Here is a 110,388-nt window from a genome sequence, read left to right as displayed (position 1 = left end):
GTGCATTGTGCAGGCGAGCTGCCTGGCTGACAAGACGAGAGACAAACAAGTGCCCGAAATGACAGCTTGATGCCGAAACAATGTTCCTGCAATGCTGTCTCTGTTTTCACTGAAACATGAGGATGAAGAAGACAAAGGTGAGCAGTACGTGTAAGAACAGTGGTTCTTTGTTGCACAAACTGATGTGTTTTGACACACGCAGACCTCACCGCTGCATGTCACGTGCATCAAGTGATTCATCTTCTTTAGTGGTTACTGGAACAATGAAGTCATGTTGTAAAGCACCTACAAGACCTGTTACACGATCAGACAGGTAACCAGGCCAAGCGCTGATCCGAAGCATTCTCTCTGATATTCATTTCAGCGTCTGCACCAGCCAAAGTGGAAGTTTCTGGAGTGATGCTGCGGCTGATAGTGGGCCCGCTCCGTGACACTCAATCTGCCGCAAATCAGATCAGTGCATCCAATCTGCGTTGCTTTTCAAGAAGTCTGAATGAAGCTACCTAACTGAAAAGACAAGGGTAGGGATAAAAATAAATAACAACAACAATAAATGGGTTCTGTTATTGTGTACTGTTTGTGTAGTCAGGCACTGGCTCCATGCGTGAAAACGACGTGTAATTAAACTAATGTCTTTGCTACCTTTGGCAGTAGTTTGCTCAGAGTCCAATTAAATTCATATTTGGGTAGTGACTCAAGTAGTTCAGCAACTTTATCTCTATTTTGAATCAGGGATGCCTGAAACTACAAACGGTTTTGGGCCGTATTATTTCACTTTTATTTTCCACGCCCTATTATTGTTTTCGTGCTGAAAGCTGTGAAGGCATGCCCAGGTGATGTGTTCACCAGGCTGCTCAACATTCGTGGAAGAACTGTCAATGCTCCGGGCTCACTCACCAGTAAAGCTTCCCAATCCCACCCTGAAGAAGAATCACTATGGCAATACCTAATACAAATACATGATATAATATGACATATGTCCGATATACAAGCCCAGACTAACTGAATACAAAACCAAAGCTGAAATTCCCGTGATTTCCTTTAAACTGGGGGGGGGGAATTCGTTTTAATTATTTTCTAAGTAGTCTCAACAACTAAATATCTCACCCTGAGTAGTTTTGCTGTTTCTCTAACAGCCAAAATGACATTTTTACAATGACAGCGGGCTTATTTACAAGCGACAACCATGAGGAGTGCGAGGGGCACGGCTCCGCTTAAGCCTGAGCAGTCCCGGTTTAAAGCTCCCGTCCCTCCTCAGCGTGACTGAGGATCGTGTTCATCTGCTGACACCTGCTGGATGTTGTATGACTGCAATCAAGTAGAAAATGGAAAGCTTGTTGGGTTCTTTAGTTACATTTATTTGTAGAAAGCCTCTTCTCAAACTGTGAAATGAGAACAGCCACGTCCACAGTCATGAAACAATGCTTTAATTTGTTGGTTATAACAGACACAATTAACTCATCTAGAGTTAATGACCTGGGACAGTATAACAAACATTTCTGCCCACATATCCTCCTCCTTTTCCTTTTATGTTACAATAAGTCTTCTAACAAGTCGAAATATTAAAAAAAAAAAAAAAAAAGCAAAGTACTAACATGAAATACAGCACATGAGATGAGAATAAAATCTAAATAAAATCTAAAACGGAAAACTCAAATGAATAAAATAAAAAGGTGGATGTTAACCTGTGATCAAATTATCTCAGCTCATCACCTCTTTTAATCGCCTCTCAGGAGATGGTTGTTATTAAATTGGAACATCTTCTTCCAAGGTAACAAATAAACTTCTGAGGCTTGGATCTGATTTTTTGTCACAGAAAATTCCTCGAAGCTCTACATCTACAAGTGACTCAGAGAAGTAAACCATTTTTTACATTTTTCACGTGGTTTGGTGAGTTCATGTTATCAAGCGCCTTTAGACTTGTGACATTTCAATACAGTCAGAGGCTGTGAAAGAACTCACTGCCTGTTCACTACTTTACCTACTTTTTCTGTCTGCCATGTTTGAGTGTGTTTATTTAGTCTTTAATTGTAGACACTGGGATAAAAAGTAGAGCAGAAGAGTAACTTGTTTGCATCCTAAAAGCAAACCCACAATCATTGGACAATAAAATGAGGACGCATATCTTTGCATGACAGGAGCTGACACAGAGGACTTAAAATTAAGATGATACATACGGGGGAAAAGAAAAACACCCTTTTACATATCGGGACATACTAAAAATAATATTCCTTAGGTCTTAAAATGAGGCAAATACAACCTCAGATGCACAACGGCACGTTGTCTGTTACATCGTGTCATTATTCATTTAACAAAGTTAAGCCAAAATGCAGAAGCAGTGTGTGAAAAACTAACTACACCCTTACTGCTTTCATAGGAACCAGCAGCAGCCAGATGCTGAAAGTAAAATGCACTTGATTAACTGATCGCCAGCAAGTGTGAGCACCTCTATAAAAGCGGAGGCTTTCAGGCTTGCACTGCAACCAACGGACCGGCACATCTTGGAGTTATCGAGCCGACCATGAACTCCTCTGAGTGCATTTTGGACTAGTTTCTGCTAAATAAATAATGACAAGATGTAATCTTCGTGTGCTGTTGTTCATCTCAGGCTGTATTTATATAATTTTGTGACCTGGCAAAGATTACATTTTATTTTATTATGTTCAGATAAGTAAAAGTTTTGTATTTAAAAGCAGGGTTCTTTCTTCAACTCTTTACTATTACATGAACTATATAGTACAGTAATGCTCACTGTGAGCCACATATAGTCCACTTTGATCTTGAGCTTTAAAACTTATAAAAACACAGTTAAAAGGTCCAAATCTATGCACTCTTTTCATAGTTGTCCAGCGGTCGGAATTGGAGTCTTTGTCTCTGGGGCCTTATGTTTGAAACTCCTGCTCTACAGGATGCCAGTAATTTGCAAAATAAACAAATTAAAAAGTGTGTTGTAGAATATATTTAAAATGTCATCATTTGCAGTTAATGGTACTGGATACAGTCAAATTAATCTGGATTTATCTGTGAAATGGGCCATTACCGTCAACATTTGTGTCAATTTGTGAGCATTTTGTTATTTTTATTGTTTTTTAGGTATATGATTACCTGGCCTCCAAAAAAAAGGCTATCACTGATAGGGTTTCTTATACAGAAACTAGCAAAGCAGTGAACAGTCGGGTGACTTCGGACACAAACACTGAATTATCCATGTATAAATCACTGAGTCTGAGCTCCCTGGTTCTTACGCTCCTGCCACAACTTCTTCTTCAGATCCAGCTCAGTGTCAGTGAACGATGCAGGACCCCAGTTAGTGATCCTCTGCGGTTCTTTGTGACCTAAAAGAGAGGGTCAAAAGAAAAGAGATGAAAAATTACAGCGAGATGTACTGACAAACCGATCGCTGGTGTTCCTCTTTTTTTCTGCCGAGTAAGAGAAAACATTTGTGCCAGGGGCGTCAAACTCATTTTATACAGCTTAGTGTGAGCTTGGCTCTGCTAGTCTGTTGCATAACCACTGAATGATTCCTCTTTCTGACAATGGGCTTTCAGAAAATATTAATGAACCATCCATTTACAAAACTGACAAAGAGCAACCTGAGATTATTTCAACAACATTTTTTTAGTGTTTCGACATTCAGTCCACTGACACTACAAATAAATGCTTCTGTCATAAATCGAGGGCTCCTTGGCTAAGCGGCTTTAGTTCGGTGTGGTCTGGCATGCCGCGGGTAATTTTTTTATTACCAAGAGTGCCGTAAAACTGACAACGACTCAGACCTCTGGCTCGGACTAAATTAACAGTTCAGAGAACCATTCTCATAACACGACCCATTCTTAATGTCTTGTCCTGCTGCAAAACACAGAGAAGAGTCCCCAGATTTTTCCATACTTCTCTACAATGTGAGAGCTCGCCAGTCATTCATCAGGCTGGACTGAAGTCTTAGACGATGCTGCCTCTGGCCGGTGCAAATGGAAATGAAATTCATAAACGAAGAGCCCTCCTACCTGGCTGGATAAGACGCACCAGTCCCTCGTGCTTGGCCACCTTGTCTTTCCAAGTCTTAGTCTTGTTAGCTGCTCGCTCAAGTTTCCTTGTCACTTCCTGTATGTGAGGTAGGAAAACAGAGGTGTTTTATACGATTAACTGTTTCTGTTCTCATAAAAACGATTTTCAAGTGAATCTGTTTTTTTGTTAGGAGACAGAGTTCGAGATGTGCAGAGGAAGGAAAGTGGATAGATTGTACAAAGGATGTTGACAATGGGGCTGCCAGGCTGGAGGAAAGGAGAAGGAGACCACAGGCAAGAATCATGGAGGTAGTGAAGGAGGGTTGATGTGACAGAAGAGAAAAAGAGTGATCAGATGGAGGCAGGTGATCCTCTGCGGAGACCCCTAGGGGGACCAGCAAGAAGAAGAGGAGGAAGAAGAAGATAATCTTATCACAAGCTTTTCCATTTCACCTTTACTAGGGGTCAAAGTCATGCATGAACATATAATGTAAGTAGGGCATTATGTTTTTTAATCTTATTTTAAAGAAGCTTGATCAGACAGTAAGGATATACACAGTTCTGTGAGATACATGGCCTCTGTCTTCTGAAAGCTGACCTCATATTGCTTCACTGCTCCCTGCCGCTCCCTCTGCAGCCTCTCCAGCTGCTGCACGGCTGCTTTCAGGTCTCTCTCCTTGGCCAGATGCTCGGCCATTAGCTCCTGCTTCTCTGCCTCGGTCTGAGACAGCGCCCTCTGCTGCTGCTGTTGGATCCGCTCCAGTTCTGCCCTCTTGGCTGCCTCCTCTTCCAGCAGGCTACACATGAACACACACCAAGCATTCCTAAGATATTGTTTTCACTTTTAACAGACGGACGGATGGAAAATCAAATAAATTGACCACATAACCACAAAGTGACTGAGTTAAAAACTAGTAGGAGCCTTGGTAAGACTTCAGGTCAGTTAATCGGGTTCACAAACAGGGAGCTGACATCACCAGATTTACTTCCTGTATGTATCCACATGCCGCGTAGCACGTGTGTGTGTGTGGGCGTGTTTTCGAGACCTGGCCTGTAGCTTCCGCATGGCCTCCTCATCGTGCTTGGCCTGCCTCTCATCCTCTAAGGCCTCCTCCAGCCGGTGGTACATGTCCTCCAGCTCTCTGACGCGCTGCAGGTACTGCTCCAGTTCACTGGACTTCTGGGCCACCTGCTCCTCCATCTGCTGACGCACCTGAATGAGTCAAGACACAAACACACGCACAGTCATCCACATTTTTAATCAATGGGCTCTTTCACTCAGAGCAGTTATCTACACGTCAACTGTTAGTATGCTCTACTGCAAAACAAATCGCCTTTTATTGCTCTACAAAGGCATTTGTCTGTCTTGTTTTTCAACTTGGGGGGATGATTAACTTGTTGGCTCATCTGACACTCAGACCAAAGATGAGTCAGCATCCTGCGATGGATAATTTGAGCTTTTTTAGCCTTTGTTTCCCTTAAAATACAGACGGCTTAATCAGACACTCAAAACCAAGAGACAGAAAGTCACCGTTTACCGGACACATTTATTTTTCTTCTTACTTAGAAAAAAAAAATACATAAAACTGTGTCACAATGCAATCAGGTGTTGTGAGAGGCACACTAGTTACCATCTTCTCTCTCTCCAAGTCCAGTCTGTAGCGATCCTGCAGATCTAACTGAGTCTGCTTCCTCCTCTGCTCCTCCAGCGCCGCTTTAGCCGCAGCCTCTTCCATCTTCTGCAAAACCCCCAAAAAAGAGGAAAGAGTTGCTCGACTGGAAGCCACATTAGCCTGCAGGGAAGTTCTTGACTGGTTTTACTTAAAGCTGAACTTCACACAAGTAATGCTAGCATCTATTTCTAGTGCAATTAGCGATAGGTATATTTTGTTAAGTAACACCAGGGTGTGTTTAGCAAAACAATAAAAAAAAAAGAGCCATCTGGCAGAGTAAAAGCAGAAGTGAGAAAGTATAACTTTTCTAAAGTTCTAAAAGAATCATACGCCCAGGCCTGCTGCTGGATGCAGGTGTCCATGACTGACATGTTCACAAACAGTAGTTTGCATAGCAGTTTTGTTTCCCTTTTTCACTGTGAGTGTCACATTAAACTCTCTGTGTTCTTAAAAAAACAACTGAATACATAGAAATAAATAGGAAGTGGACAGCACCATGATTTTCTCTGGAACTTAGGTTACACTGTAGCAGTGCTTCAACACTTTTCATTCTCTCCTGGATTAGTTTCAGGACCCCAGAAACAACCCCCCAAAAAAGAATCTATGTAGCATGAAAAATATATGAAATATATATTTTGTTAGGTTTATAAAGGTTTAAATCTTCTAGGCTCTGTTCATTGAAGAGCAAATGTTACTGTAACCAAGGCAGTCATAATTCTTCCTCCCACATGACAGGGCTTTTAGAGTTTTTAGTTGACTTAAGCACAGACAATTCTCATGGCTTCCAGCTCTCTCTGTTTGCTCTCATTGGCCGCCTGGAGTTGCCTCATCCTCTCTGCCAGGTCGTCTTCCTCCACCTGCTGCCTCTGCCGGAGCTCCCAGCGCCTGAGCCGGGCCTCGCGGTGAGGAGACAGCAGCCCCAGCCTCAGCTGCTGGATGCACGTTTGAATAGCTGCCACAAGACAGAGTCACCGGCTGAATTATTCCCACGACATTTAGTCATTATGGATTTTACGTTGAGTCAGACACTGACATTCAAAAATTCAGAGGCAACATTAAAGAAAATGAAGAGACAGTGATGATGAGACCTTTTTATGATGAGGAAATTACAGAGGGCCGGAAAATGATGAGTCAGTACCTTGAATCCATTCCTGCTTCTTCTTTTTATCTGACGCGCTTATCTCAAAGCTTTTGTCAGCACACTTTATAATAAAAAGGCATTTCTTCCCTTCTTTATCTGGCAGCGACTGCAGGAGAAAGAAATATTAGTCGCTGCTATAGCGTATGCTCATCATTTTAAAGTCTTTCGTTTAAGGAACATGTAGGACATGCAGGTCAGCTGTTTACCTCCACACAGCAGCTTTGGTCCAGAATTATGTCTCCTTTCTTCTCCTCGAGATCCTCACACACATAGTACGACAGTGAGGTGGGTCGGAGGACAAACCAGCGCTCGGTCCAGTTCTTCCTGACGTGCCCTTTTTTCATCATGTATCCCTTCAAAACACAGTGTAGGAAAGAACATATGAATACAGTAGCTACACTGGAAAGGTTAAAAAGTCTCTTGCAAAGGGCTGTCTGGGAGGGTTAGTGTAGCCAGAGGTGCAAAGCCACCTAAAGAATAATGCAGTGAGAGATGAGGGAATTTGCATTGAGGAAGCTGACATTTTTATCTCAGTGGCAGCAAAACCGTGAAAGCTCACGGTTCAGAGATTTTTAGATGGGAAATCTGAAGCTGCAAATATGAGAAATATACAGAATAACAGATCAACATCCTCTCTGACCTCCTTGAGAACGTCCAGTATGAGCTCATTGAAGACCTCATTGATGCCCATGGACAGGATCTGGTGGTTTAAACCTTTGCTGAAGTAACCCATTCCCACCAGCTCAATCAGCTCCCAGGCAGTCAGGAAGTTCTTCGAGTTCTGACGCTGCTTACATTCTGCAAAGCTCTCTTTACTCCAAACAGTCCCCATGGCTTCCGTGAGCTTTCGCAGGAAGTACTCGATCTAAGGAGATATGTAGAAGCTTTACTTGAAGCTCAGAGCTTTGGTAGAGGGAATGGTAAAACATTTCAGACTACGGGATCCTCACCTCTTCCATGACGATGACTAGCGGGTATCTCTCCTCTGACAGAAAGTTGAAAATGCACCACACTTTGAAAGCGTCATTATCTGAGATGAGCAAATGTTTTGTGTGTATATTTTTCTTGTAACAAAGTGTCCAGCACATCCTGTTGAACTCCATTATGTCGAAATCCCCACATACCTGAGATTAAAAATGCAGAATTCAGTCAAATTCAAAGTCGGAAGCACAAAGGAACAAGGGTTTTCGTGTTTACAAATGCTAAGCAGGAGACTGCTTAGAGCTTTCAAAACCTCGAGTCTGCAGGATGTGAGGTGCAAACGTGATGTAATTAAATGCCTCATTTTTATTCAAGTCAGAGCCTACGAGAGAAAAGCGAGAAAACAGAGAGAAACAAAGCAGTTTCCTGGCTCGGTTTTATCAAACTTTTATAAAATGCACGTTTGTCGTGCGTTTGCCGCTTGCTAAGCTGCAGAGCGAAGACACAAGGATCCACTTGTGCCAAGAATATGTGAGGATGAAACTCATTTTATTCACAGATTTCATTAACATTCATTAAACCATTATTGCATTGATTAAAAACAAAACAAAACACATTGCTACTCTGTGTGCACTGAGCAAAACAGACCATGATTAGTCATCGTTTTCAGTGCCACAAAACCGTGTGTGAAGTGTGTGTTGGCAGGTTTTTACTATTTTTATTGTGTAACTGACTACTTTTTTTTTTTTTTTGCGTTTTTAATTTTCGTCCTACAAAGCCTTTTGAGGATTGTTCCTGGCAAAGTGTGATATCCAGTGTAAATAAAAGCTTTGGCACTTCTTAGTGTCGACAACACGATGCATCAAAGGGCCTGTTTGCAGTTAGCTTTAAAATGCATGACGGGTAAGCAGTTCACAAGCGCACAGTATCAAAGACAATGAGCAATGTTGGGGTGACACATTTGACCATATGTCCTTTGTAGACATGTCATGCTTTGAGATGTATGCACATGTACAGCAGCTTATTAAGATTTTAATTTATTGCATGGAGGGCCTTCAAGCTGGTGTTACGTGAGCAGTAACAAAATGTGAATACAACTTATCAGCTGGACAGCTTGGAGTCACAGGTGTAAATGACTATGTGGAGCAGATGTTTGCTGGTGAGACACATTTTAAAGTGTAAACAAGGTCAAAAACTGCTGAATACTAAGAATTTGTATCATCAAACAGGATGACGCATTTGTCATCCGAGTCTTGTCTCAGAAGTCTCAGCATTCTTGCACAAGATGCTAAAGCGAGTGAGTCAGAAACCCGTCATGTTAAAGTGAACACTGCATATTCCAGATTTTTTATTTTGGTGCATTACTGTCTTGACAGGAGAAGACAGTAGGGAGAGAAAGTGAGGGCAAATGATGCACAGGAAAGTGGTCTGGGGCAGGCTTAAACCCAGGAGTTTGCAGAAGCCTCACCTGGTTAAGCCAGGTGAGCTATGGCGCCACCCCGTGATCAGCTTCTGTTCACAGTCATTGTTATTCAGCGAGCACTGAGAGAGTGTTAACATGTCATAGTGTTTAACTGACCAACTTCTAGTTTTCACATCTCTTAGAAGTCTCAAGTATCCATACTGAGAACAACATTTGAACCAAGGCTCTTTGCTCCCACCTTGTCAAGAATAAACCTGTTGAGGTAAGGCATGTAGCCCTGGTTGGAGAGAGGCCCTTCATCGTTATCTTTGAAATGCTCTTCAAGGGCCACAGGGTCATGTGGGATCTTCATCACTGTGCACAGATTATGAGACAGCACCTGAAAAACACAACAATAAATGGACAATAAACAAAGGAACAGATGCTGCCGGGCTTTCTTGGATATTTTTATGGCAGTCTTGAAAAAAAAGTTCTCCAGGTTTTCTGAAGGTCTTTGGACATTTGCTGCTTTTTCACTCCTTTTTCATTAAGTCCTTGTATGAGACAATTTTAAGAAGAAATTTTTGTTTGTTGTTGTTTGTTAAGCCACTTACTGGTGACACATGACTCATTCAAGCATAAAGAAGGCTCTAAACTCGATGTGTCGTGAACCACTGTTGTGTCTACACCTAACAGACAACTTAGCAAAGAACCCATTTTAAGATAATATCTTTAGGCACTTTGTTAATAGCTCCCTGTCAGTGCCAGACCCAAAAGACTATCTACAGCACATCAGTATCTGAAAGTCATGTCCTTAAGAGAAAAGAAAAACTCCAGTCTAGACCCTTTAATTGATTCTTCTACTGTTTCCTGAAGCCTCATCAGAAATGGTCTCAGTGGACGGGTGGATATCAAGAAGCCGTTCTTAATGAAGGCAAACTACAAAAAAATCAGTGGTAACAGATCTTACTGAGCGATGAATCCAGATTTGAAATGTATGTTTCAAACCATCATCAGTATGTATGGAGGAGGCAAGGGGAGAGAGGTACAACAGTGAGTGTCTACAGTCATCTGTAACACAGGGTGGAGGCTCTGTCATTGTGTGAGCTGCATTTATCAATATAGAAAAAAAGCACCATCAAATTTGAATCTGTTACATGCAATATCATCTGGAAAGCATCTGATTGGCACTGGATTAATTGTTCAGAATGACAATAATTTCAAACACAATGCCAGTGCAGTAAAAGCACACCAAGGTGGTTATGCTTGGATAGGATAGACACAATGAAACACTATGAGTCATGGACTGGCCTCCCCAGAGCCTAAACCTCAACATTTTTAAAGCAGCGTGGGATCATCCTGACAGAGAACAGAAACAACGAAGAGCTTTAATTGTCCTTCAAGAAGCCTGGAGAGCTAGTCCTGAAGACTTCGTAAAATAAATGGCAACAAAGCTGCGTGAGAGTTCAAGTCCAAGACGGATATTGACTTTTAAGTTTGTATGAATTTTATAAAATGTTTTTGCTTCCTATTCCGCATTTCCACCTATCATTGCACACATTTCAATAAATCGCTCCACCTATTTCCTATTTTCCTAGCAAATACAAAGATGAAGGCCAGCTTTTGGACAGTACATTACCTCAACATATGTCAAATTACACTTCCTCAAAATAACACACACGAGGTTAAATTAAAGGTTAGGCTTGGGTTCACTCTCGCCGTTTTCATGTTTGCAGATATGCATGCAAAACACTTCTAACATTTACAAGCACTGCTGACCAAGCGTTAACTCCAGTTCTTGAAGATGAATGTTCACTCCTCAGAACAAAGCTTGTCCCTGGTGATTAGTGCGACTGCGTTAATGCACCAGGGTACAAAAGGTTTTACGGCTTCGTGTGAATAGTTCAACAAGCAGTGTGTATAAATACATCTCCATAAATAGGGACTTTTTCAGTTTTCCTGGCTGTGCTGCAGTGTCCATATGTTAGAGATGAAAAACCCTGCAGGAGCCTTGAAGTCAGACAGTGTCTTTGTCAGGCTGGGCACACAGACAGCAGAGCCACCAGGCAAACAAACTTAGGCCCAGGCTGTCATACAGTAAAACACCACCTCTTTCTACAGTGGAGCTGCCTGAAACTGGATTTTCTTTGACAGTATATGTTTATGATAACATGATTATATGTTTAAGCCCACGTTTGTAACAATCCCTGCACTCAGCATAATTTGTGATTGAGGGAAACACGTATAAAATTGAGTGAAAGTTCACGGATTTACTTTCACTAAGTTTTAACTAAGTAAAACCAACTCAGCCGCGTTTATCACACATAAAGTCAGAAAAAAAAACAGTGAATACAGGAAGTGTCATTTATTCAGCGGTTACGTTACTGAGTAAAAATAACGGCAGAGTTTAAGTATTAGTGTCCTGCAGAAGAGGCTCTGAACTGGAAGAAGAAAAAAAGAACCGAAACGCACCTTTAACTGAGACTTGGAGACTTTTCCACGCTGATCCACGTCCAGGGCTGTGAATGCGTGCCATATGGATTTCAAAAGCTCCTCTCGCAGCCACATTTTGTCCCTCAGCAGCACCGCAGGAGGTGTCTGTGTGTCTCTCCGTCCGTCTCCCTCTCTGCGTATGTTTGCGGGTTTGAAACTATCCGCCTCTCAGAGAGAAGCGCTGCGCTAGAGGCGCAAAAAAGGGAGAAGTGTGATAGCGCCACATGTTGTTTAGTTTTTGTTATGCGTCCCGCTGCTAGTGGAAGTTTGTTCAATTCAATTCAATTCAATTCAATCTTTATTGGCAGACTACATGTCCATAAAAACAAGACAAGGAACACACACACACAACTCCCCCCCCCCACACACACACACACAACACAAGGTATACCATTAAATATATATATGTATATAAATAAGTATATAAAGCATTTGTAAAAATATAAAACCATAATATACATAAAACACAATTACTTAAAATAAATCAATAAATACACAAACACTTTAACCAGTGCTTTCTGAGACTGGATGAGTAACGGGAACAACTCACTGTCGGATCTGTAAGTGCTAAAATTATACTGTTACTCGAACCATCCAGTCGTTCTCTAAAACTGAACATTAACTTTCTTAAAAGTGCTTTAAAAGTCCAAACACCCACAGCTACAAACATCTGACTGGCACTACCACTTCTAGGTATCCTGCAAAGGATTCTCATCGCATCATTATATGCAACATGCAGCTTCTGCATGCTACATTGTTTGTAGGATGACCACAAGGGGGCAGTATATAGCGGTGTGCAATACGCTTTAAACAAAGCCACTTTAACTGGAAGTGAACAAAAGCTGAATTTGCGTGCAATAGTATTTGCCTGCACATAGAGCTTACATCGTTGTCTGTATATGTCATCATCATCATCATCATTCATTTGCTCAGTAATAAAGTGACCGAGGTATTTCACCTTTTTATGAACTTCAAGAGTTTTTTGTGCCAGTTTAAACAAAGGGAAATTTAGCTGTTTATCCTGCTTGGTTCTACATATCAAAACAGCACTTTTAGCAGCATTGTACTCAATGTCATATTGCACACCATATTCAGTACAGACATTAAGAAGATCCTGTAACCCAGCACTGCTTGGACTAAAAACAACCAGGTCATCTGCATACATAAGATGATTTATCAGTGCTTCACCTAATATACACCCAGTGTTACAGGCTCTCAGCTGTATGGACAGATCATCAACATATAAATTAAATAAAATTGGAGACAAAATCCCACCCTGTCTAACACCATTGCTGACACCAAAGGGGGCAGAAATACTGCTTCCCCATTTAACCTGCATGTTCTGATGAGCGTACCAGTAAGAGAGAATCCTCACGATGTATTGAGGAACTCCCCGTGTCTTCAATTTATCAAAAAGTTTTCTGTGGTTCACTCGATCAAAAGCCTTAGAGGCATCAATGAAACACATGAGGACAGATGAATTTTTAGCCCTATACAACCTGACTATTTCCTTGAGTGCATATATGCACATGTCAGTGCCGTGCTTTGGTTTAAAGCCAAACTGATTATCCAGAGAAGAGATGAACACACTAACTCTGTCAAACAAGATTCTTTCTAACACCTTAGATAAAATACTGGCTAGTGCAATCGGCCTGTAATTATCCAAACAGCTCACTTTTGCAGCTTTGTCTTTCATAACTGGTACCAGTAAAATACACAGCATTGAGTCTGGTAATATGCCATGAATCATAAACCCAGTGAAACAGAGTGCTAAAAGAGGAGCTAGCCTTACACTAGCATGTTTTAAATGTTCTGCAGTGATGTGATCCAAACCAGAGGATTTATTATCAGACAACCTATGAATGGCTTCATATACTTCATGTGTCCTTACACTTATTGTGTCATTACTCATGTCAAGATTGTCCTCATATGGATCACTTTTTATACAGTTAAACAATGCACTGTAATGCTGTCTCCATAATGCTGCAATGTTATCTGCCCCAGAAACACCTTCAACAGTTGATGGTAGAGATGGTTTACAGTTATTAAGAGCTTTCACCTCTTTCCAAAAATCTGCCATATTATTACACAACATTTTCCTGGCCAAAGAATCTGCTCTCAGCATTTGCTCATTTTTAGTTATAAAGCAAACAGCGTACTTATATCTGGCATTCGCACATTTTTTCTGTTCAAATTCTGGGCCTTGTTTAGGTCTTCCAGCCATGGCCCAACATTTATAAGCTATGCGAGCTTCATCATGGTACATGGATACATGTTCTTTCCAGCCAGGTCTGATGTTAGGTTTCTTATGCTTATATTGTTTATCAAGCAGTGTACCACTTTCATGCAGAGCAGTCACTATATCATCATACATGGAGCAGAGTAAATGTTTATGCACAGCATTCTTACAGTTGACATCCTTGCACAAAATAGCTTCTTTCGGCAAAGAAATGTTGTTCAGATGTATATCGGTATTACTATGATAAGCTAAGAAATCATCTTCACTACAAGCTGACCAGTCTAATTTTACACTGGTAGCAATATTAGCAATATTGTTTCCAGTTGTTGCTGGCATTTGTTCCACATTCACAGTAAAACCAAAAGGTATATGATCTGACACAGTTACCTCATACCTAATAGTCATGTTTGCTAAAGCTGCATGTCCATCAGCTGTACAGATACAGTGGTCCAGCCATGATGTACTATGCCAGGCTTCACTTATGTATGTATAGCTATCTGCAGGCAGTAACACTTTGGTAGACAAGATAAGATTATTAACTTGACAAAAATGAGTTAAGTGGTCAGCAAACTGAGAACTGCTGTCTGTGAGATCAGCATTAAAATCACCCAAAACATATATGCTGTAAGTATCATTGTCTTGAATAAATGCATTAATAAAAGCCAGCCTACTGAGGTATTCTTGCTCATTTTGACAAGATTCATAGCGAGTATAAATATTAAGAATGATAAAACTACTATTGTTCTGTGTATATTGTATACCAATACACCAGTCTACATCCAGTCTAATGGGCTTTATCACAGGGTCTATTTTTTTGTCCCAAAGCACAGCAACCCCTCCAGGTATTCTGCCTCTGACTATAGCTGTGCTGAGATCAGTTGTTGATTCCCCCACTCCCAAAAAACTTGCATTTAGACAGTTAAGTTTTCCCAGGTCCTGTTTGGACAACCATGTCTCCTGCAAGCATAAAATGTCACATTCTGCAAGCAGACTGTCCACAACAATCTGTCGAGCTTTGTCCCCTGCACTCTGTCCCAAACGTAGACCACGACAGTTGTAAGATAATACCCGAATAGACATCTTCATGTTGATACGTTGGTACCAAAAGGCGCAGTTATCTCCCCTGCTGGATCCACTGAGCTTGGCACCACCGTACCGGGCTTACGAGGTTCATAAAAACGCCGGACCAGAGCCCCTTCAGGCCAGAGTTCAGGATTGTACATTTCACCCACATCATTACATTCAGCAGTAACCTTGAAAGAGCTGAACCTGCTACGTCAGTTGACCTGAGTAATTAAAACCAAGTAACACGTCAACAGTTTATTTAATCATGAATAAGTAACTTTAAAGTGAGCCTGCTATGCTCTACGTTGGTAGGTGTTTGGATTAAATGTGGTCGTTCATGACTTCAAAAATCCACGTGAGACAAAAACGCACACTTCAGGCTGCTTTAAACACTTTTAAACATTCTTTTTCCAGTCTCGGCTCTCTGTGATGTCAAGAAGAGCCGTTATCCCTGATATGGTGACGTCAGGGACACAGCTCTGAGTAACCTTGCTCCTCCCGCCTACTGTCCAAGCCTTCTGTTTAACATGTGCAGCCAGACAGAAGAGAGCTGGCTTGTTTTTAACTAAAAATAAAATTAACCGATTTGGCCCCTTTTTTCTAATTGTTAATTATTTGTAGAGTGTCCCAGCCGCTGGATTGGGAGCATGCTGGAAAAAGTTTGAGAGCCTAAAGGAGGAGAGCATAACCTCCACTTCCTAGTTCTACATGTTATAACTGCCTACCTGGACTCGGTGCTGCAATTTGATTCCACATATACTTTTGATGGTATACAAAAGCAGGTCAAGTTATTGGACGTTCATACTGACCACTACGTGGATTTTTTATCTCTTCATTATGTTGTGTTATTCTAATTTGTGTTGAAAATGTGCTGGTGAGGATGACTCCCCCTGCAGACCAAATCTACTTATTCCCATGTGTTTGATTTCTTAGGTTTTACACCAGATGCTCTTCCTGATACAACCTCAAACAGATTTCTGTCTCCTCCTGGGATTAAACAGGTGATCTTTCACTCATTAGGTAAGTGTAACCTGCTACACTAACTCAAATCTAGCTAAGGTTACAGATAAAGTAACCTGAACCCAAAAGAATACTTCAAATCCAGGCAACTTCGAGGGCAACGCTTAAGGACGTCTTCAGAGGTTACTCCAGTATTTTGTTTTTCACATGGGGTGACCTGAACTACTCAAAGGGTTAGGGGCCTCAATAATTAAGATCATTTTATCAGAAATAAATACAGAATTAAAAACTTGTTTTGGGAAAACAAAGAAAAAGAAAAGAAAAACAACAACAGGCGTGATTTCCCTCCTCTAAGAGTGGGAATCTAAAATAATTTTGTAATGAATACTTGTTTTGGAAAGTGTTGAAAGAAGCATTTAGATACAAAGAAGCATAACCACCCAAATGAAAATCAAATAACATAACAAAATTTGTTACTTTGTAAAAGTAAACATAAAGTATATTTACTTTTACAATTAGTTTAATATGTAGCTACACCATTTTTTGGCTTTAGTCCATAATATTTACACCTCATATTTATCTGGATCTCATTTTTGAGTTATTCTAGTTGCATGCCCTCCAGTATCACAAAACTGACAATAAAGTTGACTTTGACTTTTGGGTAGCTTAAGCTAACAACCTAAGCGCTCGAAACAGTTACTGGAGTACAATGCCGCCCTCCAGGATTTAGTGGGGAAAAGCGGAAACGAATAAAAATTTACTCAAGTAATTGTACTTAATACACCACCTCTGGTCCAAGTTGGTGCTGTTGGACTGTATCTGACAAACCTTATCAAATAACCCACTTTCTGATTTGCTTCATTTTACTGAAGGTAAGATTTAGGAAAATCAGGTGTTACAATAAAAACACAAAACTTCTTAAAGGAAGCTAATTCACAATCCTGTAGACATCCAGAATCTCAATAAAGACCTCTGCAAAAGTAACATTTTTACCAAGTTAACAATTACTAAAGCTAAGAATATTGGCTTTTACATTTTTATTATATTTTTGCAAGGTCACAAAACCATTTCAGTTCATCCCCCCCAAAGTATAGTTTTTATTTTTGCTTTAGTTAAGTAAAATGGGTTTTTTTCACATTTGAGTTACCTAGGATAACCTTGTTTGAGTGGTTACCAGAGCATCGTGCACATACTTAATTTAAAAAAAGAAAGAACTCTGATCTGTGATCACCTGAGAGCGCTGCTTTTTGAGGGGTAGTCATCCAAGTTTAACGTTATTTACTCATTCGTCATGAAACACATTTCTAAAGCAGGTAAAGACACGAGCCTTGATAAGGAGACACTCGTCATCATGAATTCCCTTATCTTTTTTGTTTTTTTTTAATATGTTGTTGTATATATAGATGGTTCATCCATACACCAACCAAAAGCTTGAGACCTTCACGATAAGTCCAATTGTACATGCTTCAAAGATGTATCCAACTGCACTGTCAGTGCTCACACTTGTCCTGCAGCCAATAGTGAACACCAAGAGCATTCTCTTTTCCTGAAGTCGCCCACTGATCCCCTCTGTAACCAGATTATTACAACCTGCCATTACAGAAATCACTTGCAAAGTAACAAAGTTACAGCTGTTTTCATTTTAAATAGTTTTCAATTTAAAAAAAATTTGCAGTCTGATACAGAGGGCTAGGAGACCTGAACAATATGAAAGTGCTAGTATTATTAATTTACAGAGATCAGGCATCACATAGTGCTATGAATTATCCAATATGCTACATATGAATACAGCTGTTGATACCTTACAAATGCCTCTGGTTGCTTTTTTTCAAGGCTACTTGAAAAATAAACAATAACCTTGGCTTGTATGTACATAAACATGAGTTTTGTTTATGCTGAAGATAACGTTGATTTCACCACTACCAGAGGTATAATCTTATTAGGCCAAATGGCCATGACAGTGATAATGAAATATTTAGTCCCATTATCAATTCTAACGGTTAATCCCCCAAATTTTGTGTAAGTGAGAAAGAAACAACAAAAAAACAAAGCCAAAAAGAGTTGCTGTCATGGTATCCCCCTCCACGCTGGGCTCCAGAAGACAGCGCTGTTCAGAGCTTCTTCATCATCATCATCATCTCCTGCATCGTGCTCAAGTTCTTGGTTCGTTTTTCCCCCCAGCCACTTGTTGCAATTTGGTGCAATTTCCCCCATTTGACAGATTGAAGAATGACTGAGAAGAACCAGTTCTGGAACCACTACTTAAGGGAACAACACAAGCTTTTTTTTCTTTTTTTTCTCTTTTTTCACTTCACTACAATCAGTCACGGAGTAATAAAAAGTAGAACAGATGACTCAATTCATTCCTGGAGCAGTGCCTCCAAAGTTGAAAGTAGATGGCACCACTGGCGCTGTGAACTTGTATCCGCCGTGTTTCTCGATCATCTTGGATTCTGTAATAAGATGGGCAATATATTTTTTAATAAAATAAAACAGCAGAAAACAGTTGTTTGCTCAAGATTTACTGCTGTCCAGCTATGCAGCTCACCCAAAACAACCAAGTAAAATCTTTATCTTTTTACCATGACAGGTACCTTGATTTACTCCCACTGGGCAGCCTTTACTATTTATTTGTTTATGCATGCCTATTAGGCCCCCATGAAGAAGGAAAAGATAGTCTAACCAAAGAAAGTCTGGAACAAACTGCTTGGCCATCGCTGTGGTCCATTATCAAAGCTGCAATGGTGAGGAAGATCCCATTTATTACTGAAGTGGGATTTTAGACATGTTTTCTTTCGTGTGGCAAGCGTCTTTTTTTTTTTTTATGCCTTGCATTTCTGAGCCAATAATGGCTTATTTCAGTACATCAGTCTGAAATGCAATTAGATGGAGGCAGTGAATGCTAAAGTAGTTTTTATTACAGGTACAACTGCATCAACAACAATGAAAAAGAAAAAGCAGCACATACAAAAGCACTTTATTTTCAGACTTTAGAGCACCACAAGATTTAAATTGGCAAACTTGGGTAGTCTTAGCCGGGCCTCACCATGTGCTGCCCGTCTCTGATCTGCAAGTGTGGCGATGTCCTGAAGCTGTTTGCCCTGTTCCTCGTCGAGGGATTGTGTTAGCGCCTGGTACCATGCTGGGTCACGGTTCTGGAGATCTGCACCACATTGAGGTGACATCAATTAGTGAAAAAAATACACATGCATATAGTGGTTTGTTTTTAGGCCATCAGTAGCTTGTGGTCTTACTCTGTAGAATGACTTTGAAGATCTGATATTCGTCCACCAAGTTATCTTCGTCATCTACGGCTGTAGTGTAGCCCTCGAGTGCCGTCTCCTCTGCGTCGTCCTCCTCCCAGTCCTCGTCGTCTCCGTCCTCGCCTGCATGCTTTGCCAGCATCTCCAGGTATTCTTGGCCCTCCTCGTCAATGTCATCCTCGTCGCTGCCCAGCTCCGCTATAATTACAGACGTAAGATGACACATTTAGACATTACCTCCCTGATTAACGCTGAACGCTTAGACACATTTAAAAGAAATAAATAAAAATCTTCATCTTACCATTATCATCCTCTTCTTCCCCATCCTCCTCGTCATCGTCTTCCTCGTTCTCATGCTCTGCTCGACAAGCGTACGCCCTCTTGAGGCCACTGAAAAGCAAGATGGCTGCTGGAAGAAGCTGGCTGGCCACCTGGTTGATGGCCTGAGGCCTGTGCTCGAGGTCCATGAGAGCACACAGTCCCAGAATGCACATCTTCCTGTCATGGAGGCTGAGAGAGAGGAGTAAAAGCATTAAAAGTTGCTGAATCTTCTGAGATTCAACAAGGATGAACAGTCAACACAAGATATACTGAGATAAGACGCTTGGGCCAGTCACTTTAATTTTATACTCTAATATTTTCACTGCCAGCAGACAGACTGTTAATAGTGATTTCAAGGTAACCTTTAAATCAACTAAAATAAAAATAGTCAGTTAATTCTGGAGAAGACAAATATTTTTCCTAAAAAAGGTGACTTTCCCTCTTCCCCCCCCCCCTCAGTGTCTCATCTGCATATCCCTCCAGTCACGCAGCAGCTGCACCGACCCAACCTTTCTAAAAAAGAGCCATCGGTCAGATGTGACAACAGGCCGCTACATTAACTGCCATGTTGTTCTACACTTACTGAGCACCAGCATCAGTGAACCACAGGAGCAAAGCTAGACCAAAAGGTTCAGGAGTCTGGAACAACAGTTCTTTGTTTGTCAACGTTTTGAAATTCTCCACAAGCAAATGAAAAGCTCTCTCCCTTCCCTTGTTGGGAGGCTTTTATTGCAGTTTCAGTACCCAGCTCCATTAATGTAATCTCAACTCAGTATGAGGGGAATATGCAGCAAAACAAGAACTAACGCAGCCATAAAAATCAGCAAACAGAGTCATAGACAGAGCCTGATGCTGCTTGTAGACAACACCGTGATTCATTCCCAGTCTCTTCTTCACAGTGAGAAATACAGCCTATTAATCCAAAATCCAAAGTACCTATACTATTAAAAAGTTCTTTTACAAGATCAGTGACAAGCTAAATGGATAATAAAAACTAATAAACATATATGCAGCTATAAAGAAAACAAGTGCAGGGTTTTGTTAGAAATGGCCCTAACAGCCTGTTTTAAATTTACGAGTAGTCATTCGTGCTGATTAACAGTGATTACTATTCAATGTCAGTTGGGGAAATAAAAGCAAATGTGTTTTGTGCATCTTCAATTGCTGACTGGCGCACACCTAAGCTGCGATTCGCAGTATTAAAAACATCAGTCTTACCCCAGGAAGCAGTCAACGTCTTTCAGCCACTGGCTTATGAAGTGGTTTGTGATTGGTTCTGTGTTGTTGGGAAAGCGGAGATTCTCCAGAGTGTTGAGGAGCAGAGGAGGGCTGTAGTACAGTGCAGCAATGGCCACCTGGAGGCACATAGTCCTCAGCTCGCTGGTCTTCACCTCCCGCGTCAAACGCTCCAATGCAGTCGTCACAAACAAAGGCACAACCTTCAAGGGCAGGATGAAGTTTAAAAATAAATAAATGAATAATAACACAAAAAAATCCCAAGCAGGAACTGTACAACAAAAATCTACTTTTACATTTTATTTCACAGCCAAGTGGTGATGCTCTTTTTAATATAACAGCTCATTGTTCTGATGCGTAGATGCAGTCTTTATTTAACACTGACCTGATCAATGCCGCGGCCTTTGCACTGCAGAATGATCACTTCTAGGAGCTTGGCTGCGTGGCACTCTGGGTCCTCACCTGGATCGCCCGTCAGGATCTGTGTGAACACACAGGATGGTTTAACACCAAAATCGCGCTCAGCAACTAGTTTAGCCTGAATATTAAAAAAAAAAAAGCCCATCTCACATTATGTAGAATAAACTGCAGCACCTTACCTTCTTACACATGCTATAGATTATCTCCAGGTATTTAGTGTCAGAGAGGAGGGTGTCCGTATCAACTGTGACATAGTTGTGAAGGAGAGGCATCATATCTGAAAGAAAGACAGTTATTCACTCAGCTGAACAGACAGACAAAATTACACAGGGTGTGAAAAATTCATTGGAAAATCAAAGTACCTGTGAAATAGTCAAAGCCATCCTGCTGGAAGACTTCATACACAAGTGGAAGGAGCTGCCACATCTGCGGTGACACCTGCTGGCAGGTGAGGCTGTGGGCCAAGGACAGGATCTCCTCGTAGAATTCTGGGGGTAAAATCCAAAGTGCATCACTGGAGGTAAACAATCTGTTTACCACAAAGAGTTTAAGACCAGCATGCGGGAGGAAAGTGGAAACACAGGAAGAACCGGTCTCCCTTACCCAGTACATGCTGCTGCAGCACAGTGCCGATGACCTGCAGGCAGATGCCCTCGAGCTGCTGGATGATCTGAAATACCACAAAACATCAAAGAAAATTCAGAATTCACTTTCAGTTTCACTAAAGAAGATGCAGCTGCTGAGATCAAAACTATATTGCTTTTGCGTCACATAAGGCTCTTAAATTTAGCACGAGTAGTAAGTAAAATGATTTAATAGAAAACAGTCTTTTGGATGCAAACCTTGTTATTAGAGGTGCAACGATACTCTTATCGATATTGAACCGTTCGGTACGCATATGTATCGAACAATACAAAATTTTTAATTTATTTTATCAACTTTCCTTCTGACGATGCTGTCTGTGTTGAGCGCTCAGTGGATCTGCGCTCGACAGTGCAGCCTAGGCGGAGTAGTCGAACGCAGATTCACTGAGCGCAGGGCAAGCTAGCGAGACAGAAGTTAAGCTCTCCTTGCAACATGGCAAATTGAACCTCCCCCACCCTCATTCAGATGTGGCGTTTGGAACCATGTTGGTCTTCATGTGAAGCATGACCCTGAAGGTAAGCGCGTCATGGACAAAAGTAAAACAGTGTGTCGGATGTGCCACGCAATGCTCAATTACATTGGTGGGAACTAGTGTGTTAGCTCAGTTAGCTCGTTAACGTGTTGGCCGTTCAGCCCCACGCACGGGGCGATCCGCGGTAGCTTGTTAACGGAGATTTGCCGTGTTGTGGCGTTAAGGTCATTTTAACGAGATTAACGCTGACAGCACTAGTGGGAACACAACGAATATGACTGCACATTTACACCTACAGCATCCTAGTGCAAAGACAAGTGGAAGCAGACAAAAACAACAAGCACGCATGCTACAAACTTTACCCGAGTCATTTAGACAGCCGTTAGCACACGATTCTCCGTATGGGGACCTGATATGTTTAATATGCTGCTGAGAATATAGCCCAGAAGAAGCGTATAGTGTAGCTTTTATTTTGGAAAGAGCCATTTCTCTGTAATAAACTCTTTTCCAAAGATGAGTGATTCCTCGATCAGATAGATTTTTTTTATTATTTTGTTTCAGCAACATTAAATTTAAAAACTACTTTTGAGTTAAATATATATTTATAATTTTAATAAATGACAAATTAAAAAGGCATGAACATTTTTTTGTATCGAGAAAATATCAAACCGTGACACCAAAGTATCGAACCGAACCGTGAATTTTGTGTATCGTTGCACCCCTACTTGTTATATGTGGAAATTTGAATTGAAAACACAAATTTCCAGATCCACTTGGAAACTTTGGACTAGAACTCCCCAACTGTACTAACTGTAACCTGGGACAACACTTATTTGAGTCAATACCATCTGTGCTGTTAGGTCCTCTAATGCACCTACAGCCATTGATTTGGTTACATTTCCATTTTCCCAAATCCACAGGTCAAATAAAATAATACCACTTTGGTGCAGCAAAGCAATGCATGTTGACAATCCTGAATTACAGAACCATTACGCAATTTAAAAAACCCAGAGTGCTTATTGACTGAGCAGCAGTAGTCCTGCGTTTCAGCAGACATGGTGGCAGCGTGCCCCGGCTCTATTTCTAGCGTCTGCCTCAGCCTCTGAGTCATTTTGAACATGGTGAGAACAGAGCGTGTTCCCAGGAGTTGGTGGGTGGCTCGAGTGTGTTGGCAGGAACGCTGTAGCAGCAGACCAGAGCCGCTTCCACAGAGGAAGTGGCACCGAGATGAGCGATCAGCCGGGAGGGGTGTACATGTGGGCAGCGGCTACGGTGGCTATGATGCTAACCTCTTTGTGGTCCTCCACCACACTCAGCAGTGTGTCGATGGTGTTGAGGATGCCCATGGCGGTCACAGCCTTGTCATCCCCTCCCTCCTCGTCAGGGCCCGTCTGAATCACCTGGTTGAACGTCATGGCCTGCCAGAGAGCAAACAGGAAAGAGCATTACGACTGCGTCTATGATGAGCAGAGTACTTTCTAGTGAACCTCATAGCAACACATGAATCATCAGGCAGGAGATTGATTAATATGAAGGCTCCACTTCTGAAAAGGGAAAAGCAACAAAAACAGGAAAGGGGGGGGGGGGGGAGAGAGATTTTGTTGTAGCTTTCTGTTAAAAGCAGCAAAGAAGAACTGCAGTCACTTTGCAAACATTCAGCATCAGTCATCAGTGCATGAGATGGAAAATAAAGAAGCTAAAGGGAAGAAAAGTCAGAAACATGACAGGACACTTAATCGCGATACTGATTCTTCCTTTCCCAGGGATATTATATATTTATTAAAAATCAGGCCACTGGTACTTTATCTGTCATGAGAAACTTGCAATTAATCTTCAAATTCTTTAAAAAAAATGAATACAACATTTTTTTCCTTATGGGATGACAGCCCTCTCCTCATTTATTGCTCTATAGGAGCAGTTTTATGTGGCATCTTTGTGAGATTATGCCATGACAATGTAGCCTCCATCATGTCTGCACTTACCAAATGCTGTGTCATCTCCACTGCAATTGGAGTGACCTCCTCACTGTATTCACAGATCATCTTCTGTATGACATTAGTGAGGTCGTCATTCTCCGTCTCTCTGACGATGTGCAGGAGTGCCTGCATCACTGGCCGAATGAAGGGGGTGATGTATTCTTTGGCTAAAAACGACACAAGGAAAAATGTTGTTAGATGGGAACTGAACTTTAGCGTTTTAGTATCACAGGCTCCATGAATAGATTATCTCACCCTTCTCCTGATTGCTAATGAGAACTTGTAGGGCGATAGCGGCCTCCACCTTAACTGGCATCTCATTGTCATTGATTAGACAGTTGCGGGTCAGCTCGAGGGCCGTTTGCAGATTCTGGTCATTTTTGAACTTCACCTCGCAGAAGTAATGCAGCACCCAGCAAGCCTATGGGAAAAGGTGGCAGGACCACTGATTAAACACATCCTACATAAAGTTATTCCATGCTATTATCACACAAGTCTGACGACTGGAGATTATGTGGATTATGTGATCACTTACTCTGGCTCTCATGTATCCCAGTTCACTGCGGAACAGGGGGAAGACGTGATTCTGCAGCATGAACTCCATCTGGTCTTTGTATATCTTTTTCTGCATAAAACGAGGAAGAAGAAAAAAGTAAGTTTCACGAGGCAATCAAAACAGTTTACACTTGCAGTGGTTTGCAGAAAGAGGATGCAGGCTGAATTCAGATGATTGATAATTACACAGCTTCAGCACTGATATTTTGCCCACAGCTAGGAAAGTATTAAAATGGACTGCAATAAAGTACAACCGAGTAAAGAGCAGTTTTCACCATCAGTGCAATATCTGCAACTGAACACATGAGTGAAAGTGGAACTAAATGTCTTTTAGTTTGTGCCTAGAAAACAGGATTTGCCAGATAAGTGGAGAAAACGGGCCAGTGGAGAGACGTTTACCTTGAGCAGGATTTCAGCCAGAGAGCCTATCATGTGAAGGGCGCCGTCCTTTTTCCTGGGGTCAGAGGTGGGGTCTGTGAGAATCTGGTAACAGAAGCCCATAGTCTTTTGCAGCACCTAAACAGTAAGAAGAACATTTTATTATTTTCTGGACCTCAAATACAGATTATAGGGATAGTTCTTTTTTTCCTCCCTCTTAAAAGGGTATAAATTTTTAATACAATTAACAAAAAATGGCCTCACCTCTTTCCTCTTGTTGCAGGCAGTGAAGAGAAGCGTCTGGGCTGCGGTTGTTGGAGAGATAAAATCCTCGAATACATCTGACAGAGACAGCACAGATTGGAGTAATTGTTAGTCATCACTCATGCACGGACTCTTTTGGATTTCAGGCATTGATCGTCTCAGCTTACCAAATTTCATGCGGATGTACTCGTATGGATCCTCCTGCCAGAGCTCCTCATCGCTATCTGTGTAACACATGAGGGGGAAAACCACGTCCTGAATGATGCCCTGAAAGATCAAAGTCACAATGGTCAGCGAGCATCAACACAGATGTCAGGTTTGTTCTTGGACAGAAACAGTACATCAAAGTGCTCATTGCAATCATTACAAATGGAAAGATGCACTTTAAACTGCAGTTATCAAGGTTCATTCACTGCTCTTTTTCAAAGTGTTCCAGAAACCACTAACAGTCTTATACATAATTGTGAAATATCTAGCACATTTAAGCATTTTGAATTTTTACCTGGATGTGTTGTTTGAGGTTTTTCCACGTCAGAGCGTGCGCTATGCCCTGGTTGATATAGTTGAGCGTCTGTTGGAGTACTCTGGGAGCCACATATTGCTTTTCCTTGTATTGGTATAACACTTTCAGCAGCACCTAGAGGCAAAGTGTGCAAAGAAACTCCTTACACTTGTGGGTTTCACTCCAAAAAACAAAGTTCAATTTAAAAGGTGAGATGCTGCTGCTCTTTCATCTTCCAAAGTTCTTACCTGCTGTGCACCGACTGCATATTCCTTTAGGAAAAGTTCAGCAAACTCTGCGTACTCTTTGGTTGTGTTTCCTGGGCTTCCATACCTGCAAACAGAGTATGAATGTTAAACCGAGTGGCAATCTTTAGGGCTGAAGTATTAAAACACCATTAAATAGCACATTTACAGCCTGATACAAAAAACTGGTTAGTTTCTTTCCTCATAATAACTGGAGGTGAGAATTTTTTTGGGGGACACTGTAACGCTTAAAGTGAAGGGTGAGGAAGATTGATGTAGCAACACAAGCAGCCCTGGTGACTGCTGTCTAGTAGGATTAACTTATACTAATCCAAGTATAGTTCCATCAATGTCGCTTCAAAAATGCTGAGTCCAAACCCAGTCGGTGCGTCTATTTTTATTTACTTTTTTTTTTTTTTTTTTTTAAACATGCAGTCTATGTGTTAAACTTGCTCCTATCATTTGCTGAACAAGTTAAGGGAACAATTATTGGATTTTTACCTCTCAAAGAGCCGAGCCAAGATGTGGAGGGCCCACTTCTTACACTTCCACCATGGAAGCTCAGGCCGCTCATCTTCATCGATCTGCATCGTCTCCTGCAGCACAGACAGGAACCAGTATCGCAGTCAGCATGCGGAGCAGGTAAATGTGAACACCTTGTGGAAACTGGAAATCTTTTTTCCCCTACTTACCGGAGGCACATCTCTGTCTACTACCGTCTTCAGGATTTCCATCCACTCTGTCAGGTTCTGTCTGTTGATGAGCTCCAGAGGAAGGTTGTACTGTGGAAGGAGACAAGGAACCAGTCATTTACTCCAGTGTCACCAGATATTAAGATGTGTGTCAAAGAAGGAGAATTAAAAATAAACAATGATTTTGCTGAGCAAACCAAAGAATACCTGGAAGAGGGCATAGAGAATTTTAAAGATCTGTTTCTGTATGAGGACAGAGTCAGTAGAGTGGTCAGAGAGCAGCTGGATGAAGCGTTCTTTCAGCATGGGCATGAAGATGTGCATGGCGGCCACCAGTGGTTGACGCTCTTCTGGTTTCTTGTACCTGTTTCATACACAAGGTCCACAAGCTCAATGTTAGACCCAGGGCGTGTGGTATAAGACCATGTAAAGGTCAACAATGAAAACTCTGACTTACTCGTAGTTTTTGACAAGCTGGTAAAGACAAAGCAAGATGCCCAGCCACCCTGCACTGTTGTCTGACTGCAGGTAGAAGCCAATCTTGTCCACGATGGCCGTCCACTTGCCGGGGTAGTCATGCTTGATCATGTGGTGAATACATGTTGTCAGCTGGACCCTGAAAAGTTCAACAGACGACTTTCAGATTGGGCAACTTAATGCAAGAGTGACAAACTCTCCTCAGCTCCTCCTCTCTCTACTCATCCAGTGGGGTTTGTGGTTACCTGATGCGCTCGGGGGAGTGGATGATGGCCTCCACTATGGTGTCTCGAATGAACTGCCTGTCCTCCTCGGGGATGTTATTAACAGGCGTCTCTGTGCCTGAACCGTCTCCATCGCTCCAGTGCTGGGTTATCATGTTCTTAAGGTAAATCACACCTGGACAGACGGGGAACACAGAGGTTACAGAGCACAGCCCAGAAATGCAACACACACAGTGATCAACATCACAAAAAAGATTACATTTTAGCACAAATAGTTAGGCAGCTTCCAAATGAATGCACGGAAACCACGTGGAGAATGAAGAAGAGACTTAAAGGAACTCTGTTTCAAGTTTTGCTCCCTGACGCTCTTTCAATTATCTTTGAGATGTAGCGAAACTGGACTTTTAAGGAGTGTTGACAGCACTTCACTGTATAGGAAAGAGGTGTGACGGGTTTATCAAAAGACAATAGCTGATAGCTTTAACGTAAATGAAAGCAAACTATTAAACTGAAAACATGATTCCTACCATAACGTTTGAGAGACACTCCAAAGACTTATTCTGGGGAACGATATGTGAACTTATGAAAAGGAAACATGGGTATACGATCCCCAGAAAAGGTAAAAGGCTATATATCTGCTATCTTAAAATGGGTATAAAATGGACAAATACACAAACTAAGACTTCAAGACAGACAGATTTTACCAAAGAAGAGCAGTCTCAAATACCAGAAGGAAAAATAACATGGAAAGCGAGACTTTAAAATCATACTTCTCTTCATGACGGGATATCAAAATAAGCCACCAACTTCATGCAACCCTTAAACTCACACCCATCATCATTATGGCGGCGTACATCACAGCAATGTGAATTGAGCACCAAATAAAGCCTATGCTGCAGAAATAAATTCCCTCTGTAGGTCAGTTTTGAATGTAGCACCAGGGTGTCAGCTGGGTTCACATCTACAGTGTGGGGGCCTCACTATGAGGTTTGTGGCTCACAAGGAAAGGCATCTGAGAGAGCGGAGGTCAACACGAATGCCTACAGCAACTGCGAGTCAATCATAATCCACCCCATCAATGCTGATGGAGCACAGCCCTCCGCCCCCCTTTCACCGATGACTACACTGCACAACAAAGTCCCTAGGAATGTGTCATAAATTAAATTTATGACCACGAGGAAAATGTGTTTACACAATATACTTTCAACCTCTGTATTTACTTTGTAACAAATCTTGAAACACAACTCACGCTGCACATCCTGTCAACACGTATTCAAATACAACTCAAATCTACATTCAAACACGATGCCCAGAGACAGCTGGCTGCCATCAATGCATCTGATCAATCTATTTATGGGAAAAAATTATCTAATAACTGTCAATCACCACTAAAGCAGCGCCACTCATATTTCAAAAATTTAAAAAGCATTTTTGTTGTGTTGGACAGCCTACCAGCATCAAACCAGACAGGCTGCAAACAATAATCTGGCCAACCAAAGTGACTACATGCCAGAACAATAAATCAAGACATTAGTTTGTAATCAGCTTTACTGTTGATATTAGTCCAAAGCATCTGTACAGTCTGGACCGCAAAATAATGTCTGACATTTTTTCCCCCCCTATGGCTAAAAAAGTAATTTATAATACCTGAGCACAGATCTATAGCAGCTTAATTTGCTGGAAGAGCCATGTATTCTTGGGAGGTGTGTGCACAATAATTAAGATGTTATGTGTGCACTTTCTGTAACAACTCTGGCCCAGATTTTAACTTTGAGGAAGGTGTCAGTGGAGGGAAAGCTCTATGTTCAGAGAGCAGCATTTGACTGAAGCTATATTTAACCAACTCCACGTGTGCAATGCACTTCAGCGTGGTACTTTAGCCTCACAAAAACAAGTGTGAATCACAGATCATCACTTAATAACTCTGTTTAAAAAAAATATATAAAAAAAATTATATAATCGACCTCTTTAACTTGGGAATCGCAGGTAATAGATGTGTTTTCTTATTTAATGCAGTTTTATCCTAAAGTGTAGGATAAAAGCGGTAAAAAAGTCAAACAGTAGCAAGGTGGATTCAGTGCACACTAAGGTTTGCAATAACAGCTTAAAATAAACCAAAACATTAAATTAATTTTCCTGACCAAGTCCTTGAGCACTGATCATGCTCAAGGACTGAAATAAACTGAAATTGAAGTGAGAACATTTTTACAGATGCTTAAAATAAATAAATGTAATCACGTCTTTTATTTGTGGATTTGGTTTCAAGTCATAAAATAGTTTGACTCAGAAAATACACTAAACGTATGAACAGAACATTAAAGCCAATGATGAGTCACTTTTCTTTCAAAGAAAACAACTGCAATTAACAATAATTATTAGCAAAAACGTTTGGTTGTTTTGTTTTGTTGGTTGTTGTTTTGTTTTGTTTTTTAAATCCTACGACTGTATAATTATTTGTTTGCTGAGAAAGTTCTGACTCACCTGCTTGCCTGACAGGCAAATCCAGCTGATCAGTCATGGTGACGCGAAGCAGCGTGGACACAAAATTTACCCGGGCGTGACCCTGTAAGCATTGAAAAAAATATATATATACGTAAGCTGGTTATAAAGACAAAACATCTCCCCTCTCTTTGTTTAAAGAGTGATTATTTGCCTTCATTATTATTAGTATTTTAGACAAGATGGTAGAGCTGACAGGAAAGGAGAGACATAGAGCAGGCAGAGTGACACAAAGGAAATGGCCTGGGTTAGAATCAAACCCAGGCTCCTACAGTAGCCCTTCAGCATACGGGTAGCCCGTTTAACCAACGCCCCATCATCTCTCTTTTAGTACCGTTTCATGTGTGCTGGACTTCAAGTTAGTTTTAATTAATCTTTTTGAGCTGGCATTTAAGTATACTTGAATTGGTCCAAGTCTAACCTGCAGTTTGAGCACACACTATGTACTCAGATAATCATACATCACTGTTGCTGAGTAACTGGAAACAGAAATACATGACTTATTGTTACAAATCTGCAATATTATGATCTTTGAAGGATTTTTAAAAAATTATTTACTACAGGGGGAGGAAAAATATCCCATAGCCAGAGTCAGTTTTACAGCATCAGACAAGACATTTTTCCAACCTAAAACATGATGAAGTAATAATCATCACCAGAACAGAAGCGACATCAGACTGGTACCTGCTAACTTGTACAGCCAAAAAAAGCATGATCAGTCTCTGATAAATACATTAATGTCCTGCAGCTCAAGGGTCAATGAATTTGATTTATCTTAAGCTTCATTCACTGTTCAACTGACAATTCTCCATGAAAAGCAGTGAGAGTTTATGACTAAGCAAAGAACCACATTTAGAAACCACAGATTTACTCCATCCTCCTCCAGAAGACATGACTTCTATTGAGAGAAGAAAAAAAAACAAAAAAAAAAACTCCAGGAGGTCCAGCCAGCTTTGTGAAAATACTCCGAGCTCTGCCATTCAAGGGAAGCAACACTAACAACGCTTACGTGGGTGTAAAGCAAAACCTTAGCCCCAAGCATTGCCAATAATACATAACTGAGACATTAGCGCCTGAATAATAAACAAACTCAACCATTTCATTCGGTACGCCCATGCAAGCTAGTGCACTTCCAAACAACAAAAAAATGATTATTCCATGTTATGCTCATTGAGTTGGAAATGTGTCCAACTCCATCACTATACGACACCAGTTGGGTCCTCAATGGCACATGAAATTAAGACGCTTTGCAGCAATAACTTTTATTACAAACACCTAAAGCAGTCCAGCAAATCAGTTTGCTACGAAGTGCCAGGGATGGTGGTTTAATTTTACAGGATGGCAGGACTCTGTCCCGCATTTAATCCCCATTAACAAACCAAATACGCTCTCAGACCTTAAAAATGTATCCAGTTGTTTTATACAGATTAATTTCCGTATATCAGAAATAAAACTAATTGTTAGTGTGACCAGACATTTTTTTTTTAGTCACACAGTGCGGATGCTGCCTCGACCAGGATAGTTGCTAACTCTGAACTTTAGCTCATACGGACCTCGGAAAACCCATTTCGTTACACATTTCACGCAGTAGATGTGAAGCCCACGATTCTATAACGGGCGAAGCCAAGACAAACTGTACTAAAATAACCGATTATGTAAATTTTATTGCGTAGTTAAATACTGTGAACAGTTCAGGGACTGCCAGTGACACGTGAGCAGCTGCTATGTAGCGGAGCTACAGCAGCTCATCCAACAAGTAGCGAAGTTAGCTAGCTGACATTAGCCACCTAGCTAGACACCAGTATCCCGCTGTTAAATACCCTGCCTTCCACTTGCCTTGCATTTGGCCGGCCTCTTTTGCCACTCAATAAGCCGCTCGAATCGTTCTTCCGCCGTGTCAGCCTTGAATTTAGTCGAAATTGTACAGAAACGATACGAGCACAGCTCACACTTATCGCTTCGGCAGGGCAACAACCGTTAGCTTCTGTAGCATTAGCGGCACAGCTGGCTGAAGATGAGGCTAATAGTGACGCTGGTAACTGCCACACGAGCGTGTTATCACCTAATCACAAAAAGGACTGATCACATCGCGTTTATCACGCACAAAAAACAGCAACTAAAGTCTGGGCAATCAGACAGTCTGCTAGCCGAGGGGGTATGAACGCCTGAACTGCCACACTAAAGGCAGTAGAGCCCAGCCTGCGTGATCGCACCATCTTGATGTTGTGAACGGCCGAGGCCCGACCCAACCAAGACCGCGCCACAACTGCCTTCATCTTAACTTTTACCTCGTTCAGCTGTCGCTCCGCGGCCTCCCGCAGATTGGGGTCCATCGTACCCCTAAGGGCCTCGACCAAAGCGTCGGGATCCATCACGAAAACTCTGTTTACGGCTCGGATTTCAATATATCACAGCTCTATCAATTCCCAGTCACTGCGCACATGGACGCACGGCTCTCCGGTTACCCGGCGCGAAAGGAAGCAGTGAATGAAGTACCCGGATAGATCAGCGCCAAATTTGTGCAAGACGAACTTCCGGTAGCGCCCGTGGAGCTCTGGGAGGTGTAGTTTCCAGCTACATGGTATCATATTATCTACTGAAATTCAAAAAAATGAGGAAGCTGACCCACCTACTGGCTGCATTTATTAAACGATTGAAAAAACTTTTAGTTTTAACGCCTTTTATTTCTTGATTTCTTTGCATAAATAAAGGTCATTTAAGGCTATTCATTATGAAAGTCCCAGTTACAAAGCTTAGAATGATTTACATTCTCATTTGATAGTGTGAAATAAAGTTTCTATGACAGAATGCATGGATGTGAATGAGAGGGAAGCTTAAATAAGTTCAAATACTGGGGGCAAACATCAAAAGCAATGGATGATGAGAGTATCAGGGGTGATGCATGACAAAAGGATAGCAAGAATGAAAGCGAAGGTTTACAAGACTGAAGTGAGACCTTTTATATTGTATTTTTTGATGACAGTGGAACTGACAAAAAGACAGGATGTTGAGTTGGAGGTGGAAGACCATAAGATCCAATATTTTTTCATTGGGAAAAAAGTATGCCAGAGGGATATCCTTGTTTCTCAATAAGTCACCTCTAATGATGGAGACAAAGTTGTAGTGGCAAGTTTGTGCACGAGCAGAAGAAAGACAGTTGGTATGTTGTACAAATTATGTTGAATAAGGAGCTCCCAGGCAGGATAGAGTAAAATGGATGCATATGGTATCATTTAATGACCCCTAAAAGGAGCAGCTAAAAGAATAAAAAAAACACACACAGATGATTTGTGAACTTTGCTTGAAACTTACATTGGGATCCCACCCAAAGGTGTTAATCATATGCAATGATTTTCACTGCTATGATTTTTATTTGAAGACATAAGCAAGAAAGATTTACACCAGCGTGGATTCAAAGGGTACTGAACAAGAAAGAAACCCTCGCTCCAAAATCAACTCCTTCAAGCTTGATTGAAATTTGCAGCTGCCCACATGGACAAACCAAATCCCTTCTGGAGAAATTTTTTTAGGTCAGACGAGGCAAAGATTGAGTTATTTAGCAATAAAAAGAAGAGGTATATTTGGAAGAGTTATTCTTGGTGAGGCTTTCAAACTCAAAAATACTCTGCCAGCTGTCTTGCATGGTGGTGGTAGCATCATGTTGTGGGGCTGTTTGCTGCCAGTGGTACTGGTACATTGCACAAACAGGATGGAATCATGAAGAAGTAAGACTTCCTCCAAATTCCAATTTCATTGCAGGTGTAAACTTTGCATGTGATAAATAAAGGGCTTGATTGATTGATTGATTGATTGATTGATTGATTGATTGATTGATTGATTGATTGAAACTTATAAAAATACATGCCTAAGATGAGTGTCTGTGAACTTTTGACCCCAACTTTAAATATAGTTGGTCTATAGAATCAAAATAAAGTATGTGCAGTATGTACATCTGTATGTTTTTTGTTTTGTTTTCCTATTGTGATGTATGTGTTTATTTTGGATTTATGTTTTGATTGCTTTTACTTCTGGAGTGCAAGTCCTTAATAAAATCCCGACTGACAACTGTTTCTCTATAATTCTCTATAATGAAGAACCATCTGTATAAATTATAGGGCTGTCTGCACCCTCATCTTTGTAATTTTCTCTGAAAGAATTTAATATATGATGTTAATATTTTAAAGGCTTGTTCATGCAAGATACAGATACAGAGTGTGAAGAGTATAAACTGTAAAGTACCTTAAATTTGTATTTTGATTGATCATACTTTATTCATCCCGAGGGAAATTGGGTTAAGGCTGCCAGCCGTGCCAGCGCCGTCTTACCCTACCGACCATACATACATTACACAAACATCACATGGGGAAGACAGGTCAGAGGGGTATAACATGGAAAAAGCACAATATGAGGAAAGATAAGGAGAAAAAAAATAACTCCCCCCCCCCAGACTGAGCTCCAACAGGGAGATCAGTTTTTTTTGACACTTTTTATTTGTTTAGGAACATTTTTATGCAACAAGATAAAAGAAAAAAGAAAAAACAGAAACAGTATGAGGTCATGGGAAGATAACATACACCTGTACATACATCTGCACATCCACACATACATACGTCAACAAGTCTGCATTACTAATTCTATGCATCAAAGGGTGCTGCCACAAGCTGTAAAGTCCAGCCATTTTCTCCACCGTCTCCTTCCCAAATCTCCCTGCAGTTGCAGAGTGAAAGTCATACATTCAGGGAGATCAGTTTGAGAACAGAAAAAAAAAAACCTCTGCACATTTAACCTACTTCCTAGGTGTTTCTCTTCCAATATGAAACACTTTAAATATAAAACTGAATAATAACCAATAAAAAATGTCTTTAAGATATGAAAGTAGACTTCACTGCAGAATGTGGCGAGCCTGCCGCTGGGGGCGCTGTTGTAAATGGTGGAGGTTTGCTCCTGAATGTAAGGTAAAAGGTCAATCAGTGTAACGTGTCATCAGGCTGTCGACATACCGGTGTCACTCGATCGACTTGCCGGTTGTTACTCCACTACATCTCGGTACCGCTAATCTTAACGTTATCTCAGAAAATGGCCAAAAAGCGGAGAGAAACCAGAGACACGGACGGCTTGTCCGTGGCACAGGAAGAGGTGAAGGCTAATGCCAGTAACTCCAAAGTCCTGAAAGGTAGGCTCATGGCGGTAGCTAATTGTTAAACGTTAACGAAAAAGAAGAGGAAAGCAAATAGAGACAGATGAAGCAATATGACCACTCGACTGCGTCCTTTTAACTTTGAGACCGTTACGTATTGCGAAGCAGCCTGAACCAGCTAGCTAAAGTTAGCCCTGCTTGATTTCGATGCTGTACTTTGTATCGCCAAACCTTATAAACAACACATCACAAAGTTGGCCAAAAATCCACCTCAGCCTCATTTAAGGTGTAATAACTTAAATGTTTAGTCAGCATACCTACATTAACCTAATAGTTTAAATTACTAAATCTTTTATCAGCGAAAAGATAAACTGCTGGTTAACAAAGACGGTTGGGGAAGTATTCATCTCCTCCAACGGTAAAGTAAGGATATGACAAAAAGTACTCCATAAGATTAATCATAAAAGCTCTTATTTCCAGAAAAATGTGCAGAATGTAATTCTAAAGTTATTTCAGTTTCAATGTTTGAGGGGGGTTAAAGTAATATTTAACCATTTTGTGTAAATGAAGTTTAATTAACTGTGCATTGTTAATTAAACTTCATTCGAGCTGCATTTCAAAAGCTCATGTCAAAAAGCTATTATATTAAGTGTAATGTATCGATTTGCATGAACTGTAAATGAAAAAGTAAAGTGCAAATGTACTCCAGCAATGTCAAAAGTAGCTAAGGTTACAGGGTGTATGTGAACCTTATTACATATTCACAGGTGTTGTACTTACCTTGTACACATGGCGTGTGGATTACATATGAGTGTTTCCCTTTAGTCAAGGACTCGCATGAGTTCAGAGCTGAAGTGTTTTTTTTTTCTTATGAACTTTGTTCCTTCTTGTCTAAATGACCAGCAAAACAAACAAACATAAAAACGTATAGAGATGCATTTTGAGTTTATCATATCTTTTGGTTGATTCGGTTTGCCTGGATCCATAAAGTGGACGTAGCCATGCTGACTTAACACATTGCTTTGTAGAGTAAAACCCTTGAGTTTGGCATTTGTCTATGGGCTTTTTGGAACTGGAAGTGACCATATTAGACAAGAAGATAAAACTGGGGAGTGCCAAGTGGAAAATAATGAAGGAATAAGGAACCACCCACACTCTGTCAGAAAGGGCTAATGAGTTGCTGGAAAATCAGCTGACTTTGGAGCCTGGTGTCCTGCTGGCCAGGTCCATCTTTTTTTTTTTTTTTTTTTTTTTTTTTTAATAAAATGTATGCCTCAAATAGACTCAGTCTTAATTTCCACCAGACAAGGCATCAGAAGTGCATAGCTATGTCCTGCTGTTAAAGAGGAAAAGTGGCACACAGCTATGAGGTTTATTTGCATAAGTGCTGGGAAGTGATATCCACACTCATTCTAAAGCTATGTGTGGACTGATGAAGTGTCTTTGTCTCAGATCACCTCTGAATGTGCTGCAAGTGATTACATCTGTCCAACTTGATTGGATCAGACAAGATGCATCTCAATGGCAGGAGTGACCAGATGGCAATACTGCTTTCTGACGTCATGCTCAGTTGTGTTTTTATGTCACACAAACTTTGTTGAGAATGTATTTAACCGCACCTTTTTAAGCATAATCTTTATTAGTGCCAAGTATTTGATTGAAGCTGATGGTAAAGTCAGCTTCAATCAAAAACTTACAAATTTTAAATATTAATTGAACAATTAAAAACCATAACATTCATATTTTACTCCCAGGTGTCAGCTTATCATCAGTGTCATAAGCTATCATCAAATATGTATGTGACACCAGACTCAGTATGTGTTGGCAGACCATCATAGTGTGCTGCAGTGTAGTAGTGTGGTTTTAAATGAGCAAACGGCAAAAAAAAAGCACTTCCTCTCTGCATATATTAAGATCTCACAGTTAGATATTGCAGTTCTCTCTTTCTATAATGTTTATGCTGAAAGCATCATTAAAGAGACAGTCTCAGCCATAGCCACAAGTGTCTCTCTCTCCCGAGAGAGAGAGATTCGGTTCCCCGTAGTGGCTTAAATGAGTGATGCTAATTATACAAAAGCTTACTTGTAGGATGTTTATCTGATTATAGTTTACTCTATGTTAACCGGGTGTTTGACTTACTTTCTCTCTCCACAGAGATTCAGCATAGCGCAGGGGGCTCAGCACGCATGTCTCTGTTGATTCTGGTGTCCATCTTCACCTGCTCTGCCTCAGTCATGTACCTTGTTTACAGGAACTTCCCAGAGCTTTCTGAGTAAGTTGCCCTGGTGTGGTTGTTTCAGCATGAAGTACAGTTTACCCAAAACACTTCTCAGATCTGAAGGAGTGGATTTTACTAGACATTGCTTTTCTGTTTAATAGATTAATTTCTGCTGTTTCACAGGTAGGGTGTATATAACTTTATTTCCATTCAGTGGCACACAGGCTTGAAAACTGAATGGTGATGAGTCATGGTTAAAAGACAAACAAACAAACAATAAACATCTTGCTGAGTACAACACAGCTTGAGCTGTAGGTCGTCTTGTGTTGAAGGCAAAGCTGTCATTATCTTGATGACTGTTTTCTCCCCAGCTAATGATGAGTTACACTTTCTGTTAGTAGTTCTGTTCGGTACCTATTCATAAAATACTCTGTATAAAAAAACTGACAGAAATTGCTTTATAACTAGTTGGGATTGTCTCTATAATATTTTGTGGTCTTTTCCTTACTGAGTGCCCTCAGGACTGTTGTAGAGTGGAGCTATACAAATGCTGTGCAATTAAATTGAATTTGGGGCAAAGGAGACAAACCACATAATGTTTGGATCTTTATTCAATGAAGTTAGGATTTCAGCTTAAAGGTTAATGAAAACAAATGCATTTAAAAATGTCTTTTGAGACCATTGGCTGCTTCAAAAGCATAATCTCCCTCAGTGTTTAGCTGCGACATTGGAGATTGTTTTAAATTCTTTGGGGAGGCTTTACTCTTTGTTTAGAAATGTAAATAAAAGAAAAATAGAGGGGCATAGCAGAGTGGAGATACAGTAAATGGCCTCAGGGGTTGCTTTGAACTCAAGCCTCCGCTATTTTTAAGTACAGGTGAGCTTGACTGTGTTTGGAATGCCTTGCTAGTAAAATAGTTAATCAAGTGAAGAGTTAACCAAGACAGCCAGGCACCAGTGCACTCCTGATATACTTAGTTATTAGGAGCTCTGTACTGGTGGATTTTGGCAGTTTTTGTTAGGTAAATGAAGAAAAGGCTAAAAATGAGAGTAATTCTGACATAGTGTTCAAGTCCAGAACTGCTGAGATATGATTTAGAAGCAGTAAGAGAATATGTCAGCATGAAATTGGCAATGGAAAACTGGACAGATCCAGTCATTAAGCGAATGGGTTAAATGCAGAGAGGAATTTCCCCACGGGGATCAGTAAAGTATAAATTATTATTAACTGCTGGTAGACATGGTTCATTAGAAGAGTTGGACCCATAATAGTAAAACATGCATGTAGAGTTTTTCTCTGTACTTGTACAGCTTCAATTTTGAACATACCTGCTAAGAAACACACTATTCTCACTGGTAGTGCTAATTCACAAACCAATTACATAATCATTTGCTGATTTTTATATATTAAAAACGACTGGAAAGGGTTTTAAGTAAATTGTGACTGACACAAGATTTATTTTATTTTTTTCCAGTGATGAAATGGAGAAAATCAAGATCCCCAAAGACATGGATGATGCTAAAGCTTTGGGAACAGTATTGTCTAAATACAAAGACACCTACTACACCCAGGTGTTGGTGGCCTACTTTGCAACATATGTTTTGTATCCTTGGAGAAAACATCACCCTTTATGTAAAATATGTACTTTACTACTTACTCTGAACTACTTTGCTGAGGTTCAGGCTAAGTAAAGCTGTCTGGTTTGCATTGATAGTTTGCACTAGCTATTCAGTTAACTTTGTGTTAACTGAAGTTATTATTTTATTGTCTTTTTCTGGCTACAGCTTCATTAGTTTCTTGTGACTGAATCTTTCAGCTGGCATTCCTGACAAAGTATGACCATGTATGACCTTTCAGAACTGTCAGTGGTATCTCCCACGTGTAAAACTTATGACTCAGATTTTTTCTAATAATTCTTTCAGAGTGTCAGCTCTAAGTCTGCTGTAAAAGTCAAGCAAGCAGAACTTTGTATCCAATATTGGATGTCTCTGAGGATAAATCTAGTGTGTGCACACAATCTCATTTTAACTGCTCAACCTACAGACAAAGTATTACCATCATTGTAGTGGGTTTTTCTTTTAGGGCTTAAGTGGGAAGAGGAATCTTGTGTGGAGCTCATTTTTAAAGAAATACACCTTAACACTTTTACCAGCCTCCAGACTTTTGCAATCCCTGGATCGATCTTCCTCAGCATACTGTCTGGATATCTTTATCCGTTCCCTCTGGCTCTTTTCTTGGTGTGCTTGGTGAGTAAGAACAGTATGAAATTTGTAAGAAAAAAACATTGAGTTTATTTATGTAAGGATGTCAAGCCACAGCCTTTTGTTAAATAGATGGATGATTACATCTCTTAAAGTTTTTCATACAGTGGAATTATAATTTACAGTTATGGTTACATCTTTAATGACTTTAAAGAAGGGGGAAAAAAGTGATTGATTAAATGTTCCTTAGCAAGCTGCACCACAACCAGATGCTTTTGGCAACCATCATCATCAACCTCCTGCATAAGTCTGGCTGAATGTTTGACCACTTTTCTTTGCAAAATTTTCCATCTTACCACATTTAAATTAGTTGATTTTTAAGCACAATCCAAACATTTTCAAAAGGGTTGAGGTCAGAGCTTTGGAAATGCTCTTCCAGAAGTTGATCTTTATCTGTTATAAAACCAGTTTTGGTGTGTTTGGGATCATTGTCCTGTTGGAACACACAACTGTGTCAAAGTTTCAACTTTGTAGCTGTTGATTAGACACCTTAGCTTCACTACTGGAACTTCAACATTATGCACTCCACACTGTATATAAATGCCACTTGTTTTGCACATATTCAACTCTGTATATTTTATATATTTTATTATTATTATTATTATTATTATTTTATTTTTATTTTTATTTTTTTTACTATTTAATTTGTAAAAATGTGTATACACACACACACACACACACACACACACACGTAGGAAAATATTTAGTATACACATCCAGAAATGCATACACTATTATATATTGTACATATATTTATTAGTTTCAGGTTGGCCATTCTTGTATTTTGCTCGTTTGTGTTGTTGTGTTTGCACATCTCTGTTGCTTGTGGGGCTCGCACACAAGAATTTCACTCGCATGTGCTGTGCCAGTGTGCCTGCACATGTGATGTGACAATAAAAGTGATTTGATTTGATTTGATTTGATTAGAAGAGAATTTGAAGAATTTGGAAGTAGTCTTTATTTTTTCCAATGTACCAATACCAGTGCAGCAAAACAGCCCCAGAGCCTGATACTAAGGCTATAGCTGATATCGTGTTCTTAGCCTCACCTTTACTCCCTCCAAATATAACTCTTATCGTTGTGACCAAATAGCTTAATCTTAATTTCATACGATTGTAATACTTTTCTCCAAAAGCTCTTTGGCTCGTCCATGTGGGCAGCTGCAAATTTCAGTTGAGGTTTTCAGCAGTTTGCAATTCATGAGCCTTGGTTTGGTTGTTCCTGAACATCCTAGCCAATATCCTCTCAAGGCCTTCTTCCAGACCTTGGTAAAGTGGTGACTTGTCTGATTAACTTGTACAACTGGAATCTACAGTTGTTTAGAACTGGCTCCAAGAGACAATCCCAACTTTTGTAAATCCAAAGCTCACCTTCTTAGAACTTTACTGAGTTCTTTTGATTTTTTTTTCCCCACCATTGCCATGATGTTTTGTCAGTGCTTTGGTCTGACCAAACAATCCTTTTTATGCTGGCAAAGATCCAGTTAATCATGATCACTACTTAGTCTTTGTCACATTCAAAGACACTATAGAACCTTCAGCACCACTTTTTAGCTTTAGCTTGTATGTATATTTTCAACCCTGTATGGATTAGAAGAAACTCTAAAATAAATTAAAACTCGTGGACACAATTTTTGTTTTTAAAGTCATTAAAGATGTATGCTGTACAATAATTTCACTCTGTGGCCTAAAATGATCATGAAATTCATGCCCATGATGAATTTATGCAACACTTCCAACCACAACTGTAAATGTAGAGCAGACAGCAGTGTAATCACGTGGCTTTTTGTATATTTTTGAAGGGAAATTCCACATTTAAACATGCAAGGATAGAATGAAAATGTCACGTTTAACATTGTCACCAGTTTAACCTCAGTACCTGCATGAACAGCATACAGCTGCGTGTGACTATGTTGCATCATAGTCTCCTGTGACCACTTGGCTGGTTGTTGTTTTTTTTTCTTGTGGACTTTTTTTTTCCCTGTAAATACGCGATGCATTCACACTAGTGGTTTAGCCTTGTTCACACTAAACCATGATGTTTTTGCTGTTACAGCCAAGAAGGGCTTTGGTTAGTGTGAAAACCCAGAGACCTTTTCTTTGAAACTACATGCAGCTTTTCTTAACACCTCACCTCTGCTGCTAGCATTATGAAAGCGATGGAATATGGAAATTGTGTTGCATTATAGTTAATAATCATATTTAGAGATACATATTTAATTTGTGAAGGACTCTAAATGTTTTATGAGTCAGGTACAAGAAGAGTCATTTCTGCTTCTAGCTTTGAGATATTTTTTTTTCTGTATTATCTTCCTCAGTCACTCATCATTTTCTGTCTGTTGGCAGTGCTCTGGCTTGGGTGCTTCGTTCTGTTATATGCTGTCATATCTGGTGGGCAGACCAGTGGTCTACAGATATCTCACAGAGCGAGCACAGAAATGGTCTCAGCAGGTAGGAGCTTTGATAGGAAAGAACCTTTTTTTTGTTTGTTTTATTTTGGGTTTTTTTTTGTTCTTTTCATATATTTATGCATTTTCTTTGTGCTTTGCTTTAGTTGGACTGGTTTTGAGTTGCATTTAAAGACCCACAAATATATTGCCAAATAACAACAACAACAACAACAACATTTACCTCAAGATGCTTTATACTATAATGTAAAGACCCTACAATCATATAGAGGAAGCCCCAACAATCAAACGACCCCCTTTAAGCATGCACCTGGCAACCATGGGAAGGAAAAACTCCCTTTTAACAGGAAGAGACCTCAGGAAGAATCATGCTCAGGGAGGGGTGGACATTTTTCACAATCGGTTTGAGGGGAGGGGAGGAAGACAGTACAAACGACCTGCTGTGGAAGAGGACCAGACATTAATAATAACTAATGATCAAAGTGCTTTGTAAGCTTGTAATGAGTGAAGAAGTACTTTATGGAAATCTCCCAGCAACCTAGGCCTATTGCAGGGTAACTAAGGGTTATGTGCTTTAGCAAAAAGGAAAGTTTTAAGCCTAATCTTAAAAATAAAGAATTCAAACTGGTAGCTGTTTCCGCAGAAGAGGGGTGTGAAAACTAAAGACTGCCTCCTACTTTTAAATACCCTACGAACCACAAGGAAGCATGCAGTGTGAGAGTGAAGTGCTCTATTGGAGTGATATGGTACTATGAGGCCTTTAAGATAAGATTGGACTGAATTAGTCAAGACTTTGTATGAGAAGAGATGGGTTTTAAATTTGATTTCTCTCTCTCTATCGTGCTATACATGTTTTAATGATTGCTTAATGAGATGAGCTTTAATATCCCCAGTATTGCCCCGTATTCCACAGCACAGCAGTCTTCCAACATGATTTTAATAAAAGCTGATCATTTATTTATTGTTTGTAATTTCAGAAATATTCTGCTCATGATTTTTCTTATATTTTATTTTTAATGGCAGGTTGATAAACATAGAAATCATTTAATCAATTACATCATCTTCTTGAGGATAACCCCCTTTCTACCCAACTGGTTCATCAACATCACCTCACCTGTCATCAATGTGCCTTTGGGGGTTTTCTTCATCGGTACCTTTCTTGGTAAGACTGTTTTTCTCTCTACTGCTGGATCCATTTCGGTAATGTTTTCCACCAATGACTAACCTTCATTCCACACTGATCAACAGGAGTGGCTCCACCATCCTTTGTAGCAATCAACGCAGGTACAACACTGTACAAACTCACCACGGCAGGCGAAGCCGTGTCCTGGAACTCCCTGGCTGTGCTCGGTGTACTAGCCGTGCTCTCGATTTTACCCGTCTGCTTCCAGAAGAAGCTGCAGCAGAAACTAGAGTAGAGCCCGTCACCTCACCTCAGCAACTCATCTGCTGGCTGATCCCAACATCTCCCTTACCTCGCCTCAGGAACATGCAGCGGTCACTGAAGCTGCTCCGCATCCATCTCGTAGGCGGTGGAGGAATTGCCAAGCACTCATCAACCACAAAAATGCATGCAGTGGTGGGTTGTTCCTGATGTAAAGTACAAACAGTCCACTGCTTGCACAAGTTGTTTTTGGTTTCTGTGACTCATGGTATAAATATTAGAAACTGTTTTTTTGTTGTTTTTATTTAATGCACTGCTTGTTATATAATTGTATGATCTTCTTCAGACAATAAAAGGTGCCACTTGCAGGATGCTTTCCTAAAGTGCAGGTCACAGTTGTTCCACATGGCCTTATTTCATGGGGAATAACGTGCCTGTGTTGTCTTTTTAGGAACTCTGTCATCAAACAGTGTAATCAGCATCTTGTTCAGATTATTCTGGACATTTTATTTCTAAATACTCAACAAACAGGCACTTGGACAACAGCCGAAGAGTTGCTACATCCTGTTAGTAGCACCTTTAACACCCACTCCCGTTTTAATATTTATTTCTCCTGCATTTGTCTACTTAATAGAATCTGATTAGCACTATAGCAATAATTTTCACACTACTTCTCAAAGGGGATTTTAGTCTTTTCAAAGTGCATTTTGACACAGGGTCCATGCTCTGGCGACTATATGCAGAGTTTGGGCATACATTAATATGTAGAGAAAAGGAAACGCGTAAGCACTGATCTTTGTAAGTTTGTGTTTTGTTGACATGTGAGTAATTCAGTGATCTTCCTAAAAGTGTGCCTGCTGCTTCTGCCAGACAACTTCCCTTTTTCTTTCAGCCATGTTTCCATATTATAAATCTACTTTGCTACTGAACGCTTGAAAGTATTTAAAGTACAGACTAGGCCAATGTAATATTTTTTTTCACAGGACATCCAAACTGCAGAGTGTCAAACTCAGGATCTCTAGCTGGTATTTTTATTTAAACAGTAAATGTAGATCTTGCTGGTGTACTGAACAATTCTTGAAAGTCAACACAGTTGTCTTGGTTTGTAAATTTTAAAAGTCAAAGGCTGAGATTGCTTTGTTGTTTTTTTTTTTTTTGTTTTTTTTGTTTTTTTTGTTTTTTTAAATGTACTGTGATCATCTGCATTCATCTCCACCCTACAATATCTAACTAGTGATTTTAATATGATGGATGATCGACCATTGAGCTCAATAAGACTGCCAACAGACTGTGCAGTGTCTGAGCCTTGCCTTGCTTTTACTGCTTCCTTTTCTTCACCTTGGGAAATGTGCTGTGTTGCCTGATTTATGTTGCTAGATTGTGTTCTTTAAAGTGTTTTGAATGGCTGTTTGTCCTGTTATTTAAAAAAAAACAAACAAAAAGCTTATAGATTATATTTCCCTCTAGATTTGTTGCCTGTGTACCAAGGTAACTCATTGCTCCTGCTGCTAAAAACCTTCTGGACAGTTAACAGACGGAGTGAATGTACATGTAGGTAACAAATCTTAACCTAGATCTCTTAAAAATGCATATTTAGAGTTGTGCATCAGGAGATTTCATGTTTTTGCTTATGTCTTAATGGACAGTGTATCTACTGTACTACTGTATGAATATTAAACTCTCAAACCCAGATTTTAAAAGACTGCATAAACATTAATTGATGTAAAAGGAGGAGACAGCGCTACAGTAGTTAAATGGTTTTTTTTGGTTACTGTTTTTGAAACATCTGCAATGGATAAAGAACCTTCGTTAAGTAAAGTAGCAAAATGCTGTGAAATGATTCCTGTTGCAGCTATGAGTAACCTCTTATTCCCCTGTAATGCTAAATATGCCAACAAATGATAGTTGGTAACTTTTTCTAAAATATTTAAACCTTACACCTAATTTCAACTTAACCTACTATACCAACTGGTTAATTCCCCCCCCCCCCCCCCCCCCAATCGTCTTACCCAATCAGTGATAATGTGTGATACTTCTTCTGTATCCCTCTGCAACATTTGAAAAAGCAGTATTATACTGTGCAGTGATGTATTGCAGTATGAAGTGTTTACAGATTTCACATTTCTGTTCTGTTTTTTTAAATATGTATTTATTGAGTCATTAAACTCTTTACACAATGTGAGTTCTGAACATAGTCTGTGCAGTGCACATATTTAATAATACTGAAATATACAACAAAGAACGCAGTCGTTAGTTATTTAGTGCCACCAGGTGGTGACATTGTAACACAACTGTAAAGCAGCACGGCCTGTTTGGTTAAAATAACCCATTAAGTGTAATCTAGTTTTGCATGTGTAGCAACGGTAATGTTTTTAAAATATAACAGATGGAAACGTTTAGCTTTGATTTAGCAATTAACAAAAATGTGACATAAGTGTCATAACACTTAGAGGAATGACAACGCAGTGGTGTTCTTTATTAAATCAACTTACATTTTGTTTAGTTACTTGTATCAGCATCCACTGTTGCAGTACAGTTCATTGAAATGTTACTCTACAAATATTTTCGCACCCTAACATATTCACACAATACTCACACGGACTTCTTTCACTAATGTACTCAACAAATTAAAATCATAGAATATTAGAAGACCACACTTTGATGCTTCCATGAAAAAGTACAGCTAATCCATTGCTTTTTACGATGCACGAGTACACTTTGGCTCTTGAGCAGTACACCTAAAATCTCTGGTAGATGAAAGCTCAGAAACCACAACCTTGGCGTAGCACATTTATGCAGCTGGTTTAGATGATGGATACATAACTTTAATTCTTTCAGTTTTTCTGGGAGGCAATGCCAGATATCTTTCCTTGCCCAAGGGCACTACCTTTGAGCGTCTCTGGGTTCATAAATAAATTATTAAATGAATAAATTGCTCTAAATGAATACCGTAACTGAATTTCAATTGTGTCAATTGGAAATATTATTAATATTAAATTATGACAGAATTTTTAGACTTAAACCATCGCTCGTTCATGATTATATGTCTAGGTATGAATTTTATCCATGCGCCAAGGTGATGATTTAGTATCAATTTTGATCACTGTAAATAACTTAAGTGTGGCTAACTGGAAATCTTATTATTCTTAAAAAAAATACTACTAGAGTTATAGTCAAAGGAGCTTGCAAAGAAAAGCGTCTGGACTTCTTTAAGTTGCTTGAAGACGTTTCACCTCTCATCCGAGAAGCTTCTTCAGTTCTAAGGTCAAATGGTGGAGAGTCCCAGATATAAACCTAGTGGGAGTAACCCCCCACAGAGGGACAAAAGGACCCCCTGATGAGCCTCTAATCGCACGAGCCAAGGTGTGAAACTGGGTGTGGGTCCCAATCAGCCAGAGTTTCGGGTGTGTTCATTGTGAAACCTGGCCCCACCTTATCATGCGAATTCCTGAGGTCAGATGGCCCAGGATGTGAGTGGGCGTTAAGGCGTCTGGGAAGGGATCTCAAAACTGGATTATAGATGGCAGAGAGTTGGTGTCGTAAACCCCCGCCTCTGTTCAAAGATGGTCGCTCACAGTGGACATAGATGGCTTCTTTCACTCCTCTTACAAACCATCTGTCCTCTCTGTCCAAAATGTGAACATTGGCATCCTCGAAAGAGTGTCCTTTATCCTTAAGATGCAGATGGACTGCTGAGTCTTGTCCTGTGGAGGTGGCTCTTCTGTGTTGTGCCATGCGCTTGTGAAGTGGCTGTTTGGTCTCTCCAATGTAGAGGTCTGAGCATTCCTCGCTGCACTGTACAGCATACACCACATTGTTAAGTCTGTGTTTTGGCGTTTTGTCTTTCGGGTGAACCAGTTTTTGTCTGAGCGTGTTGCTGGGTCTGAAATACACTGGGATGTCATGCTTGGAGAAAACTCTCCTGAGTTTCTCTGATACACCAGCTACATAGGGGATGACAATGTTGTTGCGTCTGTCCTTCTTATCCTCCCTCGCTGGTGTCTAGTCTTCTTTTCTGTGCCTCTTTGCTGACTTTAAGAACGCCCATTTAGGATAGCCGCACGTTTTGAGTGCTTCCTTTAACTTAACAATGTGGTGTATGCTGTACAGTGCAGCGAGGAATGCTCAGACCTCTACATTGGAGAGACCAAACAGCCACTTCACAAGCGCATGGCACAACACAGAAGAGCCACCTCCACAGGACAAGACTCAGCAGTCCATCTGCATCTTAAGGATAAAGGACACTCTTTCGAGGATGCCAATGTTCACATTTTGGACAGAGAGGACAGATGGTTTGTAAGAGGAGTGAAAGAAGCCATCTATGTCCACTATGAGCGACCATCTTTGAACAGAGGCGGGGGTTTACGACACCAACTCTCTGCCATCTATAATCCAGTTTTGAGATCCCTTCCCAGACGCCTTAACGCCCACTCACATCCTGGGCCATCTGACCTCAGGAATTCGCATGATAAGGTGGGGCCAGGTTTCACAATGAACTCACCCGAAACTCTGGCTGATTGGGACCCACACCCAGTTTCACACCTTGGCTCAGACGATTAGAGGATCATCAGGGGGTCCTTTTGTCCCTCTGTGGGGGGTTACTCCCACTAGGTTTATATCTGGGACTCTCCACCATTTGACCTTAGAACTGAAGAAGCTTCTCGGATGAGAGGTGAAACGTCTTCAAGCAACTTAAAGAAGTCCAGACGCTTTTCTTTGCAAGCTCCTTTGACTACGATGACCTGGATGACTGAGAACCTTCACAGACATACTAGAGTTATAGTTGTTTCGTACTATAGTCTTCCTCATAATCAATATGATTAGCATATATAAAATATGCTGTTATATTTTTTTCTCATATAAAATTTTAAATTTATATATATGTATTTATTTATTCTTGACTTTTATTCTGAAGGCCGATTTCCCCCTGTATAAAGGTTTATTGTGAAGGCGCTCGAAGGATGTCCCTTGCTGCGAGCTGATCAGGTTAGCTCAGTGTCGGTAGTGATTTTCAAGCTTCGCAGCAGCGTATCGTCGGTAATGGCACGGAGAAATCACTTCTCCGAGTTCCTTTAATATGCTCCCTGTTTTAGGGATAAGGGTACCACCGGACCAGTCTCAAAATGACCACCGGCTTCAGCTCCGGTTCCTGCCGGTTCGCAGATTATTTTGTGATCTGCGGACTCGACACCGAAAGCGGGCTGGAACCCGACGAACTGTCCGGTAAGCACATTAGCCATCTGGGTAAATGTCGGGCTGATGCTGGGGCAAAAAAAAAAAAATAAGAAGAAGAAGAGAGGAATGAACGGGTATCATAACAAAGAGTCGGCGTTGATAATGAGACTGTAATGTTTTTTTTGTGCATGTCATCTATGAATTCGGTTAATGTATGTTTTCAGGGTAAATACAGAGCGAACCTAACGCCAGGCCTAGCTCATCTTCTCCCAGCCTGTTTGTTTGTAATGCTCGATGAGGAGCGAAGGGGATTGCTGGCTGGTTATGCCTCGTTTAAAGCGCTGACATGCATTTAAATTCAAAGGCTGTCGATAGAGTCCTTGCTGCATTTCACACTCCGGGTGTATTCGTGTGAATTGATGCTGACGCTACGCAGTGTACACATTTTACATAAGGAAACGCTTTGCCTACAGTGAAATTAGGGTTGGTGTTGTTGTAACACTGATGCCAGTGTAATCTAATTGCATGTGACGAGGCTGTCCTACTGTCTCGTGGCTTTCACTAGAGGAGACCAGGTACTCAGGTAACGACACAAAAGGTTACCGGTCAGATCCCACCTCTGACATTCTCATCATCTACCAGAGACCCTCGCTGAACATGTAACCATCCTCTTCCTCCTCTTGTAGCACACCCAGCCCTTTACAGACTATTACATAAATAGCTTAAAGATCTAATAAGAGGACAGCATGTACTTACACACCTTGATACTGCTTTGCTTAGAGACTGAGGTCCTTTTTTTGTCATGAGTTTACCTGCATGAGGATGGCTTGTGGATGAAATTGAGCTTTTTGTGAATATATGTGCATGTGAAACTGTGGATGAAGAGTTCCTCAAAAGCCAGGGCTCTGATACAATCTGTGGACGATGACAGCATGGCCACAGTGCTTTTTGTTTTTTTTTAAATTCTGAGATCTCCATCATTTTTCTCTCTCTTGCGGTAATATTGTCAGGGGTTTCCAGAGCACCTGCCTCTACTGAAGGGAAAGCCCCTGAATGCTGAAAGAAAAATGCCAGTCCAGTCAGCTCACATGATGTCTTTTAACACGATATTTACATTCTTGAGCTGTAATGTCACCTAGCTGTAAGCTGAATGAGAGTGATCAAGTTGAGGGGTGTAGGCTTCTTCTCACTTGAGGCACCATTCCAATTAGTGAAGCCATTTTTAAACCTGATTTTTAGTCTTTAGTTGCACTTGTCTTTTTTCAACTTGTCCTTTCAGTCCAGTGATTAAAAGGGATCAGTTTCAGTGAAGAGTTGATTTTAATCTCTTTTGTTATTTATTTTCTCTCCCGTATCTGTGTGATTTATTATGACTCAGCAGGTAGTGCGAGCCCCGCAGAGTTGCTGTTGTGGTTGAAAGAAGCGTCTGTTCTTCTCAGATGAATAACCTAACCAAAAATCCTTTTAGTTTTCAGAGCCTCAGCACCCCCAACTTCCTATTTTCACTTCCTTAAATTAAGTTCCTTTTTTGCGTCTTTAGCACAAAATTCACTTTGAATTCGCAAAATAAAATTAGATACGTGCCCTGTTTTGCATTTTAACTGAACCCAACCATGCGCCAAGCACGAGTTGTCTGAAGCGTCCATACTAATGCGGCGATTTGGCCTCCCATCGATACAGTAAAGCTACATTTTACAGTTCCGAAGTAGAGCTTTTCAACACGTGCAACAAAGCAAACACTGTGAAAATGACAGCCATGTATTAGTGGGGATATTGCTGTGCTGTGTGATTGATTTCCATTCTTCAAACTGTGGTTTGCTACCATTGTGTAGCAGCAAAGCTACGAATTAAGAAGGCCCTATTGTGTAATTGACAGCTGTGTTGTTCTTCACTCAGCGCTCAAGACACTAAAATTACCCAGAGTGGGTAACAGCTCATTTTGGACACAAGCGAAAAGACACAGATGAATATATAATTTGCAGGTTGGGTTTGCATATTTTTAAATCACCTGCATATTGCGCCTGCATACTTAATGCTTCTGCGTGCGTGATGAGGTTTCTCTTAAGGCCTTCTGACTAGACTGAAACTTTGCTTCGACATGCAAACCGGGACTCTGAGGTCAAACTTCACTGATGTTGTTCTACTTACTGCATCTTGCTGCTGTTTACTGTAGAACGAGGTTAGGGGCTTGCCCTTATCAGCTGTTTCAGTCTGAGTTGAAAAGAGGAAATGGTGTGGAAATTCCATTGTTATGGCTTATGTATGATCATGTCAGCTAAACATGTGCTACAGGTATACCTGGGGGTTTACAGTTTTGGTTAGTTGTCCCGAAGTGTGTGTGTGTGTGTGTGATACAAGAAGATGGCAAAAAGAGTTTTGGCTTTAACCTAAGGAGATCTGGCCATCTGAACAAGGCGAAAGAAATCATGGATTAAGAGGAAGAAGACGAAGTAGTCACAACTTTAAATAAATAACCCTAAAAATTTGAATGTAACGACACAGCTGTATGTCACAGACCTTAAAAGACCTCAAAAGGTGATATCCGAAATGAGTATATGTTGACGTTATGAACAAGAAAACTGCACATATTTAGATTTGAGAAACATTTTAAATGACTTGAAGGCATCTTACAAGAAAAGATTTAAATGAAACTCTGCATGCCGGTTCCTCTTTCTCAGTATGATCCAGTGGTGATTCACGTACAGTCAATCCACAAAGAATGACCGAAACTTTCTTACAGCGTGGTGTTTGGCAGCTTAGGGAGGACCTGATTAGCATATGTATGACCCTGCGGCTTCACAGGCCACGCTGGAAGCACAGGGAGCTGAAGGATATAAGTACACATGCAGACAGGCTCCACCTATTCAAATGCTAAACATCTCTTTTGAATTTCCCAGGCAGCCTCTCTCTCGCTCTCTCCCTCTCTGTCCCCGAATCCGACTCGGCAAACAAATGAGGTTGAATGGCTCAACATGAAAGCTGAAAGCTTTAAATGCAAAATGTCGTCTTTCATATTTTCACTCAGAGCTGTGTATTTCTGGACCTGGCCGGTATTTTAAAATATCCCTTTGAAAATGCATCAGTGAAGCTTTTGATGCAGTTTGAAGAGTTATTAGAAACCTCGTGATCCTCCAGGGCAAAGTGTACAGCTAAAATTATATGGCGCTGAATATAGGGGACCTCATACAAGAACTGGCTGTATAAGCTGGCCATGCTGTGCCAAGTGATTGATCCTATTATTGATAACACCTCAGTTTTTGTTTTAATATATCAAGCAGAAGGAAAGCGCTACTTTTTGCCCGCAGGACTGAAAATTTGAAATGAGTTGTCTCAACCTCACTGTTGGAGATATCAAACTGTTCTGGTAAAAAAATAAAAGACTGTAAGTAGAAGTTTGTAGGCAAATGCTTTGAGGTTAACCACATATATCCCCCCCGCTGTGCATATTGGCGTGTAGCATGCAGTTACGGAGCTTTGAGGTCTGTGCATTGCTACCAATGGGCTGGAACTACTGGAGCTACAAGAACATTCACAGCATCTGCAACTTGATGGTGCAAAGCTGAAGAGACCCAAGTTTCTTTGTTTTGTTTTGTTTTATATTAAATTACATTTACGGTCTCTTTAAAATAGAATTTCAAATGGAAACGCCAAAAGTGGAAGCCTACTCCCCACTGATCATAATATCCAAGAACAGGTGTTATTTTCACATTTATCTTGATTTAAAATAGCAAATATTTTATCCTTGTGCACAACTGTAGAATGGCTTTTAAACTCCACTTGCTGAATGATGAAGGTTTACATTCTTCCCAGTCATGGCAGAGTAATTAAACCTGCACATTCTTGTGTAAAAGGTTGTTTTTCCACCAGGTCAAATTTTTCCGCAGTTCAATCCCCTGGCTGCTAGCAGATGTGTGCTGAAATTTTAGGCTGCTGCGGTGTTAGACCAGGTTTTATGGCCCTACGGCATCTTCTCGCCACTCTGTAGATAAACTGCTGATATTAGCCTGTCTGGTATTTGTAGGTTATGTGCCATATTTCAGCTTCCTTATCAAAGGTGAACTAATTTTGACCATTTAATCTGTCAGAGACAGTTTTCCTGAGGGAAGAGGGAATGAATACTACCTAGCAGTTACATTGTAGCTAATAACACTATTACTGGCAACTGTACAAGAGTGTAACAATGTTGAGTGGTGAGTGATGGTGGTTTTACTGCAGTGTTCAACATGTGGGAGTTAAAATTCAGTGGTTATTGAATTTCAGCTTAATTACCTTAAAGACGGAGCCACTGTGATAAGCTCTCCTTTGTATGACAAGTTGAAAACTTTACTATGGGAAAAAAAAAAAAATGAAACCTGTCGTGGTATAATATTATATCCAGGGAAGATATTTTTATTGATGTTGGTGTAGATATTATATTAAAAGTATTGACAGTCTGACATTACTGGGTTCGAGACATCTTTCTACAATAAATAAAGACGACCGCTGCTGTCGTTGCGCCTCTGGGTCAGTGAAGGCAGCTCGTCTGGTTTCCGAAAAGAACATCTAGTTGTAAAATCACCACAGAGGGTGTTGTGTCTGCTGGTTTCTTCCCTTACTCAACACAGCCATTTACAAATATAGATGTTACAAAAGATGGAAAGTGCTAGGGCTACAGTAACCAATGGGTGATATAACAATAGGGGTTACCATCTTTTATATACAGTCTGCGAATTGACCATAGTTTAATGTGATCAGATGATGTGTTGACAGTTAAAAGAACTTGTCTTTTATTTATGCGGTCAGCTTGTCCTTTTTTTTTTTTTTTTTTTTTTTTTTTTTTTGTATGTTGTACTACTGTGTAATGATAGTGTTTTTATTAAAAGGTCAATTACTGTTATGGGATTTTCTTGACATCTCGACATTTTTCTTAACCTAAAACACTAGCATAGGGGGATTTTTCACATATGCGATGACTAAAGATCACTTAATGGTAATTTCCACTGGTCAAAAAGTTTTATAGTCAAGTTCCCAGTTCTGTTATTTATTTTTTTGTTGAATTTTTTTCATTAATCAGTCCCTAACCTTTCATTAATTTTAGACCCTTTTTTATAGGGTTGTATGAGATGTGAATAGGGTACCTTAATGTATTTTAATGGGAACGATCTTTTTTCGGGTAAAATATATGCAACGTTAGTGATAGCGTTACAAAACTGCAAACTAGTGTTCCAGAGTTAAACACATTTTTTTACCTCCAGACTAACTAAGAAACACCGTGCTGGTGTTTTTGGCTAATAGCTTTTAAGTCATGTTAACAACTAAATTGAATGCGATAAGGCAGCAACTTTGGTGTCGGCTTAGAAATCATCCCACACTGTAACAAGTGGGGGGGGGAAAAAATCGAACTTATCTTTTTGTTAAACTCACAGAAAGCACACAGGGGACCATGAGCTGTGATGGCGGGGAGTTTAGGCTGTGAGTGAGCTATCATGTTCTGCCAGTGCCGGGCCCGCTAGGTGAATGAGTGTCGACGTTATTGCTGCTGAGCTGTTTTGACGTGTCAGCAGTCTGTACAACACTTTGTGCTGCAGGGAGTTTAGTCGTGTTTGAATATAGCTTTACAGTCAGGGAGGTGCATCCCTTTATGTCTAGCCTAGTGAACCGTGCCATAGTAGGAGTGTGTGTTCATGATCACAGGAGGGATGCAGAGCTGTGGGTGGTCCCTGGCTCGCAGGATGAGGAGCTCAGTGACGCTCTACTCCCACTGCTACCGGTCCACACTCTATTACATCACAGTCCATTAGCTGGAGAATATGACAAAGGAAGATGATGTTTACACTGTAGCGTCTGTTGGTGTTTATGTTAACAAATGGCTTCTCCAGGTGAGGCAGTTGGCTTGTAATTAGTTTTAATTATAAAGATGAAGCTGAAGTGAACACCTGTCTCAGGCAGCTTCACTTAAGCCTCATGATGTAACACAACAGCCACATCATCCTGTGTGGACAGCCGTGGAAAATGCAAATCTGGGAATGATATTTTTAGTTTTTGATAAAGCTCAAATTTAATATTGTAAAACTGTGGCTGTTTCCAGCCACATGTTAAAAATAGCATTTAATTATGGTCGTTGCATTTACATAAATGGAGATTTTTCTAGAATTGTAAGCTTTGTAAATTTGCCATAGACTCTTTGTTTGCACTGTGACATCTAGGTCATGACAAGTGATGAGCACAACCCTAACCCAGAGTTTTGGAGAAAAGCAACAAACTTGGATTGACTTGAATTTGGGAAAACAATTAAAAATGTACATGTTCTGAGAGCATATAGTCAAGGGGCATCCACACAGGAAACGACTAGCAGTGATGTGCCAACCAAAGACAACAGGAAGTCAGTGACTTTCTACGACTTCAAGTGAAAGTGAAGGGAAATGGGCGGGACCTGAACTAAAGTTTAATCAAATTCGATGTGAGAAGTTCAAGTTCTACTAGTAAAAGTGCAGGATACTGCATATTGACTTACGACAGGGTGGTAATTACATTTGAGGGTTACCTAGGCAACTGGAGCCTAGAATGTCCACTAATGACTGATCATCAACGACAAAGTGATGAGCAATGAGTGCATCGCTTGCTGTGTGGACGCCCCTTTTAGAGTCAAAAGTAGGGATAACTTAGAACTCGCAGGGTTAACTTTTACTTCTTGGAATTTAATCTGAGTAACATTACTCTTCATTCAAAGCCGCCTTTATTTAGTAAAAGCTCTGCATGTTTTTTGCAAATGAAACGTTAGACCCTCGTATGTGTTTTCTTTGGGAAGGACTGTTATGCCTGCTTTATTTTACACACTTCTGCAGTGTTTTGTTGTGGCTTCCTATAAGGCGTTGCTCATCTGTGCTCATGAGTTTCACAGTCAACAAACTTTTCTGTAGTAGCTTAAGAGCCAGGTGTTTGTTTTTAAGTTGATTTTGTTATTTAAATTAAAAGAACATGCCATCTCTTATTTGCTGCACAGCCAGATGCTTCCAGATGTTTGTTGTACTACTGAACGGGTTAACAATCAGCTTGAATCAATCGTGCTCCATGTCTGCATTCTGTCGTTGAGTTTGACCTACATTACATCCTCATGAGTAGCAGATGCCATTTTTCATCAATTGTGCTGCATTTTACATTTGCTTAAGGAAAATCAAATGACACCTAAGTGCTTTACATAAGGTTGTTATGAATTATCACCATATGTAATTATTTTTAATTAATAATCTTACTGCCTTCAGTTGCTGGGGTTTTTGTAGTCTGAGATGTGTTCCTGGCCTAGTTTCTTCCCCGTGGGCTGTTTGGATATGAAAGTAACCAAGAGATTAAAGCACTTAATCCGTAAGACTTTTATTCCCTTGCCAGGATCTGTGTGTCTGTACTGAGGACTCTAATGTGAACCTGTTTGTCGCGTCAGTCAACACTTTTATTAATGTCCGATTAAAAAAGGATAAGACTTTTGAATCCAGCGGATACTTTTGCCATCTGATGTTTCCTATTGATATAACTTTAATCCATCATTTTCAAAAAGTTTATCTAGGGTTCTTGGTAAAATGCTAATGTGCAGCAGAGCGAATTAATGCAATCCTCCAGACTTGAGAAAGCGATCGTTTCTTGTCTGTGTGCACGTGTCATTACTGAGTCATTTTATAAAAGCAGTGTAAACTGATTTTCATGGATCTCACAGGTCACAGTAGCCTGATAAAAGCTTTATTTTGAAGGTGATGTCGCTAGAAAACAGTCAGAGGCATGTTTTGGGGTTGACATGCTGCTGTAATTTGCTCTCCTTGATGTTTGTTCAATGCGATGCATGAGAACGTTTAACTGGCTGGAAGGACTGCAGAGGGTCTTTTTTTTTTTTTTGTGTGTGTGTGTGTGTGTGTGTGTGTGTGTGTGTGTGTGTGTGTGTAAAATATAAAAATCGAAACTGAGCTGCAGAGCTGCAAAACAAGGGCGCTCATTCATTGTAATCTAACCCATGACTCTTTGCTGATAGCATCTAAACATCGGCGCACTTTGCCAAACCATGACATGTTTTCCAGCATGAAATTGAGTATGTTTTAGAGCGGATCACACATATGGAAATGTTTCCCAAAAGGACTTCAGAGAGGGTCTTTGTTAGGAAGTATTTGCAGGTTTGTGTTAATCCACATTCACTGTGCTCGGTGAGTACTGAGTGCAATGTATGTGGACTGTGTAATGCTAATGATGAATGTGTCACCCACTTCAAAGCTGTGACTCATTATTGTGGTTATTTATTCTTTGTATCCGGCCACAGAGATAACACTTGCCACATTTTTTTAATTGTTAGTAATTGACAGCCTTATTCTTACATTTGTGGGAAAAGGAAAAAAAAAAGAAAAATCCTACACCTTTCTGCTTGGAGTACTCATGAATAAAAGTTTAATACTGTATGGCTCAGTTTCCCAGACATGGATTAACCCTAGCCCACTTTATTATTTTTTTTAAGCGGAGGCCTTTAATAATCCATGTCTGGGAAACCAGACATGGATGTACTTGGTAAAGATTTCAACAGTTAGACAGTAGTAGACTAACTTTGTCAGTGTGTGCATGTTAGTTAAGGGTAGCGTTTGGCTGAGAGTGCTGCTGCTAACTTGGTTGTTGTGGATCCCTGTTGTTGCAGCAGTATGGATTTGCATGATCCAGTAAAGACACAGCGAAACACAGCATCCTAGTGTCATATCCCCACCAGTTGACTTGAATTAACATACCCACCTGTCCCCAGACGCGATGATGTCCCCCGAGTGTGCAGCTTGTTCTCAGCTGTGTGATCTGTTAACACAACATAAGAAGTGATGCGCTACCCATTAAGAAGCAGGCTTTTAATTCTATTTTTTTTTTATTTGTTGTGTAGCTTTATGCCAGTATATAGAAGCTACTAAATTCAGAGATGGGGCCAGAGGAAAACTGGCAAGGGGAAATGAAGGTAACCTTCCCACCACACACACTTCTCTTCCTGCTAACTTAAGTTCAGCTTTAACCCTTAAACCCTTTAAACCCGGCACACTTTATTTTCTCGGCAGCCCTCTTTTGTTGCTGCACAGCTGTGTTTTCAGTTGTTTTCTGTACAGGTGTGGGGACACGTCTTTTCTGTTTTGCACACTCTTGATTTCTCTTCTCCCCCTCCTCCGTCTTCCCTCACCTCCTTCAGCAGCAGCTGAACAACGAGCTGATGTTTGACAATCACTGCTTCTGTTTCTCTCACACACACACAAATTCAGTGCTGCCTGCACTGCCATTGCTTGGTCAGTGTTTACTCTCCCCCTACGCTCTGAATGACTTTTCAGTACTGCCTTGGTATGTGCATCACTTCTGCTTAGCTCTGGGTTTGAATCAACTCAATTTGCGCTTCTATGACTGATTATTTTCAGTGTCCCTCTGTATTGCCAATAAAGCTGTCAGGAAGCATCGAGATATGTTAAAGTTGGCTATATTTCATTCTTTTTTTATGATCTAATTTAAATTATCGAATCCTGCTGTTTGAGTGTATTTTCCTGTTTACCTTCTACAGCAGGAGGCTGGCAGCTTTATTTGATGCAATACAATTTTCCTCTCAAGACAAATATGCTAATGTGCTCTTTCCTCTGGAGCTGCAGCTGACATTTTTAAGCCGACTGTTCTGCTCTTGCGTCTGCATCTGGAAATCTGGTTTCTTAACTGTTTGTCTCCTGTTTTTTTTTTTCCTTTTTCTCTGCACTCTCTGTTTGTTTGACTTTCAGGTGAGAATTTTGAGCAGAGTCCACTGCGGAGAACCTTTAAATCCAAAGTCCTAGCACATTATCCAGACAATGTCGAGTGGAATCCTTTTGACCAGGATGCAGTGGGCATGGTATGGTATGATGCTGATACAACTTAAGAACCCTTAAATTTTAAACATTTTCTTGGCTTTCTACCAAAGGCAAATCACCAGGCCTGCGATAAAAATATTTCACTTGGATATAATATTGAAAAAAATAGAAATGGCCATAAATAACAAACAAGAGAGAGGTTTCTGTTAGGTAACACCTACTCTTATAGGGCATCCACACAGGAAGGAACAAGCAGCTGTGTGGGAGACATTAAAAAGTCATTCAGAGAGGAAACAGACAAACTAGCCTGCGTCTACATGAAGTGGGCTGATCCCAGGTTAAACTTTTTTCTCAACTGATCTCAGCTGATCGATTTAAGGGACCTCTAATGGAGTAAAGGATGTAGCTGGCATATGACAGGGTGGTAAAAACATTGAGGGTTTAGGTAAACATAGTGTGGAATAACTGCTCGTGATGAACTGTCAGTGAAAAATTGATGTGATGATCAAATCACTTGGACCCCTATGGTTTTTGACCTTGGAAAAATCCTGATAGGCCTTAAGAATAAGATAGATCTGTTAAGGAGCAAATCAACAATTCTCCATGTAAAGCATGTATAAGTATTTTTTTTTAATGTAGTGAACTGTTTCAGTGATATGAAGATATTGTATAGTAATTTTGTTTTAACTTTTAAATAATTTTTGCTGTTGTGTCTGTGAGTCAGGAGATTATTAATTTGAATTAAAGACGCGCAACGAGAGGAGGAAAGCGATCTTACCGCAGTCTCTAAAGCTCGGAAATGAAAACATTATATCATGCCTGTTTGATCTGCAGGAAAAAATTTGAATCTATCCAGCTACAGTTTCATCTCCATGATGAGCCCTTTGTTTTTGTTCAGCTCTCTGAATCCTCTCCTGTATATCCTTTTTGCAGCTCTGTATGCCAAAGGGTCTGGCGTTCAGGACGCAGATGGATTCTCGGGAGCCTCAGTTCCACTCTTTTATCATCACCAGAGAGGATGGCTCTCGGACCTATGGCTTTGCCCTCACCTTCTTCGAGGAGGTGACCAGTAAGCAGATCTGCAGTGCCATGCAGACTCTTTACCACATGCACAACGCAGAGCAGTATGATATCTTGCACACTCCCACCTCCCCACAAGGACCCGAGGACCAGAGACGCCAACACACCCCTTCTCGTCCCATGCTCCACGCCGCGCCCGCCATCTCTCGTTTGCAGCGTTTTAACTCGTACGACATAAGCCGCGACACGCTATACGTGTCAAAGTGCATCTGCCTGATAACACCCATGGCCTTCGCTCAGGCCTGCAGCAAAGTGCTGCAGCAGCTTCATCAGGCCGTCTCTTCCCCACAACCCCCACCCCTTCCCCTAGAGAGCTACATCTACAACATCCTCTACGAGGTTCCCTTGCCACCTTCTGGGCGATCCCTCAAGTTCTCAGGCGTCTACGGGCCTGTGGTGTGCCAGAGGCCAAGCACATCAGAGCTGCCTCTCTTTGACTTTGCCATCAGTGAAATGTTTAACCTGCTGGGGGTGGAGAACGTTCTTCAGCTGTTCACGTGTGCCCTGCTAGAGATGCAGATACTGCTCTACTCACAGCGTAAGTAGCTGGTCTGCTGACCTAAACACATGTTCATCATCCACGTGCATAAGTGTCAAATATATATGCAAATAAACTGCAGTCAGGCTTGAATTTAACATTAGTTTGTACAGTTCATTAAAATTGGACATGTTTTCTAAATAGCTGAAAGGACAAGCTAATTGTAAATGATATGAAACATCTGCTTCTCTGCGGGTGGTGAGGTCATGTGATCCTGTTAGTAAAGTCGTGTCTCAAGAGATCTCTCTGGAGCTGGGGGACATGTCCCTGTCATCCCATGAGACTAGGTATTATCTGGGGAGCTTGAAGGATGTCTAACAAAGGAAACGGAATACTTAGATTGCTAATCACACAAAAATGTTGTTACACTGTATATTCATTCTAGTCTTTTCAGTCATATTTAGTCTCACCGTGTCGTTATTATTAGTTACAGGAAGAAAATGTAAAACATTATATGGTCTAATAATAATAATAAGGCCTGTGTTAATCTTGGTCAGAACTCCTTTGCACAACATATTGTCCATATCAGAAATCAGATGTGTTTCTACTATAAACAGCTGGCTGCCATACAGATAAAGTTATTAAAAAATGTTCTGATTTCCCTGGTAGGCAGCGTAGTACCTTGCTATTCACATTACAGTTGTAAGAAATGTTGTCAGAAATGAAGGAAAGAGGGGATTGTTTGACAGAGAAATTTCCAAGGTTTTGGAAGCCTTGCTCAGAGGAATCTGGTGTTTGAAACAATTGTTTTAAGCATATTGTTCCATCTCGTGCAGGATAACCTTCCTTAGTCTATCTATGTATCCTGTGTCCTTGGGAAAAATGCTCAATTGAGAAAAACAATGCTCAACTGAGGAATTTAAAAAAACTACTTCAGCAACGTTCAGTAGTAATACAAATCAGTTTCGAGTCCACAATGATCATCTCACATTAAATTACCTAATTTTATAGGATCTGTTAGCTAGAAAGCTGTTGTTTTTGTTCAGTGTTCACCATTGAGAGAAAGCGCGTGCGTGTGCACAGAGAAACTTGGCGATCCCTTAAGGATGGATCTGATGTTCTGATGGGATTCATTACAATTGCAAGCGAAAGCAAATGGTTTACAAAACTGCAGGGCCCACAGGAGGGAGAAGCTCTTAATGGGGAAAGCTGTGGTGTTGCTAGGCAACCTGGAGACAGGGAGGAGAGAAGTGATGCAGGATGATTATTATTGGTTGGAAGTGACATCATGGTTCTTTTCACCCTCATAAGGCTCATCACTGCAGAACATGTGAAGGGTGTTGTGGAGAGTTAAGCCTTGGCAATCTGCCACTGAGGAAGAGCTGAGGGATTTTTACGAAGGGACGCCACACACCGAGGCGGGGGATGCTCTGCAAATAAGGAGACGACAGTGTGTGGCATGTGCTAAAAATAACACTGAAATTCTGATTAAAAGAAAAAAACAGCGTAGATAGCATCTTTTCCACAAAGCTGTAGAGGACAAGATGTTCAAATACAATCTGTTCTTCCTGTCCTTCCCAGACACTAACACTACTATGTGTGTTGTTACTACAGTTAAGATGGCATTTTTTTATGTTTATTTCTTGGTCATTTTCTGACATGAGGTTATTGAAGTCGAGTGTGACAGGACAGGTGAAGTCAGAGGGACAAAAAGGTGTAAAGGAGAAGTGCAAATGCACAGATCTGAGGTAGATTAAATGATGAAGGTTGTAGAGTCCAGCTCAGAGTTCCTCCAGTCATTATGTTGAAGTGTCCTTGAAGCATAAAGTAAAGCACTGCATGAATGTTTGTATGAATGTGACTTGCAATAAGAAAGTGCTTTGAGTGCTCAGTCAGAGTAGAAAAGCACCATGTAAGTATCAGTCCATTTACTATTTAACAAATCAAGTTTAAAAACAACAAATATGATGCTGCGCCCCTGTCTGCACGTTCTGTGTTTTAAGGCTGTCGCACTATTATACAGAATCACGCTGGGATTTTGGCCACACACAAATAATCATTAAACAATGCCAGCTTTCCAGTGTATCATCGTTTTCATAGATTTTTCCATGAAAAATCTTGTAGTCTTTGTTGTTGTGAGGGGACCGAGTCACTTAAATCGAGAAAATTATATCGGTTTATTCTTAAAATATTTAGTGTTCTAGGCTATTCATAGTAAAAACTGAGCATCTGATCTAGGATCTCTCTCATATACAGTTGTGGTCAGAAGTTTACATAAATTTGGGCGTGAATGTCGTGGTACTGCGAGGTTTTAATGATTTCTTTGAACTGTTCTTTTTCTACGGTGGAATGATTGTACAGTATACATTGTTTTAATTTATTTTGGATTTTCTCTAATCTACAGTCTATTTTCTCTGTGCCAGCAACAGAATTGTTTGACAGAACTCATCAGATTAAGCAATACTCAGAACAATGAGAAAGTCCAAGGAAATTGGTGAAGATCTAAGAGAAATGTAGATTTACACATTGGGAAAGTCTCTTGGAGCCATTTCTAAACAACTGCAGATTCCGGGATCGTCAGTTGACTCTGTGCCAGGAACCAATTCTGCCAAGAAGACCGGTTAAATATCCACCCAGTATTCTTCTTTATAGCTACCAAGAGTGCCTGGTTGAAGTGCAGTTTGCATTTGACATTACGTATGTTTGACCCTGTGGGAATAAAAAAAAAATTATAATCCAAATAAATTCAAACGTGTGCACCCAGTTCATTTTTTTTAAGTAGTATGCTGTACAATCACTCCACCCTGGGAAAAGAAATCATAAGTCTAAAATACCTTGACATTCATGCCCTTGAATGTCATGGTATTTTGCGCCCATGACCACAACTGTAGTCAGGCTTCAGGTTCATATCATCACTGCTGACTGATCTGTGCCTACTGGCAAATAAAATGACATTTACCAAAATGAGTGACTGATGTTATCTGTTGTGTGACATTAGCTAAATATTTAAAGATGGTATGGAGACCCAAAAGACATCAAAAGAGTTTATTTGAATTTGTTTCCATAGAACAAAATAAAATCGGCAGCAAATGATATCTTTAGGATCTGTGTCAGCCCAAATGTCACAAAAGTTCTTCCTTATTCTTAACTAATCTACATCTGCAGAGAAAGCACAGAGTGTTTTATCTTGTTTATTCCCTGTTAATCACTGCTAATATAGTAATGGCTCAAAACTAGCAAGTGCCCTCTGTTAGTGACACAATCTGAGACTGCTGCAAGAAGTTGTTCGATCAGAACAGTGCTGAGTTTCACTTCTATGTTGTGCGAACTCTTCCGTCACAGCTTCTACCACTGCTCAGTGTGGATAATTCTAAACTGGTGAGGTCATGCAGCTTTAGGTGTAAGCGACAATGCTTGACCCTTTGTTCAAGTGGTTTCTTGTCAGTGGCCTAGTTTAAGAAGGAGATGGGTGATGTTAGTATTCATGTCCCCATCCTGGGAGAGGAAGCCTGCTGAGAAGAGGGATGAGGGAGAGGCCCAGGCTGGGGTGAGAGTCTCTTCTCATGGACCAGCACATGACCAAATGAAGGAAAGGTATTTATTTTGGCACCATACTGGGGGAGGCAGAGCTGCTCCCGAATCTGCAGTAGGTGTCAGCGGGATAGAAGAGGAATGCAGATGAGGACTGGACACATATTTACATGTATACCAGTTGGCTCAAGTGCAAAAGCCTGAACTCGGAGTGCTGCTGTGTGGAGTCATGATAAAGGAATTTAATGTTGGCCAGAGTGCCAGCTGGCAAGCTGTGTCACACTTCAGAGTCTGGATCCTCCAAAAGACTCCACAAAAGGCCCTCCAGTGGAGTTTGTGTTCAAAAGAAATGGTGGGGCCTTACAGGAACCAAAACTTAATGTGTGATCAGGCAAGAGAAATATGCCAGTTTATCTCTAGTTTGGTGCCTTAAAAATGCTGTGTGTAATAGGCTGTCATTTAGAGTGGCATTGCAACAAGGAACAAATACCATACTTAAAGTGATTCAGTTGATAGTAAAGCACCCAGGGCTGCTCAGGATACATCAGCTGTGCTCTTCAGAAGTCATTCCCTGTCATTCTGGTACAGCGAGTTTGCTCCATAAAGGTAGACAGCTGTTATGACACACAGAATGTGGATCCTAATTCCTTAAAGGTTGGTAATCAGTCCAGCTCATTCCTGTAAGTACAGAACAGAGAATAACAAAAGAGTTTTGTAACAAAGTATAAGCACTCCAGTTAGGTCACTCACACGTGCCGTCGATACTGAATCTGCCCTCAAACTGCCACCATCAGCCACGTTTTACCTTTTGACCCCAGCCAATAAGTGATCAAGCAGATGAAAGGTCATATATAACACTGCTACTGCAAACAGAGCGGGATTAGCTGTCTCGTCATGTGGTGCAGCTGCTGGATTTCAAACTCTGAGAGCAAACAGAAGACAAGGCAATAACAATGTAATCCTATTAAAATAACATTCAAACAGTCATGTTGCGTAACCTCTGTCATACGCTGTTTACTGGCTCGAGTATTGTTTAGGTTTCAGATATGGGGGAAGTGTTGTGCAATATATTTTGTTTAGTAAATGCATAAAAGCATCAGCATTTGGTAAATTTCATAATGGAGGAAACGACAACGATCAACCAAGATTTTAAAGATTTGATCGGTTATCAGATCAGACGATGAACCTGATGTCAGAGCTGCATTTGCTACAAACACCCATCTTTATCTTTTCTCTGTTTGTGTGTAACAGATTACCAGAGGCTGATGACTGTGGCAGAGAGCATCACAGCCTTAATGTTCCCCTTCCAGTGGCAGCATGTGTACGTTCCCATCCTGCCCGCCTCCCTTCTCCATTTCCTCGATGCTCCTGTGCCGTATCTAATGGGCCTCCACTCCAATGGGCAGGATGACCGCACCAAGCTAGAGCTGCCACAGGAGGTACATTCAGAGAGCAGTGTCTGAGTTACTGAGTGCAAACCTTCGTCATGTCTAATATTTGACTGTGTTACCGCTCCAGAAACCAAATCTTTAATTTCATGGTTTTATTTGTTCTTATCTCACAAACTGTGTTGCAGCTTCTGCACTGATTTGATTTGTGCTTTGCTGCTTGATATTTTTATTTCATTTCAGCCTTATGTTTGTGTGATGATGTGTTGTTGCAATAATAATGCTGCTCAGTATGAGAAAACATAAAAGTTCGTGTTTGGTGCAATGCATAGACGCGCTAATGCCGTAGCAGTGTGGGTCTTCAGTTGGTCTAGGTGAAGTAGAGCCGTTCGTGACCGGGCTGTGGGATGGCTGAATGATGATCATCCCTTTCACTGATGATTAATATCTTGTAAACAACCAGATTCTGAGTCAGGGCCTTGCGAGAGACTGGTGCCTCGTTCAGGGTGTAACCCGCTCATGATCTATGGCAGCTAGGATAGGTTCCTCCCCACCGCGACCCTGAATTGGAAATGAACTGAACTTGAACTAGACGTTTTCTTCGTATAACCTACACAGTGTAGGTATTTCAGAGTCAGTTATTGCTCTCTTGAGCATGTCAGCTTTATATTTTCAGTCATCAGTGACCTTTTTAATTCAGGGGGCTGGAATGTCCAACTGAATGAAATGTATAAAAACAGGATCTATAATATTACAATACTATAACTGTCTGTAAAGCTTTGTTAAATGTAATATAATCATTACTCTGCTATTTCTCTTATTCCAGGCAAACTTGTGTTTTGTGGACATTGATAATCACTTCATTGAACTGCCAGAGGAGTTGCCACAGTTTCCCAACAAACTCGAGTTCATTCAGGAGATCTCCGAGGTGCTCATGTCCTTCGGCGTGTCTCCAGAGGGAAACATTTACTCCAGCGACAGCCAGGCCAAGTACCGGGGCTTCCGAGCAGCTGATATGGTCTCTGACAAGCGTAACGGCAATCTGGCCTCACCCCTCAACTCCTACCTGCTGAGAGAGAATGAGACAATTGCCAGACTGCAGGCTCTGGTCAAGCGGACAGGTGTCAGCTTAGACAAGGTGAGAAATGATGTAATGTCGTTAATTAAAACGGGCTGCAAAAATGACCACGTGTGACTCACTGGGCTTAGTTACATCACCAAGACTGATCATTTAAGTAGGTAAAAATAGGAGCTTTAGATTGGGCACCAGGTCTACGAATATATTTATATTAATGAGTTTATTGACAACTGGAAATTCATTTGAGGTGTTTTAATTTTTAGGACAGGAGCTTAGCTTGATTAAAATATTTAACGGTCCTCTTCTTTGTAGAAAAATCATTGCAGTGAAAATAAATTTTCTTCTGGCATTAATATATTTCTATAAGTAGGTAATTAACTCTTAGAATATATATTGATGAGTGAAGTCTGAGTTAAAGTGCATCCATAACCATCCGTTACTAGCAGCATCGTTGCAGTAAGGGACAGCAAACATAAGGGGGCGCCCTCTTACACCACAAACACACATGTTTTGTCAGTACACAAAAGGAGGTGGTTTGCTTTTTAAAATATTTTCTCTTCCTTTTAAATACACCAACTCATTTCTGAGTCGTGTGACTATTTTTCAGCTTTGCGGTACATGAATAAGATGCACTCAGTCTAAAGACTGACGGATGAATTAATGGATGCTTCGAGAAGGCCTCTGTACAGCGTAAGCAGCTTATGCTGTTGTGGGCAACATTAGCTTTCCTTGAATGGATTTGCGCATCGTCAAGGTCTGACCTTATAATTATTCCTATCTAAAGGCACGGCTGAATTCCTATTAAAGAAACCAGGTCCTGATTAAATGGCGTTCCAGGTCACGTCAGTGGATTGGATATTTTCCTGCACAGTGGCAGCCCTGCTCTGTTATTTTAGCTGCCTGGCGCTGGCATCTGTCCAGCTGACATGCTGACATGTTCAGTTAAAATGAGGTCATAAATCAAGACTCATGTCCTTGGCCATCTTTCCCATGACCCTACTTCTTCTTCATCACTATAAATGTGATAAAAGTCACAAGAGGTGACGTGAAAAATAGATGTGCTTCTGCCTCTTTTCTTCATTGAATGAGCGTTTTCCCTTTTTTCGGACCCTTCTTACTTTGTGTTCTTTTGTATTGTAATCGGTCAAAATCAGCATTTACAACAATGTTTCTTAATGTTGATGCACATCAGCTGGAGGTCAGAGAGGATGCCAGCAGCAACAAGGATGGGCGGGTTCAGTGTGACGAGGAAGAGTTGAAAATGCACCAGCTCAACATCCAGGTGCGCGAGGTCTTCGCTAACCGGTTCACCCAGATGTTTGCAGACTATGAGGTGTTTGTCATCCAGCCGAGTCATGACAAAGAGTCCTGGTTCACCAATCGAGACCAGATGCAGAACTTTGACAAGGTAAAGTGGTATAGCTGCTTTGTTAGCAAAGCATAGTAATGATTTAGCATAATATATATGTAATCTTTATATCTTGTACCTTTGTGACTGTGTGCAGGCCTCCTTCCTGTCTGACCAACCAGAACCCTACCTGCCCTTCCTGTCACGTTTCTTGGAGACGCAGATGTTTGCGTCCTTCATCGACAGTAAGATCCTCTGTCACGATGACGAGGAGAAGGAGCACACGCTGAGGGTGTTTGATGCTCGCGTGGATAAGATCCGCATGCTGAACGTGCGCACGCCCACGCTGCGTACTTCTATGTATCAGAAGTGCACAAACATCGAAGAAGCAGGTGAGGAGGAAAAGGAGGAACATTAATCTATATGGTGGGATTGTTTTCAAAGCTCCAAATGTTTGAATTTGGCTCTCTTAACTCTTGATAGGTTTGCACTTAAAAAAGTTGCAGGTTATGCATTGAGAATGAACAGCTTCACTGGAGTGTCTTTAATTTAAAACTATTAAAAGAAATGGACCTCTGAATGTTTGTGATTGTAATTAAAGAAGCATTTAAAACTGCAGAACTCAATAATCTGCAGTGCAGTTATGTACGAATCTGACAGACCTCTGGAGGTTTGCTGTCTTTAGTTACCTGACTGGTTGTTGCTGTCTTGCTTGCAGACACCCTGTTTAAAAAGCGTCTTGAAAAAGCTGACTTTATCGCTCCTGGACCTCATGTCATTGAGCCGGAGAAGGCCGAGACCGAATTTCGTAATATTTGTTCTCATTATCTCAACCAATCTAGGGTGGTGGTTCTTTCAATTATGTGTGCAATGTGTTAAGTTAGGTTGGCTCATAGAGGAAGTATAGACTTCCTTTAACCTTGTATTTGGAATAAGTCACACTGGCAGTGGTTTATGCAGGAAAGCTTTTAAAAGCATGGATGGATGCTCTTGCTCATTCTGCTGAGTCTGGAGAATGTGAAAAGAGAAAGGGGTGAATAAGAGATGAAGCAAATGTTACCATGAACTTTTCACATATTACTGTAAAATAAATTCTTCTATGAGATCCTCACTGCATTGCACACATGACAGTTTTTCCAAAGCTTGGTGATCTGTTATTGATTTTTACTGATATAGTTGCAGAAAAAAGTTTTCTAACCCTTTTGAGATATTTGTGCAAGAATTACCCCTTACTGAGTAACTTAGGAAGCTTATTATGAGGTTTAATGTCATGATTTACGTCTGTTTTGCCATCAGTGGACATCAGTGATGGCCAAATTTAATTCAAAAGGACTCTAAGCAGGCTCCAATACATAATCTAAAGTAATGTTTGTCAGTAAATAAAAGACAGTCTCTTTTCCTCATTTTAATTTTAAATCGGATCAAATTACTCAAAGTATATCTCAAAGGGTTAACAAAGCCTTTCCTGCAGCTATAATGTAACAAGTACAGGTTAAAGGGTTGATGATAAATCCTATACAAGAAAAAACATTTATGTGAATTCCAACTTCACCCAGCCAGTGTTTTTCCACCGTTTTCATGCTGCGCTTTTGCAGCTTCAAATATCTCACACCCCCTGGTTTGTTTGTTTTTTGGCTTTTGTTTTTTATTGCCATTTGATGGACAACAGGAAGTAGTATTATTTTTCTCTGTTTCTCTAACATCGTGGGAGCTTTTCCTCACACAGCCCATGTGTGTGGGGGGATGTTTTTAATAAAGCATAAAAATAATCACTGTGTAAAGCTGCATGACTCGGCTGGTTCTTTTGAAGACAACAAAACATCTGCTCTGAGCCTTTTTTCTGTCATTTCTCTTGGTTCTGTGGGTGCTTTTTATGTTTTCTTTTCTGCTGTCATCTGGTTTCTAAATTTGAAATGAAAAGTTCTTAGTCATTATCTGAATCTCACAACATAACTTGACAGGGTTGGTATAACAATGAACCTGTTCTATTTACTCCAGTTGTTCCTGGAATTTTGAAGTCAGGATATCCATTAAATCATTTTATTGATGATCTGTTTCCATAAATGGCAAAAAGCTATATCTTTTACTGATGGGACTGTTTTGTTTTTTGGGTTTTTTTTTTTTAAATTTTATTTTTAATCTTTTCAATCCTAAATGATTTTTTTGTATTAGATGCTGGAATAACTTAACTAAAATTCTTCACCGGATCATCTTTTAAATTCAAGAGTAAGATAGAAAGAAGACATTTAATCAAACGGACACATCTCAGCAGTAAAAGTAGGGTGACTTTGAAACATGATGATATAATCCCTCTGCTGACTTGTGTACCCCTCACACACCTCCACAGAGAAAGCCATTGAGATGAGAGTCTCAAAGATCGACCACACTGCCCTGCACCCCCACCTGCTGGACATGAAGATCGGCCAGGGGCGCTACGAGCAGGGCTTCTTCCCCCGACTGCAGTCTGATGTGCTCTCCACTGGACCCACCAGCAACAAGTGAGTATTTGTAGCTCACTACTGTCTCTGTCCCCTTGTGATTAGTGTATATTTCAAATGAACCTTTGATGTGTGGGTTTGATGGCTGTTTTACATTTGTTTCTTTTTCTGTGTTACAGATGGGCCAAGAGGAGCGCTCCGGCTCAGTGGAGGAGGAGGGATCGGCAGAAGCAGCACGCTGAGCACCTTTATTTAGACAATGACCAGAGAGAGGTGAGAGCGCCCCCACAGTGTTTTCTTTCATCAGCTCCTTCACACAGATGGACTGCTTGAGCTTTGATGTCATTTTGCATGATCTCTTGTCTGTTTGCTCTTCCCATCAATGTCTGCTCTTACACCTGTTCTCACACATTTCATTTCTTTTCTTTTTCTGCTTGCCTTACACTCACGCCCTCACACTCGCAGCATGTAGAGTGTTTGTTTCCGGAGCTCCAGCTCCTGCTGTTTCTTGACTACTACTGGCTCTCGCAGTCCTTCAAGCCCTGTCTAAAGTCGGTGACTGTGGACGTGGTATGTGTTGGTTGTCCGTAGAGCGCAGTACCTGTCCACGCATGTGGTCTTTTCCTCCACGTACAGCAGCTGAGCTTTGTTTGAGTATCAGTGTTACTTTTGTGTGTGTCAGGTGTGGGTTTAGGAGGTGGAACTGATAAGCAGTGATGTAATTAAAATGCAGCTTCATTTTATCAGTTTTCTCCAAAATTGTGACCTATCTTGATCCTTGTAGTTTAAACTGTAGGACGCGCTTCGATTTAATATTCCCATACAGAGCGACACCAGCTCTGTCTAACCACAGAGCTGTTTGTTGTAGATATAGTGACATGAGCACACGTTATTGTACTCTCTAACTAAATCCTCTCTCTTTCATCAGAAATACATCCAGGAAGCCAGAAACTTGGGCACAACCATCAGACAGCCTAAACTGTCCAACCTGTCACCGTCTGTCATCGCTCAGACTAACTGGAAATTTGTTGAAGGATTGCTAAAGGAGTGCAGGAACAAGGTTTGCCTATCACCAGTTTTTGGTTTCACAGATTAAAACTCATCACGTATAAAACTCAGTTATGATTGAAGGTTGGGATGAAGCTCTCTTTGGCTACTTTAACGCTCTTTAAATGCTGTTAATGCAGTGTTATTTAGAGTTATGACCAATTTTCAAAACATAAAAACCCCCCAAAAAAAGCATTTTCTACCTACACGAATCGTCTGTTTTTAAGGTATTTCTTTCGGCTTCTCAGAAACAAATATTAGGTTTGAATTGTTGTCTCTCTGCAGACCAAACGTATGCTGGTAGAGAAGATGGGGCGTGAGGCTGTGGAGTTGGGCCACGGAGAAGTCAGCATTACCGGTGTTGAGGAAAACACCCTGATTGCAAGTCTCTGTGACCTGCTGGAGAGGATCTGGAGCCACGGGCTGCAGGTTAAACAGGTCAGGAAAGAAAAAGAAATGACTGCAGTCAGCATGCACACCCGTTTTAACATACAGTGCTCTCGGGGGATGTGTAGCACTAATGCCGGTTTTCTCTCTTTCTTTTAAGGGTAAATCTGCCTTGTGGTCCCACCTGCTGCACTACCAGGACAGCAAAGAGAAGAAAAATGCAACCCCAGGTAGTTTAGGGCCTCCAGGTAAGAACAAAAATCCTTTCGGCTGATGATCGCAGTCATTTAACAAACCGATGGCTTCTGCTTCAGTTACGCTTCTTTCTTTTACTCCAGGGTTCATTCATGACACCGAGAGACGTAAATCTGACGGCGGCGGATCGGTTATGCCTCCCCTGAAAATCTCCCTGATCCAGGACATGAGGTGAGGCATCTGCAGAAATGTGCACCTCAGCGAAGGAATAAAAGAGGAAATCATTTCATGCTCAAAGTACTCAAAGATGTTCTGGAAATGGGCACCTTCAGACCAATGTATTTTAGACTGATACTGCCCCCCTGTGGTAGACCATTGAACGCAATATTGTTATTATATCCCTATCATAATAATCTGGGCTGATCCTGTGTATCCTCATGCGTACAAAATTCCAATATCCTGAAATAAGACACACATAAAACTTGCAGATTTCACTGTGGGGTTACATTATTACTATAGTCTCTCCAAACAAAATACTATAAAACCAGCAGTATTTGCAGGAATACCATTAGTTTAATATAATAGCATTTATATTTAGAGAAGGATTTTCTTATGACTTTTACGATATAAACAAAAGCATGAAGTAATTCTGCTTAAATGCTGTGATGTTATTTTTCTAATCAGAATTTATTTATTTATTTTTTAATTCCTACCATTGCACTGAACATCCAGATCCACCTCTGCTATGCATATTATAACTGTATGTTTTAGTTAATGATAATAATAACAAAATAAAGATAATTTGTAAGCTGTTAGAAAAATCCAGGATTGCAAAGGTCCAGAAAAAGGCAGTACAGAAAAATTCAAATAAAGTACAAAATTAAATAAAATAACCTATAAATATGCATCCCACATAATTATACAGTTCATATATACATGTGTAGACTCTCATATTAAAAACAAAAAAGGCATAAAGGTGAGTATTTTGTCCGTAGTAGTCGTGTTATACAAAAAGCAGTTTCACCTTTGTGGAGCCCGTGAGATATGCGACTGCATAGATGGAGAGAGGACACGACATACAGAAAAACCCTCACTGATCACCATCCCAGACCCTCAGGCCAGCCTTGTTGCCCCAATTTGATCAAAATGTTGTCATCTGGTCTATTCTTTTTAAAAACCAAGAGTTTTAACATCATCGACAGCTCTATATCTACATACTTCAACATGCATGTATGTGTGTGTCTGCATCACTTTCGTCATGTTTACCCACCATAACCAGCCAGGGTTGAGGAGTCTGGGGTTGCGTTGTTTGAAGACGACACAGCGTAAGTGTGTGTGTATGTGTAACAGCGTGTTACTTCCAGCCTAATTACCAGACCTCCCGCCAGTCTGACTGAGTGGAAAGGAGAGGAGGGGTCAACTTGGGGCACAAACATGCAGCTCGACTCCGCACTGGTGGATGGAGCCTCCTCCGCATTCACGTAAACGTCTGACGGCACAGTCACAGACACGGTGGCAAAGAGGCAACCACCATCATAATACTTCATTTAATCCTAACAGGGAGTTAATCTCACATTTTTAAAGCTTCGCGTGTGTTGCAGTGCGTTTAATAATAACATTTCATGTAGTAGGTGTTTCCCACTGTTGCTATGGCGATAACGAGCACAGAAAACTGGGTTACTTGACGTGATTGGGCGTGGAGGGTGGAGACGGGGAGGGGGATGGAAGGTGGAGAAGAAGCGCGTATGGCACAGGTGGAGTGGAAGGAAATGTGTCTGGACGTCAGAGACGTGATAGTGGCTCGGAGCGATGGCGCGGGGGCGAGATGGCCACGGCGGAAACATCACATGGGGCGAACAGAGACAGACTTTGGTCTGTGTGTAACAGCATCAGTTACAGTTTTATTTACACAGAGCCAGGTCACAGCATCTCAGGACACTTTGTATTTAATTATCTGTCAGACTGGGAAAGGCAATGCTGAAATTTTTTCAAATTTTATTTTTTTAGTTAATTAATACAGCCTTTTCATTTGTCAGTTTCTTACAATGTTGATAGATTAATATTCTTTTAGGGTGCTGAAGCTTTTTAAACATCAACATTTGTTTATATCTGCTTCCTTCTTTGAGTTGAATTGTTGAATCTGAATCTCTTTAAGAAGATTCTGCATATAAATGTGCAACAACTACGTGAGTGTGAACTTTGGCTACATACAATCAAAAGGTCTGTACAGAGAGCAAGAATGCATTTTTGTGTATTAGCTATTTAGCTTTCTATTCACTTAAAAAAAAAGTCTTCTTATAAAGAAATGACTGGAAACATGATTGGACTGAGCAGGAGGTCTTCGGCCTGATATAAAGTATCTCTTATCTGGAAAATATGTAGCTACACCAGGAGCCTGGAAACATTTGTCCATTGCCCCCAGACAGTAAATCATCAGGCGATGGCAGCTTGGTTTCCAGATTGGCGGAAATTAATTTAAGTTTACACAGTTAAATTTAGACAACACACTTGTGTGTTCACCTGTATAAATCCATTCATATCACCTTGGTTGTTCCACTGAGAGCAAACAAGATATATTCATGTCAGATATCAGACTTTTAGTTCTTCTTCACTCTTTATGTGCTTACACGCCACTCTGCATTTAATCATGAATTATTATTCATCTCTGGCTCTCTTCGTCCTCTCACTCCAAACCTGTCACGGCAGATGGCTGCCCTTCCCTGTGCCAGGTTCTGCTGGAGGTTTTTTCCTGTTAAAAGGGAGTTCTTTCTTCCCACTGTCCTCAAAGTGTTTGTTCATTGGGATTGTTTGATGGTTGGGGCTTTCTCTGTATTGTTGTAAGGTATTTATCTTACAATATAAAGCACCTTGAGGAGACTTCTGTTGTGATTTGGTTCTATATGAATAAAATTGACTGGAAATTGTTGATAATATGTTGAAGTATTGCCTATCCTTGCACTTCTGTGACACTGCAGGAATCAAATTTTTCTATGTCTGATATCTAGCATCAGTTCTTCCTCCCTCTAATCTCTAAATCTGTTGTTATTTTTTATTTGCAGGCACATTCAGAACATAAGCGAGATTAAGACAGATGTGGGCAAGGCCCGAGCCTGGGTTCGTCTCTCTATGGAGAAGAAGCTCCTTTCCAGACACCTGAAGCAGCTGCTTTCAGATCACGAGCTTACAAAGTGAGCAAAAGGACACAAACAGCAGAGTTTATATGTGCTTCCATTTATCGCAGGGTCACTATTTGTCAGAACAACTGCAATAAGTCACGCTGATGCAGATTAAAGATCTTTGGATTTGTTTTTCTCCCTGCTGTGTGTGCTCATCTGACCTTCTTTCTTTGTTTTGTGAAGCAATGTCTGTGTCATATGAAATGAAGATGTGATCTAACCATTTATAATGCATTAAGTCTCTTGAAATTTCAGAGCATCATGCTATAGTTCCCCTCTACATAAATAATTCACAGTTTTCTTCATAATTGATATCCGAGTACTAAAGTGGGTCAGGGGATTTCTGTCTGCCTTTTATTGACCTTACAGTGGTATTTATTTCACCTAATGCTAAACAGTTACCTCAAAAATGATCATGTCTTGTGCTTGTATATACCAAGGCATTATTATCTTTTAATTGTAATCGTAGCAGAAATTATTTAATTTCTCTAACAATCTTCTTCTTTTTAGGAAACTATACAAGCGCTACGCCTTCCTGCGCTGTGACGATGAGAAGGAGCAATTTCTTTACCACCTCCTGTCCTTTAATGCTGTGGATTACTTCTGTTTCACCAACGTCTTCACAACCATCAGTGAGCCTGACCCTGTACTCCATGAACAACCAGCTTTTATGGATTTCAGTTCATTGTGTAACCTTTGTTTTCCCTCTGCCTCTCAGTGATCCCCTACCACGTGGTGGTTGTTCCGAGTAAGAAGTTGGGTGGCTCCATGTTCACAGCCAACCCTTGGGTGTGTGTTTCTGGTGAGCTGGCGGAGACCGGAGTCCTGCAGGTCCCCAGAAATACTCTGGAGATTACTTTTGAGGTTGGTATTAATTCTCCTATAAAGGCCAATTCCACTGCATTACAACTGGGTTCTTAATTGGATAATATAGTATGTAAATTTGCAAAAAAGTAAGTGTTGCAATTAGGGAAGAAAGCAGCACAGATGGAAAGAAATATAACTCTGTTACTAACCATATTATCTAAATCGATGGTTATCAAATTTGGACCCCAGGGACTTGATATCAGCTGATATCTGCAAGCAATAGCTGAAGGGTCCACAAAGTAATCCACTTATAATATAATAAAACAGTGGTCTATCATTAAAAAGTGCATGTATACAAATGTGAACTGCACTAATAAAACAGTTATTGCTCTCTCTAGTAGAAGCTGACCATCTGTCATAAATAACTCATCAAATGTAATTTCTCCCAAACTGTTCTAAGTGCTGTGTGGCCTGAGTAATTGGCAGCAAGCATGTGACTCAAAGGCAAACCAGCTTTATCTGGATTACAATGATGAGTCCCTAGAAACTCTCCCTGATGAAAGACCCCTGGGCACACAAACTCTGAGACTTCTGATTTAAATTGCTTACTCTAGGAAAAATGTCCAGTTTCACAGCACTTCATGCTAAAATCAATCAGTTGTGCTGCTGGATGAGTTGCATAGGTAACAATTTGACTGCCATTGTTTTCTCTGCCACACTGTTTTGGTGAAATGGTGTTTTTGTTTCAAACGTTTCTCCTCCAACTGTGCAAAGAAGCCAGAGATGTAAACACAGAGTTGTTCAGCTCCACTTCAATAAAGATAGACACAGGAAATATTTCATACCTCGTGCAATGACTCTTCACATGCAACACGTTTTTCTAGCAAAGAATTATCTGCTCTCTCATCTCGTTAGCTATATTTCAACCCTGCACTGTGTACTACACTTTACACTCTCTGTATACTCAGTCACTTTAATGCCACCTGACATTTGCTGTGCTGGTTTTTATTATATTTAGCAAGCGATTTTTATTCTGATTGATTTTTCTTTATTTATATTTTTAAGCTTATTTACTTTATTGTATTATATTCAGCTTTTTTATTTAAAATTTTACTTAACCTCCTGTATTGTAGTCACACCTTGCCTAGTACTAGTCGAACGCCCTTTTGTCTGCAAGACTGTCTTTAATCTTCATGGTATAAATTCAACAAGGTGCTAAAACATTCCTCAGAGATTTTCCTCCATTATGACATGATAGCATCACACGGTTGCTGCGGATTAGTCAGCTGCACATCTCTGATGTGAATCTCTCGTTCCACCACACCCCATATTTGATTGAGATCTGGTGACTGTGGAGGCCGTTTGAGTAGTCAGTTTAAGTGCATTTTACAACACAGTGGTCCCTTGTTTATTGCGGGAGTTACGTTCTAAAAATAACCCGCGATAGGTGAAATCTGTGAAGTAGCCAACTTTATTTTTTTTAAATTATTATAGATGTTTTAAGGCTGTAAAACCTCTCACTACCACAGGTGCCTTTGACGGTGCAAAACGTTTCATTGACATTGTTGTGTATGTTGGGGAGAACACTTACAAACATACAGTACAGCACTTCAGAGTAACACTGCTAGCGATCGAAGATTTATGTAAATTTGACAAGCTGAACGCATTCTGTACTGTAAAGGAGACGTGGCACAGAGGAGACTGATTAAAAATGTGCTGTAAAAAAATTAAAAAGCATGCAAATTGCACACAAAAAAACAAATCTGCCAAACGACGAGGCCGCAAAAGGTGAACAGTGTTATAGTGAGGGATCACTGTACACACTTTGTATCGGGGTCAATATAGAAAATATCCTTCTAACTATTATACCACCACCAGCAGCCTGAACCACTGATACAAGTTTGGATGGATCCATGCTTTCATGTTGCTCATGTCGAATTCTGACCCTACTATTTGAATATTGCAGCAAAAGACTCATCAGACCAGGCAACATTTTTCCATTCTTTTGTTGTCTTCTGCTGCTGGAGCCCATCTGCTTCACAGTTCGACATGTTGTACGTCCAAAAATCACTCGTCTGCATACCTTTGTTGTAAAAATATCACTATATGACTTATTAATTCCTCCTTCTCACCTCAAATCCGTCCGGCCATTCTCCTCTGACCTCTGGGGTCAATAAGGCTTTTTCACCCACAGAACTGGTGCTCACTCAGTAGTCTCTCTTTTTCAGACCTGTGCTCTAAACCTTGGGTTGTTTAAGAATAACCCATCTAGTAGATCAGTTTCTGATATGCTCAGACCAGCAGAAGTCTCTTAAATCATCTTTTTAGCCAATTCTAATGCTCAGTTTTAACTTTAGCAGGTCATCTTGACCATGTTTACTTGCCTGAAAGCATTGAGTTGCTGCCATATGATACTTGGATATTTGCATTAACAAGAAGTTCTGCAGGTGTAGCTAACAAAGTGTGTATCATTGAGTTATGTTGGATTATTTAAAGTGGTTTGATATATATTCTATTTAATGTTCTGGCTTCTCTAACACAGGAATTTCATGTCTTCTGGAAAAAAGATTGTGTATCTTATCTTAGAAACTCTGTAGTCTAAATGTGATTTTTTTTTTTTTTTTTTTTTTTTTTTGGGTGTTTGACATTAATCTGGGTCCTTCTGTCTCAGTGCCAGAACCTGGGCAAACTCACCACAGTGCAGATGGGTCATGATAACACAGGGCTCTATGCGAAGTGGCTGGTGGAGTGTGTTGTGGTCCGCAACGAGATCACGGGGCACACTTACAAGTAAGCATTACCGCCTGGTGGAAAAATGAACCCGATACCGATTTGGCCAGTTGGTTGTCAAAAAATCGACTCGGCGTGCTCATCTCACAGGTTTCCGTGCGGCCGCTGGTTGGGGAAGGGCGTGGATGACGGCAGCCTGGAGAGGATCCTGGTGGGAGAGCTGATGACCCCCAGCTCGGAGAACGATGAACGGATGTGCCGCACACCTCCCATGCAGCAGTCCCCGGGAATGATTAGGAGATTTGTTACCATCTCGCCAAACAGCAAACCAAGTGAGTTTGTAGAGCGTTTTGTTCTACAAAGAACAAAAAAAAAAACCCTTTGATGTGGGATTTAGCTGTTCCTCACCTGCTAATGATTAAAATCTTGCCTTAAAAAAAAGAAACGACCCAAAAACGCCTGAACGAGAAAACACAACGACAAATTGTTTTAAACCTGGATTGGGAGTTACCGTCATGTGTCTGCTTGTGTTGTCTCTCAGTATCTTTGTTGAACTTTTTTTTTTCTTCTTCTTCTTTCATCCAGAGCTAAACACAGGTCAGATCCAGGAGGGAGTGGGAGAGGCCATCAATGGGATTGTAAAGCACTTCCACAAGCCAGAGAAGGAGGTGAGAGACGGCAGTCTAGACAGGCCCAAACATGTACTTCTATTATTCATCACAAATGGGGAAAAAAGCAGCCGTCTGCTCCGGTGGCCCCAGCCCCCCTCAGTAACTGTTCTGCCTGTATTATAGTTCAAATATAAAAAAGAGGGATTTGTGCTGTTTTTTTTTGGTTTTTTTTTAATGATCTTATTTAGCTTATTATTATTATTTTGACCTAGAGTGCTGTCTGTTAATTTTCCTCTTCTGGAGGAACTAAAATAGAACTTGAATGTTGATAATTATTACATACTCGGGCAGGTGGAGAAGGAGAACTGCAATTGAAGATTTTTAAAGTGTGTTGTAACTTAGCTGCTGATTACAGGCTTTAAAAGTCATTCATTATAGTTTCAAAGGATTTTTTTTTACTGGGAATTCCCCTTCACTTTTGCTCTACCTCCTTAACACACCAACAGAACAATAACGTTGAAGTCTGCTTTGTATTCTCCCGTGTGTCCTACTATACTGTGTGTGTGTGTGTGTGTGTGTGTGTATATGGTCTCTTAGTTTAATGATGATTTAAATGTTTTGGAGTTCTCATTCATTTAAATATGACCACAGAGAAAGCTGTGGAGTAATGATCCTTTCCATTGTCTGTTCCTGCAACATATTTGGAAGGTGGTTTGGCATTTTAATGGGATAGCTGATCCATTAAATTGGCATTTTCAGGAAAAAACAGTCAGCAATTTTGAGGCAACTTGAAACGAGCTCTAAATGCATGCATGTATTTTTGCTCTCTCCACAGAGAGGCAGCCTGACCCTCCTGCTCTGTGGGGAGTACGGCCTCGTCTGGGCTCTGGAGCAAGTTTTCCAGCACGGTTTCAAATCACCGCGACTCTTTAAAAATGTCTTCATCTGGGACTTTTTGGGTAAGGACTCAAGCTTGTACTTGCATCCTGCATAACTGAATGACAAACGGTAAAAAGCCTGTGTCCCAATAAAGAACAACAACCAACTGCAGTAATCTGCAAAGTACATTGTGGTGTACGAGTACTTTGGAAATGTCTGTTGATGTTGATCGATTGTTACTCTATTGAAAAATGCTTTAATTTCAAAGAGGCCTCACATTTTTTTTTTTTGTTTTGTTAAAGTAGACCAATGTTTTGCTGTTACCTCTCAGGTGTAGTGTGTGTTTTAAATACTGTTAAAAACTGTTAACTGAGTGGTCTCCTTTGTTTTACAAAAAAAAAAAAAAAACCACAGAAAAGGCACAAGTTTACTTTGAAAGTGCTGAGCAGCGTGAGGTGACCCCGGATGAAAACTGGCAAACCAGAGTGCGCCACTTCTGCCGCTTCATGCGCGCCATCAACAACGCTCCCAGAAACATCGGCAAGGACGGGAAGTTCCAAATGCTCGTCTGTCTGGGCGCAAGGTAGGAAGGACCACGTATGCTGCTAATGTTTCATCTAAAAAGAGATAATACACATTAATTAATAAGAGTAATTGGGCCCATCGACATGTGACTGTGCCAAAATTAGAGAGGTTATGTTAGTTTGGCTTGTTAGCGTGTATAAGCGTTAAAAGAAAACATCCGCACAAAAGATGAGATGAAAAAGTCCATAAACTAAATAAAGGACTCAATAAACATTTAGAACACTGTTAATATTCTTGTGGACAAAAAGGAAGTTGAGTGTTCAAAGTGGATGCAATAAAACTTCTTAGTGAAGCTCGAGACATAAAACAGTCTTTGCTGATACACTGATGTCAGGTTTTAAGCATAGTGTAATGTAGTTTGCTTTTATTCCACCACAGCTTGTGATTTTTATTGAAAACTGCATCACGTGTTAAGCTACACTGTTAACTCCACATGTGTCATCTTTTGTCAGGGACCATTTGCTCCATCACTGGATCGCTCTGCTCGCAGATTGTCCGATCACTTCTCAGATGTATGAGGACACTGCACTGATTAAGGACCGCTCGCTGGTAAACGCTCTGATCAGAGTACTGCAGACTCTGCAGGAGTTCAACATCACCCTGGAGGCTTCACTCGTCAAAGGTGTTGGCATCTAAAGCCAAACCAGTTTCCCACCCACTGGACTTGACCAGGACGATCACTGGGGACCACTAAAAAGAATAACTGAACCTTTTATATGCAGGAACAGGCTTGAACAAAGGAGACTTTCTGGCTTATATTAAAGCTACTGTTAACATTTGCCATATATTAAGTGCAATGAGCCTTTCCAGATATGTTGTTATTTTTATCCTTGACGATGTTGCCATTAGATGTTTAAAAATATGTTTTCTATTACGAACCATGATTTACACATTATTGACCTACTTGTGCTATAATGTTTTACTGAAAACTGAATATTTTCACCGTTATCGTGAACTGCTGGCGACGGCTATATTTAAGGGAAAGTGGGGGATCAAAACTGTTAATATATTTTCAGAGGGGGGAAAAAAAAACAGTATTATTTTGTTAAATTGGTCAAGTTGCTTGCTCTGTTATCAACTCCGAGTTCAATGTCATAACGCAGAGCTTAGAGCAAATGATGTGAATGATGTATGCTTTGTAAGTGTGTGTATGACAGGGAAGTTTGTAGAGCGTTAGGTGATTCACCACGTGGGCTGTTACATTCAGGCCTTTCCCTGATAGAAGTACAAGTATGCAAAATCTTTCACAAGGAGCACCTTCAGCAGAGATGAAGATCCTTGTTGTGTGTGTGTGTGTGTGTGTGTGTGTGTGTGTGTGTGTGTGTGTGTGTGTGTGTGTGTGTGTGTGTGTGTGTGTGTGTGGGGGGGGGGGTTTTAAGCCTGTATTCAGCGATTAAGAAAAGTAACCCCAAAGTTCTCCAAGAGATGCTCGACCCTGCTTTTTGTGCGACCTGGATCACAACTACAACCTTCATGCTAACACCTCCAACCAGCCCCTTTCTCCTGCCATCATTACAGCTCTTACACTACATTTGCTGTTGTCTTCTGCAAACATAAAAAACTGTGATTATCTGAGTAGGCTTCCTGTGATGGGAATGATCTCCTGCTTCCCATGTGAGGAGCAAAAGGACTGTCCCCCCCCCCCCCCCCCCCCCGTCGTCTCCTGATTTTTATTTTTCTTCCTTCGCATCATGTTTTCTTGCTATGCAATATCCACAAGAGAAATTAAACTCCCTGTAAACTCCATATCAGGGCGTCTTGAGATGGTCCCAGGCCCTCCTCCGTTATAGACATTTCACTTTACTGTGCAGAATATGTGATGGACTTCTTACCTGTGCCAACAACGTCTGGAATGACTGTGTTGTACCCATCTGTGTACGACCCGACACACAAGCATCTTGGGAGATATATATTTTTGTTTTCCAATACAGTTGTACATTTATTGATATAGCGGTGTAATGTAGTGTTTACTAAGTGAGCAGCAGTGTACAGTGTAAAAATATATTAAGAATAAAGCCTCTGTAATGCATTCAAATGGGTGATTTTGTTTTTCATTAACACATTTATATTATTTGCTCCAGGAGCTCTGGAGTTTTACAAGCTGCTAGAGAAAAACTTAAATATATGAATTTGGGCTTTAGAAATTAGGTTTTGTTTTTTTTGTTTTTTTTTTTAAATGAAATGGCACATTTAACAGGATTGTTGATTAATCTAATAGTGATAATTATATATATATATATATATATATATATATATATATATATATATATATATATATATATATATATATATATATATATATATATATATATATATATATATATATATATAATTTTTTTTTTTTTTTTTAAATTATAATGAATTTATTTACTGCCCTGAATTCAAGTAAAGTGCTTACAGTAACTAAAATGTGCAATAAAGGGAAGCTTAAATGCATATTTAGATGTATAATTTAGATGAATGAGCTTTTTAGGTCCTGCAGTCTTGATTTGATAGCTTTTAAATGGCTGTTGTACATTCATATTTCCGCTGAATGCCTTTTCTCGGCTGAGAAAATGTAAACAAACTCTTTCGCGCCATATCAAAGAGGTGTTTTTCTTTAAAGGCTTCGGCCATGTGCCTTGTGGGATTTTGAGTTTCAAGACAGTCCGTTCACATCTAACAACGGCACAACGCCTCGCTTGTTCACTACGCTTCCCAGAATTCATGTCTTCCGGCGAGTACGCGAAGGGGTCAGCGATTGGTTGGAATCAGGTTCAAACCCAACGGCTGCACGCCTTATATGGTCATGTAAGCTCTGCGTTTTCATTCCGGTTTTTTATGCAAATGTATTCTAATGACCAGCTGTATGCAGTTGTAGTAAGAGCATGCGCAGTGCGGGAAAGGAACACGGCGAAGATTCAAAGTTTTTGTTCGGTAAGTGCAGTCTTATGTCTCTTCCACTGATATTACATTTATGAGATTTTATTTATTCGTTATGTACGTGAAGAGTAGCCGTAATGTGGTGCAGTGGTGACCTGACGTGTGCTTTTCCATATGTCACGCGCCAAACGTTTAAGACTAACAGTCTCGACAATGGGGATAACGTGGAAGTGAACAAGAGCGTGGCGTGGTGCTGGTAGCGAAGTAGGCTAGCTGGAATGCTAAGGGCTAACAACAATGAACCATATTTGGCGCTCTAGCGGGCAAAAGTTTGAATTTAAAGGGAAGGATGTGTTCGTTGCAACTTTTTGCATTTTGTTAAAATTTCAGTGACATTCACTAAATGCAATGAGTTGATAAGTATGACTTATTTAGAGATGCGCATTTTAACGAATAGCACGGTAGCTTTTTGTTTGTTCACTTCAGAAAGCGCCGCTTACAGCCCGCTTTTTGTTTCGGATTCCCAGCGCACACCAATCTCCTGATAAACAACGTGTAATCGCTCGCAATCTCACTTTGTTAACGTTTGCTAGATAGTAAAATATATAATCCATGCAGTGATGTTTGGAAAAGTGGTATTAATGCCTGCTACCGAGTGTAAAACGCTGCTCGTGTGACGTCCCCACGTTAACCGAGCTGTGCTTGAAAGTTTAAGATCCCGACTCGGACCCGCATCCGCGTGGATGATCCTCAGATCTTCTTTATGTGATAAGACGATCGATAACATGGCGATATAGCGTGCGTTTAGTGTTCGTGCTGTCTTGTTTTTGTTTTGTTTTTTTGGTGTTTTGGTGTTCCCGTGACTTGACTTTAAATTCCTCAACGTTACGGCTTTAGCCAAATGTAGTTGGGCATTTTCAGATGTTTGCGCACTATTAGTTTTATGTTTCGATTAGTTTAAAAAAAGTGATTTCTTGCAGGATTTATTATAATTGTGAGGTTGTGGACGGGTTTTCCTAGATCTGTATGTGTGCGCGTGTAGGGACCGCCCCTTTTTAGCAGTAGAAAGCACAACTGTCTGCAGACATCCACGGTGCTTAGAAAAGGTGGGACTGGGACAATTACCGATCGTGTGCTCATATTTTTATTCCTCCTTCCGTTTTCAGGATTTTAACCCTAACACCGACCAAGAAATAGACTATGTTTGGCTTTCACAAGTCAAAGATCTACAGGAGTAACGAAGGCTGTTGCATCTGCAAGACCAAGTCCTCCAGTTCTCGATTCACAGACAGCAGTCGATATGAGGAGACATTCAGGCTGTGTTTTGGGTAAGAGCTCGCATTTATTCATATTGAATTATCTGTGCATTCGTTTTTTTGAGTTTTTTTTTCTTTTTTGCATACTTTATTAATGACTCATGTATTTTTTTTTTTGTGTGTGTGTGTGTGTGTGTGTGTGTATATATATATATATATATATATATATATATATATATATATATATATATATATATATATATTTATTTTATTTATTTATTGTATTTATTTATTGTATTTATTTATTTTTTTTTGTGTGTATTTTTTTTCTTTCTTTGAAGGCTCTCTGAGGATCGTGTTGGAGACATCTGCAACGCCTGTGTCTTACTGGTGAAAAGGTGGAAAAAGCTGCCTCTTGGCTCCAAAAAAAATTGGAACCATGTAAGTTATATCCACTTATTGGTACTGTTAGTGCATATTTGTCCTATTCAATGGACTGCTGACTTGTTGTGTCTAACCTAATTCAGGTGGTGGATGCAAGAGCAGGTCCAGGCTTTAAGGTGACAAAACCCAAGAAGATAAAAAATGGAGATGGGAAGAAGAAAAGCAAGCTAAAGAAGCTGCACAAGTTCAAGAGACAGAGTGAGTCATTTTAAAAACATTAAACCGTGATCTATTCTTAGTAATCTTGACAGATGCAGAATACATTTTTCTTAGCCCTCAAACAACTGATTTTAAACACTTTAGCTGCAGCTCATTCTCACTGTCCATCAGTCTTGGGTTTGTTATGTTTGTCTTCTCTGGCTAATTAAAAGCAACTGCTAGCATCATCTGGTGGCTGTTTGGGTTAGGGCACGCTGTTTAGCTTCAGGCTCATCTCAGGGCTGAAAGTTAATTAGAATTAATTGCCAATTTGGGTGCTGGATAAATGTCATTCACTGATCAAATTTTATTTAAAAACTAATAATAATAATATAATCATGTGTAACTGTGTAGTAGGACAAAAAAAGCAAATTCATTCCTCTAAAATCCAAAAAGTGATGACTTGCTGTCAAAAACAGTCATTGAACCATGAAGTGTAAAAGTTTTGATCAGTTTTAGAAATGGTGGCCAACTTTCTGCTAAATAAGTGATCGGTTAAATTACTGTCTTAAAATATTTAGAATTCAACAGAACCTTACCAAACAAATGTAAATATGATAATATTTAATATATTCCCTTTTCCTAAGCAGACTCTGATGCACACAGCACGACCTCCAGCGTGTCTCCTGCCCAGTCTCCCAGTTACAGCAACCAGTCAGATGATGGCTCAGACATAGAGTCCAAGCAAAGACGCTCAGCTCCCTCTATCTTCTCCTTCTTGGACCGTTCCTACTGGAAAAGGCAAGCTACTCGTTGACTACACTGAAGAAAAAAAATTTATATCTTTTTCAAAACGGAAAAAAAGATTAAGCATTGTTTAAGTAACTTTTCACCTTTTAACTTTTTAGACAAAAGGTGTGCTGTGGGATTGTCTACAAGGGTCGGTTTGGAGAGGTGATTATTGATCCCCGGCTTTTCAAGCCCTGCTGCAGTTCCAAAAAACAGAAGACACTGACATCGCCCACGCAAGTGGCCACACACTTGCCGGACACACAACACCCAGAAGACATAAAAGAAACCTGGTGAATGCTATTGTTGTTGTTGAATTTCCCTGTTGGGGTTATCCATGGCATCCACCTGGATTTGTCTCCAGTGGTAGACCTCTCATTTCTGCTCCTCCTCTTTCCCATAGACAGTTATGTAGACCTTTTTTCCTTTGTAATATTCCTTTTTATATAGGTATTTTTTAAGATTTTTTGTAAAGAATTGATTTTTCTTACTTTCCTTCCTTTTTATTTTTTTATAGAAAGCACAAATGGGGAAAAAAAACCTTAAGGGCATTAGTGTTATTTATAGGATGAGGAGACAAATTTTGCTAAAGCTCTGCTTTTGACTCTGGATTATAATTTTTGTTTTTATGACATGATCATCCTTCTGTAAATACTTTGTCACCTTTTTTATACATATCAGGATTGTTTTGTTTTTCATTAGTTGTCAAATTGTGTGTAAATGAAAGACACCAGCTTTTTTGTGAGTGGCGTGACTTCAACATTTTGCTATGTTTTGTCTATTAGTGCAAATGAATCTTTGAATTTTTGTTTTATTTTTTATTTTTAATACAAAAATGGCTTTTTCCTGACACCGGGGATCACTAGTATAACTGTTCTTTATCGATTTAATGATCTTTTAATATGTGTATATAGATGAGAACACGTAATCTTTGGACATGTATACAGCTTTAGCATGCCACAAGTTTGAAACACTCCATTTTAAATTTGTTCAGCAGTGTGTGCACATTAACTGATAGATGTGGTTCGACCATGCATGCAGTACATCCCTGTTTGTTGCTTTTTGATTTTGTTTTTTAGTGGATTTTGTAAATACAATATTTTGGCTGTTGGAACATCGAAACTTTTTTTTTTTTTTAAACAATAACAGGAATAGAAAACCACTACGTCTGTTTAAAAAAGAAAAAAAAGAAAATGCTTTTGTGTGTCCCAACATTGTTAAAACATGTACTTTAACAACAAGAAGAAAAGAACGGGCTTTTTTACCACATGTTCACATTGTTCACATCTCTTTGATCAGATACATTTCTCTAAACACAACAGTGAGCAGCAACATTCCTCCTCCTGTGTGATTCATCTTTTGAAGTTGCTTTACATTTTAGCTCCCATTATCACCATTCAAAAAAATTGCTTTTAATGAAATGTGTTTGTCATGGCTGCGACTGTCAAAGTTCAAACTATGCAGACGTTTTGAATGTGAGAAGTGCTCTGGGGCCGTCCGTCGCTTTTGCTACTTCAGGTGTAAAGCGATGGATCCTTGCTCAACCAAAATTGGCTTGTAAAAAGCATCCATTATTTTAGCAATAATGTTGCATTTTTTTTCTAATTGTCCTAAGTCATTGTCTCACAATCATTCTTGTCTTTGTCATGTCAAAAATAATGCTCAGATTGCAGTTTTTTGCCATACTGTCTCAAATTAATACTGCAGTGATAACGGTTGCTTTTTTTTGTTTTTTTTTACATAATTATAAGTGGTCTCAAACTAAAAGAATTGACAGGCAATGCTCTGTAAAGTTGCTTAATATATTATCTTCTGCGGCAGGGTTGTTAAATGCTGAACATGTTTATGATTCTTATTAAAAGGAGAAATGCTGCTTCCTTTTAAGCTGGAAAATAAGCTTTTTTTTTTTGTCCTTAGGGAGTTGCCATATTTTTTAAGAGGTACATTTTGGGATATCAGATGTGCCTTAAAGAATTATTTGATCTTTCCGTTATGGTTCTTATGTAATTTATGTTTATTTATTACAAAAACTTTTGTAACTGAAATTTTTAGATAATTGGTGTAGAGCCTTTCAGAAATTTCGTGCGCTTCCTTTGAACATGCAATGTATGTTTTGTTTTGTTTTTTTATACTGTACCACAAAGTAGTTCTGTATTACAATAAAAAAAAAATAGAAAAAAAAATAGCGGCATGTCATATTTTTCTGCACCAGCAGGTGGTGGAAAAGAGCTACATTAACGCTGATGGAGCTTTTGGTCCCTTTGCTGTTTGCAGGGGTTAAAGGTGTTCCTGTTTATTGGCTAGATTGGGATTTCACTTATATTGCACAACTGGAGTTGCATTTTGATAATTGAACCTAAGTCACAGTAGGGAAAACTGCGGCTGTAAAAATCAGTATGGTGCAATCTTAGCAAATTCTACCATCGTTAGCTTATTTGTCCGATGGTAAAAGCTCATAAATGCATGTAAACGTCGATACTAAGCTAACAGCCCTGCTGAAGCAAGTGTACGTAGTCCACTCTTACTCAGGTCTGTAGCTTTCACAAAAACGCCTAACTTTAAAGTTAACTATTTATTTGACTGGTAAACAAGGCGTCTTTCGTGTAGCGATTATCAATTAGAACTAAAATCGTTCGTTGCCTAGCAACCACGCTTTTTTAATTAACGTTCGCTTCCAGGAGTAGCTAGTTAGCTAATATTTAGCTTAATGCACTCGTAGTATATATACACACAGTAGTGCACGTAAAACATTACAACGGCAGTGAAAAAAGCCTGTAAGTATTTTAAAACTTAAGTCAACTTAAAGTTTAAACAAGACTTGGTGTGTCCCTAACAAAAACGCATATGGCAACACAGAGTTTCCCCGGTGACATCTGGTTTGCTATCTGACATGTAAACTCTTATGTTATGTCATATATTTTATATTACATATGTAAAAATTGAGAGAACTTAATATGCAGCTGAGTCCACACTGGAAGCGATTCAAACCGATAAGGCCACTAGAGATCATTGAAAGGCAAAGACATTAAGCGACTCCGGGCGAAACACCGAAGTGGGTGGGACTTCGGGACAAACATTTTTTATTTCAAATCCCAGGCGAGCAGTAAGGCGACTACCAATGAGAATGTAAAATATCGTTGATTGACACATGACCTTGTAGCATATTTACCACTAGGTTACCTCTAACCAGAGCCCATGAGTAAGTAATTCCAACTGCTCTGCCTCTAGCGTATTTATTAGAGGGTTACCGAGGCAACCGGCGCCTGGAACGACCACAGGTCGTCATTTTCGAAACGATGCCCTACGAGTAAATCGCTTTCAGCTAAGCAACAGTCACTGTCGACTGTCGCTCGCCTCCGTGCTACCATACACAGACACCAAACGCTGTTTAGACTTTAAAGCCACTCAAAGGAGCTTGTAAATTAGCATTTACCATAACACTTCCGGGCATTTCTTTTTTTCAAAATAGAAGCCTCTGCAGCGCGCTGCCGTTGTGATGCTTGTTACACACACTTGACGCTTCCGCTTTTCTTTGGCTTCCCTCTATTGACTCAACCCTGCTTCAAAAGCGTTTTTTCCATTCTCACGTGCTCGCGCGCGCACGCACGCTCTTATTCTCACTCACTCACTCCTTTCTCTTCTCAAAAGCGCCTTGTGAAGCGGATTGACAGGCTAGAATGAAAATGAGGCGGACGCTCGCTCGCGACTTCAGTGCGTACGCGTCCTTTTGAGAAAGACCTCTAAAGTTGGATCATATCACCATGGGAGCTGTTTGGGCTGCAAGGGACTTTTGTTTGTTTTTGCTCCTGTTAAATAGTCGCCAAAGCGCAGCGCTTCCAGAGTTTCGAGGTGGGACTGTAGTGAGTGTGTGTGTGTTGTCTTTTGCAGTCGTGGAGACTTTACGCACGCTCTTCCCAGGAGTGCGCTCCATGTCGTTTCACCAGCAGCGACTTTTAGCATTTTCTCCTAATTCCTAACAACTTTGTATTATAGGAAAAAACAGCACTGCCGTGGCAGGTTGCGCGCTCTGTGTACATAAACGTTTCCAAAAAGTTTTGTTTTTTGGCATGTTGTTAACATTCAGGTTTTCACAGGACTCCCCCCCCCCCCCCCCCCCCATTTCGACTCATACTCTTTTATTTCGTTTTTATCAGTTAAATCTGAATTTTCCGGCTTCATTCTCACAAATATGTCGCCTTTTTGTTAATTTTCTAACGTGTTTTTGATGATAATGCATTCCTGTAGATCCATGCGCAGAGGGAAGTGATGGCTGTCACATTGACGCTATTTGTCAAACGACCCAAGACTCTTATAAGTGCACGTGTAAAGCAGGTTTTAAAGGCGATGGAAAACAGTGTGAAGGTAAGCATTGTGTAAATGTTTAGCCACAGATTTCTTTTCTTCCTATTGCAGCCACACCTTGTTCTAATTGTTCAGAGCCTAAGATGTTTTAGCATTTTTAGCTTTTTCTCCCCACCCCAACCTTTATGTGTTGTTTGTTTCTCAGATATTGATGAATGTGACCTGGAGTACAATGGGGGTTGTGTGCATGAGTGCAACAACACACCAGGCAATTATCGCTGCACTTGTTATGATGGGTTTCATTTGGCACATGATGGACATAACTGTCTAGGTAAGATTAGCTTTAAACTAAATAAGCAATCTTTCATGGTAGACAGGGAGCTTGTGTCCTCAGCTGTGTAAACTCATGCTTTATAAAACGCTGAAGACAGTCTGTGTTGGTTTATGTAAGTGAATACCTCCCACCTGAAGCATTGTAAGTTGTTTACTCGTGTGATCGATTCACTGTCCTGTAGATGTGGATGAATGCCAGTTCAACAACGGTGGGTGCCAGCACACTTGTGTCAACACAATGGGCAGCTACGAGTGCCGCTGCAAAGAGGGCTTCTTCCTCAGCGACAACCAGCACACGTGCATCCACCGCTCTGTTGGTGAGTATATGTAACACAAAGTTTGAAATAGTCGCTAACTCATCTACAAAAGATTGTGTGTTTGTGGATGCCTGTGTATTGTGTAAAACTAGTAAAAAAGAAAGAGAGAGAAAGATGTGGCAGATTCTCCAAGAGACTGATGACACAATGAGGGGTGACAGGTTCAAGCTGGCTCCTGTCACTGAGCTTTCATCTGAAACAGCAACATGCTGTGGGAAAAAGGATCTCTGTGTCCCTCAGAACAAAATAAGTCAATAACTGCAACACTCTGGTCTATGCGGTCTGTGTCACAGATTAGTCTGAAGCGCCTTTGTTTCGTCTCCTTCACTGAAGTCGACTCAAATGTGACTACTTTCCACTCCATCGGGTCTTGACAACCCTTTTATATCCCAGTGGACCTATCCGCTCAGCTGTGACCCGTCCATATAAATGCTGCTACAAATCACCATTGAATATGTTGTTTTGTTTTTTGTTGTTTGGAGGTTTTTTTGGGGAATGAACTTTAGATTCTTGTTCCCTCTGTAGAGGCGCTAAGAATAACGCAGCAGTGGATGTTTTTGGCTTGTGTAGGGGCGTGAGAACAATCAGTGTCTTTCAAGTTTCCAGACTAATCTCTCAGTATGTGCGCCTTTGTGTGTAGCTGGTCAGTCACTGTAGGAGAGTTTCATTGTGTACCTCTCTCCCTCTTTCTATCCAGAGGGCCTCAACTGTATGAATAAGGAGCACGGCTGCGCCCACATCTGCAAGGAGACATCCAAAGGGGGTGTGGCCTGTGAGTGCCGTCCAGGCTTTGAGCTGGCCAAGAACCAGAGAGACTGCATCTGTACGTGCACGCTAACACTCGCAAGTGCATCGGGCTTCTTATGTTGAACTGATTATTTGCATTAGTAGTTGCATGTTGTTTACCTTACAGTGACTTGTAACCATGGCAATGGAGGCTGCCAGCACATCTGCGAGGACACTGAGAACGGCTCCATATGCAGGTGTCACAGCAGGTACACTCTGCAGCCTGACAGGAGCTCATGTGTAGGTAAGCAGGCTGACACTGAGGTGAGACGAGGAATGCAAAACAGTGAGCACAATGTTGTAGTGAAAGAAATGCTGGGATACACATCATTTTTTTTATGATTGATATGTTATTGAATTTTGGAGGAAGAGAGGACAGTATATGCCCGTGCATACAAACTGTATATACGTTGTTGTTGTTTTTTAAAAAAGCATGCTTAGGATCAGGTGAGCAGGTGGTAGGTGTACATGCATAAAAAGGAGGTGAGACAAAAATTTATCTCCATGAGCTGTTAATATGGTGAAGATATCTTTGTCATTCCAATCCTGCCTGGTAAAGATAATGTTTCCCACTCCATAGCCAGCCATCCAGCAAGCACATTAGACCACTCTGTCATCTAAAACACATCACATCAACTATCCTCTACTATCTTTAATGTCCTCACATCATTTTCCAACCAGCGTGCAAGGTTGCTAAGTGACATTGCAACATTTTTCCAAAGATGCCAAATAATAAGCCCATCCTAATGGTTCAGCCTTAAAAAAATATGGCGTTTTGAAAGCAGTCATACTCTAAGTGTCAACTGACCCAATAATAAAATAACGCTGTAGGCTAGATGAACTTTTTTTATGACTTAATTGGAGTCATGCTTTCAAATCTAGATGATGTTTACAGCATTTTAAAGCTTTAACAAAGAAACACAAAACATGTATACAATGTTTTAACCTGATGATAATTGTTTTTACATACATATATATACTCATTTATGTTCAGTATGTAGCAAAATGGATCTAGATTTCAGCCCAGGGTGGGCGAAGTCCAGGAGCTGCCTACACTATTTTTTTTTTTCTTCTTGCGTTACGAGGAGGCTACCCTTACGAATGGATGAAATTAGAGGATCCCTCTTTCTCTCTTATCAGTTCTCCTGTTAGGCAGCGTGCATTTTTCCACACAGCAGTTGTAAAGGATAAGGATCAGCCGTCAGATAGCGGGTAATATCTCTCCTTCCAAGCCAGCAGTGTGTGTGAGGTCTGGGCGTGTCACTGCGACGTTGTCTCCGTGATTCACTTTTCTGATCTGCCGTGTTATCTGACACACACCAAGCCACCACAAGCTGAACATCTCAAGTGTCAAAACACATCTGCGCCCTGATGGCTGGCATAAACACTCACTGAGGATAACAGTAAAGCATTACTCTGGTTTTGTGTGTCACAGAGCGAGATGAAGCCACCACAGAGTCCTTGGACCACAATGCCACGTCCTTTACAGAGGTGGACAAGCGGGTCAAACGAAGGCTGTTAATGGGTAATAATAAGACTCCCCCAGTTTTGAATTTGTGTGGGGTTTTTTTGGGTTTTTTGGTTGTTGTTTTTTTACGTGTGAAGCTTCCAGGAAGCCCTCAGGAGTGGGGAGAGGAGTTTATTTCTAGCAAACTGATACATTCCTCAGTCTTTTGAGCAAACTGTGAAATGGCTGCATGCTCACTTTCTCACCGCCGATCTCACTTGAAATATACACGTATGTGACAGTGTGGTACATTTCACATTTTCCTTCCATTTGGAAAGGAAAGCATGTGAATCTTTTCTTCTATGTTGAGTATTCATCAGTTGTGTGATTCTGGATCACTCAATACATGTAAAACATTGTGTGATTGGTACTTTATTAGGTATGCAGTCTCATCCGGTGAGACTGTACGGGTCAGCCCTAATCCAAACATCTCAGTGACGTTAGACGCACAATATTGTTAAATTCTGCACGTTAATTTAACCTTTTAAATCAGTGGACGAAATTGTTTAAAGGGTACTTTACAGGAAATCGTTTTATTCTGCTAAGTTCTAGTATTTTGTCACAAATGGAAAGCACAGCATTCCCCACTAGGAGAAAGGTCTTTTGCATGCAGTGATAACTCGTGTTGCATTTTTAGAAACCTGCGCCGTGAACAATGGCGGCTGCGACTGCACCTGCAAAGACACATCCACTGGCGTGCGCTGCAGCTGCCCCGCTGGCTTCACGCTTCAGCCAGATGGGAAGACGTGCAAAGGTCAGACTGCCGTCTTCACAACGAGGGATAGTATCTTAATACGCTAACAAACCTGCATGTGAAAATGTGTTCTTAGAATCTCACTTGTTTCACCCGCAGATATCGATGAATGCGAGGTCAACAACGGCGGCTGCGATCACTCCTGCAAGAACACCATCGGCAGCTTTGAGTGCAACTGCAGAAAAGGTTTTAAGCTGCTGACAGACGAACGCTCCTGTCAAGGTAGACGTGGCTCCTGAGCTGCAGGAGCAGTAACAGGAACTTGCATGAACGAGATAATGATGACATTTACAACATCTCTCTCTTGTTTCCTTTTTTTTTTTTTTTTTTTTTTTAATCACTGAGTGAATTTAGATTTTTCTTTTTTACAAAAAGAAAATTAGGATCATGTTGAATTTTTCTGAGTTTTTCAGACTTCTACATCATTAGTGTGATTTTATTCAACTTGAATTACTTGACAATTATTTCATGGTTCAGGCTTTAAAGAGTTGAATACATCAGGGAGCATGTAAACCCTTTTTCTGGGGTTTACTTTTGTTTACCTTTTTTTGCATCAGAGTTTGGCATGATTGATGACAATGATTTCTTTTTTAGAAGTCGTTTCTATGAAAAGCTAGTATTTTTGCTTTTGTTTTTTTAATCTGCTGTAGTGTAATGTACCTGTCGCACTTCACTGAGTAGGAAAATGGTCGTCATTAGATGGGGAAATTCCTGCTGGCGAAGATTGTAACTGACTGCCCTGCTATTATGTCATCTGCCTGATTTTGATTACAGATATAGACGAATGCTTCTTCGAGCGCACATGTGATCACACCTGTGTGAACTCCCCGGGTGGTTTTCAGTGTCTGTGCAACAAAGGCTATACCATGTATGGACTGGCACACTGTGGAGGTGAGACTAAGTTGGGTGGAGGGCACTACACATAACAAGTTCAGCATAACACACAAGTGCTTGATGCATTTAAATGTTTTATTTGATTAAGCACATAGATGTGAGTGGTTGCTCACTGGCGTTTTTGGAAATCGATCTCTGAAATGATAAAGAGTAACTTTTTTTCCCCATTTTTTTTTTTTTCCCCATCCCAGATATAAATGAATGCAGTGTGAACAATGCCGGTTGCGAGCATGGCTGTGAGAACACCGTGGGTGGATTTGAATGCTTTTGCCGTCCCGGCTATAAGCTACATTGGAACAAAAAGGACTGCATCGGTAGGTTAGCACCTGTCTCTGAATGACAAGCAGGTCTGTTATTGTCACGTCTCAATGGAAATTGTGCAGTGATGAAGTGTGACAGCAAACACCTTTGTGGACAAAAACAGGAGATACTTTGAGTTGTTCTTTATTTATTTATTTGTTTACTCTTTAATTTTCTTGTGCTTGAGTAATCCATCCAAAATGCTACAAAGCTGTCAGGATTTTGGACTTTCTGTGCTTCTTCATCTTCATGTGCATCTTCCTCCTTCCTGCTTTTGAACATGTTTGAGTTTTGTTGTGGTTTTTATCTAGCGGCTGAGGGTTTATCACCTGCACAGCCCCCATCTAAACCTACTTTGAACTGTAGCAAGCAGGAGGGAGGGGATCGCTGCTTTCTGACCTGCCAGTCTCAAGTACACATCAGCAGCGGTGAGTTGGTTGAGCCAGATCTCTGTATAGTGTGAGCTGCGATAAACCGGTGTGTTGGTTTAATAACTGAGCAATTTTTTGGCTACGTTATATATCATCTGTCATGCAATCAGTCTTTATTTGTATGGACATCTTTCATGCAAGTTAGTGCAGTTCACAGCGCTTCACAGATGACTAACCAGTAGATAATGAGAACAAAGAGTGATAAAGCAAAGCAAATAATATGCAATAATATGTGATATATATAATAAATTAAAAAGAGAACAAAAACATTAAGAAATAGACGATAAAATGACCTATAAATAGATTAGAAGCACCTAAAAAAAAATTGAGAAAGATATGACATTAAAGATAAAAAAATAATGAAATGAAATACTAATAAACTAAGAATATCCAAATAAAATAAAGCTGCATAAAAAGACAGCATGTATGTGGAATATACATTAATGGTCTTATCATTGGGTGGTGCTGTGGTCAGCACTGTCGCCTCACAGTGAGTTCTCTCTGGGTACTCTGGCTTCTTCCCACAGTCCAAGAACATGCATGGGTACATCTCTCTGTGTTGGCCCTGCGATAGGCTGATGACCTGTCCAAGGTGTACCGCAGCTCTCACCCTATGACAGCTGGGATAGGTTCCCTGAATTAGATAAATTGATGGTTTGTCTCTTTCATAGTTTATTTTTATCATATTGCCCTCTTCAGTTTACTTGTTGACTCTCTGCGGACCCCAAGAAAAGTACTTGTTGCTGTGGTAACAGCTAACTGGGGGTGTGAATAAAATTTTTTTAACAAGAGCTACTTGCTGATATGAAGCAGATGGCTGGTGTTGGGCTGTCAGAGTGAAGCAGCTGCAAAACATGTCAACTAATCCAGCAGGATTAGCACTGCTACAAGTCCCACATTTAAATCAGGATATTTTGACAATTGCAGGTTCACAGGTTAGTTAGAGAGAGATAAAAAGGACCAGGGTGGATTGGTGAAGAAGCTTATGATACATCGAGGATGCTTTTTGTATATTATGTCTTCAAACAGCACAATTCAGTCAGGTGGAAGTGCAACTAGTCAGTAAGCTCAACAGTTGTAGATTTAATTGAGTGAAAAGTCTGTTGACGGACTTCATGTTCATACATGCTGCCTGTCTTTTGTCTTAGTTGTTTTTTTTGGCCCTTACTTTTGTCAGTGTCGGTCCCTGTGTCACGGCCTCGTGTGTTTTCAGGGACGGAGGATTCCTACACAGTGACCTGTGGAATGCCTCTGCCCTGCTTGGCTGACGCACAAAAGAACAACAGTGGCTCATATTGCTTAGGCAAGTACAGGACATCGCAGATTTACATCTTTTTTTTTCCGCTCTGCCAAAGAAAACAGTAACACAGGAACAGGTAGGTCACGCTTTACTTGTCTTCACTTGATAACGATATTTTCTGTCCCCCTGTCGTGCAGGTCGAGAAACGGCCAGCCTTGCCCGTATTAAGACAACGGCCACTTTTAAGTCTGGCACCGCAAGGTGCAACTTAAAACGAAGTCAGGAGAAACTCAGGGAGAGCCTAAACTCAGCGCGCTCAGGTACAGCGCCACGCCGACTCAAAGCACAAGACTTAGAGTTATATCGTCTTTATGTTGCTGGTTAAAAAACATTTTGGGTTTACCGAAAACTGCCAACATCTAAAGACTCTGAAGCAGACCTTAAAGATACTTCAAAGAAAACCAAAAACCAAGAGCAAATGTGAAAGAAATTTGTGGGGAAAGTGATGTGGTTTTGAGTGTCTTCCACATCTCAGCACAGCACTTTGTCTGCCAGTGACAGGGAGGATGTAATTGGCCACAGGATGCCTTTCAGTTGTGTGTGACCTAGCTATCAATCAAACACGATTCTGATTGTAGGATTATTTTGCTTCTACAAAAGGGGCTCAGCATGGTACATCCCTCACAGACACTGAAAGGAAACCAACATCTCATTGCCATTGCATCCCCTTTGTTCTATTAGCTTTTCACTGTGCATGACCAAAGATTATTGTATGTGATTAATGTTTCCTGTCTGTTAACAACTGTGCAATTTTTCTCTTTGTTGTGCTTGCTGGGGGTTTGTTGTGTCCCATGTTCACAGAAAAGAAGTTTCTCTTCACTGAAAATGTCCAGTTCAGCTACGTGAGCCTGCGCTGCACCTCATCCGGACAGAGAATGCGTAGCCGCCATGGCAGGAAGGCCGGCGAGGAGGACGGCTCCTCAATCACTGCTGAGTTTGAGCTGGATGTGAACCTAGAGGAGGTAACAGGTTGGTCTCTCTGTGGTTTCTGCTTGGCTGCCCGCCTGTCTGTCTGCGACCTGTGATTATGATTCTTAAATCTGTCTTTCGCCGCTCTGTTTGTCACTAAACAAACCAAGCTGTGTAAAAGTATCTCCTGTTTTGACTTGGCTCTGGTGATGGGCTCTAGATTTGGGGCAAAGGGTGTTTTTGTTTAATTTCCTTGATTTCTGCGTTAGCGGTGTGAAGTAAGCTTATGGGAATCTAGGCATGAAATCGTAGGTTATTGCAGGTGAACAATAGGAAATCTTGCTTTGGAAACTCTTGCAGTATCGAGTGCTTTTCTCAGCAGAGGGTTGTGACGTGAACTGCGCACGCCGCCGTTCAGAGAAGAGGCTCAGGAAGACCATCAGGACCCTGCGGAAGTCCATCAACCGGGAGCAGTTCCACCTCCACTTTGCCGGAGCAGACTACAATCTATCCAGGAGTCCGAGCCAGCTGGCAGAGCTGCCAGGACACTGCATAGCAGGACAGATGCTCTTGGGCAGAAAATGTGGTGAGTTGAGTTTATGTGTGTAGTGTTTATTCACTGTAGAAATCCTGTTAACGAGCAGAGCACAAACAGTTAATCCAGGCAAAACTTCTACTGGAAACGTTAATGCTTTTCATCTTTCCCACCGCTTTGTTTTTTGAGGCAGCAGCACTTGTGAGCATACCCCATACACACAGTAGACCCATAGTCATGGCTTTAAGTAATTGAATTGGCCCAAGCCAGTGAGATATATTTAGACAGGCGGGTTTAATGATTGGATTTGGAGCAGGTGTGGGCCAGATGAATGCCATATTTGGTTTGCAGACATTCTGTAATGAGCAAGTTGGAGGGGGAAAGCGAGCTTGTGTGGAAGAACAGAGAAGCTGTTGTTGGCCCTCCAAGCTGCGAGATCTTCCAGCATCTCCATGGGATAAAAGTGTAACGTTAGGGCTGATGGCAGGTCTCCTGCTGCCTCTTGCTTGAATTTTATATACAACCTGCGCTGGAGAAAAATGCTCTTTAAATAGGGCTGTCGATGGTGGAGAGCTCAAGGCAGGCTTGTGTTTTCTCTGGCGGCTGCAACTGTATGCCCCTATTTTCAGGCCTCACAATGTGTTGGCTGCGTGCTGGACATCTTCTCAGTATCAGCGAGGGGAAACTGGTGCCTTTCCTCCTAAATTGTGATGTCTAAATATTTATTCAGGCAGTATGCGCTTTGTTCAATATATGCGTCAGTGTTGAGGATGTTTTAACTTAATGTAGGCCCAGATCTTTATCCCCAGATCTCAGGAATATGGCTGATGGCCAAAAACATGTGTCAAACTATAGCCGCTCTGTAGTTTCATGAGATAATGTCTGTTGAGGGAAAGTCATAAGTTTTGCTTTCCATTCATCTCCCTGTAATTTTTTTTTCTTTGGTCTCATCATTAACATTTAAGCTACGTCTGCTGTTAAGCTTTCCTGACATGATTTATTTCACATCTTAAGTGTCTTTATTCCTTCCGTCCCCCGCTTTGCTTTCAGGTCAACATTAGGCAGTCTATTGGTTGTGGCAAGGGTGTAGACATGTAATTTGGGAGAGGAGGGAAAAAGGAGAGGGGGGCTCTGAAAGGCATTCTTCTTAACCTCCAGCTCTTTAAAGGAGCTATATTTTTCCCTCCTCCCCCATCTTTTGCTCTGGCTTAGTTTGGAGTGCAGTTTAGTCCTTTTCAATTTGCCCACTCCATTGAAAACCCCATTTGAAGCTCATTCTCACTCCTTGAGAAGAACACAGTCTTCTGTGGATTTGAAGAAAACACTGTGCACAGTTTAAAGCGTGGCAGCTCCTCCTCCTCTGTGCTGTGTTTGGGTTATTGGTTGAAGTAACGTTTATATTCCGGGACATTGGTTCAGTTTAAATAACTTGTGATGTTAGCTTATTAATAACATGATCATTTTGAGTCTAAAATTTATTTCAACTCTACATTATTTATGTGCAGGAAAACAACCAAAGCATACATAAGAGGCTTCATGTGAACGTGTCCACAGGTCCACATGTTCTCACATCCATGTGAGTGTCGCAGTGAACTTGTTTGTGTGTTTGTTTTAACGTTGGAGATGTTTAGGAAGTGCTGTTGATTCAAGCTGGCACTTTAAGTGCTGTCCCCCCCCCCACTACCCTTGCACCCCAGCTGGGGGCCACTTTGCATGACCCCTAGCCACTAAACTGCTAAAGAGAATTGACTTCACCCACACCATGGGAATCAATTAGCATCAGCTGTTTGGGCCCCTGCTTGATGGGCGCGAGCAGTGATTGGACCAAGTAGAATGGGGGGATTCAGAAACCTGACCTCTTTTATTGGGTTCAGCTCCTTACTACTGTGATACCATAGTGTTTTCCTATGTCATCAAGTAGGCAAAAACCAGGGACTTGAATAGAGGTGAAAGGTCTTTTAAACCTCTTTGGGGCCATCAATTCGAGAACTCTATAGAACCGTTCTTTGCATTTGAAAGACTTCAAGTTTTTCTTTCTTTCCTCTTTTTCACTCTCACTGTCTCTTCCCTCACAGCTTCCCTCTGTCAAATAAAAGCTGTTAGAGGACAATGCAGTGATGGCTCCTTGTGGTCTTTTAGAATAAACAAAAGGCTTCAAAAATGAGCTGCTCTTGATAGAATTACATTTTCTTTCTCCCAACGAAAACCTAACAGTCTACAGAGCCACGTATAATGGATCTGTGTGAAAGCTTTTGTGTGTCGAGCTCTCTCCGATATTGGTTGTTTTCTTTCAGCCCGGTTGAAGGCTACATATGAGGCACGTTTTGCTCGAAAGTCTCAGGAGTTTAATTGATTTATTCTTGTGTGAGCTCAGCTTTAGTTTTCAAGTGAAGTTCTTACGGCTATCAGACAGACACAGTAATTGCCAAATTAATTACAGGCATCAGTCTGAATGGGAGGAACCAAAGCAAAACAGTGTTTTAGCCCCTTTAATCAAGTGTTTGCGCTTTTATACGATAAAAGGGAAGCTCTCCCTTTGATTTGCGGCTGTGATTGCTTTTAAAAGAGCTGAGGGTGCTTACGTTGGCATTTAAAGTTCCTCTCTGATGCACAGCCATGTTGTGTCAAGTATTAAGACAGGTGTAGGTGTGGATGCAGTAAAGGCAGCACTGGGAGAGGCTGTTGTTCTTTTGTCCCCATGATTTTGTTTTTGCATGGCTGTTTTAGGTTGGTTTGCAAATGTACTTTAATGGCATTTGGACTTTTAATGTGTGTGTTTCATGCAGTCCAAAGCAAATAAAATTCATAACTTCAGATCAGTTTATTTGTATAGCTCATTTAGGCACAGCAAACACTGAACAAAGTGCAAAACAATCATGTAAAACAGATCAATAAAGATAAATGTTAAACAGACAAATAAAAGTTGACTTAAAGGGAATAACCAACAATAAGGGAATGTAATTGAAAAGCAAAAGTTTACAAGAAGACACAGTTAAAATGAGACTTGAACCTGAAACCTGCAATAGTTGCACTGTGTTAATGTAATGCACAAGCATTTTCATAGCTGACATCTTATCATACAGTTGTAGCTAAGATAAATGTACTTATCTCTCCTTTAGGCATCATGTAGGTTATCCTTTGTTAGTATCAAGCCGTACTCTGTTTAGTGACACAAATCTGACATTTGAATCCAGTGGGCATATTTCACAAACATTTTACGAACATGCTCTTCTATTGTTTTCTATTTGAAGACTCTAGAACTTTATATAGGCATCACAACAGCATCACTACTTTACATGATGCAGTCCTGATATGTTACCTGCACGTTGTTCACATCTGATTGTGTGGTGCCATATAAAGATGGCCTGTAACCATACAGCCTAATGCACCACTCTCTGGTACAATAATCTACACTGAGCTCAGTGATACCTTTAAGATGGCAGGAAAACGCTGTCAACAGATAGATAATTGTTCAGGCTCAGCTGCCTTCTTAAAGCTGGCGCTCACTGCTCTTTACTGTGTTTATCCAGTTCAAGTATTTACATGATCCTCTTTGATTACACTTGAGAGGCAGCTGTGATCTGGGTTTCTTTAATGGTCTCATCATTCACTGTAGCTGCGGTGTTTATTGTGTACATCTACGCTGTGGTTAGGACTGCTTGATTGTGTGTAACCACGGGGCAATCTGCTATATTTGTTGATTCATGTCTGCTTATCGCATTGTTCTTTTTTTACCCACACACTCTTATGGTGTGGTTATTTGTCCATGAGCGCCACCTGACCTGATCTGTCTACTAAATTGACTTTAATTACAAGTTCAAACGTTAACGTCTGTTTTGGATGGCTTATCTTTAAGTGTTTGTTTTTAGTTTTTGCGGAAATGTTCCATCATCCTCAAACAGTTACATTTGTTTGTAATTGACTCTATATCACAGAATTACTGTCTGAAAAATATTTCTGTGTGTTTAGTATTCAAAAAATATGACTTTTCCCCCTCAACTTAGCATAGCACAAAGATAAAACTGTCAGCACATGCTTAGCAACTCTTTGGAGAAACTTTGTAGGCCGACATTTGCTTTATGTGCACTAGAGACGGGCATGCAACAGTGTCTCGCTACAAGTATGTCACAGAACGGCTAAACTTTAATCTCTCTTGATGTCCTTTTCCATCTGTGTCTTAGTGAGCTGCGGTGTTGGGACCTACTACGATGGCGATCAGGGACGGTGTTTGTCGTGTCCAGCTGGAACGTATCAGGACGAGGAGGGACAGATGTCCTGTGAGGTGTGTCCTACACCTCAAGGAAGAGAAGTCTCCAAAGTGGTGGGAGCTCGAAACATTTCAGAGTGTGGAGGTAAAACACCATATTTTAACATTTAAAAAACATCAAACAATAAAATTTTATAGTGTATTATAAACTGGTTTGTCTTAATTCTTTATGATGTGTCCTTTAAACATACTTTACTGCAGGCAACTTGACATTTAATGTCTTGTGTGTTGACTTTGTATGTGTTGAAATCCTGGAGATGTCACAAGACAGGAACCTACCACGAGGGCTATTTTAAGTGCTTTGGAAGATTTCTGAGTGTCTGTCTGTGGACAGATTTTGATCATGTGCTATCAAAACTTTACAGGTGCCAAGTTTCAAATTAAAGACAGGTTCAGAAATCTGTGTTTTCCAAGTTTTCACACATTGACTGATCCTACAGCCAAATGTTAATGCTAATTTTTAATTTTACAAGCAGTTAAAATGGTCAAATCAACTCACCCAAGCACCCATACAGTGCTTTTATCTGTAGCTAAGCACTTTCTAACATTCACACACACTCAATTCTGTATGTTACCCAAGAATGCTTCAGCATGCAGGCAGGAGTCGAGGATTGTTTCACCAACTTTCTGATTGGTAGATGACCTGCTCTACCACCTGAGCCAGTATTAATCTGGTTTGTGCAAAAACTAGTCACCTTTAGGGCTCAGAAAGCAGGTCACAAATAAATAAATAGTAAATTCTCTTTTTTACTTTATGGTGACATGTAAATGCCAAGCAACTGTCAAACGTAAAGCCCAGGGGCCAGAATCAGCCTGCCAAAGACTGACCCACTGCGCAGCTTTGGAGAGTGTGAAGGAAGGGATGAATTTTAGACTTTTAACTGCATTTTAAAAAAAAAATGTTTTTCAGCTTTCCCTACTGACACAGACCCCTCTCATAGCCAGTCTTACTGCACCAAATTAAAAAACAAATAAATAAACAATGAAAAAAGAGATTGTGTGTTATTTAACTACCTACTAAAAAATGTATGATATTTTATAGATATTTATATCAAATAAATAATCCAAAAAAAGCAACAGCCGCAGAAAATTAAATATAAAGTTGTGAAGGTACAAAGGAAGCAGTGGTGCCTCGATAAAGATCTCGTTGGCAGTTGTTTTGCTTTGTGTAAATCTGAAGAAGCTTGAATATGAATTAACTTCTTTCAGTCCTGAATAAAAAGCTCAAGGAGCCACCATGTTTTGTTCTCCTCCTGTGCTGTTATCAGAGTCACATCTCGCCTGACAGACTAAACAAGACGAGCTATCACACATCCACTTTGTACTAGTCACCCAGGAGTTACACGCAGTGAGAGGTGGAGATGTAACACAGCATTTTTTCCATTAGTATTTTCTTAAGTTTTGCTAAATAAAAGTAAAGCAAAGCTGTTGTTGTTGTTTTTTTGTTTTTTTTTAAGTGGACAGAGCATTTCCTGCTTCTAACAGTGTGAACTGTGTGTGTGTGTGTGTGTGTGTGTGTGTGTGTGTGTTCAGGTCAGTGTTCCCCTGGTCAGCACTCCCACGATGGCTTCATCCCCTGCCAGCTCTGTCCACCTGGAACGTACCAACCAGAGGTGGGGCGCACCTCCTGCTTCCCCTGTGGAGGGGACCTGGGCACCCGGCGCATCGGGGCTGTCTCATTTCAGGAGTGTGAGACCAAAGGTATGAAAGATTTTAGTTATGTCACTGGATATAAAACCTAATAACGTCTGCCTGGTATATTTTAGCTTTCGCTTTAGTTTAGCTTTAATATAAACGAAGGGTTTAAATGGTTCTTTTGGAGCCGAGAACGTTTATGAAAGCCTGCCAGACTTGTGAAATAAAGTGAACCATCTGTTGTTTTGGGGATTTGAAGTCTTTTTTTTTTGTGACTTCAAAACACTGTGTAGCATTTGCAGGTGTTGATAGGGACTCTGCTGCCCTCTGCAGCTGTTGTATGGTTTTTACCAGGCACAGAGAGTTTCCGTTCTAACTCAAGCGCAGAGTTTTTTGTTGTTGTGTTTTGTTTTTTTTATGTATAACGTTTTAACTGAAGATTTTTCAGGTATAATGTAGGATACGATTTTTTTTGTACCCCGAATGTTGGTGGCATTAAATCAGCTAACAGCTCTCTATCGCTGGCCTTTGCTCCTGCAGTGCAGTGCTCTCCAGGACATTACTACAACACCAGCACACACCGCTGCATTCGCTGCCCAATGGGCACATATCAAGGGGATTTTGGTCAGAACTACTGTGTCACCTGCCCTGGAAACACCACCACCGACTATGATGGTTCCACTAACATCATGCAGTGCAAAAGTATGTATATCTGTAGGGGGTGGGGCAGGGTTTTAGTTTCCAATATTAGAATTCCATTTGAGATATTTTTAATTTTTGTGTCACTTACAGACCGACGATGTGGAGGAGAGCTCGGGGATTTTACAGGTTACATCGAATCTCCCAACTACCCGGGAAACTATCCTGCGAATATCGAGTGCACTTGGATCATTAACCCTCCCCCCAAACGCAGGATCCTTATTGTTGTCCCTGAAATCTACCTGCCTATTGAGGATGAATGTGGAGACTACTTGGTGATGAGAAAAAGCGGTGAGTTCTACTGTGTTTGTGCCATTTAACTAACAAATAAAATATAACACAGGGGTTTTAGGTTGGATTTGCTTTGGTTTGGGCTCAAGTTACGATTATGATCCTTTTTTTAAAACGCTATAATCCTCAGAAGTTATGAAAACAAGTGTCTGCTTACAATATAGTCTGTGTGTACAGAGCAGGATGAATCGGCACAGTGGTAGAAAAACATCTCTTAATGTCATAAGAGTGGTTTTCATATTCATCAGTAGTTACGTATTAAGGCCTTTCCTCTGTGCTTCTCACAGCTCTCCCCAACTCTGTGACGACCTACGAGACGTGTCAGACGTACGAACGTCCCATTGCCTTCACCTCCCGCTCCAAGAGGCTTTGGATACAGTTCAGGTCCAATGAGGGAAACAGCGGCAAAGGCTTCCAGGTTCCATATGTGACGTATGATGGTGAGATGGTTTGTCTTGGAAATAAGATTAATACTGTAATTCCATGTAAGTTCACAACCTGGTCCCACCAAACCAGCGCACACTATATTGTGTCTCTCATTTTTCCAATATAAATGATTGAAATCCTCATTTTCATTCAGCATTTATCTTTCAGAAGCAGAGCAAAGTGTTTTCATTTCATTCATGCAGCATTTGGCCTGGCAGGAATCTTTTTCTTTTTTTCTTTTTTTTAATGGCCCAGAAGAGACGATGTGTGCTGGGTGCCATTACGACCCATAGTTATTTGAAATTGGTACATGGTGTCCTCCCTGAGGATTATCAGAGACAACTTGGAAAAAGATGTCTGTGGGTTTTTGTCCCTTGTTTTTGGGGGGTGGGGTGTAACGAATACTGTGTGCCTCATTCGTTTAAGAGGAAAAAAAAAAATCTGCCCCTGCCTGTAGAAACTGCGGTTTCCATTAAGTCTTCTGTAGGGTTCTACATTTGTTTTATTGTTTGTTTGTTTTTTGAACAATCCCTTTTAAATTTGATGAATTGAGAAAGAATAAACCGATGATACCTCTGAATATTGTTTAAATCTAGTTTGTTTTTTCTTACTAAGCTATTTATGAACGTTATTTGTTTCAGAGGACTACCAAGAGTTGATAGAAGACATCGTCAGAGATGGAAGATTATATGCTTCAGAGCATCACCAGGAAATACTTAAGGTATCAGGATTTTATAATTATATTATACAAATGTTTAACAGGGAGCACTGTGGTCTCCAGCCTGAGTAGGTCTAAAATACCTAAAACCTTTAGTGTAAGCTGTATATATTTACATTTATCCATTACTTTCATCTTTTAAAGCATTGCATTCCTGACTTACTAACCTGCTCATTAAGAGTTTTAGCTGTTTTATCTCATGGGCTATTTTCAGCTGACCATTTAGACTTTATTTGACAAAGATCAGCTGGCCAGTTTTGACTCCTCACTGTGTTAGTGGTTTGGCTCCAGTGACCATGTAGCACCCTCTTTTGGGAACAAGTAGAAATACAGAGTACCGCTCACATGAACCCATAAGAGCCCCGACCCATTTTATTGTCAAGAAAACTGTGAGAGAGTAAGTGTTGAAACTTTAATAGGAACTTCCCTCTGTGTGTAAAGGGACAGTGACACCTGTGTCACTGTGGTTTCCTATGTGTAAAAATTACATACTGTAAGTCTGTGAAGGTTCTCAGTCATCCAGGTCATCGTAGTCTAAGGAGCTTGGAAAGAAAAGCATCTGGACTTCTTTAAGTTGCTTGAAGACGTTTCACCTCTCATCCGAGAAGCTTCTTCAGTTCTAAGGTCAAATGGTGGAGAGTCCCAGATATAAACCTAGTGGGAGTTTCCCCCTAAAGAGGGACAAAGGACCCCCTGATGATCCTCTACTTAATCACGTGTCCAAAATGAAGAGAGGACAGACGGTTTGAATAGAGGAGTGAAAGAAGCCATCTATGTCCACTGTGAGCGACCATCTTTGAACAGAGGCGCTGGTTTACGACACCAACTCTCTGCCATCTATAATCCAGTTTTGAGATCCCTTCCCAGACGCCTTAACGCCCACTCACATCCTGGGCCATCTGACCTCAGGAATTTGCATGATAAGGTGGGGCCAGGTTTCACAATGAGCTCCCCCGAAACCGTGGCTGATTGTTACCTACACCCGTTTTCACACCTTGGCTCATGTGATTAGGTAAAGGATCATCGGGGGGGTCCTTTGTCCCTCTTTGGGGGGAAACTCCCACTGGGTTTAAATCTGGGACTCTCCACCATTTGACCCTTAGAACTGAAGAAACTTCTCGGATGAGAGGTGAAACGTCTTCAAGCAACTTAAAGAAGTCCAGATGCTTTTCTTTCCAAGCTCCTTAGACTACATACTGTAAGGAATTCTTTTGGATAACACACTTCTTTTTTTTTTTTTTTTCCCCCCCCTCAGGACAAGAAGCTCATGAAGGCACTGTTTGACGTGCTGGCTCACCCACAAAACTTCTTCAATTATACAGCGCAAGACTCGAGAGAAATGTTCCCCAAATCCTTCATTCGCTTCCTGCGGTCCAAAGTCCTGAGGTTCCTTCGTCCTTAAAAAAATAAATAAAAAGTTGCCACAAGGTTCCAGGATTTTTTCATAATAAGCTTAAATTAGAAACTGGACCCTCTTATGTGTTTTATCAATTGACCCCTGCGCATTCTAAGGTTACGTGTTGGACAAGAGGACCGCACCTGATGAAACGATCCCAATGGAAAAGTGAAATTTTTAACTGAGGAAGTGGTACAAACCACAGATCTATATGGGCTTCCTCGGAGAGGAATTAGGAGATCTCATTTGGAAAATACTTCTAACAGCAGATGAATGACATTATACGGCCCTTTAAATTTTAAAGTTGGGATTTAAATTCCAAATTGGGTATTGGAATGTTGAGAAATACTGTGCATGGCGGCATTATGGGACTCTTTAATTGCATTTGGATGAAAAACAAATATGATAGACGAACAGATATATGCTGAATGTCAGTAACACTGTATATAGGTTTAGGTTTAACATTTAGTTTTTTAACATGGCCTGCACAGGTAGGCATGAAATACTGACAGAAATACTGCAAAAATGTCAGGAACAAATAGCGCACACAGGTTTTCTTGGGGAAATTAGCACTGCAAAAGAAGTAGCCCTGCCACAAAAGCAATTATTCTGATGAATGTCTTGTATATGATGTAAAAAGTTTTAGGTGAAACGCTAATGTTTTGTAGCAGCTACATACACTTTAATGGTATAGCATGGCTGCGTTTGCTGTTGGCTCACGTATTTGGTCTTCTAAGGTGTCTGGATGAGCACTGCTGTTCTTTAAAAAATACTTTTCCTTTCCAAAACTAGTCACAAGACAATGACTGCTTCAGCTAGGTCACTAGCAACCAAAGACAACGAATTACTCTGCAGAGAAACGGAACAATTTGTGATGCCATGAATACATGAAAAGTTCTGTAAAATAGAAGTAAACTATATTTACCTCTCCTAGATGAAACAAGTATGTATATTTTTATGATTTTGTACATCGAATGTGCTGTAAATAAAGACCGGAAACTGATTTCCACCACTTTCAACCACTTTTTCTCATTTCTGTACAAGTTCATGTGTTTGTATATGTTTAACACCTCCAGAGGAATAATAAAGTTGGTCTTTATTAAGTATTATTATTATTATTATTATTGAGTTAGTAGGTAGAACTTTTGAGATAAAATGCTTGCAAGAAAAAAACATGATTATTTTATCAAAAATGATATGGAGACAGGGATAAACTAGAGTAATTAGAGTAACAAGGTTGCACATAATTTGGATTTATCTTGGATAATAAAAGATGTTTCATCACTGAAAAAAAAAAAAACCCCAATCTTCCATAGTTATAAAGGCCATTTTACAGTTGCAGGACATTTTCTATCAACCCCATGAATTCGAAAAGAATCTATATGAAAAAAGTGGTTCGAAAATATTTATAATGCAAAATAGTTCTTGAGCACAAGTGTAAATGCTAAAAAAGATAAAATTATAAAGAAATTATAAAAATAAATGGTCGATTTGTTTATTTATCTTAGCGTTTTAATTGAGTTGAGATTTTATGTATATAGCGCCAAAACACAATGCACTTTAGAATGTAAGGTAAGTAATGATAATACCTACAATGATAATATAATAATTGTCTTCCAAGAAGAATGACCCGCCTGGTGTTCCCCGGACCAGAGTTTGATACACCTGCTCTTTACCAGCTTGTCTAACCGAAGGGTGCGTTCGATTTATCTTCACGTGACGTGGCGGAGCAGGGGGGTGGCTTACTGGGCTTAAGCCCGGGTTGTTTTTTCAGAAGCCCGGGGTCTTTTGGAGTGTAATTTTTTCATAGTTAGATGCCTGGCTGACAACTGTATAAAGCAAAAAACTACACACAATATTCGAAGCACATAGTGCACACTGTGGGAATTTACAACTGTGCATAAATCCCCCCTAATATTGGTATGATTCGAGCTCAGGCACTAAGCGGGGCGGGGCAGCTGCTGCCTACGAGTGCGCTGTTGGAGAAACGGAGCTAGGCAGACAGAGGAGAACTGAAGTATAACCAGGTACCAAAGCAAATCATTCGTACTGTACAAATAATGTAAATATGACGGTGTATCACGAAAGATTGATATCAAACTGATCACTTGAAGAGAAAGTAACGTAATATGGGTCAATTGACCCATATTATGTTACTTTCTCTTCAAGTGAATCAACAAATGGCGAAATGAAAAGCCGAACAACAACAATGCTGTTTCTTTAGAGAGTCTTAGCTTACATGTGTGTCTATTTCATATTTTCAGTTGTTACCCTCCATGGCTAAATAAATCGGATTCAGTAATGTACTGATATACAAGAATGGACATAAGGAGCTTCTTTCAAAGAAAAAACTCTGGTAGTATTTTATATATTATGCTTTGTATGTTGTTCAGTATATTTCTATGCAAAACAAGAGGAATTTCAATACACAGCAGTATATTCACAGTTGAAACCAGATATTTACATACACTTTATGGAAAACACAAGAACATTTTTTTTTACTGTACAACGTCAATTTAGAGTAACCTTTTGAATTAGTTAAATGTCAGAATAAAGAGAGACAGAGCTGTCTATTTTTTATCACTTTCATCAAATTTAGGATTACATATACACTAAGTTTATTGTTAATTAATAAGAAAACTCCAGACATTCCATTCTGAGCTGAAGAAGCTTCTGATAGGTTAGTAGAGTCCATGTGAGTAAATTGGTGGCACAGCTGTGGATGCATATAAGGCAAAACACAGAGCCTGTTTCTTTGAAATGGGAAAATCCAGAGATGTCAACCAAAACACCAGGAAAAGAACTGTGGAGCTCCATAAGTGTGGCTCAAGTTTGAATACAATTTGGTGCCATTTACAATTAAGAAATACAGATAGTTTCTC

The 110,388-nt window shown here is 40.5% G+C and overlaps 6 protein-coding genes across 18 annotated transcripts; 4 read left to right on the top strand and 2 right to left on the bottom strand.

Annotated features, from left to right (window-relative positions):
- Window positions 1-2,944: 2,944 nt before the first annotated feature.
- On the bottom strand, window positions 2,945-11,788 carry swap70a (switching B cell complex subunit SWAP70a). The gene is made up of 12 exons (XM_026167740.2): window positions 11,614-11,788; window positions 9,401-9,541; window positions 7,769-7,942; window positions 7,459-7,683; window positions 7,025-7,171; window positions 6,816-6,924; window positions 6,448-6,629; window positions 5,636-5,743; window positions 5,051-5,217; window positions 4,603-4,801; window positions 4,005-4,101; window positions 2,945-3,335 (listed from the first exon to the last, which is right to left on the bottom strand). The coding sequence occupies exons 1-12, from the start codon at window positions 11,707-11,709 to the stop codon at window positions 3,217-3,219; spliced, it is 1,764 nt and encodes a 587-aa protein (XP_026023525.2). The 5' UTR covers window positions 11,710-11,788; the 3' UTR covers window positions 2,945-3,216.
- Window positions 11,789-17,254: 5,466 nt separating this feature from the next.
- Window positions 17,255-32,722, bottom strand: ipo7 (importin 7). Of its 2 annotated transcripts, none has more exons than XM_026167729.2 (25): window positions 32,356-32,722; window positions 30,050-30,131; window positions 27,590-27,743; window positions 27,325-27,483; window positions 27,075-27,231; window positions 26,868-26,957; window positions 26,677-26,771; window positions 26,179-26,263; window positions 25,931-26,065; window positions 25,596-25,695; window positions 25,429-25,505; window positions 25,186-25,302; window positions 24,767-24,856; window positions 24,487-24,652; window positions 24,238-24,398; window positions 23,545-23,673; window positions 21,742-21,808; window positions 21,501-21,626; window positions 21,318-21,415; window positions 21,104-21,199; window positions 20,701-20,921; window positions 19,463-19,671; window positions 19,153-19,359; window positions 18,945-19,061; window positions 17,255-18,351 (listed from the first exon to the last, which is right to left on the bottom strand). In XM_026167729.2, exons 1-25 carry the CDS (start codon window positions 32,437-32,439, stop codon window positions 18,254-18,256), a joined length of 3,120 nt encoding a protein of 1,039 aa, XP_026023514.1. In that variant the 5' UTR covers window positions 32,440-32,722; the 3' UTR covers window positions 17,255-18,253. The 2 variants fall into 2 exon arrangements, with proteins under 2 accessions (XP_026023514.1, XP_080154456.1); XM_080298330.1 differs by lacking the exon at window positions 32,356-32,722 and adding an exon at window positions 31,904-32,032.
- A 1,822-nt stretch (window positions 32,723-34,544) lies between these two features.
- Window positions 34,545-43,843, top strand: tmem41b (transmembrane protein 41B). The gene is made up of 7 exons (XM_026160619.2): window positions 34,545-35,240; window positions 37,359-37,476; window positions 38,898-39,026; window positions 39,576-39,669; window positions 42,030-42,134; window positions 43,115-43,253; window positions 43,340-43,843. The coding sequence occupies exons 1-7, from the start codon at window positions 35,144-35,146 to the stop codon at window positions 43,507-43,509; spliced, it is 852 nt and encodes a 283-aa protein (XP_026016404.1). The 5' UTR covers window positions 34,545-35,143; the 3' UTR covers window positions 43,510-43,843.
- A 4,610-nt stretch (window positions 43,844-48,453) lies between these two features.
- Window positions 48,454-82,246, top strand: dennd5a (DENN/MADD domain containing 5A). Of its 6 annotated transcripts, XM_026167587.2 has the most exons (25): window positions 48,454-48,698; window positions 57,526-57,597; window positions 58,391-58,500; window positions 59,393-60,077; window positions 64,800-64,987; window positions 65,763-66,074; window positions 67,207-67,422; window positions 67,520-67,754; window positions 68,081-68,170; window positions 69,710-69,860; window positions 69,980-70,073; window positions 70,266-70,370; window positions 70,729-70,860; window positions 71,133-71,285; window positions 71,395-71,482; window positions 71,573-71,660; window positions 74,489-74,617; window positions 75,116-75,237; window positions 75,324-75,469; window positions 78,084-78,202; window positions 78,293-78,474; window positions 78,728-78,810; window positions 79,589-79,712; window positions 80,047-80,215; window positions 80,670-82,246. In XM_026167587.2, exons 1-25 carry the CDS (start codon window positions 48,599-48,601, stop codon window positions 80,851-80,853), a joined length of 4,077 nt encoding a protein of 1,358 aa, XP_026023372.1. In that variant the 5' UTR covers window positions 48,454-48,598; the 3' UTR covers window positions 80,854-82,246. The 6 variants fall into 6 exon arrangements, with proteins under 6 accessions (XP_026023372.1, XP_026023381.1, XP_026023390.1 ...); XM_026167596.2 differs by lacking the exon at window positions 57,526-57,597; XM_026167605.2 differs by lacking the exon at window positions 68,081-68,170.
- A 734-nt stretch (window positions 82,247-82,980) lies between these two features.
- Window positions 82,981-87,889, top strand: sinhcafl (SIN3-HDAC complex associated factor, like). 2 transcript variants are annotated; one of them, XM_026167695.2, is made up of 6 exons: window positions 82,981-83,133; window positions 84,246-84,407; window positions 84,677-84,776; window positions 84,863-84,977; window positions 85,568-85,718; window positions 85,826-87,889. In XM_026167695.2, the coding sequence occupies exons 2-6, from the start codon at window positions 84,280-84,282 to the stop codon at window positions 86,001-86,003; spliced, it is 672 nt and encodes a 223-aa protein (XP_026023480.1). In that variant the 5' UTR covers window positions 82,981-83,133; window positions 84,246-84,279; the 3' UTR covers window positions 86,004-87,889. The 2 variants fall into 2 exon arrangements, with proteins under 2 accessions (XP_026023480.1, XP_080154336.1); XM_080298210.1 differs by having other exon boundaries at window positions 85,565-85,718.
- Window positions 87,890-88,085: 196 nt separating this feature from the next.
- On the top strand, window positions 88,086-108,525 carry scube2 (signal peptide, CUB domain, EGF-like 2). Of its 6 annotated transcripts, none has more exons than XM_026167665.2 (23): window positions 88,086-88,235; window positions 89,952-90,068; window positions 90,214-90,339; window positions 90,524-90,658; window positions 91,356-91,481; window positions 91,572-91,688; window positions 92,880-92,969; window positions 93,589-93,705; window positions 93,805-93,927; window positions 94,480-94,596; window positions 94,791-94,913; window positions 95,211-95,327; window positions 96,544-96,633; window positions 96,768-96,890; window positions 97,432-97,599; window positions 97,919-98,125; window positions 102,256-102,426; window positions 103,875-104,042; window positions 104,517-104,678; window positions 104,769-104,966; window positions 105,254-105,406; window positions 106,034-106,113; window positions 107,366-108,525. In XM_026167665.2, exons 1-23 carry the CDS (start codon window positions 88,166-88,168, stop codon window positions 107,510-107,512), a joined length of 3,045 nt encoding a protein of 1,014 aa, XP_026023450.2. In that variant the 5' UTR covers window positions 88,086-88,165; the 3' UTR covers window positions 107,513-108,525. The 6 variants fall into 6 exon arrangements, with proteins under 6 accessions (XP_026023450.2, XP_026023459.2, XP_026023441.2 ...); XM_026167674.2 differs by lacking the exon at window positions 88,086-88,235 and adding an exon at window positions 88,881-88,905; XM_026167656.2 differs by lacking the exon at window positions 88,086-88,235 and adding an exon at window positions 89,229-89,555 and having other exon boundaries at window positions 97,922-98,125.
- Window positions 108,526-110,388: the final 1,863 nt, after the last annotated feature.

This window comes from Astatotilapia calliptera, chromosome 1 (genome assembly GCF_964374335.1).
Source record: "Astatotilapia calliptera chromosome 1, fAstCal68.1, whole genome shotgun sequence".
NCBI classification, from domain to species: domain Eukaryota; kingdom Metazoa; phylum Chordata; class Actinopteri; order Cichliformes; family Cichlidae; genus Astatotilapia; species Astatotilapia calliptera.
This window is presented reverse-complemented; position numbering and strand designations above follow the sequence as displayed.

Excerpts from the sequence above, each read along its gene's own strand:
- sinhcafl (XM_080298210.1), top strand. The coding sequence starts at position 84,280 with ATGTTTGGCTTTCACAAGTCAAAGATCTACAGGAGTAACGAAGGCTGT. Across the intron at positions 84,978-85,564 it reads GCACAAGTTCAAGAGACAGA|CAGACTCTGATGCACACAGC; the intron begins GTGAGTCATTTT and ends CCTTTTCCTAAG. Across the intron at positions 85,719-85,825 it reads GACCGTTCCTACTGGAAAAG|ACAAAAGGTGTGCTGTGGGA; the intron begins GCAAGCTACTCG and ends TTAACTTTTTAG.
- dennd5a (XM_026167587.2), top strand. The coding sequence starts at position 48,599 with ATGACCACCGGCTTCAGCTCCGGTTCCTGCCGGTTCGCAGATTATTTT. Across the intron at positions 78,811-79,588 it reads TCCACAAGCCAGAGAAGGAG|AGAGGCAGCCTGACCCTCCT; the intron begins GTGAGAGACGGC and ends CTCTCTCCACAG. Across the intron at positions 79,713-80,046 it reads CTTCATCTGGGACTTTTTGG|AAAAGGCACAAGTTTACTTT; the intron begins GTAAGGACTCAA and ends AAAAAACCACAG.
- ipo7 (XM_026167729.2), bottom strand. The coding sequence starts at position 32,439 with ATGGATCCCGACGCTTTGGTCGAGGCCCTTAGGGGTACGATGGACCCC. Across the intron at positions 25,303-25,428 it reads CCTGCAACAAGAGGAAAGAG|GTGCTGCAAAAGACTATGGG; the intron begins GTGAGGCCATTT and ends CTTACTGTTTAG. Across the intron at positions 21,200-21,317 it reads TCTATAGCATGTGTAAGAAG|ATCCTGACGGGCGATCCAGG; the intron begins GTAAGGTGCTGC and ends GTGTTCACACAG.
- swap70a (XM_026167740.2), bottom strand. The coding sequence starts at position 11,709 with ATGTGGCTGCGAGAGGAGCTTTTGAAATCCATATGGCACGCATTCACA. Across the intron at positions 7,684-7,768 it reads TAGTCATCGTCATGGAAGAG|ATCGAGTACTTCCTGCGAAA; the intron begins GTGAGGATCCCG and ends ATATCTCCTTAG. Across the intron at positions 5,218-5,635 it reads ACTTGGAGAGAGAGAAGATG|GTGCGTCAGCAGATGGAGGA; the intron begins GTAACTAGTGTG and ends TGACTCATTCAG.
- scube2 (XM_026167647.2), top strand. The coding sequence starts at position 89,468 with ATGGGAGCTGTTTGGGCTGCAAGGGACTTTTGTTTGTTTTTGCTCCTG. Across the intron at positions 90,340-90,523 it reads TGATGGACATAACTGTCTAG|ATGTGGATGAATGCCAGTTC; the intron begins GTAAGATTAGCT and ends ACTGTCCTGTAG. Across the intron at positions 97,600-97,918 it reads GAACCTAGAGGAGGTAACAG|CAGAGGGTTGTGACGTGAAC; the intron begins GTTGGTCTCTCT and ends TGCTTTTCTCAG.
- tmem41b (XM_026160619.2), top strand. The coding sequence starts at position 35,144 with ATGGCCAAAAAGCGGAGAGAAACCAGAGACACGGACGGCTTGTCCGTG. Across the intron at positions 35,241-37,358 it reads TAACTCCAAAGTCCTGAAAG|AGATTCAGCATAGCGCAGGG; the intron begins GTAGGCTCATGG and ends CTCTCTCCACAG. Across the intron at positions 42,135-43,114 it reads CACAGAAATGGTCTCAGCAG|GTTGATAAACATAGAAATCA; the intron begins GTAGGAGCTTTG and ends TTTTAATGGCAG.